Source organism: Cornus florida, unplaced genomic scaffold (assembly GCF_030987335.1).
Source record: "Cornus florida cultivar Cherokee Brave unplaced genomic scaffold, ASM3098733v1 CherokeeBrave_3.0.0_Hap2_Chr02, whole genome shotgun sequence".
Taxonomy (NCBI): Eukaryota; Viridiplantae; Streptophyta; class Magnoliopsida; order Cornales; family Cornaceae; genus Cornus; species Cornus florida.
This window is the reverse complement of record NW_026775572.1, coordinates 31,256,817-31,379,745: the sequence shown is the minus strand read 5'-3', so window position 1 is coordinate 31,379,745 and position 122,929 is coordinate 31,256,817. Positions and strand designations below refer to the sequence as shown.

At 33.8% G+C, this 122,929-nt stretch overlaps 2 protein-coding genes and 3 pseudogenes across 2 annotated transcripts; 2 read left to right on the top strand and 3 right to left on the bottom strand.

Annotated features, from left to right (window-relative positions):
* The first annotated feature begins 6,569 nt into the window (after nucleotides 1–6,569).
* Nucleotides 6,570–8,626, top strand: LOC132295957 (acetylajmalan esterase-like; annotated as a pseudogene).
* A 9,459-nt stretch (nucleotides 8,627–18,085) lies between these two features.
* Nucleotides 18,086–26,182, bottom strand: LOC132295956 (calmodulin-binding protein 60 B-like). The gene is made up of 8 exons (XM_059794211.1): nucleotides 26,137–26,182; nucleotides 24,615–24,707; nucleotides 24,474–24,536; nucleotides 23,008–23,382; nucleotides 22,003–22,163; nucleotides 21,670–21,873; nucleotides 19,635–19,800; nucleotides 18,086–19,030 (listed from the first exon to the last, which is right to left on the bottom strand). Exons 1-8 carry the CDS (start codon nucleotides 26,180–26,182, stop codon nucleotides 18,540–18,542), a joined length of 1,599 nt encoding a protein of 532 aa, XP_059650194.1. The 3' UTR covers nucleotides 18,086–18,539.
* Nucleotides 26,183–34,777: 8,595 nt separating this feature from the next.
* LOC132295955 (acetylajmalan esterase-like) lies at nucleotides 34,778–60,107 on the bottom strand (annotated as a pseudogene).
* Nucleotides 60,108–70,266: 10,159 nt separating this feature from the next.
* On the top strand, nucleotides 70,267–122,686 carry LOC132295954 (acetylajmalan esterase-like; annotated as a pseudogene).
* Nucleotides 100,150–102,832, bottom strand: LOC132294558 (uncharacterized). The gene is made up of 4 exons (XM_059792463.1): nucleotides 102,565–102,832; nucleotides 101,464–102,390; nucleotides 101,296–101,352; nucleotides 100,150–101,168 (listed from the first exon to the last, which is right to left on the bottom strand). The coding sequence occupies exons 3-4, from the start codon at nucleotides 101,308–101,310 to the stop codon at nucleotides 100,686–100,688; spliced, it is 498 nt and encodes a 165-aa protein (XP_059648446.1). The 5' UTR covers nucleotides 101,311–101,352; nucleotides 101,464–102,390; nucleotides 102,565–102,832; the 3' UTR covers nucleotides 100,150–100,685.
* Nucleotides 122,687–122,929: the final 243 nt, after the last annotated feature.

Sequence of the window (122,929 nt, the reverse complement as noted above, 5' to 3'; positions counted from 1 at the left end):
ATGTCCCACCCAGGGAAGGCCAGAACTCCAATGACGACTAGAGAGAACAACGATGATCGGCAGCCAGAGTTGACGATGACGACTACGACTGATGAAGATTCCGACGACGATGAAGGAGAGACCGCCATGTCCAGAAAATTTTATTGGCTTGTCTTTGTCGTGTTCAATTGATTATGGTCACATATAAAACCCAAAAAAATCAAGGCAGATTTAGATGACATAGAACAAACTATGTATGATTTTACCAATCAATTTGAGGATGAGCGTTAGACAATACCAACACTCCTGGGGATTTACTCGAGAAATACCCCACACATAATATAGCCCCATATTTGATCGGTCATAACCCGCGCGCCTTCCCACCGACTCAAGCAACCCACCGTCCCACCGACCCAAGCAACCAAATTCGGCAACCCCAAACAACCTAATCGGCAACCCCAAGCAACCCAACCTACCTGTGATTGCAACTAACAACCGTCGGCACAAAATGGTGTCCACTACGCCGGAGAAGAAAACAGCACCCGGAATTGATGCAAAATAGTGACCCAACAAATTGTGGCCATAGGAGAACACGACCCGCCGTCCCACACCGACAATCCACACACGACGGCCACGCAAACCGCCGGCGAGAAGACTGTTACTCGCGACGCACGACAGCGACCCACAGTCGACGGCGCAGCAACCTCTGGTTCTGCGTTTTCCTTCCCCCCAAACCACCACTGTCCGGCGACTCTCTCGCACTCTCTGGTTCAGCTATCGCTGCAGTGCCCAACCGATCTCCCTTTGCCGTCATCGTCTTTGTGCCTAACCGGATGTCTCGGCCGCCGTCTTTTATGCGATTGTTATATATATATATATATATATATATATATATATATATATATATATATATATATATATATGGGGGCATAATGGTCATTTAAGTAACTGGTGTATTTGGTATTAAATGTGATTAAAAAATTAGGGGCAAATATGTCTTTTCTTACTTTTTAACGGAGACCATAACGGAAAAGCGAAATTGGACCTAACTGATAGTTATTTTCGAAAGATGTTTTAGACTGATATTTGGCCAAACTTTAGGGGGTGTCAGTGAAATTAACCCAAAAGAAAAAGAACAAAATTATCATTTATGAACCAAACAAAAACATTTTTTTAAGAATTTCTTCCTCAAATTTGCCAAAAATATTTCAAGGAGATAATTTTCCTTAATTGAATACTAAATTTTTGTAAGGATGTATGAAAACAGATAATATCATAATCTCTTGGGTAATTTACACAGACCTCCCCTATGGTTTGCCATAATTACAGGCGGCACCCTTCCTGTTCCGGAAATTACGTAGACCTCCCTTACTTTTGAAAATATCCTACACAGACCTTCCTTATGTGTGACGGACTGTTAAATACACTAACGGACTTTTCAAAATTACTAAAATACCCTCAACTTTCAATGATAAATGACTTAAATACCCCGATGTGTGGGTATATATATATATATATATATTAATGAATTTCCAATTTCAGAGGCAACAAAGAGCACAGTAGGTCCGATGAACCACAATTCAAGCATGGTTAGTTGATTTCAGTCCAGCAAGTGATCAGAAAAGTACTGCAGCAGCAAAGAATTTCAATTCGGTGAAGAGCTTCATAAGTTTTAGTTTGGGCGCGATCTAGTCTTGACCCTCACGATACTCAGACGTTGTAAATTGCCAAACCACAGAACGTTAGTTGTTTTTCTGGCAACAGAAATTACATCGTTGATCGTCGCCGCCATCGTTGTCGCCGATCGTCACTACTAGATCAATCCGCCGATGAAGACGATCTGTTGAACCAAAACGAGTACCATTTGGCCACAAATTTAGCTAAGAAACAATTTTAATTAAGAAAAAAAGCAATACCTGTGTCCCAATTTCAAATAACATAAGTCCCAATTTCAAATAATAGGGGATAAAAAAAAAAATTCGCACAAAATAAGAAATAGAAAACAAATTGCAAAATGTAATGAACACTGATTAGAGAATTGACTCACTGTCTGCAGCGGAAGTCTTGAGCAGTTCGAGACCGGAAACACTTAACGCCTTTGATTCGGTCCTATCATCGTGAACTGAAGCTTCCAAAGCAACCCTAACCTCACAAGTAGGGTTCAAAGAAGGTGGTCTCTTGGAAACCATTGTTTCAACTTTCAACGGCTTCTTGTTGCAAAATCGAATAGAAGAAGGAACAAAAAAAGGCGTTGAAGAATAGGAAGTGGAGGCACCGCAACTAAGGAGTGTTGTATAATCCATATTCGGATTCATCTTCAACTTCGCCAAAGAGATCGCGAAACAACTCGCGACCGCCATGGGAACGACGGCTAACAAGCTTCAAAACCCTAATATCAAAGCAGGTAGAGGTGAAAATTTGAGATTTGAGAGAGACAGAGATTTCAACGATATTTTCAAATGTCGGTTTGACTGAGACACTCTTCGACTTTCTACATTCATTTCACGTTGCCGGTTAGGTAAACACGTCTGGTCCTCTTTCTTTCTCGCACATACGCACTGAATTGAAAAACATGTTTTTGAACATTTATGTCAAAGATGGCACCGTCTCAAACCCACCACCACAACTCGTCGCCATCACAGATACCCACCACCACATCCTCTTGCCATCACAGATCCTCGCGCCATCACCACTAACTTAACTTGATTAAGGCTTGATATATATATATATATTTATATCTTTGGGTAATTTATTTATTTAATTATAATATTTATTTAATTATATTGACAAGGGTATTTTAGGAATTTTAATAAAAACAGTAGCTGACGTCATCAATTTCTGTCGTTGACTGACATTGACCGTAATGGAAGGGAGGTCCGTGTAGGATATTTTCAAAAGTAGGGGAGGTCAGCGTAATTTCTGGAATAGGAAGGGTGCCGCCTGTAATTATTACAAACTATAGGGGAGGTCTGTGTAAATTACCTTAATCTCTTTATATTCATGAGATAGGGTGGAAGAAAATTTTGCTCTACATGTCATGGGCATAGCAATTTTTTCTTGCCTTTGCTAACTGCAATGCATTCGTACTATATGTGCTCATGCTTTGCTCATGATTCTTGAAGATGTTATCATTCAAGAATCGAGATAAGATATTCAAAGATTGTTCATTGCCCTAAATTGTTGTAATGAAACCACACCAGAAAGTTACTAAAGGGTTCGCAAAAATAAAATAAAAAACATAGGTTTTTCATATTATGAATGTTCTGTTATATGCAAGTGTAACTTCAATATACTCCTTCTGCTTCAATAAACGTTCATGTTAAAAATTAAATTTTTAATATTATTTTATTACATCATAATGAATGAATTTTTAAATTCACCCTTTACTTCGAATTGGTAAGTCCACGTCAAAATAACGAGGTTAAATTGAAAATATAACAAATATAGTGTATTGGGTTTTGAAGGGTGTCGTACACTTATTACTCATATATGTAGGGGTGGGTAAATAATTTGTGAATCTGCTAATCCAATCCGATCTGTACGGATCGAATTCAAAAAAATTAAATTCGTAGCTCCCGGATTGTACTGTTAAAAATATGATCCGTGAGTCCGATTCAATCCGTGAAATTTATATAAGTACATATTTTCAAAGAATATATTAGTTAATTTAATTAGTTAATGATAATTTAATGTATTCTAAAGATGTATTAGTTAATAATTATTTAAATATATGAATTAATATTAATAAATTAAAATTGTATGTATTGGGTTAGGGTTAAAAGATAAATAAATAATAAATAATATTACTTATAATAATAATAATAATAATAATAATAATAATAATAATGGATAATTTAGATAAAACCTAATTCGCGGATCCAATTCGATCTGATCCTCGGGATAACAGATCGGTGGTGGATTAAAAAAATTTTAATCCGTTGGGAGTGGATCGAATTAGAATTGATACTAAATCTGATTCGATCCGTGGCCACCCCTACATACATGGTTGTGAGATACGTGTCTAACATATTTTTTGGACATGTACTTTAAAAATTATTATATTATATTATATTATATTTTAAAATGAATTCAATTTCTATATTCAAACACTATATATATATATATATATAAAATAAAAATATTACTTCTTTCTAGACAAAAATAAAAAATATATATCTAGAGATCACGAATACACACACTTGACACACTTTCCCTATGCCCTGTGACATAAACTCCAAGTAGCATTAATTATTTACTCGAAATCGTGTAACATAGACTCCAAGTAAGCATTAATTATGAGCAGGGACGGATCCACATGTAGGGGTGTGGGGGCAATTGCCCCCACTGAATTTTTTTTTTTTTTTTTTTAATACTTTACGCTTATAATTTAGTCATTTTCAGTAATATTTCCCTGAAATATTACATTTGCCCCTACCAAAATCACTAAAAAAATACACTATTGCCCCCCAAATTTCATTTTTGCCTCCAGTTACCTTACATCCTAGTTCCATCCCTGATTATGAGTCATAATTTATGACAGGTTAAGAATGCAATTCAAAGTTCATCTATCATTATTTGCATAATTAATAAATTCGAAATTGTAACGAGGAGTTAACACTATGGAAATGAACTGAAAATTTGATTCCGAAACAATGCACATTAGCTTTACCATTTTTGTTATATTGTTTTTTTAAATAAATTCAAATTTGTAATTCAATTTGATATCTAAATACAATTTTTTGACATTTTAACAATACAAAATTTCTCCATGCAATTTGCATTATATACACGCTAAAGTGCCAAAACAGACTCCCAATGTTTGTTTGAATTTGAAAATAACTTATGAATTATATTTAATTTGTTTATAATACTCCTTTAATTGTCACATTTTGTTGCAAAATACCTTAATGTCTAAACTATATTTCATTAAATGATTATAGTACCCTTTCTTATTGAATTACATTTAATTTATTTTTCTTATTGAAATAAATTATTAAAAAAATCATACTAATTTGATGATATTTTCTCAATTAAATTATGAAAAAAGAAAATATTTCCCATTAAATTTGAATAAATTTACCTTTAATTTTTCAAATTAAATGTTTAAATAAAAATCTTAAGTAGAAAATTTTAAAATAATTTGACTAATTTCTTAATTTTTCATGAATATATTACATGAAAAAGAAGGTGTTCTTTTTTTATTTTTTTTATTTTTTTATTTTTTTATCTAAGTGATTTATTAATTTTTCATCAATATATTGTATGAAAAAATGTATTTTTTTAAAATAAAAAGTTTAAATCGGGTATAATAAGTTTTATTATAAATAATAAAATTTTAATAATAAGTTAATCATTTTAGAAAATTGTAGTTACAAATATATTTATTAATTTTTTTTAATGATAAATTGATACTAATAATAAAATTAAGATAAGTAGTATAATTAATATTTAGATAAGAGAAAAGATAATAAAAATAATTTAGGCTCCATTTGTTTGGACGTAAAATATTTTTCAAAAAATATTTTTTTATTTTTTGGTGTTTGGTTGTCGTAAAATACAAAAATATTTTTTTATTTTTTGGTGTTTGGTTGTCGTAAAATACCTACGAAGAAAAAAAAATATTAAAATTTAACAAAAATAACTGATCATCAATTTTCGACAAGTTATTTTACATACCGTGCCCGATGTACTCGACCTCAATCTTGATGTAAACCTTTGCCAAACACTGACAAAGGAAAAATAAAAGAATACTTTACCTGAAAAATAAAAATATTTTTTAAAAAGAATATTTTTCGTCGAAACAAACGAAGCCTTAATAAATAACAAATTTAATGAGAAATGGTAAAATAATCTTTTGTAATGAATTTATCCTTAATTGCAACAAATTATATAGGACAAATTTTTGCTCAAGGGGTTAGTTGCAAAACGGCAATATATATATATTCTTACACATGTATTATCATATAATACATAAAAATGTGAAAGTTCTTTCTTTATCAAAGAACTGAAATATCCTAACATAAAAACAAATAAAAAAGAACTGAATATGTTCGAAATAAATTCAGATTGGTTCCACTTACCTAAGAAAAAATAAATTAAATTCAGTACACCAAAATAAATGGGCTTCAGTTTGTTTGCATCCATGTTCAACTAGGGTCCATATTCTTAAAGTCCGGGCTGAACTCAAATTGGGTCAATCCAATTCGCAATTCAACTCTAAATGAAATTTTTAAACATTCAGATGACATCTTTGACACATTTCAGGGGAAGGACAACGGAAGTGCATTTTTTTCCTTCACAAAATTACATGAATACCCTTAAATTAATTTTGTTCATTCCTAACTAGTAGGGATATTTTTGACTTTTTGTACTTAGAACAACAAACTTAATCCATATCGATAATATAGAATTTGAATTGCTTACAGGAATCATTATCTCACACTCAGTGTGGAATTAGAAATTCATTCACTATATATATATATATATATATATATATATATATATGTATGTAAATGTATTACTACCCCAACACATTATAGATTATACGTTTAGGAAAAAGCTTGCTTGGTTGATCTATTTGGTGTTGAGCAATGGCCATTAATACCAATAGTGTGTTTTTCTGTCTTTTTGTGACGCTCTTGAGCTTCTTCTATCTTCTTCATCTTCCACAATCATGCAATGCTCATCCCTTGAAGATTTGTATCTTTGATGAGATATATCAGCTTGGAGACTCCATATTCGACACCGGAAATATGATTCGTGAGACGCCTATTGGGGCAGCTTTGCCTTTTGGTAGGCTTCCATATGGTCAGAATTTCTTCAACAGTGCCACTGGTCAATGCTCAAACAGACTTTTCATGATCGACTACTTTGGTATGTCATCAATTTTCTCTTCTTTCTCATCTGTATAATAAATTCATAATATAGTGATTAGTGGTATCCAAAATATATGTCAACTTTTATTTACCGAATATATATATATATATCGACTTCTATATAATTTGATAACTTTATTTGTATTCATTAATATGTTTTAGTCTTTTAGATTCTGTATACAGTGCCGACATAGTTAGTTATCCATGCTTTTTCCTCCTCCTTGTTATTTCTTCTTGTTGTTATATATTATATGAAAAAAAAAAAAAGGAAAAAAAAAAATGTCAATTATTTAGTACTAGGTACCAAATTATTCCCTAAACGATTTTCCTTAATCAGCACTATATGTGTGTGTGTGTGTGTATATATATATATATATATATATTAATGGAAAACTAATAATTGTGTTATGTTTTGAGATATATATATATAAAGGCTAAATTTATAAACTTACAATTTATTAAGACTGCAATATAGAAGTTAGAACCTAAAACATATTAACAAACCTTATTACTTTGCCACTATATATATATATATATATATATATCAGTTATGCAAATAGTTCAATCTTTAAATAATTTTTTTTTGGCGGTGATGAAATTAATGTTCATAAGAACTTAAAGTATGCATTTAGTGTTGAATTGGTTTTAATAAGCTGCATTATATTTTCATGCTTTGACAGCATTGGCATCTGGACTTCGAATTTGAATCCGTACAAGAATATTGAAGCCGACTTTAGACATGGAGTGAACTTTGCAGTTGCTGGCTCTACTGCTTTATCAACACAAAAACTGGCAGCTAAAAACATCTCATCTCCGGTCACTGCCAGTCCTCTCAATGTTCAACTTGATTGGATATATGTCTACACATTTCAAATCCACATGTCACAATAACAGAGGTTTGTGATTCATCTAAATTTAGAATTATTAAAATGGAGTGTTTTATTTACTTTGTTTATATTTGACAGATTGTGTTGAAAAGCTGAAGAACTCTCTGTTCATGGTTGGAGAGATCGGAGGGAATGATTATAATTATGCCCTCTTTCAAGCCAAATCTATTGAGGAGGTTAAGACAATTGTGCCCAATGTTGTCCATGCTATAAAGGATGCTGTTAGAGTATGTTTTCAATTACTACTTGTTGCTTCTAATCTAATTATGCTGTTTTTGGTTTCAGAAAGTTATCCATCATGGTGCCATCCGAGTTATTGTCCCCGGTAACTTCCCAATAGGTTGTTTTCCAATTTATCTCACCGGATTCAAAACCGACGATTCAGCAGCTTATGATGAGCATCATTGTCTCAAAGCTTTGAACGACTTTTCGATATATCACAATGATCATCTACAGAGGGCCATCGAAGAATTGAAGCAAGAGCATCCGAATGCAGTGATTGTATATGGCGATTACTATAACTCCTTCAAATGGCTTTTCCAGAATGCCCCATATCTTGGTGAGTCGAGTCTTCCCAACCTCCCACAAACATCAACACACACGGTGTTCCAACTTCATAAAAGGATTAATTAACCATGATATTTTCTTTTAATTTTCTTAATTACAGGATTTAATGCGACGACTGCCCAAAAAGCTTGCTGTGGAACTGGGGGTGACTATAATTTTGATATGACAAGAATGTGTGGAGGTCCAGATGTTCCGGTTTGTGCTGAATCAAACAAATTTATCAGGTGGGATGGAGTTCATCTCACGCAACAAGCTTACAAGTTTATGGCGGGAAAGCTCATTCATGAGATCTTTCCTCAACTGCAATGCATTGTCTAAAGTTCTGTTTCCGTTGCTACCAAATTACTAGTTATGTATAGGTTATTCATTGAGAGTTTGTGGCCTAAATTTTTCATATTGTTTTACTTGATTGATTTAAATTTGCGAATTACATATCATTAGTAAATAAGTATTGGATGGTTTTTGATATTATGCAGATTCAATGTGCATTTTCTTGGTTTGACATTAAATTTCTTGCTATTGTTGTGCTGCATAATACATGGTAGATTGAAGAATTGTTGGGTGTTTGAGAACTTTGATGGGTATTTTTTTTTTTTTCCCAAATAATTCTAGAAATATAGCCTTCAGAATGTCTATGTAGTTAAAAAATTGCCTGAGAACATATGTAATTTAAAACAATGGCAAATCATCCAAAAACAATGGCCAAATTTGACATTCATTTATACAATTAATATAAATTTTATAAGCAGAGCTTCACTATTCAGTATTTCAAATACACCAACAAACCACCCACGTGACCTTTTTTTCACATGGACATCCATGTGTGTGCGTATAAAAAGGAATACACCAAGAAAAAACAGTGTTATAGCAGCAATTGCTGGTAAAGGGTAAGCATATCCGATGAAAAAACGAGATACTTTGTTCCTGGACCTTGGATCTTGACATCGGCACGGTAGGGAATTTTGAGCCGTCGTGAATCACAGGTGGCAATTCGTGTTCGCAGGTCGTAATCGTATCGTGTTGATTTAAGGGTATTCTACTAAACAGCTCCACCCGAATACGACCCGTTTAATAATCGTGTCATGAACTCTCAATACTAACCCGACACATGTAACCCGTTTAATAACCTATTTACAAAAATAAAATATTGTATCATTTGAATTATTAAGAAAACTCATTAAAACAATAAATACTAGAAAATATATAAGTTTGAATTCAACCAAATTACTAAATAATCTCTGGTTTACAAAAGAGTAAATTATAAAGGACAAGTTTAGATAGTAATTTTGGAATTTAAATAGAAATTTATTTATAAGACGCGTATAAATGAGTTATACGGGTTGAATCCTTAAACCCAAACACGACATGACTAACTAATCGGGTTAATCGTGTCAACCCAAACCGCTTAACCATTTAAGATCAACCCAAACCCGCTTAACTCGTATCGAATCATGTTAACGGATCGTGTTAAATTTTGCCACCCCTACCGTAAAAATATGCAGTGTATTAGATAATTGGTGTTGCACCGATAAGCATTACATAGAAAACAAAACACTGATCGCATTCTGGACAAGATGAGGATCGATGTGGCTGATAATAAAGGACATTAAATGAACCCCATCGGTTCTGCATAATTGAATCTCAGATGGCTTCAAGTAAAAATTTAGTAGTTGCATTTACCTTCAGGAGGACATTAGCAAATGAAAATCTGATAATCAGACACAGCACCTCCGACATTCAGGTAATTGACATCAACAACAACATCCCCGAGATCATCTGCCAATAACAACAAAATTCCAAAATTAGATTGCAGTCCAGAACTGGATTACTGAAAAAGATAAAAAAGAACTCCAAACCTTCGTAGATTGTCCTTGCATAGTTTACATATTCAGGTATGAGATCTGTTCCATTCCCTCTATCTTTTTTTTTTTTTTTTTTTTTTTTTTTTTTTCCCTTCGAAAATTAAAGCAACCCATTCTCTCTATCTTCTTCTTCTTTGTTTTGTATCCCTCCTATCTTTGTTGTCTCTCTCTCTCTTACCTCTCGTCCTAGCCCTCTTTTTCACTTGATTGTTGTCATTATTGTTGCTTCTGGTTTTGATAACTTTTCTGAACAACCATGTTGACGAGGGAGCGACCGCCATGTCCAGAGGAGTATTATACAAATTTTAATTGGCTTGTCTTTGTCGTCTTCCTCATATCTCTTGTACAGTGCCTTAAGTCATCCTTTTATCTACAATGATTTGCTTACCAAAAAAAAATAAAGGATAAACTAAAATTTTAGTTCTTGGGTCAATTATCTATACCCAGTATGGTCTCATAAGAAAATTTTGAAATTAGACGGATCTAATTGGAGAGAGAGAGAGAATCTCATTGAAGAGTGAAAATCTATTTGAGACTAAACATCTAGGGTTGATCCCAAAATTTACTATTGAAGAGAGAAGAAAAAAGAATGGAAAAATCAAACCATATCTAATTCAAGAAAGAGGGGTTTCTTCGCATAAACAGAGGAGATGATATGGCAATGCTGTAGTCGAGTCGAACTAAAATCGGCTTAGATGACGTGGTAATGCTAGGCTTCAGTAATCTAAACTTGATCAGAAAATAGTGTTCTGTGTCTTTAAAGAGCGTTTTGTTTTTTCAATTAGGCATTTAATCAAACAATTTATTTGCATATTTATAGATACATCTTAAATTGTCATATTTATAAACAAAGCGTCTTTCTTGCTTCAGAACAAAAAAAATTTATTCCACCGATAACAGGAGATAAACATGTAAATAGTACATATAAAGTAGAAAAAAATGCGTGTAAAATATATTTGGATTTGTAAGAACTCCCTAATTGTTTGTCATGCTTATTGCAATGGATTTGATTTTCTTCACTCACGCTCCTTCAAAGCTCCTTCCAAACACAGGATACATCGATTTGATAGTTTCTTAATTGACTTTTGGTATTTTGAAATTATATAATTTTAAGGATATTTTGACATTTTAGAATAAGAGTTTGGAGGGTATTTTGAATCTTAATAATTATTATTGATGTATGTATAATTATTTTATTTTATTCAATCAAATTGAAAAATGAATTTTAAAATTACACTCTTTTGTTATTAAAGGGTATTAAATCTACTTATATATAGTTTTTTCCTTGTAATTATTTCAATACTTATATATATAATTGAAATTTAACCTTAAAAAAAAAAAAAAAAAAAAAAAAACCTTACCCAAACAACAATGCTCAATCTTACATTCTTATCCAAAGAAAAAGGTGGTACATTTGGTTGTCTCTCTCTCACACTTTCCCTCTATCTCACGCGTTTGTGTGTGTAGGTGTAACAAAAGTTTACTTACATCCCTCGGTATTATTCCACACCCCTCAGCATTGTTGAGGTGGATGGTGAGCCAAAATTCAACGCGTTTTTGTGTGTGTGTAGGCTTTTATACAATTATGCTCAGGGTCTATGTCTGGCGGGGATACTTTTGCTTGTCTTAATTTATTCCTCAATTCACAAGGTAAATTTATTTTTTAAACACTCTATTTTGGGAGCAATGAAAGTAATTTTTGTTAAATATTAGGTTGATTTTTACCGGTCTTATATTAATAGTTAATTATTCTTTTTTGGGTATCCCAAATTAATTTTTATTTAGATATGTCCCCGCTAAAAAGAATTTTTAGTAGAAAGAGCATCAGCTGTTTTTTTAACCAAAAATTCCAACCGAAGTCTTTTTATGGTACATTAATGTTGGTGGGATACTTTTGCATGTCTCCACTCACTCTCCCTCTATATCTCACAATCAAAATATTTAAAATTCATTTTCCTGTATTAGCCATATGAACTTCGATCAGTTGAGCCATATATTCAACCACCATATAGACATCTCAGGTGATCAAAGAATGAGCCACGTACCCAGAAAAAAGTAGTAAAAGAAAGGATGAGGACAGTTAAATTTTATAAATTTCAAAATAATAGCAGGCAATTTTATTAACATAACCATACAAGCAACAAACACAAAAATCGTAAAATGCTTATAAGGTGAAAAGCCCCCAATTAATCTAGGCCGGAAGGAACGAGACTCCCAGCGCAACAATAAAGGCACATAGCGTAGCAATGATTCCTATTATCTGAAAGATACCAGCTGCCACTAATTTCTTCTTACGATGGAGAAAAATGGCAATCAGAATAACAATGAATCCAACTGCAAGGTGAAAATTTTATTAACATAAAGGTACATATGTTAAAAATTTAAGGTACATATATACCTATGTGAAGCCACATAGGTACATATATACCTATGTGAAGCCAATTATGTACCTATGTGAAGCCTTTATATGTACCTATGTGGGTTCTTGAAAATTTTTGTTTGGTAGCTAAAATAAGAGAGAGTGTAGGTCATCCAAGGAACATCGCAAGGAACCCAATTTTATTGACTTTAACATCATACCAAGGTAATTTGTTTCCGGAGAACTTTCATTCAGAGATCATCCAACGAGATCAATTTCTATGGTTGCAGTTGGTGAAAGCTCTCGAGATGGCACTGAGCAACTCTCGCAAGTAAGACGAACTTAGTAAATGTTTATAACTTGCATTTATGGATCCAACAGTAGTCTTCTTAATTCATCTGCTGACAATTAATTTCTACTCTTCTTTTGCATGACATATATATATGTGTGTCTTTTTTGTAGGGTGAGATTGATACACCACCACCATCTGGGCAGCACTCGATAAGTATGGAACCTCTTGAATTGGTTATCAACCCGGAGACTCCGAGCCAAATGGATCGGAACAGAGTCGAGGGCACCGATCCAAATGATGATGAGATGAAGTTGGGGAAGGTGTTCCTTGCGATGACAGGTCAAGCGATTGTTTCTTTGACGACCTACACTCAGAATGGGACCTCCTCTGACTTGGCTACTTACTTTGTTAAAGCAGCCATTGCAGTTGGATTCATTGTTATTCTGATTGCCATTTTTCTCCATCGTAAGAAGAAATTAGTGGCAGCTGGTATCTTTCAGATAATAGGAATCATTGCTACGCTATGTGCCTTTATTGTTGCGCTGGGAGTCTCGTTCCTTCCGGCCTAGATTAATTGGGGGCTTTTCACCTTATAAGCATTTTACGATTTTTGTGTTTGTTGCTTGTATGGTTATGTTAATAAAATTGCCTGCTATTATTTTGAAATTTATAAAATTTAACTGTCCTCATCCTTTCTTTTACTACTTTTTTCTGGGTACGTGGCTCATTCTTTGATCACCTGAGATGTCTATATGGTGGTTGAATATATGGCTCAACTGATCGAAGTTCATATGGCTAATACAGGAAAATGAATTTTAAATATTTTGATTGTGAGATATAGAGGGAGAGTGAGTGGAGACATGCAAAAGTATCCCACCAACATTAATGTACCATAAAAAGACTTCGGTTGGAATTTTTGGTTAAAAAAACAGCTGATGCTCTTTCTACTAAAAATTCTTTTTAGCGGGGACATATCTAAACAAAAATTAATTTGGGATACCCAAAAAAGAATAATTAACTATTAATATGAGACCGGTAAAAATCAACCTAATAATTAACAAAAATTACTTTCATTGCTCCCAAAATAGAGTGTTTAAAAAATAAATTTACCTTGTGAATTGAGGAATAAATTAATACAAGCAAAAGTATCTAGTGGCGTAGCCAGAAATTTCTTTATGTGGGGGCAATTTTTAATAGCAATAATATATATATATATATATATATATATATATATATATATATATATAAAATTTTAACTAAAATAATATATGTAAAAATTAAAATATTGATTCATAATATTTCTACTTAGTACATTCCCAACGATTTTCACATTATTCATTATTGTTTCAAAATTGAGTTCATTTAATTAAATATACTAAAAAAAAAAAAATCATATTTAATGAATCAAGAAGATATGAAAAAGAAAATAACACAGTTACTGTAACTGTTCTAATATATCACATATGTAAAAAATATAATAATAATAAAATCCATGATAACAAAATATAAACTTATAAGTTATAACCAGATAATCCAATCAATCAGAAAATTCGATAGAGTAAGTGAATATATGATTTCATTGATTTGGGCTGCAAATAAAAAGAAATTATATGTCCAATTTAGAGAATAATAATTTGTGTAAATTTTGAAAGAATAACAGGTCCTAAAATAATTTTGATAGTAATAACTAATAATTTTTCTAATTAAAATTATAATATGAAATAATAATCGTAAATTTAGATGATAAAAAAATATATTAGATTACTTGTCTGCCGCACTGCAGTATGACTGACTGAATCTCTGTCTAATGGTAAATGGTTGATCTGCTTGCTTTGTTTGGATTGTGGAAAATGTTGAAGAATGAAGATGTGATGAAAATAATTTATTTGTTTGTGGTAGAGTCAAAAATGTGATAGAATATGTTGATGAAATGCTTCTTTTTTTTTTTTTTTTTTTTGAAAAGTGGGAAATAATATAATATTTTGGAAAAGAAAAAAATATATCATATTTTCTAAAAAAGTAAAAAAAAATATATATCATATTTTTTGAAAAAGTGATAAATTGATAGATATATTATATATATTAACAATTGTGTCATGATTATATTCTTTTCTTCTTTTTTTTGTAAAACCGTGAATGAACTTTTAGTTATATATGTGTGTGCTGTCAAATTTTAAAGGAATAATTATATAAATATAAAAAACTTTTTATATAAAATTTTTAAAAATTAAAAGTTCAACTTGTCCCAGTGTGGTTAGGCTAGAGACACACACACACATTACATAGCCGAAACACACACACACACACACACACACATTACATAGCCGAAACAGCCCGCAAGGCAACCAAATACATTATGCGTCCCACTCCAAAGGGGCCCATACAACCCAATTCCTGCAAAGTTTTCAAACAAGTTGGTTGGGTAAACTCGGGTTGTTACAAAAACATAAAAACAAAAAGGATAAAGTACAATAATACCTCTTGATAGATATATTATATATATTAACAATTGTGTCATGATTATATTCTTTTCTTCTTTTTTTTTGTAAAACCGTGAATGAACTTTTAGTTATATATATGTGTGTGCACGCACGCGCTGTCAAATTTTAAAGGAATAATTATATAAATATAAAAAACTTATTATATAAAATTTTTAAAAATTAAAAGTTCAACTTGTCCCGGCGTGGTTAGGCCATTGAAAGTAGACACTCACACACACACACACACACAAACGCGTTGAATTTTTGGCTAAAAATCCACCTTGATAATGCTGGCGGTGTGTGTATAATTGTGATACAAGTATTGAAATAATTACATAGCCGAAACAGCCCGCAAGGCAACCAAATACATTATGCGTCGAGTTGTTACAAAACCATAAAAACAAAAAGGATAAAGTAGAACAGTACCTTTTGAAGATTTGAAAATGATGCACAAATGAAACTTATCTCTTTTTTAAACGAAGACATCTCCTCAAATTTGATACAACTAACAAATACACCCCAATGATAATAAATTAACATTTTTACCCTTTAACTTTTATATTGACCAATTTAAATATTGAAATGACTTTTCTAACCTCATTCTTATAACTTCTTCACTTCTCTCCTTTCTGTTCTCTCTTGAACTATTCTCGGCTTTCTCCTCTGTTTCATGAAATTCTCGTAAAATGCTCTATTCAAAACTGAAAATCTTTCGAAGAATCAACTTTCTATCCCTCCCTTTGGTCGATCCCATTGCGTAATTAGCTTGCAATAAAAGAACCAAAAACGGGGACTACCCGATCTTAACATAAAAACAAATAAAAAAGAACTGAATATGTTCGAAATAAATTCAGATTTGTTCCACTTAACAAAAAAAAAATTAAATTCAGATTGGTATAGTACACCAAATAAATGGGCTTCAGTTTGTTTGCATCCATGTTCAACTAGGGTCCATATTCTTAAAGTCCGGGCTGAACTCAAATTGGGTCAATCCAATTCGCAATTCAACTCTAATTGAAAATTTTCAACATTCAGACGATGATGTCTATGACTCATGTTTTTTTTCCTTCACAAAATTACATGAATACCCTTAAATTAATTTTGTTCATAGCTAACTAGTAGGGATATTTTTGGCTTTTTGTACGTAGAACAACAAACTTAATCCATGTCCATAATATAGAATTTGAATTGCTTACAAGAAACATTATTTCACAGTCAGTGTGGAACTAGAAATTCATTCACTATATATATATATATATATTAGTACCCCAACACATTATAGAGTATACGTTTAGGAAAAAACTTGTTTGGGAGATCTCTTTGGTGTTGAGTAATGGCCATTAATACCAATAGTGTGTTTTTCTGTGTTTTTGTGACACTCGTGAGCTTCTTCTCTGTTCTTCATCTTCCTCAATCATGCAATGCTCATCCCTTGAAGATTTGCAACTTTGATGAGATATATCAGCTCGGAGACTCCATATCCGACACCAGAAATTTGATTCGTGAGACTTCAATTGGAGCTACTTTGCCTTTTGGTTCCATATGGTCAGAATTTCTTCGACAATGCCACCGGTCAATGCTCAAACGGACTTCTCATGATCGACTACTTTGAAAAGTCGTTGATTTTCGCTCCTTTCTCATTTGTATCATAAATTCATAATTGATATAACTTCATTAATTGTTTATTTCTTTAGCAGTTAGTCTAATGAATCTTTTTTATTTGAATAATATAGTGTATCCAAAATATATGTCAACTTTTGTTTACCGGATATATATATATATATACACACACATGTCAACTTTTATATAATTTGATAACTTTATTTGTATCATTAATATGTTTTAGATTCTGAATACTAATCAGTGTCGACATAGTTAGTATCTAACTATGATAAACTATCCATGCTTTTTCGATCTTCTTCTTGTTATTTCTTTTTGTTTTTATATATAATACAAAAATTAAGGAAAAATAATAATAATAATGTGAATTATTTTGTCCTTGCAGGTACCAAATTCTTCCCTAAACGATTTTCCTTAATCAGCACTATATATCTTAGTTTTTTAAGTTAATGCAAAACTAATACTTGTGTTATGTTTTGAGATATATATAAAGGCTAAATTTATGAACATTAAGACTGCAATATAGAAGTTAGAACCTAAAACATGTATTAACAAACCTTACAAAAAATATATACAGAAATAGTACTTTACATATTCAGTGATTCATAAATATTACTTTGCCACTATATACTTTTTATTTTTTTTATTTTAATATATATATTTAAGTTATTACTAATTAAACTGCATTATATTTTCACATTTTGACAACATTGGCATTTGGACTTCCGTTTCTGAATCCGTACAAGAATATTGCAGCTGACTTTAGACATGGAGTGAATTTTGCAGTCGCTGGCTCTACGGCTTTATCAACACTAAAACTGGCAGCTAACAACATCTATGGAGTGAATGTGCATTTGCTTGGTTTGAAATTAAATTTCTTGCTATAGTTATGCTGCATAATACATGGTATATTGAAGAATTGTGAAGTGTTTGAGAACTTTGATGGAATTTTTTTTTGCCAAATAATTATAGAAATATAGCCTTTAGAACGTCTATGGAGTTAAAAAGTTGCCTGAGAACAAGTGTAATTTAAACTATGGCAAATCATCCAAAAATAATGTCATAATTGCACATCCATTTATAAAATATAAATGTTATAAGCAGAATTATAGAAGCCATTTTTACAATGCAGTTGACAACAGAGATCATTACACAACACCGATCGATGCAAATAACACAGTAGAAGTTTCAAATCTCAAATACAATACAGTATTCATCTGAACACTTATTATGTACAGACACCAAATTTGCACTTGATGCAAACAGAACTCTACATTGCAAGAGGACATAAAAAAAAATAATAAAAACCACTGTACTAAGTCTCAGATGATACTAGGAGCTTGTTTCCTGGGCTCGTAAGTCTCGAATTGAAACAGAACCCCTGCCATCTTTTAGCAGCAACATCCAGACTAACTGACATTATATAACCTGACTCACCGTAAACGAAAGAAAGAATAAAAAAAGACGTGGTGTGATCATGCTATTACTAGCTTCCATGAACTACGTATATACAAGAACCTTCCTTTGCATTTGATGCTAAAGTGGATCAAAACATACTCCAAAAACTAACCTAATCCTTTAAGGAGAAGCTTACCTCCACAAATTTTGATTTAGCTTCTTAAAAGCTGTAGGTTAGACATTTAGGTAAAAGGAGCCCTGCCATTCTTTTAGCAGCCACATCCCGCCTAACCGATATCCCCCACTTCAAGGCAGCCCGAACCTTAAACCACCTCACTTTAGGTTTTCCATTCCTTGAGATCTGGATACCAAAATTAGATGAACGAATTCCAACTCTTCCATTGCTTGGAGGAAAGAAGAATCCATTCCCTTTCCATGTTGACGTTTCCAAGTGAGCATTATATTCAGGAATTGGGTGACCAATCTGCACAACTTGACCCAGAGACCCACCGGGAGCCCAATTGTTTGCTTCACTGTAGGGTCCAGGGCAAGAATCAGTCACCACCAAATTGTTACTCAGCATTGGAAGGAAAGCTTGCACTGGGTGACAATTCAGTCCCATAGAAACCTCTAATTGACTACCATCTTCCACTTCAAAGCCATAGCCGGTTGAAGTTGTATGATTGAAACCCAGCTGCATCTCCAGCTGATCTGTGCAAAAATGTGGTTTCAGAGACTTTTAGAGATGCAAATATGAGTTGGAAAATGAAAACCGTGAACTTGAATCACTAACTACAGAAGAGTATCAGTGGATTTTAAAGATATTGATATCCTATAGCCAGCATATAGGACGTGAATAAAGTTGTAAACACCCCTAAAGGCACACAGACAACCAAATTGCCCTAGGCTTGTTAAGACACAGCTGATGTGCCTAAACCTACTACAGACTAAATCCCTTTACTGAATCTGTTGCATTTTTTAATTCTCACTGATTATATAAAGTTCTAAGGAAATTCATAATTCACTGTAATCGACAATATGTTGAGTCTACATTGCAAAAAGAAAACCTCACACATTTGGGTGACCCTTGCAGCCTATCAGGCCACTTCAAATGTTTCCTTTTCTGATAAAAATCTCCTCAGAGATTCAATAAAACTGTTCACGGGAAAGGGCACTGAATTGTTGAATTGCCTATTGATTCACCGAAAAAGGACCTCACTTCTATGTATTACTTACGAAATTCAAGTAACACCAGAGAAATAAAGAAAAGAAAAGAACCAAAAAATAAAAAAGGAAAAGCTCGACAATTTCGTACCTTGCTGTGAAACTGGGAAATTAACATCCTGAACTAAATTTGGACTGCCAAACTGGTCTTGGAGGCTTGATAATGGCAATGAAGGGCCAACAAGAGATGGCTCATTAATTTCAACCAAGTTATTCAAATTTTTATAAGCATGCTGCTTCAAATCTTGCACCTGCCGCTGAATGAACATTTAAGTTGATCACATTAAAATCAGAAGCCAACAAATTAAGAGCAAAATACACTATTTGTGATGATACTAATGATGGCAAAAGTGGAATTCATTTAATTCAAGCCATCAATTGGAGCAATTAACCTTTCCATTCAAGTGATGAAGCCTGGATGTTTGCTGCTATTTGTGTGTATGCATGTGGTGGACACAAACGACTATAGTGAGTTCTTCCACTATAGAACATCAATTGGAACAATTAAGCTTTCCATTCAAGGGTGTGACCACGTGAGCCGTGAAGGATGTAGTGGCTTGCCATCCACATGTTCTTAGTCTGTAGTGAATTTTTAAACTTCCAATCCAAATCCATGGATATCATACTCTTAATATATATTGCAACTTGAAACCTTCCATACTCTAAAAATCCCTCTTCCTAGAAGAGAACTTCTCAGCTTACTCAATTTAAACCCCCCCTCTCTCTCTCTCTCTGTGTGTTTGCGTGGAACTCTCACTTCATTGCCTAAATAGGCTTGGCAACTAACCACAATCTGCATACAAGTCAAATTCCACTCTCTCTCTTTCCCAGAACTGCTAGTATCCTTGCTCCAATGGCACCATCATTTTCAACCCACACAAATTTCCAATCATGGCTCCAATGGCACCATCATTTTCAACCCTCAACATTCCTTTATTAACTAGAGAGTCAATCACAGATGTTGGTTGGGGGGGAATGTCTTTATCTTTTTTGTCCTGTGTAAATAACACATGCACCTACGTCACCTATGGGAATTGAATCCTCAACCTACCACTTCGGAGCTAAGGAGACTCTATTGGACTACAACCCTTGGAGCATAAATAGTGCCATCCAAACAACAAGACATCTCCCATCCATAACGGAAAAACAAAAACCTAAATTCTATGTTACATGGACTCTAACAAGGGAAGTTTCTATGTCCTTGGCACAAAACACGTGGGTATGGTACGCTACATGTGTCCGGCAATCTGGACAGATATGTGTTTAGCAAGCATATCCCGTAATTCAAGGTTATCTTATAATTGCACATAAAATTTTCTTAGTATATCTTTTTACTATATTATTGCTTTAAAATGAGTATCCATGTTAAATACCCTTTTTACATTGAATCATCAATTTACTCTAGAAAATAAAAGGAGAATTTTGAAAATTAATATTTAGCTATGTCCTCTTATACTTGGACTGGTACCCACACTGGACACACAAATCTGTTTTCATATACCAGCCTAAAGTACTACCATCGTTAAATTCATTACTCTACAATGACCTTTCTGCTTCCAAATATGTAATGTTGAAAACGAAAGTCTTACTATGATAATATTGTTAATAATTTGATTAGGAAAAGGTAACAATAATAAATAAATAAAAAGAAAGAAAGATAGCATTAAAGTTAACAAGACAAAATTTTGCAAAGCAAGCATCTAAAGAAAATTGCATCAATGACTGTTTGAAGGTTTTCGAGAGTCCTGATGCAATTAGTCAACAAGGGGTCCAAACTTACTGATGTTGGCCAGAGAGAATCTTGGTAACGTAGTGTGATGCAATTTCAATGGATCTGTGTTCTATAATAATTAAACCAAACATAATTTTTCCCCTTCCATAAATCAAATTGGAAAAAGAAATACGAATTAACAATATTCCTAATCACTACACCAGCGTATGTTACAGTTTGAAAAGTCTTTGCTATATATGTTAGTCGAGGTATGCCATACATGTGCATGCTCATCCTTTGCCAACCAACCAAAACAAAGACATAATATCACTAAAAGAAAGATCTACTGAGACAAAGTTAAGGAGAAAGGACAATAATTATTAATCAAAACAAATTCCAGGCAAAAAGTACTAACCATCTGATATGAGTTGAGTGTATGCAGAGACTGGTAATTCTGGCCGTCAAAGTTTGCTCCTATAACATGATAGATGGAATTGAACAAAAGCCCAACTCTTTCAGCCTCCATGTAGTACAAGTACATCTTATCATCTAAAACACAAGCAGTAGCATGATCTATGATTGCCTGCCATGACTTGTTAGAGATCCCACCACCAAGTGTCTGCAGCTTCAAAGTTACAAGGTTAGTGAATTCATTGGGAAGAACTTTTCTATATATATTGCTTACGTACATCTAGTGTATACAGTATAGGATAAGAAAGAAAAATAAAAAGAAAAGATTGTCTCTTACTTTGCGCAGTGATGATTCATCAATGGCACGGAACCGAAGGAAGTCCTTCACGGATTGAATTCCTTTATCAGCCAACCGTGTATGGAATGCACCATCTTTTGCTATCTTTTCCAAGCGCCATACTTCATCACCCAGAGATGGAGGGTGGTGCTTCTTATAAGCTGAATTAACAAATCACCTCTCAGTCTCAGAATTCCACCTACCGCTAACATCATCTTTAAAAATTGGAAACTTGTACTTAATATGTCACCGCTCATCAGGTTGGATTTAACACAAAAACAATTGTGTACAAAAGCCAAGACTAGGTTATGAATTAATGTGTGTACCTATGTGTGTTTGTAACTTTGTATATATTCTGAACATTTCAAGATGCAACTTATTTTAGCTATCAAACAAAATTTATCAAGAACCTAATTTTCAATGCTATAACGTAAAGATTCTAACATGATCTAGTAATATATTTGAAATGATTATTAACTTAAATGTACTAAACATTTAATACTAAGTGAAAAAATCTAAGGCATGCAAGTAGTTTTGAATCAAGCTATGCAGTCAAGTACTTGCTTTAACTAGTCAACTGAGTGAGAACTAAAATTCAATCACTCATCGAAGTACTCATTTATTGATTGAATTAAGTAGACTTTGTGAGATCAACCCACCAACAAACTAAATTTTTTGACAATGACATATAAGTAATAAACGGATGTTGTTACAATCACAGCTACATTTATTTCAATTTAAAATATTTTCACACCAGTAAATATTTTTCATGAAAATTGTTTTTTTTCTTATTTCCCTATGTTTGGTTGAAACTTTGACAACAATTTATTATTTCTTAGAAAATGCACTTTAAACACTTGTATAAGCATGTATATGGACGTAGATATATACAGGTGTTTACTTATGTAGAAGTGAGTACAACTGGGAATATTTAATATAAAGGAGCCAAAAATTTAAGTTTTTCATTAATAAGAAGAGGGAAAGCAGTGAGGAAGAAAAACTTACACTCTCCACGATGATCTTTTACTATAAAAGCTTCACTTCTTGCTTCCCTGATTCTTGCTTCAGTGGAAATGCTTTGAACAGTTCTGGCTCCCAACCTGAATTTTCGACTTCTTATCCAACTTGAATTATCCGTAAAGCTGATATCACCAATATAGCCAACTCCATTTTCCATTGTAATTACCCTATCCCCAGTCACCAGTGGCCTTTTGCCCTCTCTTTCACGTATAACTTTGGCATTGAACTCCTTCTCAGACCAATCTTCTTGATCATCAACAACAAAATCACCGTCCAGGACAACAATTTCAATCTTAATTGAAGATAGGGAACCAGATGTTATTATCTTCTTGGACAAAGCATCAATTATAACTATTTGAACTTCATAAAAGGATTAGTTAACCATGATATTTTCTTTTAATTTTCTTAATTACAGGATTTAATGCGACGACTGCCCAAAAAGCTTGCTGTGGAACTGGGGGTGACTATAATTTTGATATGACAAGAATGTGTGGAGCTCCCGATGTTCCAGTTTGTGCTGAATCAAACAAATTCATTAGCTGGGATGGAGTTCATCTCACGCAACAGGCTTACAAGTTTATGGCGGGAAAGCTCATTCATGAGATCTTCCCTCAACTGCAATGCATTGTCTAAAGTTCTGTTTCCTTTGCTACCAAATTAGTAGTTATGTATAGGTATTCATTGAGAGTTTGTGGCCTAAACTTTTCATATTGTTTTAATTAATTTGATTTGAATTTGCGAATTACATATCATTACTCATTAGTAAATAAGTATTGGATGGTTTTTGATATTATGCAGATTCAATGTGCATTTTCTTGGTTTGACATTAAATTTCTTGCTATAGTTGTGCTGCATATATAATACCTGGTAGATTGAAGAATTGTTGGGTGTTTGAGAACTTTGATGGGTAATTTTTTTCCAAATAATTCTAGAAATATAGCCTTCGGAATGTCGTCTATGCAGTTAAAAAGTTGCCTGACAACATATGTAATTTAAAACAATGGCAAATCATCCAAAAATAATGTCATAATTGGACATTCATTTATACAATATAAATTTTATAAGCAGAACTTCAGTATTCAGTATTTCAAATACACCAACCAACCACCCACTCACATGACCTTTTTTTTACATGAACATCCGATGTGTCATGTGTGTGTATAAAAAGGAAAACACCAAGAAAAAACAGTGTTATAGCAGCAATTGCTGGTAAAGGTTAGGCATCGTCGATGAAAAAGGGTAGGCATCGTGAATACAAGCATGCAGTGCGTTAGATAATTGGTGTTGCATCAATAAGCACTACATAGAAAACAAAACACTGATCGCATTCTGGACAAGATGAGGATCGATGTGGCTGATAATAAAGGACATTATTATATGAACACCATCGGTTCTGCATATTTGAATCTGAGATGGGTTCAAGTAAATTGAGTTGCAAATAAAAAACTGACAATCAGACACAGCACGTCCGACATTCAGGTAATTGACATCAGCAACAACATCCCCGAGATCATCTAGCAATAACAACAAAATTGCATGATCTTATTTTTCCAAAATTAGATTGCAGAAAAAGATAAAAAATAACTCAAAACCTTCATAGATGGTCCTTGCATAGTTTACATATTCAGGTATGAGATCTGTATATATAATTCCTCCTGGATGTGCATCCAAGGCCACGAGGACTCCTAAAAACAAGATTAAAAAATAAGTGATAAATTTCATATGCCGGAAGCATCTCCAACTTGCAGGGAGATGGCACATAACACAGAAATCAACAATTTGAGGGATGAAAAGTTAAAGAGTGTGCATGATATAGATGTAATATGAAAGCTACAAAAAGTGGTTGGACAATTATTTTTATAATTAGACTTGGATTTGGATTAAAATATCTCAACCCGAATTTAATTAGGGTTGGACTTGGGTTGAAGTACTCGCAACCCGAGTCAATCCGAACTCGAATTCTAATATTATTTTCATATATATTTTTACTTTATTATAATATTTAAACTATGATTACTCTTTTCTATTTTCAAGTTTTTTTTTTTTTTTGGTTAAATCTTAATTTATTGTATGTTAACATTTAGGAGAATTAATTTTCTAAAAAATTGTTTGTAATTTATTAAAAATTAAAAAAAGGTTTTTAAAACTTCTTCTTGTTTAAGAGTAATTTAATCTAAAATTAATTTAAGATCATATTAAATATTCGGTATAAAGATTAGCCATATGAGTAATGAGAATTAATCCGAAGTTTTAATTCAGAATCTAACCCCTAGTTGCAAGTCCGAATTTAAAAGTAAAATGTTGGGTTGGGCTCAAATTGAGTAGTTTAGATTTTTTATAGGGTTAGAGTTGGACTTGGGTTTTGCGTTTCATAACATGGGTTGAACTTAAGTTATATTTCAAACCTGCCTAAGTCACCCGAATTGCAACCCTAGCTGAAAAGCAACATAAAAAGAAAGTTGGAATGATTAATGGAACTAGGAGATAAACATGTAAATAGTACATATAAAGAGGAAAAAAAATGCGTGTACAATAAATTTGGATTTGTAAGATATTCCCTAATTGTTTGTCATGCTTGTTGTAATTGATTTGATTTTCTTCACAAATTTTCTTCACTCACGCTCCTTCAAAGCTCCTTCCAAACACAGGATCCACCGATTTGATGGTTTCTTAATTGACTTTTGGTATTTTGAAATTATATAATTTTAAGGATATTTTAGAGTAAGAGTTTGAAGGGTGTTTTGGACCTAATAATTATTATTGATGTATGATTAATTATTTTGTTTAATTTAATCAAATTGAAAAATAAACTTTAAAATTAGACTATTTTGTTATTCAAAGTACTAAGTCTACTTATATATAGTTTTTCCTTGTAATTATTTCAATACTTATATATATAATTGAAATTTAACCTTAAAAAAAAAAAATTGTTTAATTCAATCAAATTGAAAAATAAACTTTAGAATTAGACTATTTTATTATTAAAGCATACTAAGTCTAAGTTACATTTATTTTTTCCTTGTAGTCTTTTATAAGTCTACAAAAAGGATGCTTACGAGTCATTTTCATTGCTACAGAAAGGATGATCATCCTTTCTCAAAAATAGATGCTTACGAGGCACTTTCATTGCTACAGAAAGGATGACTGAGTCAAAATTCATCCTTTCTCAATTGGATCATCGGTTCTCATAATTTTCTCATAAGCATAATTTTGAGAGTCAAAATTATGATCATCAAAAGGATGCTAACGAGTCACCTTGCTACAGAAAATGAAAGTGACCGTTTTCATTCATTTCATTGAATGCTACAAAAAAATGAAAGTGACAGATTTCATTCATTTCATTAAATTTAATGAAATGAATGAAATAATTTAAAGAAATGAATGAAAGCGGTCACTTTCATTTTCCGTAGCAAGGTGACTAGTTAGCATCCTTTTCATTAAATTTAATGAAATAAATGAGATCTGTCACATTCATTTTCTGTAGCAAAGTGACTCGAAAGCATCCTTTTGGTAGTTCCCCAGCTTTCCCTCTGCCTATAAGAAAGATTTGGGCAATGTAAGCGCATTGAAACAAGCTATGGTAGGGGAGAACCACCAGAGCACCGAAAGCAGAGCGTTGGTGTTCCTGGCGTTGGCGGCGTCCGTGGTTATATCCTTTCCGGAAAGTGCAAGCAGGTATATACATATATATATATATATATATATATATATATGGTGGGGGGGCCAAGTTAACGTTGTACAGTTGGGCTCTCTTATGTTAGAATATGTTTAAATACATAACATATTCGATATATACATAGCAATATACTAGTCACTTTCACTTTCGCCACAGAACCACCATCGCCGGTGGGAGTTCCACCGTGGGCAGAACAGAGAGTGTACACACATGACACCACCCACGCGCCACCGTAACGCCTTCACACTTCTCATGATCCCACGGCTCCGTTTTAGACGGAGAGCTCAGCTTGTCCAGAGACCGAGCCCTTGCTCGACATCTCCGACCAGTTGTCAAGGTCCTCCATATCTCACCACCGACAAATTGTGAGGTTCATCGTTACTGTGTTGGGTCTTCAATTCACATACCTCGACCCCCTTCGCGAACGCCTCACTAGGGCCATGGATTCTCCTCACTTAGTGGTGGTCTCCATGGCCGGAATCCATGGAGCCAAAAATTAGAAGAGCAAAGGTTAGAAAAGGAAAATAGAAGAGGAAAATTCCCGGAATCCTTTCCTCTTTTGATTTTTGGCTCCATGGATTCTGGTGGGAGAAATCATTGAAACACATGCATGTGATCTTTCTTTTTACTGTTATATTTTTAATCGTATTTGTGCAACTATAAATTAAATTTGCCCTAATTTTGATGGCAAAAATCTAACGAGGCTTCACATGCTAATTAATGCCATTAATTTGATTGGCTTTCTAGCTCTTATTTTGATGAAAGCTGTGTTTTTTTTTTTTTTTTTTAGAGTCTAATTACTATGATGAAACGTCTGGCCATCCAACGAAAATCAGTTCCTATGGTTGCAATTGGTGAAAGCTCTTCCTCTAGTCCAGATGGCACCACGCAAGTCCCACAAGTAAGATGAACTTAGTAAATGTTTATAACTTGCATATATCGATCCAACACTAGTCTTTTCATCTGCTTCCAATTAATTTCAACTCTTATTTTGCATGAAATATATATATGTGTCTTTTTTGTAGGGTGAGATTGATAAAAGCTTACCAAATGATGATGAAACGCATGGCAAGTTTGGAATCGGTACACCACCATCACCTCGGCAGCAGTACTTGATAAGTAGGGAACTTGATATCGAGAAGGGGTTGCCTACTCCGACCCAAATGGATCGGAACAGGAGCAGCGGTTGCTTAGTCGAGGGCAGCGATCCAAATGATGATGAGACGAATTTGGGGAAGATGTTCCTTGCGATGACTGGTCAAGCGATTGTTTCTTTGATGACCTACCCTCAGAATGGGACCTCCTCTTACTTGGCTAAAACTAAGTGGGTTTCCTACTTTGTTAAAGCAGCCATTGCAGTTGGATTCATTGTTATTCTGATTGCATTATTTCTCCATCGTAAGAAGAAATTAGTGGCAGCTGATATCTTTCAGATAATCGGAATCATTGCTACGGTATTTGCCTTTATTGTTGCGCTTGGAGCCTCCTTCATTCCGGCCTAGGGGGCTTTGACCTTATAAACATTCTACGATTTTAAATTGTTTGTTGTTTCTAAATATTGCTGATCTTTCATATGTTAATCGGCATAACTTATCTAACTGCCTGCTATTATATTGAAATTTATAAAATTTAACTGCAAGTGTTGGTGAAATTCTTGTATATTCTCATTCACTCATTCTTTGATCTCCTCTATATACGTGGCAACGGTGGTTGAATATATGGCTCAACTGATCGATGTTGCAATGGAAATTAACCATAAGGGTAATACAGGAAAATGAATTGTAATGGAATTAAACACATCAATATTTTTTTATTTTATTTTATTTTTATTTTTCTTTTTTGAAAATTTAAGCAATTTAAATACATTAATATTGTGACAAGTGTAAAAGATATGGCTACAACTCAGGCGGCTTGGGCGGGTTTGAGATATAACTTGAGTCCAACATATCATATGAAATGCTAAACCCAAGCCCAACCCTAACCCTATCATCAACCTTAACTACTCAACGCAAGCCTAACCCATCCTTCTACTTTGAAATTCGGGCTTGTAATTCGAACTTAAATTTCGGGTAAAAATTTTGGATTACATATATGGCTAATCCTTATATCGAAAATTTAATATGATCTTGAATTAGTTTTAGATTAAATTACTCATAAACAAGAAAAAATTTAAAGACATTTTGTAGGTTTTTAATAAATTACAATAACATTTTTAGAAAATTAGTTCTCCTAAATGTTAACATACAATAAGTTAAAATTTAACAAAAAGAAGAAAATAAAAAAAAATAATCATAGTTTAAATATTATATATAATGTATTTAAAAGTAAAAATATACATGAAAATAATATTAGAATTCGGGTTCAGGTTGATTCGGGTTGCTAGCACTTCAGCCCTAATTAAATTCTGGTTAAGATTTTTCAACCTAAACCCAACTCTAATTATAAAAATAATTACCTAAGTCCTTGAAAAATATGGCTGGGCGAGGGTTGGGTTCGGGTTACCCAACTCAAGTTGCACCAGTAGTAAAAGATGCCCCGACTCCCGCCTGTCGTCCCTACTACACCTTTAGTGTGTTTCTCACATGCCTAGTGTGAATGGAATAGAAATTCAGAAAACATTGAAGTATAAAAGGGGTTCCTTTTTCTAATTTGCAATAATTAAAACACCATAAATTTTAGGGGTCACCTACATCTTATTCTACTTTTATTTTCACTCTCTTTCTTTGTAAAATAAAAAGAAAAAGCACGAAAATGTATTTATTTGACACCCTAGAAATGGTTCAAACCATTCATATTAACACATCTTTATACTTTCATGACCTTTTTTTATAGTAATTTTTACTCTTTTTTATTCTTTTAAAATTTATTAATTTTTAAAATAATTAAATCCAATTAGAGAGAGAAATACAAACCTCAAATAACAAAGCATGCATTATTAATTAGTGGGCATAGTGAATTTTTAAGAAAATCAAAGTTTGTTATGGATAGAGAAACAATTGTTTTTGTTGGAGGCAATACACGTGGCTCGCCAATACAGCATTCGGACTTCCTTTATGGCACATAGTGGTTGGTCCCCTATCGCCAATACAGCATTCGGACTACTTTTTTTTGGGTGGCTCATTTTTTTTTTTTTCATAATTTAATGGAAAATATGTCATTAAATTAGTATAATTTTTTTAATAATTTATTTCAATAAGAAAAATAAATCAAGTGTAATTCAATAAAAAAAAACCTTTAAATTGTGTTGTAAAACATGTATTCTTTGGTTTTGGCCACAATGTTGTAATATTGTTTAATTGAAAGCTATTTTGAAAGGCCTTTGAATTGTGTCCTTGTACACTTACTTGATACATTAAACATGAAAACAGTGAGAAAAATTATGGACTACGAGTGACTAGTAATTATGGAGGTAGGAGGTTTTGGCCACAATGTTGTAATATTGTTTAATTCAAGAATCTGTACAGTTTTGTGAAAATTGGAATCCAACCAAATAGTTGGAACTAACTAAAAATTCAACCAATCCAAACAGTGCAAAAACAATTTTCATCTATCACCTATTCGAGATTCTGTACAGTTTTGTGGATTAGTCTGAATCAAACTTCATTTCATGCATGTTTTTTTTTTTCCTTCCATAAATTTTCATCTATTATTCAGAGTACATTTCTAGTTTGTAAAATCATTTAATAACGTAACAATAATGTAATATGCTAACAAGAAATAAAATTATTTTTATTAATATATATATATATATATATATATATATTTATGTAGATGAGGTTTAAGGTTTGAAAATTGTGTATCTATAACTTTGGTTTGATGTGAGGCAAGCTATAATAAAGAAAAACTCTTACCAATAAATCAAATGACCCAAAAAAAAAAAAAAAAAAAAAAAAATTCCCTTGAAGAACTTAATTGTATCTTGGACAGATGGTGTAGATTTAGTGAGTAGTTGACAATGATTTTCTCCTTAATATTATAATACATCACCAACGCGGTTCCCCATTTATATTCAAATCTCTAACGTATGATTTATAGTGGAGAAGGCATGTTTTTTTGTTTTCAAAAAAAAATTGGAAAAAAAAAAAGGGAAAATTACATATAAATGGAGTCAAAGTTTCATATTTACTTAGAGGCTGAGTCAAAATTCCATATTTCTCTAAAATGGATTGTTGAGGTGGCACATGGTTTTTTACTGTTTAGAAATTGTGGTGCCTAAAATACCCTTCCGCGAAGGTACTACTTTTTCTTCGAAGGTACTACTTTTTTGAACTGAAGGTACTACTTTTTGGCGTCCAGGTACCATGTTTTTTAAACACCCGCGAAGGTACTACTTTTTCTCCGAAGGTACTACTTTTTTGAACTGAAGGTACTATTTTTTTGCACTGAAGGTACTACTTTTTTGTTAGGGAAGGGCATTTTAGGCACCACAATTTTCTAAACAGTAAAAAACCATGTGCCACCTCAGCAATCCATTTTAGAGAAATATGGAACTCTGACTCAGTCTCTAAGTAAATATGGAACTTTGACTCCATTTATATGTAATTTTCCCAAAAAAAAAGGTATAAAATGAGGAAACACCTAGGAAACTACCGTTTACTAAGTCATTTTTTCTTGGTCTTCTCACCAAATCATTTGTATACATACTCAATATTCATAGCCACCTACATTGACTATGATTAATGATCAGTTGTGTATAAGAAGATGAAGATTTGAGTCACAGAAATCCCATTTCAATCACCCAATAAACTCTTCTTGGGAGCCAGCAACAACTCAAGCACAAACTCAAGCACCAACTCAAGCACAAACTAGTTCACTCTGTCATCTGAGCCGATTTTAGTCCGACTCAGACATGGCATTGCCACGTCATCTCCTCTATTTATGCGAAGAAACCCCTCTCTTTCTTCAATTAGATATGGTCTGATTTTTCCATTCTTTTTTCTTCTTTCTTCAATAGTAAATTCTGGGATCAACCCTAGATGTTTAGGGTTCAAGTTGTGATGCTTGCTCTAATGTTCAAATAGATTTTCACTCTTCAATGAGACTCTCTCTCTCTTCAATTAGATCCGTTTGATTTCAAAATTTTCTTATGAACCATATTGGGCATAGATAATTGACCCAAGAACCAAAATTTTAGTTTATCCTTTATTTTTTTTGGTAAGCAAATCATTGTAGATAAAAAGATGAAGTTTAAGCCACTGTATAAGAGATATGAGGAAGACGACAAAAACAAGCCAATTAAAGTCTGTATAATAATTGTGGTCGCTCTCTCATCAACGTGGTTGTTCAGAAAAGTTATTAAAACCAAAAGCAACAATAATAACAACAATCAAGTGAAGAAAGAGGGCTAGAACGAGAGGGAAGAGAGAGAGAGACGATAAAGATAGAGAGGGACACAAAACAAAGAAGAAGAAGATAGAGGGAATGGAACAGATCTCATACCTGAATATGTAAACTATGCAAGGACCATCTAATGAAGGTTTGGAGTTCTTTTTTTTTTTTTTTCTTTTTTTTTTTTTTTTTTTTTTTTTTTTTTTTTATCATCTTTTTCAGTACTATCCAGTTCTGGACTGCAATCTAATTTTGGAATTTTGTTGTTATTGGCAGATGATCTCGGGGATGTTGTTGCTGATGTCAATTACCTAAATGTCGGAGGTGCTGTGTCTAATTATCAGATTTTCATTTGCTAATGTCCTCCGGAAGGTAACTGCAACTCAATTTACTTGAAGCCATCTCAGATTCAATTATGTAGAACCGATGGTGTTCATCTAATGTCCTTTATTATCAGCCACATCGATCCTCATCTTGTCCAGAATGCGATCAGTGCTTATCGGTGCAACACCAATTATCTAATGCACTGCATGTATTTACGGCGGCTCGAAATTCCCTACTGTGCCGATGTCAAGATCCAAGGTCCAGGAACAAACTATCTCGCTTTTTCATCGAATATGCTTACCCTTTACCAGCAATTGCTGTTATAACACTGTTTTTTCTTGGTGTTTTCCTTTTTATACACACACACATGGCTGTCCCATGTAAAAAAAAAAGGTCATGTGGGTGGGTGGGTGGGTAGGTGGTTTGTTGGTGTATTTGAAATACCAAATAGTGAAGCTCTGCTTATAAAATTTAGGGATAATTTCAGTGACACCCCCACTAATTTGGCCAAATATCAGTTTAAAACATCTTTCGAAAATAATTATCACTCACGTTACAAACGTTTGCTTCGTTTTTCACTCATACCCGAAAAGTTAGTTTGCAGGTATGTCAGAACACTTTTACATATAAAAAGACATTTTTACCCTTTGACTTTGGTTTGACCCTTGACTTTGGTCTACCCTCATTTTTTTAATTTATTTTTTTACAAAATATCAGTATTAAAAGACAATATGGCCCCTTAAAAATTTATAAATTTACAAAGACGTATATATACTCCTATATACATATATATATATATATATATATACATATATATATATATATACACACACACACACACACACAAGCACAACACCACCACCAATCGCCGTCGATCGCAGTAAAGAGGACCTCCAACATGCCGTGACTACTCTCCTCAAGAAGATGTCGATCGGCGCGTGTGGCGCAATTCCACCGACGGGGTGCTGAGCTTGTCTTTGCCATGGTTTGAGTCCGATTCAGATTTGGATTCGTCTCCGGCGGGGTTTGTTAGGTCTTGTGGGTTTCGGTGGTAGCCATCGTTGCCGAGTTTGGGTTTGATTTACACCACCACCGACATCGGCGAGGATGTCGGCACAAGAGACAGCGGCGGCGATAGCCGAATCGTGGTGGCTGAGCACCAAATCACCCTCTCCGACCTCACCAACCATCTCTCCAAAACCCTTCTAAGCAGCCAATACGGCCGCCGCAACCCAAAAGTCGTCTCGCCTCCGCAATTGGGTCCCTGCTAAAACTTTACGAGATCGGAGGATTGGTTCCTCAACGGTTTGAATAGAGGGCCTTCGGATTCGGTGTTGGTGATGTGGAGGCACAGATTGAATCGTTTGGGAATGCTAAAGGGGTTAGTTCAAGATGTTCATTCGGTGCCTGATTCGCCGATGCTGGAGACGATATCGTCGTTCGGGTCAACTTCGTCCTCGCCGTCGCCGCCCTAAACCACGTTGCTGCTTTTGTCGCCTGAAGTTTCTGCTGTGAACCACGCCACCGCTTCCAACCCCCGCGTCAACCTCACCTGACAACAAAAATGGGTTTGGGTTATGCAACCACAGTCGCCGGCGGCACCACCACAACCACCACCACCCCCATCATCACCGACCACCAACCACCAATCTCTTTATACATTTTCTCTCTCTTCTGCAACACTCAAAACACCACCAAAAAAGCCTTTACTATTGGAACCACCACCCACCACCACCACCACCACGACGGCCAATAGCACCATCTACCCAATACTCATTCGAAGAGGGTGTTGACATCGTCGGAGAGATGATGAAGTTTAGGGATTTTATTTGTGGTATAATTGTCAGGGGTATAATTGTCTTTAACTAATACAATATTCTGAAATAAATGTTATTAAAAAAATAAGGGCAAAGTTGTATTTTCACATGTTTTTAACGGAGACTGTGACGGAAAATAAAAAATGGACCTAAGTGATAGTTATTTTCGAAAGATATTTTAGACAGATATTTGGCCAAATTAGTGGGGGTGTCAGTGAAATTATCCCTAAAATTTATATTAATTGTTTAAATGAATGTCCAATTTTGACATTATTTTGGGAAGATTTGCCATTGTTTTAAATTACATATGTTCACAGGCAATTTTTTAACTACATAGACATTCTGAAGGCTATATTTCTAGAATTATTTGGAAAAAAAAAAAAAAAAAAATACCCATCAAAGTTCTCAAACACCCAACAATTCTTCAATTTACTATGAAAATGCACATTGAATCTGCATAATATCAAAAACCATCCAATACTTATTTACTAATGATATGTAATTCACAAATTAAAATCAATTAATTAAAACAATATGAAAAATTTAGGCCACAAACTCTCAATGAATACCTAAACATAACTACTAATTTGGTAGCAAATGAAACAGAACTTTAGACAATGCATTGCAGTTGAGGAAAGATCTCATGAATGAGCTTTCCCGCCATAAACTTGTAAGTCTCTTGCGTGAGATGAAGTCCATCCCAGCTGATAAATTTGTTTGATTCAGCATAAACCGGAACATCTGGACCTCCACACATTCTTGTCATATCAAAATTTAGTCACCCCCAGTTCCACAACAAGCTTTTTGGGCAGTCGTCGCATTAAATCCTATAATTAACGATATTAAAAGAAAATATCATGGTTAATTAATCCTTTTATGCAGTTGGAACACTCTGTGTGTTTATGTTTGTGGGAGGTTGAGAAGAGATATGGAGCATTCTGGAAAAGCCATTTGAAGGAGTTATAGTAATCGCCATATACAATGATTGCATTCGGATGCTCTTGCTTCAATTCTTCGATGCCTTTCATTAGATGGTCGGTGTGATATATCGAAAAGTCGTTCAATAATTTGAGACAATGATGCTCATCGTAAGCTGATGAGTCGTTGGTTTTGAATCCGGTGAGATAAATTGGAAAACAACCTATTGGGAAGTTACCGGAGACAATTACTCGGATTGCACCATGATGGATAACTTTCTGAAACCAACAACAACAGAATTAGATTAGAAGCAACAAGTAATTAGTTTACTAAAAATTAAAGCATAAAGTTGAAAACATACTCTAATAGCATCCTTTATAGCATGGACAACATTGGGCACAATGGTCTTAACCTCCTCAATAGATTTGGCTTGAAACAATGCATAATCATTGTTGATTCCAAATATCTGCACGGGCTAGAGCCAAGGACCATTCCTGCAAGACAAGAGAAGTGATGATCGGCGTGGTGCCGGCCTGGTGCATTCCGACAGTTAAGTTAGTACTTGACGATTGAATATCCGATTATGGATCAAAAATGTAATTTATGGCGTACCTTAAAACATCAATTAGCCCCTTTCTTTATAGGGCTTAGGTCAGGATATAACGTAGACTTTCCGTCGTCTTAATCCTTATTGTAATCTGTAGAGCCTATCTCAATCTTATGAGATAGTTCGTTAATTTAACAACCTTCCCCTATCCGTGAGTATTTAAATTATATATCCATCAGTTGCCCCCCGTTTCGGAGGATTACTTGTGAAACCACTGGAACGTTAATTCTCAAATATTACACAATAATAGATATTTAGAATTGTAGAGTCCTTCACCCCGTATTTTTACAATAAGTTGGTTTGATTATTAGATAGTAAAGCCTTGTCCATTAGCCTGAGTCATATTGCCACTTCGCGAACACAGTCGGCAGCACCCCCAGGAATTTTTTTTTTTTTTTAGGACGGTAGATGTCTTTGAAATATTTGTTGTAGTGCTACATTGGCAGCTAGTATATATGGCAAGTTGCCATGTTCGTAACCTACCTTTCGGCACATAGGCAACTCATGTGGGGCTGCCAGTGTGGTTGTCCTATTCGAGGATTGACTCATAATCCTATTTTCTGACTGACATGTCATCTGCGATTCCACCTTGTAGAAGTAAATTCCTATGCAAAATAGTCTGCTGGGAGTCCCTCACGAAGCAGATTTCTATTAGAACTCCACCATAAATCTCTTCCTTATCTGTTTACGTTATTTTTCTATAAATCGAAGGCCTACTTTGACGGCTTCGAATATTTTCGGAGTCGTGCTGCTTCTGAATTTTCAGACCAAGACTTCACTGTCATTCAACTGGATGAAGCGTGTGACTCCAAGTAGGATAAATGTGTAGCTATTCATTTATTTGCTCCCATTTTTCTCTTTGTGGTTGAGACTTCTCTTTCTTTGCAATTAGTTTCCATTTATATGTGTAGGGTTGACGAGTAGGATGGACAGTTACGTTTTGCCATTGGGATTGTCGCATTATGTTATTTTATACTTTAGTTTATTGACATCTTTAGTCGGCTCATCCTTTTAATAGGGAAGTAGATTAATACGAGTTTTACTCATCTCACCCTTGAACAAGAGAAATAGATTATTACAAGCTTCATCCAGCTCACCTTATAACAAGGGAAGTAGATTACTATGAGCTTCACCCAGCTCACCATTTAACAAGGGAAGTAGATTAGTATGAGCTCCACCCAGCTCACACTTTAACAAGGGAAGTAGATTAGTATGAACTCCACCCAGCTCACCCTTTAACAAGAGAAGTAGATTACTATGAGATTCACCCAGCTCATCCATTTAACATGAATATCTTAACATATCAAAATGATAATGAATTATTTGAAACAATTAATCCAAGTAGGGAATACTTTATTAAAACTAAAGTTGATAACAAAAAAAAGTGCTCCTTTAATTTGTAATAAAGGACTTGAAATGTCATAGCTAAGTGTATTTAACAATTTTAATCAAAATTTAGATTAATTTCTTATAAACAAAAAATAGTTCCCAAAGGGCCAAAAGGAACCTACGAACCAGAATTAGCTAAATTCACATAGGGTGTTGAGTTTCCAACCTTCCATCTTTTAGTTTTACTACTTATTGCAAGACAGTAGATACAAAAACCCAAAAGTGCAAGTACCTTGAATTTGAGTTAAAATTGGATATTCAGTCATGCTTTAGCACAGAAATCATACCTCAGCACTTCCGCGAAGAAGTCTTGCCCTCGAGAAAAATAGCAATAACTTAAAATATTCACTATCACAGGTTCAGGCATGTATTAGTATCATCTAGAGCCAAGTTTGTAGTGGCACTGCACATGTGTATATATAATGTTGCTGTCTGTAAATTTTCGCTACTCTAGTAACACATGTCCATTGAAGAATTAAAAGTTGCTTCTGTCTTGTCAATATGAAGACTGAAGTAAAATATCTGATTTCTATCGGTTCAACTCCACTCCATGCGGAATAAAAGAAAAGGATGATGTTGAGCTTTTGGGCCGGATCTTCAATGAAGTTTCAGTACGATTCAAACAGCTTTCGGTTCAGAGATTGCTGGAACTTGGATCTTGGATCACTACTGCCATTTTGTTCATGTTGTTTGACTCCAAAAATTAGTTTGATCAAAATGCATGGTTGACCATAACATATTAGAAGCCATTGTAGCAAAGATAGAACTGTTATCAAACGTGCAAGTTTTAAAAACTTTTCGAGGGATTTTAATACATAGATCTTGATTCATCACATAGAGACAAGTTTTATGCAAAAATAAAATGTGATGTATCATTCAATTAAAGATTGAATACTTACATCAAGGTTTGAGTAAACCTTAGATCTCTCCTCTAAAGTGAATGTTCTCACTTATTATAGATCCCTTTTGCTTGACACCTTTTCCATGGACCTCCATTTAAAGTAATGGTCTTGCTTTTAGGAATCACTCATAAGCCTCCATGAATGACCTTAGAAAACTAGGCTTGTGGGAGCCTCCATTAGATGAGAATACTAACCCTAATTTTCTAGAAAGAGAAAATATATTCCTTTTTCCTTCTACTAAAAATCACTTCTAAAATATACATAAACTATGTATATTTATAGGCAATATAAAGATAAAGAAAAAGAAACAACAATTCCTTCTTAATCTCTAATTCATATGTCTCAAATCTAATAGGATTCCAATATTAAGTTGGGTTATGAGTGAGAATCCTTTGGGCTTATTATTTTATTGGCTACAATGAATTAATAATTGGCCCAGTCCATGGACCCAATTCAATTAATTCATAAATTAATTTCTACTCCGCTAAAAGAAATTAATTGAATTCCAATTAAATAATAAATAACCTCTAAATCAATGTTGCACTTTGACCCCTCTATGCATAATTAGTTGTCGGATAATTAAAGTCATCAATCCGACTACTTAATTAATATATTTATTTTGGTACCATTGATTATTACTGATTCGATCACAATAAAACATTTGTTTGACAAAAAATAATAATTTAAATAAATAAATAAATATATAATAAATCATTTTGTCTAAAAACATACGAAGGCCTTCGAATTTACTTTGTGATCAACCATAATCAATACAAAATAAATACAAATAGCAATGATACAAATATTGAAAATATAACCCTCTAACTATTAATTACATAACTACCCAAAGTGTCGGTCTAAGGATCCCGAAGAATTCATCGAACAAATCAAAGTAATTATTAATTAATAAAAGAATCTATACTTTTCTCATGCTTAAGAGTCAAATACCATGACGGTGATAGGGAGCAATTGCATACGACGGCTTTCGCAATATATCTCAACCTAACGCGGATCCAGTTCAAGTCTTAATTAATTATGAGTCCATCCATAATTACCGACTATGAACAATTTATGATTACTATTTATATCATGTATTGATCGCCATCACATACATATATAAATATCTCTTGTAATCAAGTGAATACTATCAATTCTATAATGAATCGAAAAATAATACATTGAATTCACCTATTATATAAAGCATAAATATTTCAGAAACGTCAGGAACTTATGTCACTTTAATCTAAATGGGAATTTGCTATGCCAGGGCATATAAATCCCAACAGCTCCCACTTGCCCTCATAGCCAATTCATATTGCATCTAACTCCAATGTTATCTAGGTGAAGATCAATACTATTGATCATAACACCTTTGTTAATGGATCAACAAAGTTGTGTTCCAACGCAATGTTATAGCCACGAGTACATTTTCTTGCCAGACAATATCATGTTGGACATGATACTTTGCTCTCGATATACCTTGTTCCTCTATGTAACCTTGGGTCATTGGTTTGGACTACTTCTGCACTATTGTCACAATATAGTTCGATAGGCAGGCTAGTATGCTCCACAACCTCTAAATCAGTGAGATCAAACCAAAAGGCTTCATTTGCTGCCATTAAGGCTGCAATGGACTCCACCTTCAGGTTTGAGTTAGCAGTTGAAATCTGCTTAACAATCTACCAACTGATTTCCCTTTCATTGAGATACACTAAGTCATGAACCTCATAGTATCTACTTCTGATTGAAAATCAGAACTAGCATACCTGACTGGAACCACATCATCACATCCATAAATGAGTATGAGATCATTGGTTCTCCTAAGGTACTTTATGATATTTTTCACAACAGACCAGTTATCAAGTCCGAGTTCGGACTGATATCTACTGATTATCCCTACCATATAGCGGATGTCTTGTTTGGTATAGACCATGGCATATATGAGACTCCCATATACCGAAGCATATTGTTCTAGTCTCATTTGCTCAATCTCCTCTGATAGTCTTGAAAAACTACTTACTAGAGAGAGCAATCCGTGTCAATCAAGTAAGAACTCATTCTTTGAGTTTTGCATACCAAACCTGGTTAAAACTTTATCAATGTAGGATTATTAAGATAAGCCTATTTTCCTTTTAACCTGATCTTGCATAAGCTTGATCCTAGGAATATAGCTTACATCTTTAAAATCCTTCATTTCAAAATAATTGAATAACTACATCTTTACTGATGACAAAACTTTCCATATCATACTAAATGAGTAGGATGTCATCAATATATATAGAATTAGAAAAAAAAATGACATTCCCTTGTACACTCATGATTATTCACTAAGAAATCTTCTGGTACCTTTTAGTAGATTAACTTGCCTTCCATAGGTATCACCCTACTAGAAACTTCTACAAGATCCCAGATTTAATTAGAACGCATAGATTCCAACTCTGATTTCATAGCAACTTGCCAAAATGATCTATATCCATATCGGTTCACGTTTCCGTGTAGCTTACTGGGTCCAACTCATGTTTAACAGGGATGTCCATAAAGATCTCACCTAAAAACATGACTCTGTCGGATTGGATGATAATCCTCCCACTACAATAATGTACCGATACAAGAATCTGTGTATTAGATGATGCTGATGCATCAATAGGGAATTCATATATTATTCTCAATCTCTATAATAAGTGTGTTCACATGTGGTACATCTGGTACTCATACCATATTCTCTAACATTGTAATGACCCGGTCATTTTTCTTCCTTTTCTTTTTCTCAGATTTTAACGGATATTTTTTTTCCGTTGTCTTTTCCTTTTTGGGTTCGGTTTTTCATCATTTGATGTCGTCTCGAGTGCTCTGAAATAATTTCCGAGACTCTTTTTCTTGGATTGACAACTTCTTTTGGGGATTGTGTCATTTCCATATTTTATTTTTCCGAACACTATTCACATTTTGTCTTTTTCTCGTTTATCCTTTTTCCTTGTACAACCTCACTTTTTGTGCTAGGATTTGATTTCGGCTTTGCATGCATTCATGATATTTGATTTCCATGATAGTGTTATTTTTACTTTTCTAGAAAAGCATGTTGATTGCTTACTTCTTTCATAAATGGGCATTAATGCATATTTTAGTGTAATTATTCTTAACATGTGGGGTTTTAGTGTAATTAAATAAAGTAATTATTTTTCATCTTGGGGACCATTTTGCAATTAAATTTGGAGGATATTTTTAAAAAGGACCTTTTTGCAATTTTTGAAAAGTGTGACAAGTGTCACACTCTCATTGGTCCACTTGTTGACATTTGTGTGGAAACACTTTAATGCATTGGATGATGACATTTGAAGGGTGAAGATTCACACACTTGTTGGCCTAGAATTGGTGCACTTGTTGGCTTGGATGGTTGACAAGTGTAGGTGTGGGATTAAGCCTAGGAAGGAGCCATGGATTGGTGACAAGTGTAGGTTCACAATTTAGTCTTGCAAATATCTTTGGGCCACTTTGGGATTATAATTTTAAAGGAGGGTTTTTGTGCAATTGACCATAGATGTGTGTGTTGACCATGGTGTAAGAGTACATAGTGAGTGGAGGATTTCTATTTCCTTCACTCACACTTAACCACATTATTTCATTCTCTTCCTTACAAGAAAACCCTAGCCTTCATGGATGGAGCTTGAAGCCTTAGGCATTGACCTTGATCTTTAAGGCCCTTCCACTTACTTTAGACCATAAAGTTTGGAATACTTTTTGTTCCCCTCATCCTCCTCTTCAAAACCTTGAAGGATCTAGCCTAACTCCTAGTTTTGCTTTGGTATCTAGAGATTCAATTCTCTAGTGATGTATTAATCTATTATTTTGAATTATTTTTATGTCATTATTGAGTGTTTTCCATATATGGAAGAGAAGGACTTGTATTTTGCCCTTAAATTGTTTTAACTTGAAATTAATCTTGTCAAATTAAATATAGAATATGAAAATATACTCAATTAGCTTTCATTTAGTTTTGGTTTCATGTAATTTGGATTTAAAATAAATTAGTTATGAATTTTTGAAGTTCCAAGCTAGTTGCTGGAAATTTGAAGCTTTTCCTTTTTGGTCTGGAAATGAATTTTTATATGGAGCTGTGGTGCTTCAATTGCCTTGAAATTTTTGCTGGAACTTCCCCCATGGGTTTTACACTACTCAGAATTTTTTCACGATTTTAGAGCATTTCTAATTTTTTTAAAAAAATCGAAATTATCTGCTGTCCATGTTTTTATTGCAGCTGGAAAACATATTTTTAGATGATTTATTTCACTAACCTTTTGACATTGGATCATGGCTTAAATTTTTAGTTTTACACTCTCATATATTTACTTCCAAAATAAATTAGGTTTGCCCAATTTGGATGTCAAATGAATTTTTTATGAATTTTCAAAATTGGAAGCTACAGGCTGAAAATGTGTTTTCTGGGCAGAATTTGTTTCAAAGTTGTGGGTCAAAACTGTTTCAATTGGGAAAATATTTTGTTAAACTAAATTGATATTATCAAATTACAGTGTTTAAGCTTTCATTGGGCTTTGGATTCATTCAATTTGGGTTAGAATTGAATTTTTTATGAATTTTACAAGTTGAAGGTAGCAAGCTGAAAAATCTATTTTGTGGACCAAAAATTTGGGGCGATTTCATTTCGGTGGTAATTGGGATTTTCATTCCAATTGAGGTAAGGAATGTTTTAGGATTATTTGTGTGTTGTATTGTGTGTTTGTCATGATTATATAATATCTATGTATGCCTTATATCAAATCTAGAAAGTTAATAATTTTTATTTCTTTGTATAAGATTTAAAAATTTGATTTGAATTGTAACATGATAGGAAATTATGTTTAGATATGTTGGTTAACATATATTAAATTTGGATCATTTGATTAAGAATTACAACTTTTTTTTTAATATTTATCTTTAGTGAAAGTTTAATTCACATGGTTGTATCAAGCATTAAATCAAGTTGTAATGTGGTATTTAAATAGGCCTTGGCATGTTCTCTAACATAGATTAAATTGAGGGTATTTGGAATTATTTAAAAATCTAGAGGAAATTAATTAATTAGCTTAATTAATTTTGTTTTAAGTGTTTTAATCACTTAACTTGTCATTTGATGTTATATATATGATGACCATGATATGTCTTTCAATATATATTAAATTGAGGTTATTTGGATTAACTTGGACTTTAGAGAATTTAATTATTTATATTTAATTAAATTCTACTTTATTACTCCATGAATTTAATTGCATTTTGGAAGTTGTTTCTATATTTAAATCATGGATTTGGATTTGATGTATGTTCATTTGATTACTTTTGAGCATTGGATAATATAGTTGTTACTTTTATATTCATGAGAATATGTTTTCCCTTATTGAATATATTGTTGCTATGTGTAAGGAATTGCACACTTTATATTTGATATCTTACATACCACAGTAGTTGTGAATTTTGAGCATGTATTGTATAAGTTTCTAAAATTTGGATTGTGCTTGGTAAATAGTTGATATCTTGTATATACATGTTGATATATATACGTTGTTGCACAATTTGTTGATTTTGGAAATTTGGGGATGTCGTTGTTTGGCTACGGCTAGGACTTGGTTCTAGTACGGGGGATTGTCCCTCTATATAGTCTAGTGCGCACATAGGGAGGTTACCCATGGGCTAGTAACCCTAAAGTAACTATGTTATCGGTCTGATCCGGCGTGACGTCCGAGTATCCACTTTGTTTGATTTCGTATTTCATTTCAAGTTGATAACTAGATGATATCGTAACTTGTTGTTCCTTATTTGATTTCCTATTTTGAGCTTAAGATGTAGCTTTGTGAAAGCATGCTTCATGCGTTGTATTAGAAGTTCCATTATTAGTTAAATTGCATCGATATCATAATTTGTGTTTTGATGTTCAAATGTAGTTTAGGAATGACCTTATAGATTCATTTCGAACATAAACGTTAGGTGGCATGACCCACACTTGTTGTTTTCGTATTTTGGATTTCAAGTTGAAGACTTTGAGAATCTATATCTTGTTGCCTTGTATAACATGTTTCCATGTTATTTGAATTGCATGAACAATGTGATTATGATATAAATGATCTAGGTAACTTAGGATGCTCCCTGGGTCTCATCTTGACATAGACGTTAGGTGGCATGAGCCCCTTTAACATGTTTCACCATAAGGTGATAAAATTGTAAAATGCTAGGTCGATGCATGCTCATCTCCTACGAGTAGCTTTATATTACTCACCCCTACGATACTGGGGCATATTTCAGGTACAGGACTCAGGATTTAAAGATTCCATTGCTCCTTGGATGGCTTACAGTTTCTAAGTTTCTGTTTTATGCAAGTGTTAGCATAAGATGCCTCTTTGTAGCCCTATTTGTTTAAACTTGTATTCGTTGATTCGTATATGTAAATTGTACGTAAGTGCACTCTTTTTAATGTATTTAACATGTATGAGATGAGGCCGGAGGCAATGACATGTATCTCGTTTTCTATACACTTTTGTTTTCAAAGTTTATTATGAAAATATTGGAAAATGTTAAGTCATTACTTCATAACTTTCGCATCGGGTGTTGGAATTTCATATATTTTCCGCCCGGACTTAGAATCAGATGATTCTTGAGTCTAATTTTATTCATTTTTCGTTATCCTTCCAATGGTGTGCACGGTGGCACCCTTTTCAGTGAGAAATGACCATTTTGCCCTTAGTTCATCTCTTTTCGGGTTAGACATTCTTGCTTCATTTGCTTGGCTCATTTGAGTTCCGTGGCTTCATAGAGAGTCATTTTGGGGCTTACTTTTGAAGATCTAATTACAATGGTGTTAATAACGAAGACCATTGGATAATGTATAAAAATCCCCGCTCCCACTCAATTTTTAATCATTCATAATTAGGGTTTTCATTTTATTCATTTATATGATATAATGCATGCAAAACGTCTTGATTTTAATCCAATTAAATTTAGAAAATATTTGGACTTTAAATGATTCACTAATATTTAATTTGAAGCACACTTTTTAAATAGTTTACAAAAATAATTTTTCGTTTCCCAATAAGTGCCCTCAAATTAATTAGTAATCAAATCCAATTAATTTTCATAATTTAATTAATATAAATCAAGTCATTTAATTAAATATCATGGATCCAATGCATGATTAATAATTAAAAAACAATTATCTAGTCCATGCATCACATACATCCATGAATCACAGATAAAGCAAATAAAAATGGCCAATGGAATCAGTTTTTAACATTTAAATGCTCTAATTATTGCGCGAGGGTCCACCGAAACGTTCTACGCACTTGCAGGAGTCAAAACACTGTCAAACGCACCCTTCACTTGCCCCCATGCGCCTACACGCGCTCAACAAGTGTTTTCACGCGCGTCCACGCACGGGCAGTATGCACCAGCGCGTGGCACGCGCTGCCACGCGCCTGGTGCGCTGGAAGTGACTGGCGCGTGTGTGCCTCATGCGCCAGCTGGTTGATTGGTGCATTATTGTACCGCGTCTGCACCTCACTTGATCCCTCCCTCTGATCTAATGTAATCCAAGGGGTCTTGTTGCGATTGCATAGAGTCCTACTGTTGATGAGCCACACGAGATTGGACGGCCACCCTTCTGGCGCTGCTTGCCGCCGGTAGTCTTCCGGTCGCCGAAAAACTGCCGCAATATCCAGAAAAATATTTAAAAAAAAATTCCAAAAATTAAATTTAAGCCCGAAAAATTCCAGAAAAATTCCGAAAAAATTCCAGAAAATTCTTGAAGCCTAATTTAACCCTTTTGGACCTTCGTAAAGCTTCATAGCATCCTTTGATAAAGATTACATGGCCTTTAAAGAAATTTACAATTTGAAATACAATGATAAAAATTAAATTACATTATTGAACTTTCAAACGGATAAGTCAAAGCTTTAATTACATTCATCTAAAGATAAAATTATATTCCAATAACCTATAAGTTTCATCCATGGCCCAAACATTCATCATCATCCATTCACAATTATACATATATCATTATGTATCAATATATTAAATCATACATCAACATACATCAATATATATATAATTTGGATCCATGATGATGATTTTCATAAAATCATGATCTCTAGTAATGAATCAAATCGTGCTCTGATACCACTATTATCAAACGTGCAAGTTTTAAAAACTTTTCGAGGGATTTTAATACATAGATCTTGATTCATCACCCAGAGACAAGTTTCATGCAAAAATAAAATATGATATATCATTTAATTAAAAGATTGAATACTTACATCAAGGTTTGAGTAAACCTTAGATCTCTCATCTAAAGTGAATGTTCTCACTTATTGTAGATCCCTTTTGCTTGACACCTTTTCCATGGATCTCCGTCTAAAGTAATAGTCTTGCCTTTAGGAATCACTCATAAGCCTCCATGAATGACCTTGGAAAATTAGGCTTGTGGGAGCCTCCATTAGATGAGAACACTAACCCTAATTTTCTAAAGAGAGAAAATATATTCCTTTTTTCTTCTACTAAAAATCACTCCTAAAATATACATAGACCATGTATATTTATAGGCAACATAAAGATAAAGAAAAAGAAACAACAATTCCTTCTCAATCTCTAATTCATATGTCTCAAATCTAATAGGATTCCAATATGAAGTTGGGCTATAAGTGAGAATCCTTTGGGCTTATTATTTTATTGGCTACAATGAATTAATAATTGGCCCGGTCCATGGACCCAATTCAATTAATTTATAAATTAATTTCTACTCCACTAAAAGAAATTAATTGAACTCCAATTAAATAATAAATAACCTCTAAGTCAATGTTGCACTTTGACCCCTCTATACATAATTAGTTGTCGGATAAATAAAGCCATCAATCCGACTACTTAATTAATATATTTATTTTGGTACCATTGATTATTACTGGTTCGATCATAATAAAACATTTGTTTGACAAAAAATAATAATTTAAATAAATAAATATATAATAAATCATTTTGTCTAAAAACATACGAAGGCCTTCGAATTTACTTTGTGATCAACCATAATCAATATAAAATAAATACAAGTAACAATGATGCAAATATTAAAAATATAACCCTCTAACTATTAATTACATAACTACCAAAGTGTTGGTCTAAGGATCCCGAAGAATCCGCCGAACAAATCAAAGTAATTATTAATTAATAAAAGAATCTATACTTTTCTCATGCTTAAGAGTCAAATGTCATGACGGTAATAGGGAGCAATTGCATACTGTAACACCCCCACATTTTCCACGCATAAGTTGATCAGGCTTATACATGAAAAACGAGGGATATCAAAAACAATTGGCAATATACAAGCATGGAATACAAAATGATGATAATAAAAGAATTTAGACAGGAAAGGAACACTAAATAATACAACATCCATCCATCCTTTATTTAAATACAGTACTCCATTACAACTTGAAAATCCTATGTCAAGGATCCCTAAATATAAACCTGAGAGTTCAACGTCAAAAGTAAATAAAAACTGAAACTGAAGTAATACATAAAACTTCTACCCTGAACTGGATCGTAAGAGTGGATGAGTTCAGATGGTGGTCCCTCACCGCTAACCTCAACCTCGGAACGGGTACTGACCGTATCCTGAAATAACAACAATGGTGGGTCAATCCCACGAGCAAGTCCTCTCTACTATGACCCAAATCAAAGAATCAGATAAATTAATCATTTATATCCGGATGAGTACTATATCTGTATACATCCTAAGGGAACCATCCAATGTACAACATGACCTCAACCAGAATAGACGGTGATCACTTAGACTCACACTAGGTGGTTAAGTGTCGCCTTTCCCTACCCGGGAAATCAGCTATTATACATGGTGCACGATACTGACAACACAGACTATAACGAACTACACAGTGATAACACCTCTCAAAGTACTGATGAATATACTAAGCATACAAATTAGGCAACACATGCCAATAATATTACTAAATATACTGAGCATGTCCATTAGGCAACACATGCCAATAATATTAAACCACATACCCCGACAGCCACACATCTGTCTATAGCAACGAATGCATAAGGTATAAATGAGTCTAAACTTATTAGCCAGCTCACATGGTTTTATATGGCAACACATCCATATAATATAAATGCGACATAATTTGAACAGTCCATTTATTATTTGAAATGCACACAGCATAATAATCATGGTTGATATATGGTTAACAGTATAAATATCCCATAATATATAATGGATAATTTATATGACGATAACCGTGACATTATTATATTTGAACAGTAATAATGAATACCATAAAATAATAACACCATCTATGGTAATGTTGATAAATAAATCACATTCATATCCGTACGGTAAACGGGCCAATTAAGGTTTAGAAATATTAATCGGCCATAATAATACTTAACGGGTATTAAAATAATAATTTCGTGGCCCGTTAAACCCGTAAATACCAACGCAGTACCTAAAAATCCAAGTTTAAGGTTCTGGAATTTACAAAACAGGCCTTAGGGGTATTCTGGTAATTTCCAGCAGCTGTAGAGACCCCACACGCGCCCTCACGCGCCCCCCAGAGCCTCCCCACGCGCAGCCCAACCTTCCCCACTCTCCCACGCGCCTCCACGCGCGTCTGGCATCAGCCACGCGCGCCGCACGTGCTCCCATGCGCGTCTGGAGAGTTCCACGCGTGTGCACGCGCTCCCACGCGCGCGTTGATGGCTTCCTGCTGACGTGTCGTCCTCCGGTTGGTTGGCTGCATCAGCTTTCCTACATGCGCGCCACACAGGATCAATCCACCTACCTTCCCTCCATCCAACGCTCACGGATCCGGGTGTACCGCGGTAACATGGACCGCGGTGCACCGGATCAATCGCTGCTGTTTAATGGTCCAGATGCGCGCGCATACCCTCCTATGGTGCGCTGCATCACACCGGATCACTCCGGTCATCTCCCCCATTGCCGGCGACCGGAAAACTCGCCGGAAGGTCGCCGGAAATTGCAGAAAAGCCCCGAAAAAATCTAGAAAATTCTAGAAAAATCCCTAAAGCTTTATTTAATTATTTTCGGCCATTATTAATTTCATAGGATATTAAATAAATATATACCATCCTATATAATTAAAATTTCATTAATTTAATAAGATAAAATTTATAATTTAATAATCTACTAACCTTGGCTCTATGCATACAAATAAACTAAACAATTAATTTATTAATTCAAAGGGGAAAAGTAGATAATAACTTGCCTTATGGATTTAAAATAAATCCGCCGGTTGCGCGTAGTCGGGTAAAATCGCCTACACCGGTCTAAGCTTCTTTCTCTCTCTCTTTTCCTTTCACTCCTATAAAATAGCTCTCTGTAATTTTTAAGCTTTCTAACTTAAGTGAGTTGCCTTAAGGGTAAGATGGCTAACCAATATATATATACAACTTATATAATATATATAATACAAATATCTAATTTATATTAACTTCTCACCCATTCCTCACATCCCTACCTATAACATTTAAGCCAAGCAAGCCAAGTCAAGCAAAATGTCCTAAGGTTCAACTATGGGAATGAAATCCTATCCTAAGATTTAATTTTTCATCATTACATTGATTTAATACTATTATTATGATTATAATTATAATAATAATAATTATTATTATTATTATTTTTATTATTATTATTATTATATAATACAAATTAAATACTTTAATTTAAATAATATTAATTAATCTAAAACCTAACCAATATATGTCTAAACTAATCATTAGAATATAAAGAACAAAAAAATCAATATTACATGCACAAATAAATAAAATTAATTAAATAATTTAACATATATAATTAAAAGGTGAATAAATCTACACATTAAAGAATTAACCTAACACAAAAATTAATTTAAATAAACTCTTTAAAATTACGGGGTATTACATTTTCCCCCCCTAATAAAGGAATTTCGTCCCCGAAATTCACTACATACCTGTATTAAAAAGCTCTGGATACTTGGCTCGGATAATATCTTCCCGTTCCCAAGTAGACTCTGTAGCACTATGATGACTCCACTGTACACGTACTAATGGAATAGTCTTCGTGCGCAGTATCTGATTCCTACGATCGAGAATACAGTAAGGTTGTTCCAAATAGGTTGCATCGGGTTGCAACTCAATTTCACCCACATCAATGTGTTGATATCGATCTTCTTCCCGTAGAAATTTTCGCAGCATAGATATATGAAAAACATTATGTACCCTATGAAGATTATCTGGTAGAGCCAGACGATAAGCTATTGCCCCAATCCGATCTGTAATCATGAAAGGACCCACAAAACGAGGCGATAACTTACCCTTTGACCCAAACCGGATTACTCCCTTCAGGGGAGAAACCTTAAGCAAAACTTGATCACCAACCTTAAACTCCAAAACACGAGTTCGACGGTTAGCATAACTTTTCTGTCTGCTTTGAGCTGTACGCATCCAATCCCTAATGATAGCGATCTTTTCTGACGTGTCCTTAATAAATTCAGGACCCAGAAAGCTGTTCTCACCAACTCCAAGCCAACAGACAGGAGACCTACACGGTCTATCGTACAAAGCCTCAAATGGTGCCATACCAATAGTTTTCTGATAACTATTGTTATAAGCAAACTCTGAAAGCGGTAAATATTCCTCCCAATTGCCCTTAAAATCAAGAACACGCCCGCAACATGTCTTCTAAAATCTGATTAACTCGCTCAGTCTATCCATCTGTTTGAGGATGATAAGCAGTGCTAAGATAAAGTTCTGTACCCAAAGCCTGTTGAAAGCTCCTCCAAAATCCTGATACAAACTTCGGATCTCTATCTGATACGATGGACAATGGTACGCCATGAAGTTTCACCATTTCTGCAATATACAGCTTAGCATACTGTTCTGACGTAAAGTTTGACCGAACAGGCAGAAAGTGAGCGGACTTGGTCAATCTATCAACAATGACCCAAATAGAGTTGTGATTATGCTGTGAAGTAGGTAATCCCTCTATGAAGTCCATGGAAATACTCTCCCATTTCCACTCTGGTATGGGAAGTGGCTGTAACGATCCTGGCGGTCTCTGATGATCAATCTTAATCATCTGACAGGTGCTACATTTAGAGACAAAGATAGCTATATCTCTTTTCATGCCGGCCCACCAAAACTGGCGTTTCATGTCCTGATATATCTTGTCTCCCCCTGGATGTACAGAGAACTGAGAAGTGTGTGTCTCTCTCATCACAACATTTCTCAAATTGTCAGCTGAAGGCACAATTAAACGTCCCTTGTACCTCAATCCTCCATCAGTCCCTATAGAATAAAAAGGAACATCTCCGGAGGCTAACTCCGAAACCCGATCAATACACTGTTGATCTGAGAGTTGCGCTTGAATGACCTGATGAATGATAGAAGGAGTTACTACCACACATGCCATAAAAGCGTCTACTAACTCATCAACAGTCTTCAAAGCATCCCGCTCTGTTGCAAACAAAGCTGAAAGGCTGACATAGGGTCGACGGCTGAGTGCGTCTGCTACAACATTCGCTTTCCCTGGATGATACTGAATAGAGAAGTGATAGTCTTTCACGAACTCCAACCATCTGCGCTGTCTCATATTCAGTTCCCTCTGTGTGAACAAATACTGTAGACTTTTATGATCGCTAAACAATCGAAAAGTCTCCCCCAAAAGATAATGTCTCCAAATACGCAAGGCAAAAACCACTGCTGCGAACTCTAGATCGTGAGTCGGGTAATTAAGCTCATGAGGCTTAAGCTTCCTAGACCCATAAGAAACTGGTCGCTCTTCTTGCATCAACACATAACCCAAACCCTTCAGAGAAGCGTCGGTAAATACTAAATACTCGATTCCACTCTGAGGTGTGGCTAAGACAGGTACAGAAGTTAACTTACTCTTCAATTCAGCAAAAGCAGTCTGACAAGAATCATCCCATATAAATGGTACATTCTTCTTAGTCAGATGAGTAAGTGGACCCGCAATTTTGGAAAATCCCTGGATGAACCTGCGATAATACCCCGCCAATCCCAGAAAACTGCGAATCTCTGTCGGTGAGGTAGGCTGTCCCCACTCCATAACGGCCGCAACCTTGGCTGGATCTACTGCTAACCTTCTTCTGACACTACATGACCCAGAAATTTGACCTCTTTTTGCCAAAATTCACACTTCTCAAACTTCGCAAACAACTGATGTTCTCGAAGTGTCTGCAATACTGTGCGTAAATGTCTGGCATGGTCCTTCTCCGACTTAGAGTAAACCAGAATATCATCAATGAAAACAATGACAACCTGATCTAAGTACTCTCTGAATACTCTATTCATCAAGTCCATAAAGACAGCTGGAGCGTTCGTTAAACCGAAAGGCATAACACGAAACTCATAAGATCCGTACCTTGTGAGAAATGCTGTCTTTGGAACATCTTGTTCTCTGACTCGTAGCTGATGATAACCAGACCTCAAATCGATCTTTGAGAAGTAAGTAGCTCCCTTCAACTGATCAAACAGGTTATCAATTCTGGGCAACGGGTACTTGTTGTGAATAGTGACCTTGTTCAGTTCTCTGTAATCAATACAAAGACGAAGAGATCCATCATTCTTCTTGACAAACAGTACTGGTGCTCCCCATGGTGAAGTACTCCTTCGAATAAATCCCTGGCTGAGCAACTGCTGAATTTGATCTTTCAACTCTCGCATCTCCACTGGTGCCATTCTGTACGGCGCCTTAGCAATAGGCGTAGTGCCTGGAGCTAAATTAATGACGAAGTCTATCTCTCGACTCGGTGGCAAGCCTGGAATCTCCTGGAAGACATCCTGGAATTCCTGTACTACCGGAATACTGTCAAGAGATACCGCAGTCGCTTCCTGTGAGTCCTCCTCAAGAACGAATAAATAAGTGCTAGGCCCTCTATCAGGTTGTGGTACAACAAGAAGATACATCTCCTGTCCTGGTATAGCAAATACAATAGACTTTTCGTCACAGTTAACCTGAGCATGGTACTGAGATAACCAGTCCATCCCAAGTATAACATCATACGAATGCATATCTAACACTAACAAATTTGCAAGAAATCGAAGCCGGCCCATATCTATAAGGATATCACCGCTACACTCTCGTAAAATTGCGCCAACTCCCAATGGTGTATAAATATTAAGAGGTTGGTCACATAACTGAGTCGTCATACCAGATAAGATAACAAAAGATCTAGACACAAAAGAATGTGATGCACCAGTGTCAAACAGTATACGAGCAGTTCTACCATGTATAGAAAACATACCCTCAATAGCCTGAGGAGCCTGCGCATTATGTGGCATGAAGTTATAAACTCTGCCGTGATGCAACTGCTGTGGAGGTTGTCCTGGAGGAAATGGTGGTGCTGGAAGTGCCGGAAAATTCTGAACTTGCCCATGTGGCATCGGTGGGGCCGGTAGAGCTAATGGCTGATTAGGTCTCGGCTGCCCATACTGTCCCTACTTAGCTTTGGGACACATCTTGGCCGGATGCCCAATCTCTCTACAGTGATAACAACGTCCCGTAAAAGGACCTGCCTGCCTTTTCTGTTGATTTCCCGACCACTGTTCCTGTCCGGTCTGAGGTACCCCACCTTGTCTACCCTGATTAGGGACTCCATCCCTCTGCACATCTGGGTTTCCTTTGTTTTTCTTCCAAGGTTGATGTCCTTGAAATCTGCCCCTATCATTGGACTTTGTACCACTGCTGCTTCCTTTCTCCACTGTCTGGTAGTCTCGGTTAGCCCGCTTATCTCCCTTGGACTTCCGGTAATCACTCCTCATCTGGCAGTGCTGTAAGGCGGCATTAACCACCTGGATATAAGTAGTATATGCAGGACTACCTATGATCACCACTTTAATCGGCCATATCAACCGTTTCACAAAGCGGTCTCTCTTCTTTTCTTCCGTATTGACCTCCTCTGGTGCAAATAATGACAAATTAATGAACTTCTGTTCATACTCAGCCACAGTCATATCCTCCTGTTGCAGATCTAGAAATTCAGTCTTCATCGCTGATCTTACTGACATAGGAAAATACTTGTCGTCAAAGCGAGTTTGAAATTCAGCATAAGTCAATCTGGTCCTCTCTTCGACAGTAGTAATAGACTCCCACCACTGCAATGCATTGCCTATCAGTATAAATGTAGCTAGCATCTGTTTCTGCACTTCGGTACAGATTACCATCCGAAGATGACGCTCGCTCTCCTGTTTCCACTGATATGCTAACAAGACATCTGTGGACCCCGCAAATGTCGGTGGATTCCCTCTGATAAACGAGTGACGAGTTTTGTCCCATGACATTGGCTGTGCCACTGGTTCAGGAACAGGTACTATCGGAGGAGGTTGCTGGTTTCGTAGAGCAGATGCTACTCCTGCTGCTACAGCTCGTGCAATAATATCAGCAACTTGAGGGGAAAATTCCTGATTCTCATTTTGAGTTGGGGAAATACTGCGATGACGGTTCGCATTCCTTGTCCCATGCCGAGACATCCTTCTTTTGAATTCAAAAAAAAAAAAAAAATCTAACGTCAGTACATTATAATGGACCGACTAAAAGAATACAAAGAACCCTAATACTTAGGCTCTAATTATCAGAATATACAACGCGGAAGTATAGTAATCATAGATCCCTAAGACACTCGAACCTGGAATGCTCTGATGCCAACTGTAACACCCCCACATTTTCCACGCATAAGTTGATCAGGCTTATACATGAAAAACGAGGGATATCAAAAACAATTGGCAATATACAAGCATGGAATACAAAATGATGATAATAAAAGAATTTAGACAGGAAAGGAACACTAAATAATACAACATCCATCCATCCTTTATTTAAATACAGTACTCCATTACAACTTGGAAATCCTATGTCAAGGATCCCTAAATATAAACCTGAGAGTTCAACGTCAAAAGTAAATAAAAACTGAAACTGAAGTAATACATAAAACTTCTACCCTGAACTGGATCGTAAGAGTGGATGAGTTTGGATGGTGGTCCCTCACCGCTAACCTCAACCTTGGAACGGGTACTGACCGTATCCTGAAATAACAACAATGGTAGGTCAACCCCACGAGCAAGTCCTCTCTACTATGACCCAAATCAGAGAATCAGATAAATTAATCATTTATATCCAGATGAGTACTATATCTGTATACATCCTAAGGGAACCATCCAATATACAACATGACCTCAACCAGAATAGACGGTGATCACTTAGACTCACACTAGGTGGTTAAGTGTCGCCTTTCCTTACCCGGGAAATCAGCTATTATACATGGTGCACGATACTGACAACACAGACTATAACGAACTACACAGTAATAACACCTCTCAAAGTACTGATGAATATACTGAGCATACAAATTAGGCAACACATGCCAATAATATTACTAAATATACTGAGCATGTCCATTAGGCAACACATGCCAATAATATTAAACCACATACCCCGACAGCCACACATCTGTCTATAGCAACGAATGCATAAGGTATAAATGAGTCTAAACTTATTAGCCAGCTCACATGGTTCTATATGGCAACACATCCATATAATATAAATGCGACATAATTTGAACAGTCCATTTATTCTCTGAAATGCACACAGCATAATAATCATGGTTGATATATGGTTAACAGTATAAATATCCCATAATATATAATGGATAATTTATATGACGATAACCGTGATATTATTATATTTGAACAGTAATAATGAATACCATAAAATAATAACACCATCTATGGTAATGTTGATAAATAAATCACATTCATATCCGTACGGTAAACGGGCCAATTAAGGTTTAGAAATATTAATCGGCCATAATAATACTTAACGGGTATTAAAATAATAATTTCGTGGCCCGTTAAACCCGTAAATACCAACGCAGTACCTAAAAATCCAAGTTTAAGGTTCTGGAATTTACAAAACAGGCCTTAGGGGTATTCTGGTAATTTCCAGCAGCTGTAGAGACCCCACACGCGCCCTCACGCGCCCCCCAGAGCCTCCCCACGCGTAGCCCAACCTTCCCCACTCTCCCACGCGCCTCCACGCGCGTCTGGCATCAGCCACGCGCGCGCACGCGCTCCCACGCGCGTCTAGAGAGTTCCACGCGCGCGCACGCACTCCCACGCGCGCGTTGATGGCTTCCTGCTGACGTGGCGTCCTCCGGTTGGTTGGCTGCATCAGCTTTCCTACATGCGCGCCACACAGGATCAATCCACCTACCTTCCCTCCATCCAACGCTCACGGATCCGGGTGTACCGCGGTAACATGGACCGCGGTGCACCGGATCAATCGCTGCTGTTTAATGGTCCAGATGCGCGCGCATACCCTCCTATGGTGCGCCGCATCACTCCGGTCATCTCCCCCATTGCCGGCGACCGAAAAACTCGTCGGAAGGTCGCCGGAAATTACAGAAAAGCCCCGGAAAAATCTAGAAAATTCTAGAAAAATCCCTAAAGCTTTATTTAATTATTTTCGGCCATTATTAATTTCATAGGATATTAAATAAATATATACCATCCTATATAATTAAAATTTCATTAATTTAATAAGATAAAATTTATAATTTAATAATCTACTAACCTTGGCTCTATGCATACAAATAAACTAAACAATTAATTTATTAATTCAAAGGGGAAAAGTAGATAATAACTTGCCTTATGGATTTAAAATAAATCCGCCGGTTGCGCGTAGTCGGGTAAAATCGCCTACACCGGTCCAAGCTTTTTTCTCTCTCTCTTTTCCTTTCACTCCTATAAAATAGCTCTCTGTAATTTTTAAGCTTTCTAACTTAAGTGAGTTGCCTTAAGGGTAAGATGGCTAACCAATATATATATACAACTTATATAATATATATAGTACAAATATCTAATTTATATTAACTTCTCACCCATTCCTCACATCCCTACCTATAACATTTAAGCCAAGCAAGCCAAGTCAAGCAAAATGTCCTAAGGTTCAACTATGGGAATGAAATCCTATCCTAAGATTTAATTTTTCATCATTACATTGATTTAATACTATTATTATGATTATAATTATAATAATTATTATTTTTATTTTTATTATTATTATTATTATATAATACAAATTAAATACTTTAATTTAAATAATATTAATTAATAAACTAATCATTAGAATATAAAGAACAAAAAAATCAATATTACATGCTCAAATAAATAAAATTAATTAAATAATTTAACATATATAATTAAAAGGTGAATAAATCTACACATTAAAGAATTAACCTAACACAAAAATTAATTTAAATAAACTCTTTAAAATTACGGGGTATTACACATACGACGGCTCTCGTAATATATCTCAACCTAACGCGGATCCAGTTCAAGTCTTAATTAATTATGAGTCCATTCATAATTACCGACTATGAATAATTTATGATTACTATTTATATTCATGTATTGATCGCCATTACATACATATATAAATATCTCTTGTAATCAAGTGAACACTATCAATTCTATAATGAATCGAAAGATAATACATTGAATTCACCTATTATATAAAGCATAAATATTTCAGAAACGTCAGGAACTTATGTCACTTTAATCCAAATAATTTGCTATGCCAGGGCATATAAATCCCAACAAGAACATCATGAAAAATACGGAGAAACAAACATAACTTGTAATTTATTGAATGTTCTGACAATGGAACCACTTTGCAAGTACAATATATGTGACAATGACATATGAAAATAATATGTTGTAAGACAATTTATTAGCTTCGGCCTTTAGATTATTAATCAATTCAATTGGCAAGTCATTAACTATTTTGTTGTATTAATCAGTAAATTATGGGATGTTGATTTATCAACCTTGTTCACAGAGAAAATAAAAAAAAAAAACTAATTATGAAGTTTAATGGGAGTTTTGTACAAATGAAAAAATAAATAATGACTTTTTGCTTAAAGAATAAAAATTATAGATAGTTCTATTGCAATTTCAAGGAAGGTAGTGAATTGACACTAATCTGATTAGTGGACCAAGTCGTGACTGAATCAAGTTTTGGTTAGTCGATCACCATATATAAATAATACATGGATCAATGAAATAGAAAAAATAAAATAAAAATTAGAGGATTCCCTGTTAATGATTGTTGAACGAAATGAACTTGACTCCGGGCGGATTTTTGGGAGGACGACTATCATCAAACATCATGTTCCCATAGACGGCGCCAACTGTTGATTCCAAAAATCTACACTAGCCAGAGTCGAGGGCCATTCTTGCAAGACAAGAGAAGTGATGTCTGGCGTGGTGCCGACCAGGTGCACTCGGAAGGTCAAGTTAGTACTTGACGATTGAATATCCGATAAAGGATTAAATATGGAATTTATGGCGTACCTTAAAACGTCTATTAGCCCCTTTCTTTATTGGGCTTAGGTCAGGATACAACGTAAACTTTCCGTCGTTTTAATCCTTATCGTAATCTGTAGGCTTAATCATTATCGTAATCTGTAAGCTTAATCCTTATTGTAATCTGTAGAGCCTATCTCAATTTTATGAGATAGTGCGTTAATTTATCAACCTTCCCTTATCTGCGGGTATTTAAATTATACATCTATCAATTATAATCATTCCCTTCTATCTCAACCTTCCCCTATCCGCGGGTATTTAAATTATACATCCTCAATTATAATTATTCCCTCTTATCTCTCCAACCATTAACAGATTTCAGCTTTTCAACTCATTCTGTTAAATATAAACAAAGTAAATAAAACATTTAAGTAAATAATCACTTAATTTCAATAATTCTAAAAACCATTTGAATTAGTTTAGATGAATCATAAATCTATGTTATTGTGACATGTGGATTTGAAATGTGTAGACATCCAATCAAGTTGAACATTGAGAGAACTCAAGTTGAACATCGAGAGAACTGGGAGCGACAGGTGATGAGATGTTGTTAGCTGCCAGTTCTAGTGTTGATAAAGCAGTAGAGCCAGCAACTGCAAAGTGCACTCCATGTCTAAACCCCGCTTCAATATTCTTGTACGGATTCAAAAACGGAAGTCCAGATGCCAATGCTGTCAAAGTATGAATATAAAATGCAGTTCAGTAATTTAAGTATATTAAAAACAATTCAACACTCAAAAAAACAAAAACAAATTGAACTATTTACATAACTGATATATATATATATATATATATATATATATATATATATATATATATAAAGGTATATAGTGGCAAATTAATATTTATGTACCAATGAATATGTAAAGTAATAGTACTACATATTTGAGGTTTGTCAATACATCTTTTAGGTTCCAATTTCTATATTCCAATACTAATAAATCATAATTTCAAAAATTTAGCCTTCGTATATCTGAAAACAAGCACAATTATTAGTTTTATTTCTTAATTTTTTCCCTTTAATTTTTGAAATATATATATATATATATATATATATATATATATATATATATATATATATATATATATATATAAAGCACCAAATCGAGCAATAACAAGAAGAAGAAAAGGCATGGTAGTATAAATAAAGGTACTAACTATGACACTGATTAGTAATATAGAATCTAATACATATTAATGAATACAAATAAAGTTATCAGATTATATAGAAGTCGACGTGTGTGTGTGTGTGTATATATATAGTAAATGAAAGTTGACGTATATTTTGAATATTAGTGACACTAGCTATTTTATTCAAATGAAAAAGACTACAAAAGAAATAAACAATAAATTGAAGTTATACTAATTATAATATAGATGATAAAGAAGAGAAAATCAATGTGATATATATCAAAGTAGTCAATCATGAGAAGTCCATTTGAGCATCGACTAGTGGCATTGTTGAAGAAATGCTGACCATATAAAAGCCTACCAAAAGGCAAAGCAGCTTCAGTTAGAGTCTCACGAATCAAATTTCCGATATCGGATATGGAGTCTCCGAGTTGATAGATCTCATCAAACTTGAAAATCTTCAAGGGATGAGCATTGCATGATTGAGGAAGATGAAGAACAGAGAAAAAACTCACGAGTGTCACAAAAACACAAAAAAACATACTATTGGTATTAATGGCCATTGCTCAATACCAAAGAGATCTACCAAACAAGTTTTTTCCTAAACGTATACTCTATAATGTGTTGGGGTACTAATATATACATACACACATATATATATATAGTGAATGAATTCCTAGTTTCACACTGAGTATGAAATAATGTTTCCTGTAAGCAATTCAAATTTTATATTACGGATAGAGTAATGCTTGCATCCTGCGCAGGCATCCTCCCTACTGACGTGGCTTCCTTATATGCTGACACGGTGTCTAGAATTAAAAAATAATAAAAACATGGGCATTTTGTGGGTCAAACCTGTTTTTTTTACCCCTTTCTCTCTCCAACTGCAGAAATGCATAAGCCAAATTATTCGGGCGCTATTTGCATTTGAAGGCATTAAAACTCTTTTGTTTTTATTACTTTGATGGATTCATTCAAGAGAGAGATTTAGGGATTATAGATTCAAATGTCAATGTGAAAGCCAGATTCAAAAGTAAACCAGATATTTATATATATATTTGCTAGGTCGGATATATACTTCTTTTAAACCATTTTTTTCCTTCTCAGTTTGGATGCTTAATGTCAGATTTCTGAGTGCTGCATGTTGAATTTTAATAAAATAAATGCATGTAGAAATCAAAATATACTGTAATTAATTAAAGAGTAATTTAAACTCTTACCTGATTGATGATTAATTCTTTATCGCCCTTTGAGAGATCTGAAAAATAGAGCATTTTACCCCCTTCTGAAAGTTGTCGATACGATAGGACTAAATAAGGGTTTTAAAACCCTTATATATAACAACAACAGGGGGGGACGGCTTCTCTACAAACAAGCATATCTAAGTCTCCATTCCTATCATGGAAACTTAGATATCAATGGTTAGAATTAAATCATACCAAATAAGTTGGAAAACCACAATCCAACGGTATAAAACCATATTCCCAATTAGACCACCAAATTGGAAAGTACAACCTAATCCATCAAGTATCAATAATCACATTGCAATCCTATTTTAGAAAACGTAGTACATAGGACCATAAAATAATTTTTATTATTTAAATATATATATAAAAATTCCAACAATCTCCTACTTGGTCCATACACTCTAAGTTTTATAAAATGACACTATGGATTGCAACACACTTTATAAAAGTCGAGTGGCCACTCATTTTTATTTAGAAAACACAATTATTGAAATTGATGGATTGAAACTTTAGAACACTCTCTTCCATAAATTTTCTCAATAGTGAATCATGAATGCGTAGACAAGTAATATATTAGTCTAAACAGTTCCATGGTCTCAAAACTGATTCCATCTAGGATTCAAGCAAATATAGTGGTTTTACTGTATTTCATGAGATGTGCATACTACATGGGGTTTAAACGCACACCTCACTATCCGTCCTGCTTCATACTATCGCGGTATGTCACCTAAACATATTACAGCAAACCGCCAACCTTCTGTTTAGTGTGAGGGTTTACCGATATGGAGCCAATCCCATATCTAGCCCAAGCTATCCATCCTACTTCATACCATCGCGGTATGTCACCTGAATATATTACAGCAAACCGCTAACCTTCTGTTCAGTGTGAAGATTTATTGATATGGAGCCAATCCAATATCTAGCCTAAGTTATCCTTATGGAGTATGAAAAACTCCCACAGGCAAAATTTAATATTTATGTTTGGATTTACCAATGTGGTGTCAATCTTACATCTAATCCAAACAACCTCATGAGTGAAATACTACTCCCAGACAAATTTTATATTTGGATTTACCGATATGGCGTCAATCTCATATCTAGCCCAAACAACCATATGAGTGAATTATCACTCTCAGACAACCTTTAATAATTATTTTGGATTTATCGATGTGGTGCCAATCTTACATCTAACCCAAACAACCTCATGAGTGAAATATCACTCCAGGCAAACATAATAGCACGTGCATAAACCATATATATCAAGATAATAATAATTATGCATCATAACTTTATTTTGGATGCAAATAACTGTCACCATAAGGCGTAAACTGGAGGAAAAATAACTGTCACCACAAGGCGTAAAGAAACTAACTGCAATGTAGCATATATAAAAGAAATACCGGACATCATAACATAATGATTCTGGAACACCTATCCGAATCATGTGCTTTGTAAATACTTTATTATCTTTGGCTGAAGACCTTTAGTGAGAGGACATGTAACAATCTTTCTGTAACCATATGGGGAAATCTTAAAGGCACTTAAACCTTAACTTTCTCATACTTGAAAATGAACTTTATGTCAATGGGCTTACTACGGTTGGTCACCGTTAAAATTTTTCATATACTTAATTAATATAAGCCTTTTGAGAAAGTCCAAATATTTCAGTAGCATGATCTATGTGGATTCTAAAGCCAATGACATATTTTGCATACCCATGTCCTTCATGTCAAAACTTTATATAAAATTCTTAATATCATGTATCACATGAATGTCATTGCTACCTTGCAAAATATCATCAACATATAGGACAAGGAAAACAAAATGACTCCCACTGAACTTGAGGTATATGCATTTATCCATAACATTTTCTTTGAACTTACAGTTAGTAACCACTGTATCAAAATTTTGGATACTACTGCTTTAAAACCGACTTAATCCATAAATAAGTGATAATGAAAGAATGAGTTTTTAAAAAGTCATTTAATTAAGCTGGAAAAAATCTCAAAAAAATCAACACTTAACTTTTGCTTAAACACTTAGCCATCAATTTTTGTCATATATCTACCATACATCTCAAAATTACCAACTACGACATACTTCCAAGCTCTAGAAAATCTCCTAAGTTAAACTGGCTTAGGAACTAGATTGGAAACTGAAAGAAAGGTCTGCAAAGGAGAAATAACTGAAAGAGTAGGAATATGAGCTTTAACTGAAACCACTAAAGAAAGTGGAACGAAACTTGGAATAAATAGAATAGATGCTGAAAATACATTTCTGCAAAAAGAAACTACAATATCTTAAACTCCCACTGGATTCACCACTCTCATTAAATATGCATGACGTATTCCAATAATCTCCATAGGTCCATAGGACAGTAAAATCTCGAATTCTTTAATCTTTCAAGATGTCTAATAAAATAATCATTGGTAATGTGAGTGTTAAGCTCCTTAATATCTGCATTATATAACTATGTCTCTATAAGATATCCCTACACTTTCTATTTTTTGCAACTTTATTCTATTCAGGAAAACTAGGAATGGTGTATTATGGCACAATGTCTTACTCTTTAAGTATGTATTAAAAATACTACTATTTACACCCTCCTTATCATTCTCCTATTAAAACTCACCACCTTAGTCTGATCTTAAAACCATAATCTTTATACCAACTACTTTCAACGTTAGTCTAGTAGATTTTACACACATCAAGTGCTTCGGACTTCTGGTGGATTAAGTACACAATCATACCTTGAGAACCAATCAATGAAGATAATGAAATACCTTTGCTGCAAACGAGCTACAATAAGAAATGGACTACAAATGTCGGTATAAATATAGTCTAAAACCAAATGACCGATTAGCCTCAAAATTGCGTTTCTTAGCATTTGTCCTTTGACACAACCAACGCATAAAATTTGTGGCCTAATAATCTCATCCTTGACCAAGCGTTTAAATCTCTTTCGAGAGACATTCCCCAATATCCTATGCATAACATAGATGAATCATCTCTGACCCAAACACGATTTTATTCGGATGGTATCGAGTTAATTGAAAAACAAGAAGCAAGTAGGATCACACCCGAATCCATCCACCATGTTTATACCTATATTTTTACCAAGTTAGGCTCAAATATTAATATGACAATTTTCTTTTTTGCTTTGTTTTTCTTTTCACCACAATAACCTTTTCTTTTGATGTCCCTTTATTTCTACATGATCGACATTTATCATTCTATGATCAATGTTTTTATTCTGTTTAGCCTTATTCACTTTCTTGCCGCCTTGAGTCGTTTCCATTCAATAACACAAAATGCTAATAGCTGGTTAATGCCACATTTAACTTTTTGTGAATTATAATTTACCTTGAAAAGCTGGAAAAACCTAAGCAAATAATAGATCACCATGTGGACTAATTAACTTATTAGCAAATATAAATCTCTACTACCTCAGATCATTAACCAGCTTGCACATCTTATAGATGTACTCCCTCACTGAACCATTACCATCATATCTCACTAATAGTATTGTAGTTACTTCTTAATACCCATTAAATCTTTCTTGATCAAATCAAGAAACTCATTGGCAATATCAAAACTAGAATACCACCCTGAATAGTATCACCAATAAAAGTATAAATTAATCTAATGGCATGGTAATACCTGTAGTTTACTTAAAAAATGCAACAACTTTTCCACCTAAGAAGACAATGCACTGGGCATATGGGTTTCTTTCTAAAACAATAGACACGTAGTCGAAGAAATCCAATATAATATCAAAACTTGTCTTCTAGGCAGTATAATTTTAACCATTCAATGGTTCAATCCCTATAAGATATCTTTAAATTACAGAAGCGTCTGTAACCTGAATAAATGTTAAATTGAATAGCATCACATAAACAACATATAATAATATATCTCAGATTTAGGGATTATAACTTTAATTCGTGCTTGGGGTTTTAAGCCGAATTTATCAGGGTGTTTTACTATGTGCAAAACCATCCACCCCGCGGGAACAAATAAAATGCCATCTAAAAATCACCTTTTGGCAGAATTTTAGATTTTATTTTACCCCCAAACCTGCGATCAAATCGCACATAGACCTATTTGATTATACTTGAATTATTGCTAAACACTTCCACTACCTTTTGGCAAGAGGATTATTTAGTTATAATCCAAGCACTCTCAAATATTCTACTCATTTATCCCACACTAAGACATTGATCACCTTTTGGCAGAACTAATGCCTTCATGTAGGTAAATGCACTGTGAGACCTCAATAAGACCAATGCCTTAAAAATAATAATAATAATAATAATAATAATAATAACCTCCGTGAGCGTGTCACCTTTTGGCAGGCATCACCTACTTTAGCTATTTCCTTTGAAACGGTCACTTTACCGGTCTTCCTAAATCCCAAGGAAAGACCTAAACTGTAGATGTTCCATTTTATTTATGTTCATATTTATTTAGTGCACATAAGCCAAACCCAAAATTATGGAATATTTAATTTCATTATAATATAAATGGCTTTAATACAAATAAATAAATCCTCCTCATACATCTTAAGAAATTATAGTGAATAATATAATAATAACATGCACATCAATCAAGATTTAAAAATCTCAATTCTATATATACTTTAATTAAAATAAAATAACTAAACCATGATGCATGTATATTATATATCCAATAAACAATTTAAAGTACTTTGAATCTTTAAATCAATTAAGTTAATAATACTTACTTATGGCACGCAAGCTCCCATAAGTTATCAACTTAAAATTGAACAAGTATCATTAATTACTCAATGTGACTAAATAGGCACACAACCTCATGTCCCACTCAAAGGTCACTGATTACATGTAATATAACATGAATTAAAATTCTAAATCTGACATCAACTAGGCAAAAAACAAGTCATACTAAACACATTCAAACAAACTAATCCACTTTAAATTCATGAAAGTAGAAACTTCATATATATATATATATATATTTATATTTCTTTACTGTTAATCGCACTACTAAACATGCAATATATATATATATATATCAAAACATATATATTCACAATACAAAGGCTTGCTCACAAAACCAATCAGTCAAATATGTGGGCAAGAAAAGATTTACATCACTTGTACATGTACATCTCTAACCCATGAATATATATATACATGAATTAATTATGTATTCATACCTATATCTGTATCCGTAGGACTAGTGTTTCTAAGCAAACTTTCATTATAATATAATATTATAATTTTTACAATAAATGGTCTGGGTATTAAAATTATATATAATTATATATGAATCAGCCTTATATAGCACCACGATAATCAATTGATCCAATTAACAAGATAGTGACAAACTTCAAAACTTTACAATAGCTTTACTATTCAAATCTTTAAGAGCTTTAGTATATATATTTTTGAATCAAACATTCTCTCGTTCGGCATGCCATGAATTAACATACAAACTGATAGCATAAAAAAAATTCTAAGAATATGTATGTTAGTTTATTATTATACACCAATTGTTGATATAATCAAAATATTCTCTCGTTCGGCGTGCCATGAATTGACATACAAACTGATGGCATATAACAAATTCTAAGAATATGTATATCAGTTTATTATCATACACTAATTGTTGATATAATTATGGTGGAATCTCGTACCAAAAAAAAAAATGCTCAAATCTAAACCATAGGTGCTCAAATCAGAATAAAATTGATACAAATATTTTATTGTTGTATAAAATATTTTCAAACAGAATAATCAATTATTACTATTTTGATATTTACAAACTCTAACCTTTCTCTTATACCAATTGTTGAATTTTAATAAAATAAATTCATGTAGAAATCAAAATATACTATAATTAATTAAAGAGTAATTTAAATTCTTACCTGATTGATGATTAATTCTTTATTACCCTTTGAGAGATCTGAAAAATAGAGCGCTTTACCCCCTTCTAAAAGTTGTCGATATGATAGGACTGAATAAAGGTTTTAAAACCCTTATATATAACAACAACAGGGGGGACGGCTTCTCTACACACAAGCATATCTAAGTCTCCATTCCTGTCATGGAAACTTAGATATCAATAGTTAGAATTAAATCACACCAAATAAGTTGAAAAATCACAATCCAACGGTATAAAACCATACTCCCAATTAGACTACCAAATTGAAAAGTATAATCCATCAAGTATCAATAATCATATTACAATCCTATTTTACATAGAACCATAAAATAATTTTTATTATTTAAATATATATATTAAAATTCCAACACTGGACTTTTATTTTTCTCCATTCTTACTTTATTACTCCAATTGTACCCTCTTTTCTGGTCCAATATACTATATAGTGTGTCTTCTTCCTACTTTCTATATATTTTTTTTAGTTACCAAAACAACCATAAAAAAAAATTTGAAGTTCTCTATATATATATATATATATATATATATATATATATATAAAGAACGAATGAAACACTAACTTGAAATCACAATAATATTTCCTCAATCTCTGTTCAGAATCATTTTATTCTTTAAAATAATTAAAGAAAGTAAAATAATTTATATATATGAAAAAATTGGAATGAAACACTAATCCTTTGCGTTGATGCGTTCAGAATCATTTCCTCAATCTTCGTTTAGAACTGCCTCGGGGATCGGTGGCCAAGGGATCGAGCAAAGGATGGAGGTCCAGATGCTTCTCGTTGATGCGTTCTTGACGATTTATGACTACCTTGACCAGGATCTTCAAATCCTTTGCGTATGTTTAGATCTCTCCTTGAAAGATCCATTCCTCAGAGATGGATGATGAAAAACTTTTACATCTCTCCTTAAATGCAAGCAGAAAGATGGAGAGACAGAGAGCAAGAGGGACGATGAAAAACTTTTACATCTCTCCTTAGACACAAGCAGAAAGATGGAGAGAGAGAGAGAGAGAGAGAGAGAGACATATGGGAAGGTTATAAATGGGTTTGTGCAGTTTAGGTATTGAGAGAGAGAGAGAGAGAAAAAAAAAAAGGGGGTTGAAAAACGGGTTTGACCCGCAAAATGGGTATTACCCATGTTTTTATTATTTTTAATTCTGAACACATGTTAGCATATAGGGAAGCCACGTCTCCATGCGCAAGATGCAAGCATTACCTAATTATAAATATGCCTTGGGTTTTGACTTCTAAGACAAAACAGGTCAGTAGGTCACAAAATAAATGGCCCCGGGCATGCTACAAATTACAAATATGCCATGGATTTTGATGTACGACAAAACAGGTCAGTAGGTCACAAAATAAATGGCCCCGAGCATGCTACAAATTACAAATGTACCATGGAATCTGACAATAGAATAAAGGGTTGATTTCATTTACACCCCTGAACTTTGATCATATCCCACTCGCACCCCCTTACGTTTCAAAATTCAACCTACATCCCCTCTCTATGACAGCCGTTTACTTTACAATTTACCCATCAATTATATATTAATATTTATAAAATTTTAGAGCTGAATAAATAAATAAAAAACCAAAAATACCTTGCAGATACACAAACAAATATATACCCATGAACCTAGTCAACCAATAGGCTGCTGACATTAATTCTTTTTTAAAGATTTACGAGGTTCTACTTTACTCACTGTGTCTCTCCTCTCAATTGGCAATCATTCTTTAGTGGAATAGCTGAAGTCTGCCTCATTCTTATTGATAAGCAGTTTGGCTTGCTATGAATTCCTCAACAATGCTTGTTCATTTTCTATTGATCGATGTGGAATTAATCATAATAAGGTTGCTGATCTACAAACTGCAGGCAGGTGCAGGTGTATACGGTGGCACGTGGGAATCCGTTGTGGTTTCTTTACCAAAGCTTACTTGGGATTTCATCATGGCAAAAGACTGTTTGTGGGTAGCATGGTTTCAGAGGAGCTTTTAGGATTTAAATGATCATTTATTTGTTCAGTGTTCATTTTCTAGACACAAGTTTGGGCTTGGATGTGAGATGTGCTGCAATGGAATATGCCTCTGTAAAGTTCTCTGAGTCAGCTGATTAGGCTGCTTGCTGCATCTTTCAACAACACAACTCATCTAAGAAAAGAATTAGCAGAAGTCTTATTTCCACTATTCAGTTTCTCTCACTCCTCTATGATCTCTCTCCCTTCTCTTTCATGCGGTCGGCGCACCATCAAATCACCATCAAGCAAAGCAACGGAGATGCATCCGGATCGAAGGGATTGACGGAATCACGTGTCTGCAAGCGCCAAAAGCTCTGTATTAGACTGTATCGACAACCTACAACTTCCGATTATTTCGTCGGCATTTTGTTCTCTGCCATTATCAGTTCGTCATCGACCACCAATCAACTCTGCCATCGTCACGATCATCTCGCAGCCGTCCTCTATTGTCGGCGTTCTCTGAGCACAACCTTGCTTGCCGCCGGCCTTGTTTAATCTTCCGCGGTCATCAGTTCATCATGCTGGGTCGATGCCTCCAAGTTCTCCAAAGCGACGACACCAACGTGAAGTGCCATAGTGGGTGGTTGGGTGTGGTGATGAAGGAGAAGGAGACACTCAGACACAGAGGAAAGAGAGAATCACATGGGAGGAAGACGATATATGAATATATATATATATATATATATATATATATATATATATATGTTTTTTTAAGTGAAATGAAAGGAGTTAACAAAAGTAAGGGTAGTTTTGTAATTTTGTATTGGTTAATGAGGTTTAAGATGTCATTTTAGAAATAAGAAGGGTAAAATTGACCTTCTAACAAATTTGTCATGCTCACATCAACACACACTGTTACTTACTTAATGGTAGGGGGTAACTTATTACCTATGGTCAAAGGTTAGGAGGTGTGAATGGAATTTTAAAACGTAAAAGGAGTGTGAGTAAGGTCAGGAAATGTAGGTGGAATTAACCCTAGAAGAAGGGATAAAGTACAACACCTCTTGAGATTTGACAAAAGGACATATGGGTGAAACTTACCTGTTTTTTGGACAAAGACACTCCCTCAAATTTGATACAACTATCAAAGATACCTTATATATTAATATTTTTACCCTTTGACTTTTATATTAACTAATTTAAATATTGAAATGACTTTTCTAAACTCATTTCCATAACTTCTTTCTTTTTCTTCTTTCTGTTCTCTCCTGAACTATTCTTGGCTTTCTCCTCTGTTTCGTGAAATCCTCATGAAAAGCTCTATTCAAAGCTGAAAATCTTTCAAAAAATCAACTTTCTATCCCTTTGGTCGATCCCATCGCGTAATTAGCTTGCAATAAAAGAACCAAAAATGGGGACTACCCGATCCTAACATAAAAACGAATAAAAAAGAACTGAATATGTTTGAAATAAATTCAGATTGGTTCCACTTACCTAAGAAAAAATAAATTAAATTCAGATTGGTATAGTACACCAAATAAATGGGCTTCAGTTTGTTGGCATCCATGCTGAGCAATGGCCATTAATACCAATAGTGTGTTTTTCTTCGTTTTTGTGACACTCGTGAGCTTCTTTCCTGTTCTTTATCTTCCTCAATCATGCAATGCTCATCCCTTGAAGATTTGCAACTTTGATGAGATACTCGGAGACTCCATATCCGACACCGAAAATTTGATTCGTGAGACTCCAATTGGAGTTGCTTTGCCTTTTGGTAGGCTTTCATATGGTCAGAATTTCTTCAATAATGCCACCAATCGATGCTCAAACGGACTTCTCATGATTGACTACTTTGGTATGTCGTTGATTTTCTCTTATTTCTCATCTGTATCATAAATTCATAATTAATATAACTTCATTAATTGTTTATTTCTTTAGTAGTTAGTCTAATGAATCTTTTTTATTTGAATAATATAGTGATCAGTAGTATCCAAAATTTATGTCAACTTTTATTTACCGAATATATATAATTATATATATATATATATACACACATGTCGACTTTTATATAATTTGATAACTTTATTTGTATCATTAATATGTCTTAGATTCTGTATACTAATCAGTGTCGACATAGTTAGTATCTTTATATATACTAACTATCCATGCTTTTTCTTCTTCTTGTTTTTTCTTGTTGTTTTTAAATATTATACAAAAATTAAGGAAAGATCGAAGGAAAATAAATAAATAAATAATGTCAATTATTTTGTACTTGGTGGCACCAAATTCTTCCCTAATCAGCTCTATATATCTTAGTTTTTTAAGTTAATGCAAAACTAATACTTGTGTTATGTTTTGAGATATATATAAAAAGGCTAAATTTATGAACATTAAGACTGCAATATAGAAGTTAGAACCTAAAACATGTATTAACAAACCTTACAAAAAATATATACAGAAATAGTACTTTACATATTCACTGATTCATAAATATTACTTTACCACTATATACTTTGTATTTTTTAATTTATTTTATATATTTTTTATGATGGTGAAATTAATGTTCATAAAAACACGTACTATAAGTATGATTTAGTGTTGAATTGGTTTTAATATACTTAAATTTACTAAACTGCATTATATTTTCATGCTTTTGACAGCATTGGCATCTGGACTTCCGTTTTCCAATCCATACAAGAATATTGATGCAGGGTTTAGACATGGAGGGAACTTTGCAGTTGCCGGCTCTACTACTTTATCAACACAAAAACTGGCAGCTAACAACATCTCATCCCCAGTCACTCCCAGTTCTCTCAATGTTCAACTTGATTGGATGTCTACACATTTCAAATCCACATGTCACAATAACACATGTTGCTCATTCATCTAAACTAATTCCAATGCTTTTTAGAATTATTAAAATTTAGTGTAAATGTTTTATTTACTTTGTTTATATTTGACAGATTTTGTTGAAAAGCTCAAGAACTCTCTGTTCATGGTTGGAGAGATAGCAGGGAATGATTATAATTATGCACTCTTTCAAGCCAAATCTATTATGGAGGTTAAGACCATTGTTCCAAATGTTGTCCATGCTATAAAGGATGCTGTTTATGTTTTCAACTGCTTTCATTTTTACTACTTGTTGCTTCTAATCTAATTTCATCTCATTTTAATTCTAATTCTGTTGTTATCGGTTTTAGAAAGTTATCCATCATGGTGAAATCCGAGTCATTGCCTCTGGTAACTTCCCAATAGGTTGTTTTCCAATTTATCTCACCGGATTCAAAACCAACAACTCAATAGCTTACGATGAGCATCATTGTCTCAAAGTGTTGAACGACTTTTCTACATATCACAACGATCATCTACAGATAGTCATCAAAGAATTGAAGCAAGAGCATCCAAATGCAGTTATTGTATATGGCGATTACTACAACTCCTTCAAATGGCTTTTCTAGAATGCTCCATATCTTGGTGAGTCTCTCTACCTCCCACAAAAATAAACATACACAGTGTTACAACTGTATATTAGGATTAATTAACCATGATATATTTTTCCTTTTTTTATTTTGTTGTTTTCATGATTTAATGCGACGACTGCCCAAAAAGCTTGCTGTGGAATTAGGGGTGATTATAATTTTGATATGATAAGAATGTGTGGAGGTCCAGATGTTTCGGTTTGTGCTGAATCAAACAAATTCATTAGATATGATGGAGTTTGTGATACCCCTCGAATCCGAGACACGGGTTGATCAAGTCCAGGCCCAAACCCGAGGAATATCAAACAATTAATATGTTAAATCGAACACAGAATACAAAGTGAAATAATAGGAAAATAAGTAAAATGGCTGAAATGAAATCTAATGAAAATCCTCAAAAAATATAATTATTGAAATCTGTTAAATCCAAACTCCATAGGTTTACAACTCGGGAATCCATCCATTGGACCCCTTATTAAAGATTCTCAAACCGAAACTAAAATAATAGAAATAAAATCTAAAGCTAACATAAAGAAGATTCCTACATAGTCGAAGGAATGAATATCTGTATCTGTTCTGAACGTCCAAGCAAGTCCTGATCTACTACAATCTAAATAGTAATCCGATACGCAGATACATTCTAAGAAGACTCAACAATATCTAGAGTAGTCCATATATGTATATAGTACACACTATAGGACGCTCGCTAGTCCAATAGGTTTGTCTCAGCCTGAATAGAAGGCAACATGCAAATTCGCACCCTAAGGTGGGCATGTGTACCTAGACCTACCAAGGAACAACACCTATGTCCAATTATCTATCCTAGGCGATATACACTCCCTAACCATAGTCATAAGACTCAAGCTCATACCATGGCACCATATAATAATTATATAAAAGTCCGTATTCCTCCTAAAACAAAATATCATCCATCTGTAGTAGTGGTCTCATAAATGTATAACAATCCATCCACAATCCAAAGTAGGTCATTCAATTCATTGCCGATATGATATATATGAGTAGGACTGAACTTTTATGGTAAATCCACCCCTCAATCCAGTATAGGTAAGTTATAGTGTTTGAACTAATACCGACCTAGTATGTCACCGTCCCATACCGGTGCATACCATCCTCCATCCAATATAGTTGATAAATCAATAACAATTAACCATCAACCATACTCCAAAATAAGCATAAATACAGTCCATTATATGTATGACCAAATTATGTAACCAATTTAAAATTTAGATATCACAATACAGTTCTTATATTACTGAAATAAGACTGTTAATTTAGTTTCCTCAAATCAAACTTAACTTGATGCAGTTTAATAGAAACTCACTATTAACTTATTCCAAAATAAGCACAAATATAGTTTAACATGCGTTTAACAAAATTATGCATCCACCAACAGATTTAGAATACAGGTACTAGTCCATGAATCTGATAAACTTAGGCTACACGACCAACTCCAACAAACAGCACCATAACTAATGCGATGTACCGAAATTTTAAACATGTTTAATTCCATCTAAGAACACATATATTTAAACAGTTATATGCTCTTAACACGTCTGAAAACATGATTCATAAATTAAGATCATGTAGGAAAAACCAATTGCTAAAACAGTAAGCAGTTTAAGTTAAATATTCAATTATCCACCTACGAGTCCTCTATTTGATCTTGGATTAATTCCCATCCTCAATAACTGAATGTGAGCTTGCTTCTTAACATTATTATAAGTCTCAAACACTTAATTACAACATTCAGTAGCTTTAAACAGTTCCAGAAAATTCAATTTCAGCCAAACGAACCTAAAAAAACAGTTTCTGGACGTTTTAAGAGAGAGCAGGCTCTAGAAATTAAAGAGCCTACTCTTTTTTTCTTTAGAGCCGGCTCTAGGCTCTTTAAAGCCTGCTCCATAACACCAAGAGCCAGCTCCAACCTTCTAGGAGTCGGCTCTAAGGGATTTTAAGAGCCTACTCTCTTTTCCCTTAGTAGCCTCTGTCTGTTTCGTCGTCTTCTCCGATTCCTGTGAGTACCAGTTCTCTGTGGTAACTTTTAATACATGTTTTAAGGTCTAATCCAGTTCCAAATTGATTATAAAACAATGATATACAATCAAAACTTGAATTTAAAACAAATTGCTACACAACGGAGCAAGGTTACAAAGTTACAGTTTTATTACTATCTTTTTGAAACAACCAAGAACAGGTTTAATTCCATGAATTTAAACATTGATTAAATATGCATAAAGGTTATAATTAATCCTTAGTTTAATCCCTGGAGTCTTCCTAAACATGCACAGAACACAAATTAAAGAGATAGAGCAGAACAAAACTTGTCTTGAGTTTCAGACTTTGAAAGTCTAAACTTCCGTCTTTGAATTGCTCGTCAACCCGTCGACCACTGCTACCCATCCGGTACTCTTGGTTCAACTCATAAGCACCCCGTTCAACCTTCTTTGAACCTCTCTGTAGTATACTCAAACTCCCTCTCTGTTTCTCTGCTCTCGCCACTCTTTGTATCCCTCTGTAACGTGAAAAGAGTTTATGTGTTTTGTTTTCTAAAACCCTAAACCCACATAAAGAATATATTTATAGGCTCAATACTCCAATCCTAATCCTTGTATAATTAGAGCTCTAATGAAACCCTTAGTCGGCCCAAGAAAACCTAAGTTTTAACCTATGTCGGCTAAACACACATAAATCCTTTAACTTAATTAAACTACAATTTAATTTAAAACAAGTAATTAAACTAAAACACGATTAAATAATAATTAAATTTAAAACAAATATTACAATTAAATTAATTAATTCAAGTAATTCAAATAATCAAGCAAATAATTAATTAAACAAATAAAATGCAATTTAAATAATAAATTTAGTAAAAATGCACATAAATAATTAAAATAAATTCTAGGATTGTCCTTTTAAAATTAGGGGTATTACATTCTTCCCCCTAACAAAAGGAATTCCATCCTCGAAATTTGCTCTTACTTTCTTCCCATAATCCAGGAAACTGCAAACGAATGACATCCTCCTGTTCCCAAGTGGACTCAGCCTCCTTGTGATGACTCCACTGCACACGAACTAAAGGAATTATCTTATTACGAAGGATTTGATTCCGACGGTCGACAATACGACACGGTGGCTCCAAATAAGTTGCATCCGGCTGCAACTCAATCTCCCCAATATCGATATGTTGATACCGATCCTCATCTCACAGAAATTTCCGCAACATGGAAACATGAAACACGTTGTGGACGCGATCCAAATTATCTGGAAGTGCCAATCGATAAGCAACAGCGCCAACTCGTCCGTAATCATAAATGGACCAACAAACCGCGGTGCCAACTTCCCTTTCTTTCCAAAGTGCATTACACCCTTCATAAGCGACACTTTGAGTAGAATCTGATCCCAACCTGAATCTCCAAAGCACGAGTACGCCGATCAGCATAACTCTTCTGCCTACTCTGAGCAGTGCGCATGCGATCCCTAATAAGAGCAATCTTCTCAGAAGTATCCTTAATGAACTCAGGACCTAAGAATCTACTCTTTCTAACCTCCATCCAACAAACAGGCGATCGACATGGTCGACCGTACAATGCCTCAAATGGTGCCATACTAATAGTCTTCTGGGAATTATTGTTATATGCAAACTCCACAACAGGCAAGTAATCCTCCCAGTGTCCTTTGAAATAAAAAACACACGATCGAAGCATATCCTCCATGATCTGATTCACCCTCTCAATCTGTCCATCTGTCTGAGGATGGTAAGCAGTGCTAAGATGTAACTCTGTACCCAAAGCCTGCTGAAAACTAGTCCAAAATCCAAACACAAAGCTCGAATCCCTGTCCGATATGATAGACAATGGAATGCCATGTAGCATCACAATCTCTTTAATGTAAAGCCTCACCAACTGCTCCGTAGTGAAGTCAGTGCGAATAGGTAAGAAGTGAGCTAATTTGGTCAATCTATCCACAATGACCCAAACGGAATTATGACCCTTGAAAGAGGTGGGCAATCCCTCCACAAAATCCATAGAAATGCTCTCCCATTTCCACTCCGGTATCGGTAGTGGCTGTAGAGTTCCTGACGGCCTCTGATGATCAATCTTGACCATCTAACAAGTACTACACTGAGAGACAAATAAAGCAATATCCCTCTTCATACCTACCCACCAAAACTGTCGCTTCATATGCTGCATCAAAACACAGCCAAGACCCTGCAACGAAGCATCCGTGTAAACAAGATACTCGATCCCCCTCTGTAGAGTAGCCAGAACCGGTGTAGAAGTCAACTTTCTTTTCAGCTCATTAAAAGCTCGCTGACAGTGCTTATCCCACACGAACTGTACACCCTTCTTGGTCAGATGAGTGAGTGGTCCCGCTATCTTGAAAAACCCCTGGATGAACCTCCTATAATATCCCGCTAATACCGAGGAAACTCCGAATCTCGGTAGGTGAAGTAGGCTGTCCCCACTCAACCCTAGCTGAAACCTTAGCTGGATCTACTGCTATTCCCCTTTTTTGACACCACGTGACCCAGAAACTTCACTTCTCGCTACCAAAATTCACGCTTCTCAAATTTGGCATACAACTGGTGCTCACGAAGCGTCTGCAACACTATCTGAAGATGCCTAGCATGATCGTCCTCAGACCCAGAATAGATCAAGATATCATCGATGAAAATGATAACAAACTTATCCAAATAAGCCCTGAAGACTCTATCTATTAAGTCTATGAACACTGCTGGTGCGTTAGTTGTCCCAAACGGCATGACACGGAACTCATAAGAACCATATCTCATGAGAAATGCCGTCTTAGGAATATCTTGCTCTCTAACCCTCAGCTGATGATACCCAGAACGTAGATCAATCTTGGGGAAATATGTGGCTCCCCTTAACTGATCAAACAAATCATCAATCCTGAGTAGTGGATACTTGTTATAAATAGTAACCTTGTTCAACTCCCTGTAATCTATACACAGGCGAAGCGAACCATCCTTCTTCTTCACAAACAGAACCGGTGCTCCCCGGGTGAAGTACTCATACGGATAAAATCCTGGCTGAGTAATTGCTGAATCTGATCTCTCAGCTCCCTCACCTCCACTGGTGCCATCCTATATGGTGCCCTAGCAATAGGCGTAGTGCCCAGAGCCAAGTCAATCACAAAGTTGATCACGCGACTAGGTGGCAACCCTGGAAGAATTGATTGTTTTTTATTAATAAGAAAGTCAAAGGAGAACTTGATAGGGAGAATCACGTAGCTTAATGTATGTAGATAAGGCTCCAGAAATGAAGTAAGGCTATCGAACTTTGAGATAGATTTCTGTCTAGATAAGGGGGTGTATTCCTCCACATGGAACAAGTAAGTGCTAGTACCTTCATTAGAACGTGACATAGCTACTACGTACAAATCCCGACTAGGTATGGTGAACACAATAGACCTATCATACCAGTTAACTTGGCATGGTAATGTGATAACTAATCCATCCTATGTATCATATCATAAGTGTGCATGTCTAGGACCAAAAGACTGGCTAGAAATCTGAGTCTACCAATATCTAGTGTCACAGGCCTATTACTCCTATGTAAAATGGCGGTATTGCCAAAAAGGTGTAGAAATACCCTGCGATCTATTGCATACATGTGTCACCAACCTAAATCCCAACTGTTCTGAATACTCCGTAATACAAAACACGTAAAGTAAACAAAATACTCCGTAAGCTACCCATTTTTTTTTTTTTTTTTTTTGACTATCATTAAATCCTGGGAATTCTGCCTTCAAAACCAAACCTACTATGTTGATTACACAAGTTCTTTTATAAACTCCTTGGTAATCATTCCACTGTGATAGTCACTTAATATCACAACAATACACATCCCAATATAGTCTAATAAAATCATATGTGTATAAATCCAACAATACCATCATAAACCACATGTGTATATACCACAAAAATGCTATCACAAAACACAATGAAGATAACCAAAACCGCTAGTTCACTTTATTAAGAACTTTTCCAAACCATAAACTGTCAAACGAATAATCGTAAAGTATTCTTTAATATCATCATAGTGTACGTGATTAAATCCGTACTACACTTTTTAGTAACATCTCTACTACCACTAGTAATTAAAATTACTCTGAGAAGAGCATTCATCCTTGAACTCTGGTGCCTTCCATCTTGGATGCACCGGTAACCCCTCCATCCTGATCTTCTTCGGGGTCTTCCTCTCCGCTTGGCTCAGCTTCGAGCACCACTAAAATTGTGTTAGGTCCATAGTATGTTGGCCAATCCCGCACACAAGAAACTTCCCTTGCCTTGTACTTCGAAGCAACCCCTATTGGAATCAACTCCCTGGTCTCCAATTCCGCCTTCTTGATCGGCCTTCGTAGGGGAATTACCGGAGTAACCTTCCTCGGCCTTGGGCCCTTCTTTGCTTTCATCGTGGCCCTCGTTTCCTTCCTAGTGCCAAACAATTTGCAATTACAAAATAAACTTGACATCAGTAACTTCTAAACGAACCGTAAAGGAATTCAACGAATCCTAAACTTAAGTTCTAATCAAGAGATAATGCTACGCGGAAGACTTAATACAAAACACCCTAGAGACACTTGAACCTGGCTCTGATACCAACTATGATACCCCTCGGATTCGAGACACGGGTTGATCAGGCCCAGGCCCAAACCCGAGGGATATCAAACAATTAATATGTTAAATCGAACACAGAATACAAAGTGAAATAATAGGAAAATAAGTAAAATGGCTGAAATGAAATCTAATGAAAGTCCTCAAAAAATATAATTATTGAAATCTGTTAAATCCAAACTCCATAGGTTTATAACTCGGGAATCCATCCATTGGACCCCTAATTAAAGATTCTCAAACCGAAACTGAAATAATAGAAATAAAATCTAAAGCTAACATAAAGAAGATTCCTACATAGTCGGAGGAATGAATATATGTATCTGCTCTGCACGTCCAAGCTCTAACCCTGGAACTGACGAACAACCGGAAAAATAAAGGAGTGGGTCAGGCGTACAATCAAGTCCTGATCTACTACAATCTAAACAGTAATCTGATACGAAGACACATCCTAAGAAGACTCAATAATATCTAGAGTAGTCCATATATGTATATAGTACACACTATAGGACGCTCGCTAGTCCAGTAAGTCTATTTCAGCCTGAATAGAAGGCAACATGCAAATACGTACCCTAAGGTGGGTATGTGTACCTAGACCTACCAGGGAACAACAACTATGTCCAGTTATCCATCCTAGGCGATATATGCGCCCAAAACATAGTCATAAGACTCAAGCTCATATCATGGCACCATATAATAATTATATAAAAGTCCGTACTCTTCCTAATACAAAATATCATCCATCTGTAGTAGTGGTCTAATAAATGTATAACAATCCATCCACAATCCAAAGTAGGTCATTCAATTCATTGTTGATATGACATATATGAGTAGAATTGAACCTTTATGGTAAATCCACCCTTCAATCCAGTATAGGTAAGTTATAGTGTTTGAACTAATACCGACCTAGTATGCCACCGTCCCATACCGGTGCATACCATCCTCCATCCAATATAGTTGATAAATCAATAACAATTAACCATCAACCATACTCCAAAATAAGCATAAATATAGTCTATTATATGTATGACCAAATTATGCAACCAATTTAAAATTTAGATATCACAATACAGTTCTTATATTACTGAAATAAGACTGTTAATTTAGTTTCCTCAAATCAAACTTAACTTGATGCAGTTTAATAGAAACTCGCTATTAACTTATTCCAAAATAAGCACAAATATAGTTTAACATGCGTTTAACAAAATTATGCATCCACCAACAGATTTAGAATACAGGTACTAGTCCTTGAATCTGATAAACATAGGCTACACAACCAACTCCTCCAAACAGCACCATAACTAATGCGATGTACCAAAATTTTAAACATGTTTAATTCCATCCAAGAACATATATATTTAAATAGTTATATGCTATTAACATGTCTGAAAACATGATTCATAATTTAAGATCATGCAGGAAAAACCAATTGCTAAAACAGTAAGCAGTTTAAGTTAAATATTCAATTATCCACCTACGAGTCCTCTATTTGATCTTGAATTAATTACCATCCTCAATAACTGAATGTGAGCTTGCTTCTTAACATTATTATAAGTCTCAAACACTTAATTACAACATTCAGTAGCTTTAAACAGTTCCAGAAAATTCAATTTCAGCCAAATGAACCTAAAAAAACAGTTTCTGGACGTTTTAAGAGAGAGCAGGCTCTAGAAATTAAAGAGCCTGCTCTTTTTTTCTTCAGAGCTGGCTCTAGGCTCTTTAGAGCCAGCTCCACAACACCAAGAGCCAGCTCCAACCTTCTAGGAGCCGGCTCTAAGGGATTTTAAGAGCCTGCTCTCTTTTCCCTTAGTAGCCTCCGTCCGTTTCGTCGTCTTCTCCGATTCTTGTGAGTACCAGTTGTAATACCCCGTATTTTTAAAAGAGTTTATTTAAATTAATTTTGTATTAGGTTAATTATTTAATGTGTAGATTTATTCACCTTTTAATTGTGTATGCTAAATTATTAAATTAATATTCTTTATTTGTGCATGTAATATTATTTGTAGGTTCTTTTTATTATAATGTTGATTTATATATTTTATTGGTTATGTTTTAGATTAATTAATATTAGTTAATTAAAGTATGACATTTGTATTGTAGTATAATAATAATAATAATAATAATAATAATATCCAAACAATGTCATGATGTCAATTTAATCTTAGGATAGAATTTCATTTACTGGGGTAGAATTTTATGCCAATTATTTGACTTAGATTTAATTGCCTTGGATTAAATTAGGTGGGAAGTTTTGATAGTTAATGTAAATTTAGATATTTGTATTATTTATATTATATAAGTTAATATATATATTTATGTTAGTTAACTTATCAAAGGAAGGGGATTCACGTAAGTAGGATAGGAAACAAAAAGATAACAGTGAGCAATTTTATAAGAGTGAAAGGAAAATGGAAAGAGAATGAAGCTTGGACCGGTGTAGGTGATTTTACCCGACTACGCGCAACCGGCGGATTTGTTTCAAATCCATAAGGCAAGTTATTATCTACTTTTCCCATTTGAATCCATAAATTAATTATTTAATTTATTTCGGTTACTTTGGAGCATAGAAAGTATGCTAGGATTTTAATAAATTATCATTTTTTTTAGTTTATTAAATTAGTGAAATATTAATTATTTAAGGGTTAGTTATTATGTTATTAACCTATATAATTAATTATAGCTAAAATATTTATTTAAAGCCTTAGGGATTTTTTAAAGAATTTTCTAGAATTTTTCGGGAATTTTCTGTAATTTCCGGCGAGACTCCGGCAGTATTTCTGGCCACTGGCAGTGAGGAAGATGACCGGAGTGATCCGGTGTGATTGATAAGCGCCGAATATTGCATATTCAAGCGCCCTTAATTGCATTATTTAAGTCCATTGTTTGCTTATATTATGTAGATTACTTTCATTTGCATGTTTTTGTATATTTTCAGGTCCATTGGCCAAAAAGAAGCAAGAAGGATGCTTTGTGGAGTTTTGGCCATCAAAAGGCACAAGGCTGAATTTCTGGCAGCAGTAGATCCTGAACTTTGCTCGCCATTTTAACCTTGAAAACTTGAGAATTGGACTTCCATCATAACATGACATATTTAGAGCTCTGAATCAGCTTTCCAAATATTCAAGTGGTTCGTCATTCGGAGTTTAGAGTAGAGAGTTATGATCTTCTTATCATAGGTGCTCAGAACTGCCTGGCAGCAATGAAGTTCTGCCTTTGTCTTCAATTTCGACCAACCAGACTTGAGAATTGGATCTCTACCAAAACATAAAGTTTTTAGAGCTCTAAATTAGCTTTCCAAATCTTCAAACAGTTCATCATTTGGAGTTTGGAGCGCAAAGTTATGTCTATTTTACCAAAGTAGGTCTGGGTGAAGCAAGGCAAGCATGGAGCAATCTGCTCCATTTTCGAGTGCTCGAGGCCCTATTTTGAGCACTCGAAATTTGGGCAGAATGCCCTTCGGAATTCAGCCACTTGCACCTTATTTTCTTCATTTTTTATCTCCCTCTTTATGGAGTGGTTGGGGATGTTTTTGGAGGAGAGGGAGAGCCTTGTTTGGAGGTAGATAAGGAGAGGAAAGCCACACAATCTCATATCTCACTTTTGGATCAGATTTTTGGATAGAGAAGAGAGCAAAGAGGAGGAGTTCTTAAAGCTTCAAGGAGGAAGCTCGAAAATTGAGGGGAAAGCCTTACTTCTTCCTTCATCTAGGGCCACCATGGGTAACTAAACCTCCTCTAGGGAGGTGATGAAGCTCCATTTTGTAAGCTTTACTTTGTTTTGATTTATATTTGGGGGTTAATATATGTATGTAATCCTTCCATGAACTAGAGCTCTTCATTTGATGTAATGAATTTCAATATCTATACATAATCATCTTGAGTTAAATATCTTGTCTTAGATGGTTTTTCTCCTATGATTATATTGCTACATTTTCATAGTGACAATGGAATGGAGTTTATGGAAGTGTTGTTAATGGCATGATATTTAGGAGATTTGATAATTTATTGCTTAGGATCTTCCTTTGATAGATTATTCTTGGATTCTATGTCATGTGCTTCTACTATGTGATTAAGGGCTTGATAACTCTATGTTTAGTGAGTATGTCTAAGGTTACAAAACATGCAATACTTTGATAGGTTATTCTTACCTATTGATTTCATAAATTTCTTGAAGGGAATGTAATAAATTGTGTTGTTGCATCCCATGGTTATACATATATGTTATTTCCCTAAGTAAATCATATTCTAGCATGCTTATTGATGGTTGTGGAGTCTCTTCCCTATTCTCTTCTCTATTGTTCTATCTCATCTAATTCTTGCAAGTCACTATTGTTTGATGCACATTTGAATTCCTAGTTTAGTGACCATCAAACAAACCCTTATTACCCCTTATCATTCTAAGAACAATTCTAGACACTTAGGTTGCCATAGACTAGCGCAGTCCCAGTGGTTCGACTTACCCGACCAATAGCCCTATTTTACAATGATTCGTGCTATTGTGAAGGTTGATGTTAATTGACCAACCGATCAGTGATGCGGCGCACTGTAGTTAGTGTGTGCTTACATCCGCAGCCCTTAGATTAGTTTTTGGTCAACAGATTGATCCAGTGTAGCGCGTACATGGGAGTTCGTTACAACAGACCAATCAGGACACGCCACGTCAGCAGGGCGCATTAGGGCGCACGTGGCTGATGCCAGACGCGCGTGGTGGCGCGTGTAAGCGCGTGTGCGTGTGAGGAAGGTGGCAGCGCGTGTAGGAAGCTCTAGGAGGCTCGTGAGGGCGCATGTGGGGTCTCTGCAGCTGCTGGAAAAGTCCAGAATACCCCTAGGGACTGATTTGTAATTTCCAGAGTCTTCAACTTGTATTTTTGGGCCTCGGGTTGGTATTTTCTGGGTTAGCGGGACATTAAATTATTATTGTACTACCCGTTAATTATTATTATGTCCGATTACTATTTCTAAATATTAATTGCATCATTTTCCAGTACGGGTCGCTATTAAACAGAAGTAATTAATTTAATGACATTGTTAAATATTAATTGTGTTTTTCTTTTATTAAATGGTATTAATCGTTAATGTTCAATTAAATGATTACATGGTTTTATAAATTGTCCAGTATACATTACGGGATTATTTATGTTGTTAATGATATACAAATTATTATTACCATGCTGTATGCATTTCAGGAGGTAAATGGACTGCTAAATAAATTTATGTCACATTTATATTATATGGATGTGTTGCCATATAGAACCATGTGAGCTGACTAATAAGTTGAGACTCATTTATATCTTATGCATTCGTTGCGATAGACAGATGTGTGGTTGTCGGGGTATGTGGTTTAATATTATTGGCATGTGTTGTCTAAGTGATATGCTCAGTATATGCATTAGTGCCTTGAGATGTGTTACCACTGTGTATGACTTATAGTCTGTGTTGTCAGTATCGTTGCACCATGTATTAATAGTTGATTTCTCAGGTAGGGAAAAGAGACACTTAACCACCTCGTGTGAGTCTAAGTGATCACCGTTTATTCTGGTTGAGGCCATATTATACATGGTATAGTTTAATTAGGGTGTATACAGGTATAGTATACTGCCGAATATTAATGATTAATTTATTTGATTCTTTGATTTGAGTCATAGTAGAGAGGACTTGCTCGTGGGGTTGACCCACCATTGTTATTATTTCAGGACACGGTCAGTACCCGTTTCCAGGTTGAGGCTTAGCAGTGTGGAACCACCATCCGAACTCATCTACTCTTACGGTCTTGTTCAGGGTAAAAGTTTCATGTATTAGTTAGTTTTCAGTTTTATTTACTTCCGACGTTGAACTTTCAAGTTTTTATATAGGGATCCTTGACATAGGATTTCCAAGTTGTATAACGGAGTATTGTATTTAATAAAGGATGGATGGATGTTTTATTATCGAGTTTTCCTTTCCTGTCTAAGTTCTTTTATTATTATCATTTTGCATTCCATGCTTGTATATTACCAAATGTTTTTTATATCTCTCATTTTTCGTGTATAAGCCTGATCAACTTATGCGTGAAAAATGTGGGGGTGTTACAGCAGTACTCTGTGGTAACTTTTAATACATGTTTTAAGGTCTAATCCAGTTCCAAATTGATTATAAAACAATGATATACAATCAAAACTTGAATTGAAAACAAATTTCTACACAACGGAGCAAGGTTACAAAGTTACAGTTTTATTACTATCTTTTTGAAACAACCAAGAACAGGTTTAATTCCATGAATTTAAACATTAATTAAACATGCATAAAGGTTATAATTAAGCCTTAGTTTAATCCCTGGAGTCTTCCTAAACATGCACAGAACACAGATTAAAGAGATAAAGCAGAATAAAACTTGCCTTGAGTTTCAGACTTTGAAACTCTAAACTTCCGTCATTAAATTGCTCATCATTCCGTCGACCACTGTTCTACCCCTCCGGTACTCTTGGTTCAACTCAAAAGCACCCCGTCCAACCCTTGAACCTCTCTATTTCTCTGCCCTCACCACTCTCTGTATCCCTCTGTAACGTGAAAGAGTTTATGTGTTTTGTTTTCTAAAACCCTAAACCCACATAAAGAATATATTTATAGGCTCAATACTCCAACCCTAATCCTTGTATAATTAATGAAACCCTTAGTCAGCCCAAGAAAACCTAAGTTTTAACCTATGTCGGCTAAACACACATAAATCCTTTAACTTAATTAAACTACAATTTAATTTAAAACAAGTAATTAAACTAAAATACGATTAAATAATAATTCAATTTAAAACAAATATTACAATTAAATCAATTAATTCAAGTAATTCAAATAATCAAGCAAATAATTAATTAAACAAATAAAATGCAATTTAAACAATAAATTTAGTAAAAATGCACATAAATAATTAAAATAAATTATAGGACTGTCCTTTTCAAATTAGGGGTATTACAGAGTTCATCTCACGCAAGAAGCTGGCTGGAAAGCTCATTCATAAGATCTTTCCTCAACTGTGAGATATATATATATATTTTGGGAAGATTGTAAAAAATATATATTTTGTAATTAGCAACTTTCGATGTCAAAACAAGTCCTAGTTGAGTTGTAATTTCACGATACTATATCGGGATCAACAGCGACTGCGGAATTAGAAGGTTGTTCAAAGATGTTATAACTGCTATCATCACAGAAAAGGAATAACAACATATTAGGAAGAAATCCAAAAAGGTTATGACACATTCCATATTTGGTAAGTTTCAGAATATACCAAAAAACAATGCCTAGAACCTTAAGAATCAAGTCTGGCAGACTTGAACCTATTCATGATTCTTGGAACAGGTTCAAGTTCAAGCCATTTGAATTTGGCTTAGAAATCATTCTGTCATCCTTGAACCTATTCCCAATTCTTTGAACAGGTTCAAGAGTTCAACATTGGCCCCGAAATACATTCTGCCATCCTTGAACTGGTTCCCAATTCTTTGAACAGGTTCAAGAGTCCTGATAGCCTATGGAAAGTTTAGTTTCCTGTTTCAGATTTCTTTCCTATTTGGTTTAGAACTGTACCAAATCATATGCACGAAATTTATCATATTTTCTGAGGGATTAGGACTTTCTAAACTCTATATAAACCTTGTCATACACATAAGTTAACGACTTTTGCATACAAAATTCAGATCTTATTGAATGCCATCTTTGAGAGATATTTTTATTCAGAAAATCAATTTGATTTTTCTGATTTTATTTTTGAGAGCACACATATAAACACAAGAGTGATTTAGGAGTGTTGTTCTCTATCTCATCGGAATTGAAGCATAATTGAAGATTCAGAAATTCCGAAAAAGCAGAATTCATTCATTCTTCATCGAATTCAGATCTAGAAGAAAAGGAGTGAAACAATCACACTTTGAAGGGGTCAGAGCATTCGTGGAGTGTTGTCTGATCTACCTGCAACTCTTCTATAGAGATCAAGAGTACGCCTGAGGTCGAAAGCTGTTGGACGGGGGAGTCGCAAAGCCATGGATTGTCAGCAATTGGTTTTTGGTAGAACGATAGGGTATGAGACTAAGTCAAAGTTCGGTATACTTTGCTTCAAACGTAGTGGATCGTTTATCTCAGGACTGTGGAGTCCAACAAGGTTTTTCCTGTTACAATTGGTATATTATACCAATTGGGGTTTCCTCAATAAAATCTTGGTGTCATAACTCAAACTCTATTTACTTTACTTGCACTTTATTTTTGCTTTGTGGTTTAATTTTAGTTTTATTTTGGTAAAATTAAAATAAGTAAAAATTGAATAAAAGAGCAAGTTAAATATATTTACCATCCTCTAGGTTATCTATCCATATTATATATTCCACAACCTTTTTGTTGCGCACAAACTTTCAACAAGAACTGTAATGCATTGTCTAAAGTTCTGTTTCCTTTGTTACCAAATTAGTAGTTATGTATAGGTATTCATTGAGAGTTTGTGGCCTAAATTTTTCATATTGTTCTAATGAATTGATTTGAATTTGCGAATTACATATCATTAGTAAATAAGTAATGGATGGTTTTTGATATTATGCAGATTCAATGTGTATTTTCTTGGTTTGACATTAAATTTCTTGCTATTGTTGTGCTGCATATATAATACATGGTAGATTGAAGAATTATTGGGTGTTTGAGAACTTTGATGGGTATTTTTTTTTTTCCCAAATAATTCTAGAAATATAGCCTTCAGAATGTCTATGTAGTTAAAAAATTGCCTGAGAACATATGTAATTTAAAACATGGGTAAATCATCCAAAAATAATGTCAAAATTGGACATTCATTTATACAATTAATAGAAATTTTATAAGCAGAGAGCTTCACAATTCAGTATTTCAAATACACCAACAAACGACCCACCTACCCACATGACCTTTGTTTTTACATGGTCATCCATTTGTGTGTATATAAAGGAAAACACCAAGAAAAAAACAGTGTTATAGCAGCAATTGCTGGTAAAAGGTAAGCATATTCGATGAAAAAACGAGATAGTTTGTTCCTGGACCTTGGATCTTGACATCGACACAGTAGGGAATTTCGAGCCGCCGTGAATACATGCAGTGCATTAGATAATTGGTCTTGCACCGATAAACACTGATTGCATTCTGGACAAGATGAGGATCGATGTGGCTGATAATAAAGGACATCATATGAACACCATCGGTTTTACATCATTGAATTTGAGATGGCTTCAAGTAAATTGAGTTATAGTTACCTTCAGGAGGACATTAGCAAATGAAAATTTGATAATCAGACACAGCACCTCCGACATTCAGGTAATTGACATCAACAACAACATCCCTGAGATCATCTGCCAATAACAACAAAATTCCAAAATTAGATTGCAGTCCCGAACTGGATAGTATTGAAAAAGAACTCGATCCAAACCTTCATAGATGGTCCTTGCATAGTTTACATATTCAGGTATGAGATCTGTTCCATTCCCTCTATCTTCTTCTTCTTTGTTTTGTGTCCCTCTCTATCTTCATCGTCTCTCTCTCTTCCCTCTCGTTCTAGCCTTCTTTCTTCACTTGATTGTCATTATTGTTGTTTCTGGTTTTGATAACTTTTCTGAACAACCACGTTGATGAGGGAGCGACCGCCATGTCCAGAGGATTATTATACAAACTTTAATTGGCTTGTCTTTGTCATCTTCCTTATATCTCTTGTACAGTGGCTTAAGCTTTATCTTTTTATCTACAATGATTTGCTTGCCAAAAAAAAAAAAAAGGATAAACTAAAATTTTGGTTCTTGGGTCAATTATCTATACCCAGTATGGTCCTGTAGAGGGAAAAATCTCCCCTCCAATAAGAATCAGCAACATCATTAAAGTAAATCAGAATCCCAATTGATCTCCAAATCAGCCCATCAAAACCCTATCTCGGCTAAGCCCAATTAAAGTTGCCATTGACGCAAGGTTATTCACATTAACCTCTTGATTCGTGGGCCGACCTAGTCACATCCTAATTCCAGTCCAGTTCAAATTAGTCAAAGTCTTTTTACTTAAGGATTCTTCATATAAGGATGTTCTGCATAGAAAAAGACTTGCATGGAAAGAATTACAAAAGGAATGAACTATGTAGGTAAAGAATTATATAAGGAATGAATTGGAGGACATGCAGGGTGAGTCCTACCATAATTCCATCATCTTTTTGTATATAAATAGACGCATAGACCTCCAATAAAGGGCATCAAGCATTATAAGCTTTTCTTTGAATTATTCTTGTTAATTGTTCTTTTATTTTGAGTGAGTTGTATTTATTATTTTGGCTTTTTAGTTAAATGAATTATTTGCACCTACATTTTGGCGCCATCTGTGGGAAACGTATAGAAATATATTCCCACAAGTGAATTGAAATCTTTTATGCTATTACGATTCGGGATGTCAATTAGAGGAGCCACAGCCGCAGCTGATGGCCATGGCGCAGATAGCACCACAGCCACCACCAGTCAATATAGCAGGAGCTTCCCCCAACCACAATATTCCTCTTGTTAACAAAGTTTAAGCCAACGAGAGTCGGCAGGAGTAGAGGATAAGAAACAAGGTAGTAGCTTCAGACAACCACCCTCATTACACGCAAGATGAACATGCTGAATCCAGTTGCAAACTCACAGTGTGGACAAATGGCGTTCAAGATGGTGTCCAGGAGATCTTTGATGAGAAGAAGCTCTTGAGGGTTCAAACACCCGTCGAGATGGCCCAAGAGCATAAGGCATATCTGGTGAAGACTCTATTCACTGATCAGATATATTACATCGACAGACTTAAAAAGTTCACCGTGTCGACCTTCACTCAGTTCGATGGTACTGGAGATCCTTCTCGTCACCTCGATCATTACTCTTAGAAGATGGCTCTAGATAACCACGATAGATGCAATGACTAAAATACCCTAGTTTAGGTGCTGAAATGTGCAACATTTAAGCACTTATCAAACCACAACGATGCTTTCATGTGCAAAGTTTTCCCAATTAGTTTAACAAGAGTTGCACTAGAATTGTTCAAGAATAGGCCACACAAGTCTATCCCGAACTACGAAACTTTGTGCGCTATGTTCCTAGAAAAATACTGCGGCAATAAAAAGTAGAGAAAGACTATTGCTAGTCTCTTCATTATCAGACAGAAGAGAGGAAAAGTGTTACAGGATTTCCTGTCTAGATACAACATGGAGGCTTCGGAGATAGCAGATTGTCATCCTAAGACGGCTGTGGTAGCATTCAAGATCGGTATGATCCAAGGGACTTAGTTTCATACCTCTTTAGTCAAATACTCCCATCCAGATATGCAAACTCTTAATGCCAGGGCACAAATTTACATTCAACTTGAAGAGAATGTAGCCCATCAAGCACAACATGTCACCCTCATCACGGTAGAAAATAAGCCTCAGGAAAAAACTTCAAGTTCAAAAATTCAAAGAAAGCAGTATGCTTCAGCATCAGTTGCTCAAATACTCGAGAAAAGACAGAAGACGGAGGAGAGAGTAACACCTCTCCGTAATACACTGGCTCGATTATTTCAGGAAAACTAAGTAAGATTCACAGTCCCTCAGCCAATGCGGTAACCCCTAGAGTAGAGGGATAAAAGCAAACATTGCGCATACCACAGGGATTATGGGAATACAACCAATGACTGCAGATCCCTTCGGCAACAGATAGAAAACACAATAGCCAAATGAGACCTAGCAGATTATCTCGGGCCAAAGGAGCATATAATGCCGAGGGAAGTTAATCCTTGGAAGGTAGAAGGTAATCAAATAAAGGTCATTCATGCAATCTATGGAAAGTCGGAGGAAGACCAAGAGTCAGAAGAAGTGTATCGCTCCAAACTGAGGGCCGTCCACAAGCTAAGGAAGTTATCCTCGATAAATACCATTACTTCGGGTAGTATCAATATTGGATTCGGAGATGAAGATTTATCCAGAGTTCAGCTTCCCCATGAAGATCCACTCGTTATTAGTCTTCTGGTAGCCAACTGCATGATTAAAAGGGTCCTGATAGACCCTAGCAGTAGTGTCAATATTATAACTAAGGTAACCTTTGAGCAATTAGAGATCCCAGCATCGTCAATTCGAGCTACATCCAGTCCCTTGATGGGGTTTGATGGAACGAAAGTGGATCCTATTGGGGTAATCGATCTGTCAGTCACTGCTGCAAAAAGGACACTGAAAGAAAACTTTGTTCTGACAGAAATTCATCTTTCCTACAATCTCATCATGGGAAGAGGTTGGATTCACTGAATGAATGGAGTGCCATCTACTCTATATCAGGTGATGCGATGCTTATCTCCATATAGAAAAGAAGTCATTAACCTTTGGGGAGATCAAGTTGCTGCAAAAGAGTGTTACATGTTGACACTGAAGGAAGCAAAGAAATAAGTTAAGATATCCAAATCAGATATAGCCCCTGAAGGTGTTGTTAAATAGTAATTACAAAGCCCTCTGCCCGAGTATTCGGAAGCAGAAACAGAGGCAGAAACAACAAAGCCCACCAAGGAATCTGTAGAAGTTATCCTCAGTAATTAACAGAAAGTCACTTATATGGGTTCTTTACCCTTAGCTGAAGAGAGGGAGGTGTTAATAGATGTTATCCGAAGAAATGCAGATACGTTCGCTTGGATCTATTTGGATATGGCAGGGATCAACCCTTCGGTATCATGTCATAATCTAAAAGTGAACCCTTTATACAAACCAGTTAAACAAAAACATAAGACGTTCGCTCTAGAGATAAACCGAATCATTGCTGAAGAGGTTGACAAGTTGTTTCAAGCGGGCTTCATCAGGGAAGTGTGTTATCCACAGTGGCTTTAAAATGTAGTTGTGGTCCAAAAGAAGAATGGAAAGCGGAGGGTATGTATAGATTTCACCAATCTAAACAAGGCTTTTCCCAAAGATAGTTTCCCGCTACCAAAGATAGATTAAATAGTGGACATTACCACAGGCTATGAGAGATTAGCATTCCTTGATGTATGCTTCAGATACAATCAAATTCCCATGAATCCAAATGATGAAGAAAAAACATCATTCATCACAGAAAAGGGAACTTATTATTACAGGGTAATGCCCTTCGGACTTAAGAACGCCAGGGCAACTTACCAGTGCCTCGTCAATAAGATCTTTGATGAGATGCTGGGTAAAACTGTCGAGGCTTATATCGACGACATGGTGGTCAAAAGTGAGAAGAAGGAAGATCACCCCAAGCACTTCCAAGAAGTCTTCGACACTCTGAGAAAATATAATATGAGGTTGAATCCCTCCAAATGCTTCTTTGTAGTTTTTTCAGGACAATTCCTCGACCACATTGTTAACAAAAGGGGGATAAAGTAAAGCCCGGCACAGGCCCAAGCATTAGTACAAAATCAGGAGCCGAAAACTCGCAGAGAAGTGCAGATCCTAACCGGCAGAATAGCAGCTCTCAGTCGCTTCATATCCCGGTTGTCTGATAAGTGCAAACCTTTCTTTGATGCTATACACTCAAAGAACAAAGACATATGGGGACCTCAGCAGCAAGAAGCTCTTGCTAGACTAAAGTATTACATGACTAAACCCCCTATTTTGTGTGCCCCGAAGCCTGACAAAGTCCTCATCATGTATTTAGCAATTTCTGACACAGCCGCAAGTGCAGTTTTAATCCGAGAAGAAGGGGGAAACCAGCATCCAGTCTTTTACACAAGCAAGACAATGATTGATACAAAAACAAGATATAGCAAGGCAGAAAATATCATACTAGCCTTGGTATATGCAAAGCGAAAGCTTTAACACTACTTCGAATCTCATCGCATAGTGGTCTTCATAAATTAACCTATGCGAGCTATCCTCTCTAAGCCAGATCTGTCAGGAAGAATTACAAAATGGGCAATCGAGCTTAGTTCTTTTGACATAACTTATGAGCCAAAGGTGTCACACAAAGGATAAGCCATGGCCGATTTCCTCCTGGAGTATGAGGATAAGCCTAAAGAGCTAGAACTCCCAAAACCATAGTGGGAACTCCATGTTGATGGTTCCTCAAACTTGGCTAGTGCAGGGGCAGGGATCATCATCATAACTCTAGAAGGAATGAAGTTACAACAGCCAATCCGTTTGGATTTTCCTGCTACCAACAATGAAGCTGAGTATGAAGCCTTATTAGCTGGACTTCGGCTGGTAGGCCAACTCCAGGTAAACTGTTTAAAAGTTTTTAATGACTCACAACTCATTGTGAATTAAGTAACAGGAAAGTATCAACCAAAGGAAGAAAGAATGAAGGCGTACAAGGAGGCTATCGAAAGTGCTACGCGTGGATTTGATCAAATCGAATTTCACCAAGTACCAAGAGAAAAGAATTCTGAAGTAGACAAACTAGCTGCAACGGCTTCCTCCTTGGATGAAGATTTAATACGAATCGTGCCTATTGACACCTTGGAAGAACCTAGGTTAGGTCCTCAGCTGCCGGTAATGGTAACCCCAGATATTCCAAGAGAGCCGAGCTGGATGGATCCATTAGAAAGTTATCTCAAAAACGGAATCCTTCTGGATCAAAAGGATGAGGCCAGAAAAGTAAGGTTTGCGGCAGCCAAGTAGTCCATCATTAATAATCAGTTATACTAAAAGTCATTCTGAGGCCCGTATTTGAGGTGTTTAACTCCCACGGAGTCCTTCGAGGTATTAAAACAGGTACATGATAGAGATTGTGACAACCACTTTGGCGGAAGAGCCCTCGCCCATAAAGTTTTAACTCAAGGATATTTTTAGCCATACTTGGCTAGAAATGCCGAGTAGTATGCCCGGAGATGTGACAAATGTCAACGCTATGGCCCAATGAAACATCAACCGGCTGGGGATCTGCATACAATGGCAAATCCATAGCCATTCGATCAGTGGGGAATAGATATGGTAGGTTCTCTACCTAAAGCTCTGGAGCAAAAGGAATACGTATTATTGGCTACGGATTATTTCACAAAATGGGTAGAAGCAAAGGCTTATTCAAGTGTGACTTACAAGCAAGTGAAAAGCTTTCTGTGGAACAATATAATCTGTCAGTTTGGAGTATCGAAGGTCATAATGATGGACAACGGAAAGAATCTGGATAACATGGGCACAAGAAAGTTCTTTGCCGAGCATAGAATCAGACAGAAGTTGGCTGCTGTAAGCCATCCTCAGGGGAATGGGCAGGCAGAGATAACTAATCGAACGAGCTTCGACTGTCTAAAAAAGAAACTGGAAAAGGTCAAGTCTAAATGGTACGAGAATCGTCCCAGCATGCTCTGGGCTTATCGAACAACTCCACGAAGGCCAACGGGGGAGAGTCCCTTTACAATGGCTTATGGATCCGAAGCTGTCATCCCAACAGAATCAGCAATCCCAACTCTTCGAACACATCTGTTACTCAACGGGAATAATGATGAGCAGCTTGCACACAGCCTTGACCTCTTGGAAGAAAAGAGGAACGCTGCGGCAATTCACCTCGCTTCATATCAACAGCAGTTGCAAAACAATTACAACAAGCGAATTAGGTTCAGAAGCTTTGTAGTAGGAGATTGGGTGCTGAAGCAGGAGATAGTACATGTAAAAAAGTTGCAACCAAATTGGATTGGGCCCTACCGAGTTATGGAAGTAGTAGGAAAAGGTGTTTACAGGCTAACTAAAGCTAATGGGCGAGTGATTGCACGCCCATGGAATGCAATACACCTCAAAAGGTACTACCATTAGACAGTTTCGTCAATTTTTATATGTTTCTTTATACAATAAAGCTGTTTGTGGCCCACGTAATGAAGTATCTCTTATTTACTACATCTTTTTACAGGCTCTTTTTGTTAATTTATGATGTAGTAATATTTAAAAAAATAATGAAGAGCGTTGGATACACAACGAGTTATAGTACCGTGTATTTAACGATCTTCCTTATGAAAGTTTCATCCCTACAAATATGTTAGTTGCTTCTTCTTAGTCGATATGGGAGCTATTTGTTAATATTTCCTTTTTCGTCATAGGGGACAAAACATATACCCTACTATTGATATTACGAGAAAGAAAATATTTTATATTTTAAATATTTTCTCTATTTTTGTCCCACATTGGTAAAAAGTAACTTTAAACATTCCTTTATATCAGGAAAATTAAAGTATTTAAACTGTATTGCAAAGTGGGCCTACTGGTAACAAAAGCGGCCCAACATAAGTTGTGTTTAAAGCCCTAGTACCAGTGAGCACTCTTTGCAATAATTCTCTTTTTAATCCTAGGATTTCTGCCCAAAAATTTAACTTTATTTTTGTCCCACATCGACTAAAAATAAAAAGAGTGCATAGTTAATATAACCGTATCATATTGTCAATAAATGCCATAAAACGAGTCTCAGAGACGACAAGACTTCCAATCACATGTATGGAATGTTACATAGTCTCTGTGACTCTTTTTTTTGGCTTATTCCTCTTTTAAAGGTTTTGGACCCCAAGAGTCTGAAGACATCAATAAATTTCTCTAAGGCATATATCATTGCTAAGGAAGTCCATACTCTGGACCACAAAAATCCGAAGATATCGATAAAATACATGCTTCGGACCCCAAGAGTCCGAAGGCATCAAAATATTCCTCTAAGGTATACGCTATTGCCGAGGAACTCTATGCTTCGAACCCTAAGAGTCCGAAGTCCTCAAAATATTCCTCTAAGGCATACGCTATTACCGAGGAACTCTATGCTTCGGACCCCAAGAGTCAAAAGTCATTAAAATATTCCTTTAAAGCATATCCCATTGACCAGGAACTTCAAGCCTTGGATCTCAATAATCCGAAGATATTAAGTAATTCCTCTAAGGCGTTTCCCATCGCCAAGGAACCTTTTGCCCCGGATCTCATGAGTCCGAAGGTATTAGATAAAAATCCTATAAGGCATACACTATTATTGAGGAACTTTATACTTCGTACACTAAGAGCCCGGAGTCATCAAAGTATTCCTCTAAGGCATATTTCATCACCAAGGAACTTCTTGCTTCAGATCTCAAGAGTCCAAAGGTATTAAATAATTTCCCTAAGGTATACGCTATTGCCGTGGAACCCCACGCTTTAGACCCCAAGAGCCCGAAGACATTAAAATTTTCCTTTAAGGCATATAAAATTGCCGAGGAACTTAACACCTCGGACCTCAAGGGTCTGAAGGTATACAAACGGGTCTAAACCCAAATGGGGGCAGATATTTTTTATGGATGTCCCACTCTCAGGCCCCAGTGCTTGGCTAACAATGCTAGGCCCATTAAAAGTTTGTCCCACATCAAAAAAATACAAGAACAAGAAAACATTGATATAGTTATATCAGAAAATGATATTCAACAAGAAGGGTTCCCTTAATAAGAAAATCACTTAGTGAAATAACAATCTCTAGTTTGTGACTTGATGGTCAAGGGAACTCTCTTCTTGTTATCTTTCATTTTTTATATCTTTGAACCATAACAAGTCCGAAAGTCCCAAAAAGAACAAACTTTTCTCAAAGGTATAGAAAACTACTCAGGAAAACATGCAACCTTGAGATACTAAAAAATATGGAAACTCTTCAGGATAGATGTATCAAATAGAAAGAGTTAAAGTTACCATTATTTACAGAACAAAATACACCAGTTCAAGACAAATATTATATAAATTCACTTCATTTTGGGATCAAAAGGAGCAAAATCGAAAGCATCAACCACGTTTGGGCTAGAAGCTGTAACTGGAGGAACTGAGGAGCTTGAAGGTGGAGGATTCCCTTAGTGAGACTTCACCATCTCAACGAATAAAACCTCAGCTTCTTGGGCCTTTGGACCCTTAGTATAGGGAAATGACACCTCCATGTTTGCGTCAAAAGCGTCTGGATCCTTTGATTTATTGCCTGAGCCTTAAGCAAAGCCGAAGCGAAATGCCCTCGCACTAGACAAGCACACCAAGGAGAAATAACGATCTTGCATTTGTTTTCTAGCAGTTGTGCAAGTGTTAACTGCATCCCTCCATCGAAAGTTCTCAGTTTCCAATTCCTTCAGCTTAGCTTCAGCGGATGCAAGGCGTCCCTTGTATACATCCCTCGCGTCATAAGCCATCTTTACATCTATGAGTGCATGGGAGAGCTTCTTCTCAGCAGCAACTAGGTCATTTTCTAATTTCCAGATGAAAATTGACTGAGCTTCAGCAGTTGCACACAAGGCCATGGTATGATACATACTCTATATAATTAATAATGGGGTGAGCAAAGCAAAAGGGAAAATAAGAGAATAATGTATAAAGAAAGAGGACAAACCTCCATGGCACAAACTAGGGCAGAAGGAAGCAGTTGTTCTAGCCTCATGTTGCCTATGATTTCCTCATCTTTGGGCAGCCACATCCCACGAGCAACTGCCAATGCAGCAGATGGATCAATGACTACAAAATCTCCAGAATGGAGAACTGATTTGTCAGCCCTAGAGAAAGTGAACCTCCAAGCCTCTCCAGCTTCTGCTAGGACAAAAGCCCTAACCTCTTCCTTAGGGTCGGCTTCGTCAGCTTTCTTCCCTTTACTCTTTGATAGGTTAATTGTTCTTGCAGGTGGAAAAAGGGTTTAATTTAAGTTTCTTCTTCAAAGGAAGTTCTTTAACTTCCTTTTCGTGTTCGGTAGAACGAATAACTGCAAGGGGCTGAGCCTCTGCTGCTCTCTTCTTGGTAGTTTTAGCCTTCTTCTTTTCCTCTTCAGTTAGAGGAAAGCTATCGAAGGAAGGGAGTGACAAATCCATAAGATCAACAGTTGAAACACTATAAGCAAGTTCTTTAAAGTTGGATGAAGAAAAAGGTCCTCTGCAGAAGGGGGGTCGTTCCAAACTTGTTCCTCGAGGAAAGCAAGCCTTTTCTTAGCTACAAAAGAGGGGAACGTTGCTGAAAAAACACCAAGAAATTCGTACGTATGACAAAACAATAAAACTTGACATGGGAAGCAACCAGAGCATTTTTTATGGAGAGAAGGTAAATCTTCTATACCTAATATCCCAAATTTGCGGGGAATAGGAAGTTTTTTCGATTGAGACATAGACCAATTTCCCTTAACGATAATCATTCTCTCTTTCTATCTCTTCTTGGAAGAGGGGAGATCTGTACATATCCTCTGTTGAAGAGAGGAAGTAAAGTAATAGCGGCCAAGCTCGGTCTGGTATCTCGAAATAGTATAAGTAATCAATAGGTCAGTAAGAGTCAAATCAAGATTCTCTAGCCTTCGACGAACAAGAAGAGCTGAAACTATTCGAAAAAAGTTAGGGTTTACTTGAAGAGGGGCAATACCAAACTTGTTGAAGACTAGGTGATAAAAGGGGTGAAGGGGAAAACGAAGAGCATGAAGATGGCTGACGGACAAAAGTAATTCATTCTCTCCAATGCCCTCACTTGAACTAAAATCAGCAATTTTTGGGTATTCAACAATGTCCACCCCCTTGGGGATCTCGAACTCTTCCATTACGGAATCAATGGTGAACAAGATAGATGAAGAATTAACCTGATATCACGACGAAGCAATGAACGCAGTGAAGGCAAGAGCAAGCTTTGAAGGATTCCCTTGGTCAGAATGTCAATGGTCACTTCTTAAATCGCCTCTTGTAAAAATTGGCAACCGTGCAAAATCAATTCCCTTATAACTAGGAGCCGTAGTTCAATTTAGGAGGGAATTGGGGGCAAAGTATGAAGGGAAAAATCTTCCCTCCAATAAGAATCAGTCACATCATTAAAGTAAATCAGAATCCCAATTGATCTCCAAATTAGTCCATCAAAACCCGATCTCGGCTAAGCCCAACTAAAGTTGCCATCGACCCAAGGTTATTCACATTAACCTCTTGATTCGTGGGTCGGCCCAATCATATCCTAATTCAAGTCCAGTTCAAATTAATCAAAGGCGTTTTCCTTAAGGATTCTTCATATGAGGAAGTTCTGCATAGAAAAAGACTTGCATGGAAAGAACTACAAAAGGAAAGAACTCTGTAGGTAAAGAATTATATATGGAATGAATTGGAGGACAAATAGGGCGAGTCCAACCATAATTCCATTATCTTTTTGTATATAAATAGAGGCATAGACCTCCAATAAAGGGCATTGAGCATTACAAGCTTTTTTCTGAATTATTCTTGTTAATTATTCTTTTATTTTGAGTGAGTTGTATTTATTCTTTTAGCTTTTTAGTTAAACAAATTATTTGCACCTACAATCCCATAAGAAAATTTTGAAATTACACTGATCTAATTGAAGAGAGAGAGAGAGTCTCATTGAAGAGTGAAAATTTATTTGAAAACCCTAAACATCTAGGGTTGATTCCAAAATTTACTATTGAAGAGAGAAGAAAAAAAAAATGCAAAAATCAGACCATATCTAATTGAAGAAAGAGGGGTTTCTTCGCATAAATAGAGGAGATGACGTGGCAATGCCACGTCTGAGTCGGACTAAAATATGCTCAGATGACTTGGCAATGCTAGTCTTCAGTAATCTAAACTTGATCAGAAAATAGTGTTCTGTGTCTTCAAAGAGTGTTATGTTTTTTCAATTGGGCATTTAATCAAACAATTCATTTGCATATTTATAAATACATCTTAAATTGTCATATTTATAAACAAAGCGTCTTTCTTTCTTGCTTTAGAACAAAAAAAATTTATTCCACCGATAAAAAGGAAATAAACATGTAAATAGTACATATAGAGAAAAAAAATGCGTGTAAAATAAATTTAGATTTGTATGATACTCCCTAATTGTTTGTCATGCTTGTTGCAATGAATTTGATTTTCTTTATAGATTTTCTTCACTCACGCTCCTTCAAAGCTCCTTCCAAACACAGGATCTATCGATTTGATAGTTTCTTAATTGACTTTTGGTATTTTAAAATTATATAATTCGAAGAATATTTTGATATTTTAGAATATAAGTTTGGAGGGTATTTTAGACCTTAATAATTATTATTGATGAATATATAATTATTTTGTTTAATTCAATCAAATTGAAAAATAAACTTTAAAATTAAACTATTTTGTTATTCAAGGTACTAAGTCTACTCATATATAGTTTTTCTTTGTAATTATTTCAATACATATATATATATATATAATTAAAATTTAACCTTAAAAAAAATAATAAAAATAAAAAATAACTTACCCAAGCAACAAAACTCAATGTTACATTCTTATCCAAAGAAAGAGATGGTACATTTGGTTGTCTCTCTCTCACACTTTCCCTCTATCTCACGAGTTTTGTAGATGTAACAAAAGTTTACTTACATCCCTCGGCATTATTACACACCCCTGAGCATTATTGAGCCAGAAATTCAACGCGTTTTTGCGTGTAGGCTTTTATACAATTATACTCATGAGAGAATTTTTGAAAGATAAACACATTAGAGATATTATTTTTTTTTAAGGCGCGAAGGCGAAATCAAAGTGGCATTACAGAGACATAAACTAAGCCAATAAAGACATACAAATCATGAAACTGAATAATAAAATAAAAAATAAGCTCCAGATTTAACTCTAGAACGAAAACCACCTGGAGATAGGAGCAGAAACAAGAATGACCAATGACCAAAAGTCAAGACAACAACTCCAGAACTTCATCCACAAGAGACTTCCGTACAATATCAACCACGGAAAACAAAAATAGACCAACAAAAAAACAGACCCAAAAAAAAACAGATCCACCCTATTATTAAACCAGAAACAAACCAAATAAGAGCAGATCTAACACACAAAAACAAAAAAACAAGAAGATTATTAACGTGGGAGGCGAGCAAGGTCACCTCCCCACTCACATGGAATGGAGTGTTACTTAAAAAACACATGAGAGATTTGCAATATTTAGAAACAACAAACGAAAAATCGTAGAATGCTTATAAGGTGAAAAGCCCCCCAATGAATCTAGGCCGGAATGAACGAGGTTCCCAGCGCAACAATAAAGGCACATACCGCAGCAATGATTCCTATTATCTGAAAGATATCAGCTGCCACTAATTTCTTCTTACGATGGAGAAAAAAAGCAATCAGAATAACAATGAATCCAACTGCAATGGCTGCTTTAACAAAGTAGGAAGCCCACTTAGTTTTAGCCAAGTAAGAGGAGGTCCCATTCTGAGTGTAGGTCATGAGAGAAACAATCGCTTGACCAATCATCGCAAGGAATATCTTCCCCAACTTCATCTGACCATCATTTGGATCGGTGCCCTCGAGTAAGCAACCCCAACGCCATTTCCGATCCATTTGGCTTGAAGTAAGCAACCCCTGCTGCTCGATATCCAATACAAGAAGTTCCCTACTTATCGAGTGCTGCCCAGGTGGTGGTGTTCCGATTCCGAACTTGCCATGCGTTTCATCATCATTTGGTAAGCTTTTATCAATCTCACCCTACAAAAAGACAACACATATATTTCATGCTAAATAAGAGTAGAAATTAATTGGCAGCAGATGAATTAAGAAGACTAGTGTTGGATCGATACATGCAAATTATAAACATTTACTAAGTTCGTCTTACTTGTGGGAGTTGCATAGTGCCATCTCGACTTGAGGAAGAGCTTTCACCATAATTAGCCTACAAAAAAACACAGCTTTCATCAAAATAAGAATCAATTTAAGATCAAAAGCTAGAAAGCAATCAAATTAATGGGATTAATTAGCATGTGAAGCCTATGACTTCTCTTACCAGAATCCATGGATTCCTGCCATGGAGACCACCACTAAGTGAGGAGAAGTCTATGTGTGTACACTCTCTGTTCTGCCCACAGTGGAACTCCCACCGGAGATGGTGGTTCTATGGCGAAAATGAAAGTTACTAGAGACAGATCCGCCCGGAGAGATCCGGTGACTGGATGGCGGGTCGCCGACTGAGCAGAGAGTTGAAGCGGCGAGGGTGCGAGAGAACAGATCGCCGTTGGCGATGGCGACAGATCGCGACGGCCGCACAAGCTCTGAATCCCTCGAATCCGGCCAAGGTGGAGCCGGATCCCGGAGACGATGGGGTTTCCTGGTGTTTCCTTCAACGGTGGCCGATATATATCAGTCGGCAGCGAAGGCTCCGGAGCTGAGAGTTTACGGCGGCGAATCGAGGTGGAGACGAGAGAGATCCAGCAGAGGGCTTTGAGATCGAGGGCTCGGCCGTGATAGAGCCAGTCGGCGGTGAGCTAGCCGGTGGAGGGCTCGGCTTCGGATGATAGCGGCCGCGATGGGCGCGACTGACTGACAACGGCGGTGACGGGCTGACTTCGGGCTGTGGCGAGGACGACTCGGCTGAGGACAAATCGGATGTGGAGTGCTCGGCCGTGAATAATCTGACCGGCGGTGCCGATGGCAGACCGGCGAGGGCGAAGATGGTGTGGGCTTGCGGCGGTGCTTGGAGAGAAGAAGAGAGAGGAAGAACTGAAGGAGAGAAAAACTTACCTGCTTGCACATTCCAGAGTGGATATAACCACCGACGCCGCCAACGCCACCAACACCAACGCTCTGCTTTTCGGTGCTCTGGTGGGCCTCTCCTACCACAGCTTGGTTCAATGCGCTTATATTGCCCGGCTTCATCTCTCTCCTGCTTCTCTCTCTCTCTACAATATTTAGTTACCGTCTTTCTCTACCTCTCCTTTTTTATAGCGAAAAAAAAGCAAACAAGGTCACAAAATAGTTTTTTTTTTTTTTTTTTAGTTAAAGGTCACAAAATAGTTGAAGAGTGAAAATCTACTTGAAAGTTTACTATAGAAAAAAAAAAGCAAATAAGGTCACAAAATAGATCCGATTGAAGGAGAGAAAAACTTACCTGCTTGCACATTCCAGAGTGGATATAACCACCGACGCCGCCAACGCCACCAACACCAACGCTCTGCTTTTCGGTGCTCTGGTGGGCCTCTCCTACCACAGCTTGGTTCAATGCGCTTATATTGCCCGGCTTCATCTCTCTCCTGCTTCTCTCTCTCTCTACAATATTTAGTTACCGTCTTTCTCTACCTCTCCTTTTTTATAGCGAAAAAAAAGCAAACAAGGTCACAAAATAGTTTTTTTTTTTTTTTTTAGTTAAAGGTCACAAAATAGTTGAAGAGTGAAAATCTACTTGAAAGTTTACTATAGAAAAAAAAAAGCAAATAAGGTCACAAAATAGATCCGATTGAGGGCCCCTCTGCTGGAGATTACTGGGACTCTCTCTCCCTCTATTTAGCAGAAAAGATGAAACTTCCTAAACAGTAGAAATTCTCTTACGTTGTGCCAATAAACCGAAACAGTAGAGATTCTCTTATGTTGTGCCAATAAAAGATGACAAAGAATTTTTTTCAAAGTCTTTGATTTTACAGTACCCTACTAGGTACAGATATATTACAATATGTTGTAATATGTTTTTAAATTTGATCTTAAATTAGGATACTACAGGCACAGATGGCAGAAAAAGATAGGTATAAGATTGTTTTTTTGTCTACCCTTTGAAAAGTATGAATGGACAATAATGCCATTTGGTCTTAAGAATGCCTCTTCAGAATTTCAACATATTTTGAATGACATTTTTAATTTTTATACTGAATTTTCTAAAGATGTTATTTACAGAAGTGGTTTAGCAATTTCTGCTTCTAAACTAAAAAATTTCCTCACTCAAGTTAAATATCTTGGTCATGAAATTTGTGATGGGAAAATTAAACCCATTGACCGCAGTATTGAGTTTGCTTTTAAATTTCTTGATGAAATTAAAGATAAAACTCAACTTCAAAGATTTCTTGGCAGTTTGAATTATATTCATAATCACTATAAGAATTTTATACAGGATACAGCAATTTTGTATACAAGGCTCAGTTCCCCTTGGACTTTAGAACATACCAAAGCAGTCCAGAAGATTAAACTTCGAGCTAAACAAATTCCTTGCTTGGCTCTCGCAAACTCTTCATGGTTCAAAATTGTTGAAACAAATGCATCCAACATTGGATATGGTAGAATTCTTAAACAAAAGAACTCAGAAACAGGAACAGAGGAGTTTTTTCGCTTCACTTCAGGAACTTGGAAAAATGCGCAATTAAATTATTCCACTATTAAGAAAGAAATTCTTTCTTTAGTTAAATGCATTTACAAATTCCAAGATGATTTAGTTAATCAAAAATTTTTGTTACGAATTGATTGTAGTGCTGCTAAACAAGTACTGGAAAAAGATGTTAAAGAATATAATTTCCAAACAGATATTTGCTGGTTGGTAAGTTGATTTATCTGCTTTTGATTTTTCAATTGAATATATTAAAGGCAGTTCTAACTCTTTACCTGACTTTTGAACCCATGAATTTCTACAGGGTTCATGAGTCAGCCCCATAATGGGCAGAGCCGTGGTAATACCACAACAAGCCGTGGCAAAGGCAAAAACAAAGCCAAGGTGGTTATATCACTTGATGACGAACTGTGACAACCCGAATTTTTAAGAGTTGAAATTATTATTATTTTTTTTTATTATATTTTTGTATCATAATTAATTTTTTACCCTATGATTGTAAATGTATCAATCCGAGATTGATCATTTAATTTGAGATTTATAATTTATTTAAATTTTGTTACATCATATATATATATATATATATGTATGTCTGGTTGATGCAAGCAGGGGCGAGATTAATGAAGAAAGAAAGGAAAAATTGTAATGTGCTGCGGGTCTCGCTGGATTTGATTAATGGGTTCTGTTTTATGAATACATATATATTATATATGTATATTATGTAATGGGATGGTGGAGGGAAAAAATGGGTTCATGAGTCAGTCCCATAATGGGCAGATCCGTGGTAATATCACAACAGGTCGTGCCAAAGGCAAAAACAAATCCAAAGTGGTTATATCACTTGATGACGAACTGTGACAATTCGAATTTTTAAGGGTTGAAATTATTATTATTATTTTTTTATTATATTTTTGTATCATAATTAATTATTTACTTATGATTGTAAATGTATCAATCGGAGATTGATCATTTAATTTGAGATTTATAGTTTATTTAAATTTTGTTACATAATATATATATATATATGTCTGGTTGATGCAAGCAGGGGCCGAGATTAATGAAGAAGGAAAGGAAAAATTGTAATGTGCTGCGGGTCTCACTGGATTTGATTAATGGGTTTTGTTTTATGAATACATATATATATATATATATATATATATATATATATATATTATGTAATCTGATGGTGGAGAGAAAAAATGGGCTGGCCGAAATAATTGGGAAATGAAATTGGAAATGGTTTGGTGTGGGTTCATTGAGAAATGATGTTTAAAGCAGTTGATTTGGGTTTTTTTAACATTTGTGTATATATATATACATATTATATATATATATATTTGGCTTGCATTTGTGAATGGTGGCAGCCGAGAATTTGGAGAAAAAGAAAGAATGGAAAAAAAAAAAGAAAATTAATGAAGTAGGCGGGACCCACGAAGATATTTTTTTGTTACCATAAATTCTATGAACTTTGTCCTTCACGAGGGCATCTGATATGTATGGAATCCATATGATGTTAAGATGGAAATGGTGAAAAGTGAATTGATATTTGTACTTAGTGTCGGTGCATTTTTCTTTACAAATGACTGTTTTGGGACTTTGGTTAGCACATTGATAGGGAGAAATATTGAGGAAAAATACAGAGAACTTAGAGATACAGAGAAAGTGCCGAGATTTTATGAGCATAGAGAAGTGCAGAGCCAAGAGCATCGAGATAGACAAACTTCGATAATCCAGGGATGGTTACTTTATTTTGCAGTGTGGGGATTTTCATACCTTTAATCTAGACATCTGATATGTATAGAATCTAATATGATGTTAAGATGGAAACGGTCGGTGGGACTCCTTTGGATATTTGGTCAAAAGTAAATTGATATTTGTACTTAGTGTCGGTGCATTTTTCTTTGTAAGTGACTGTTTTGGGACTTTGGCGAGCACATTGATAGGGAGAAATATTGAGGAAAAATACAGAGACTTGGAGATACAGGAGAGTGCCGAGATTTTATGAGCATAGAGAAGTGGAGAGCCGAGAGCATGGGGATAGACAAACTTGGATAATCGGGTGATGGTTACTTTATTTTGCATGTGTAGGGTTTTCCATACCTGGAATCGTTTGGGAGTAATTTTTATTTCAAATATTTTATTAATGTTATTTTGTTTAAATTACATATATGTATTTTGTTTAAAAACATATTTATATTTTATGAGACTGATTTTCATGAAATCCTTTAAAATTCTTGTTATGGTTTTTATTATTAGAACTTCTCCCGTCTCACCCCCCACAGTTTCAGGTATCAAGGATGAACGTGGATTGATAGTAACAAGCTTAGGTGGAAGAGTTGGTATTGAGGATTTATTTAGGTTGTGTTTGAGGAGCTTCCAAATATCAAATGGGCTTTGATAATAAGTCCTTTGTTAAAGTTAACCACTATGGTTTTCTAAAAGTTCATTTCATAAACTTCACCAAACACTCATAAAAACTTGAAAAAGGGCTTTCTGGACTTAGAAGTCCGTTTTGAGGCTACAAAAAACCCAGCCAAACAGGGCCTTAATTAATTAGAGATGTTGTATTATTTTTATTTTGAGGAAATTGATTTAGTATCAATAAATGATTTAGTGTATTTTCTTGAGATCTTGGTCTGTACTGATGTATTTTGATTTGAATAAATTGAAGATTTTATTAAGAAAATTCAGGACGTAACACGAACAGTACCTAGCTTTGGAGCATCTTGCTGATTTGCTCCGCACACCAAATAAAGGGGTGGGTAGCTCACAACAGAAGAAAACCATGAAGGAAGTTTTGGAAAAGGAAATTCCATGGATACCTAATGAAAGGTATATCCAAACTGTATTGGTTCTGGATGTTCAGGATGAACAATGGATGCCAGATCTATGGGAAGGTGAAAATCCAAACACTTAGCATCTCTAAAATTAAGAACTATAGAAAAAAAGCAAATAAGGTCACAAAATAATTGAAGAGTGAAAATCTATTTGAAAATTAAGAACTATAGAAAAAAAAATAAATAAATAAGGTCACAAAATAGATGGCTCCAAGAATGCTACAAATTACAAATATGCCGTAGAATCTGAAATGTAGGTCAAATTTTAGAGAACTAGAAAACAAAATTTTTAGAAAACTAGAGAAAAAAAAGCAAACAAGGTCACAAGTTTGCCTTAATGGTCAAGGAAAATGATAAAACATTTTCATTAAATTTTATATAATTAGTTATATAACTACAATATTAAAGTTAGTGAAAATAACACGAGCCTTTGATAATAATAAGTATATGTATTTGTTTTAACTTTTGAAAAAAAAAAATAGAGTAATAAATTTAAATATAAATAACACAGTTGAACTTCTAGTTTGAAAAGTAAGGAAGTTATCTCTAGGCTACAAAGCCTTTGATAATAATATTTTTAATTTAATTACTTCTTTAATTGAATGAAATACATACTGAAAAACAAAATAAATTTTGTAGCCAATTAAAAACTAAATCAGGATTCTTCGCAACAGTTTTAAAATTTAAAATCGTCTATCATTACCTACGTAATTAATGAATAGGATTCTTCTCAAAATGGGAACTACTTTAATAACGTGAAAAATGACAATGACAATTTCGATCAATTCATCTATAAAGTAAAATTAAAAATCATCTATCATTATTTGCATAATTAATAAATTGAAATTGTAGAGACGAACTTGACCAAATTTGTTATTTTGTTTTTTAAAATAAACTCAAATTTGTAATTCAATTTGATTTCTAAATACAATTATTTGACATTTTAACAATAAAAAATTTATCCATGCAACTCGCATTATATATAGGGTAAAGGACAAAAAAAAAAAAAAAAAAAAGACTTGAATTATTTTTGAATTTAAAAATAACTCATGAATTATATTTTGTGCATAGTATTTTATGAACTATCATATTTTGTCAAAAAATGTCCCAATGCCTTAACTATATTTCATTAAATGACCATAATTCTCTTTCTTATTGAATTACACTTAATCTATTTTTTATTGAAATAAATTATGAAATTTTTTTATACTAATTCGATGACATATTCTTCATTAAATTTGCATACCTTTAATTTTTTAAATTAATTGTTTAAATAAAAATTTAAGTAGAAAATTTTAAAATAATTTAATTAATTTCTTAATTTTTCATGAATATATTACATGAAAAGAAGGTATTTTTGTATCTAAGTGATTTATTAATTTTTCATCAATATATTGTAAGAAAAAGAAGGTATTTTTGTATGATATACTAAATGAAAATTCGTCGTGGTATTTTTGCATCTAAGTGATTTATTAATTTTTCATCAATATATTGTACGACGAAGTTTAAACTGTGTATAATAAGTTTTATTATAAATAATATACTTTATAAACATTAAAATCATAAAGCACATTCAAGAGGTGAAAATTCGTCGTGAAATTATGATATACTAAATGAAAAAAAAATTATAAATTAATATTTTGGTTCAAAAAATTATCTTATAACCATGATAATATTTACTAACTGTGACAATTCAGATTTTTTAAGATTTTAATTTAATTTATTTCATAATTTTTAAGTGATCATAATTGATTGTTTAATTTTTATTAAAGATTTACCCACTAAAATTATTTAATGGGCTTGAAATTGGTTACATTTGTGTATATATCTTGTCTTATTGCTAAATGAAGCTGCTGCCGAAATGGAATAGAGAAAAGAAAATCATGATGATAGTTATTTGCGGGTCCCACTGGAGGTAATAATGGGTTTGATTTTATTATATATATATTTATATAGTGTGGTCAGACGGTGAAAGGTGGCTGCCAAAAATGGGAAAAAGAAGAAGAAATTGTGATGATGGGTGGCGGGATCCAATGAAAGACCTTTTTGGCCAAAATTCTTGGCCAAGACATTTTGTGGTGTGGATTGTTCTTAGTTGGATCAGATGAAAAAGTGAAGTTAAGGTAATAATGTGATGGGACTCTAGTTGATATTTGGAATAAAATTTTTGGTTTTGTGTGATGGAGGCGGGATGGGTGAGCAGTTGTATTGTGTCGGTGGAGGTCATTATAAATTGAAGGTGTGACCAAGTGATTACAATGACAGAAGGAAACAATTAGAGAGAGGAAAACAGAGAGTTTTGAGGACAGAGAGAGACGAGAGTTGCAGAGAGGAGCCGACATTTTAGAGGAGGTCGGGAGTTTGGAGCTTTAATAATCCAGTGAGAAAAAAAAAAAAAAAAAAAAAAAAATTCAATGTAGGATTCTCTATACTGTGAATGATGGTTTGTTTCAAATTATTTTATTAAATATTTTAATTAAATGTATATATATTTTATTTATATATTCACCTGAATATATATATTTTGTGAAACTGTTTTATTAAACGAAGGGCTACAACTTGGGCTGGCCCAACCTAGCCCAGTCCCAACCCAATCTCAATCCGAATCGGGTTGGGTTAGGCCAACTCGAATTGTAATCAACATGAGTTATGGTCATAACCCGGATCGAATATTTTCGGACGGATTGGATTGGATTGATGGGTTGTATTTTTTTATAAAAAAAAAATTTCAGAAATTTATATATATAATATATTATTTTATATGTATTATATATATTTGATTATATTATTATAAAAAAAAAAAAAAAAAAATTTAGGGCAAATCATTTCAGCCTCCCCTATCGCTCCATCTCTATTCTCTCTGAACTTCCCCCCCCCCCCCCCCCCTTCTCTCTCTCTCTCTCTCTCTCGCAAACTACAAAATCTACAAGAATCAGAAGTTCAAAACCCATATATTTCAGTTTTATCTATCTGTCTACAAGAACCAAAAGTTCATCGGCATATCATTTCAGATTGTTCAAAAAATCAAAACCCAGATTGGCATATCATTTCAGATTGTTCAAAAAAATCAAAACCCAGATCTTTCAGTTTTTTTGCATGCCCAAACCCTAAACCGTACTGTAAACTTTGTCACACACCCATCACATTTCTTCTCAACTCCACCCAACCCTAACCCCAACTGTACTGTCTTATCAACTCATATTTTATCAGACTTTTCCCTCTTCTCTTTCTCTGCCCAAATCATAAACCGTACATCACATCTCTTTTCAACTTCCGCCTAACCCCAGCCGCACATCACATCTCTTTTCAAACCCCACCCAACCCCAGCCCTTTTGAAATCCAATGGAACCTCCTATTTTCTTTCATCCATTCCCACAACAACAACAGTATATTGTGGTTTTGAGCACAGAGATAGTCGTCTCGGTGCCTGGGTCGACCAACAACCAACTCTACTCAATCCAGCAAGTGAAAATCGTAGAGGACTGGAATTTGTGGACTCTAATTCTTGTTTTACAAATCAATTAATCATGGTTTGTAAGGTGAGCGGTGGCGACGACGGCAACAGAGGGGACGACAAAGAGAGAAAGAGAAAGAAGAGAGGAGAGGAGAAAAAAAAAAAAAATTAGATTTTTTTTTTTTTGGGTTTCGGGTTGAGCCCCGAGCCCAATCCAAATATGCCTGGGTTTTGACAAAACCCAATCCGAACATAAACCCAATTTGTGAATCTAAAGTCCAAATTTTAAAATTTCGGGTTAGGCTTGGGTTGGGTTGGGCTAACCCGCCCAAGTTGCAGCCCTAATTAAACCTCCATAAAATTCTTATTTTGATTTTTCTTACTGGAGCATCTGGGACGCAGTAATTGTAGAGTGATAATGTGTCAGTGTAGAGGGAGAAAGGGGCGGTATGCTGAAAGAAATAGAGTGTTTTTTTTTTGTGGGCCCTACAATCACTATTTATACAATCACTATCCACATAGTAGCGTTTGGAGAATACTCCATAATTTTTTTGCTTTGTTTAAAGAATTTGATAGAAAGGAAAAAAAACAAAAGGCAGCTTTAATGGCTCAATTACTTCCAAACCGTCAATTACATTCAAACAGTAATAAAACGGCTATATTATTAACTTATAAAAACTAATTTCATCTTCAATAATTATCATCTTCAATCTCGACCTAAACATTTGCTAAACACCGATAAAGTAAAAATAAAAAAATATTTTACCTGAAAAAGAAAAATATTTTCTAAAAATAATATTTTACGTCGAAATAAATGGAGTCTTAATAAATAACAAATTTAATGAGAAAGGGTAAAATAATCTTTTACAATGAGTTTATCCTTAATTGCGGCAAATTATATGGCACAAATTTTTGCTCAACAGGTTAGTTGCAGAAGGGCAATATATATATATATATATATATATATATATATATATATATATATATAATCATAAAATACATAAAAATGTGAAAGTTCTTCCTTTATCAAAGAACTGAAATATCCTAACATAAAAAGAAATAAAAAAGAACTGAATATGTTCGAAATAAATTCAGATTGGTTCCACTTACCTAAGAAAAAATAAATTAAATTCAGATTGTATAGTACAGCAAATAATTGGGCTTTAGTTTGTTTGCATCCATGTTCAACTAGGGTCCATATTCTTCAAGTCCGGACTGAACTCAAATTGGGTCAATCCAATTCGCAATTCAACTCTAATTGAAAATTTTCAACATTCAGATGATGTCTATTGACTCATTTCAGGGGAAGGACAACGCACGGTTTTTCTTTCCTTCACAAAATTACATGAATACCCTTAAATTAATTTTGTTCATAGGTAACTATTAGGGATATTTTTGACTTTTTGTACGTAGAACAACAAACTTAATCCATATCCATAATATAGAATTTGAATTGCTTACAGGAAACATTATTTCACACTCAGTGTGGAATTAGGAATTCATGCACTATATATATATATATATATTAGTACCCCAACACGTTTGAGTATACGTTTAGGAAAAAACTTGTTTGGTGTATCTCTTTGGTGTTGGGCCATTTGTGTGTTTTTCTGTGTTTTTGTGACACTCGTGAGCTTCTTCTCTGTTCTTCATCTTCCTCAATCACGTAATACTCATCTCTTGAAGATTTGCAACTTTGATGAGATATATCAGCTAGGAGACTCCATATCCGACATTGAAAATTTGATTCGTGAGACTCCAATTGGAGCTGCTTTGCCTTTTGGTAGGCTTCCATATGATCAGAATTTCTTTAACAATGCCCACCGATCGATGCTCAAACGGACTTCTCATGATCGACTACTTTCGTATGTTCATAATTGATATAACTTCATTAATTGTTTATTTCTTTAGTAGTTAGTCTAATGAATCTTTTTTATTTGAATAATATAGTGTATCAAAAATATATGTCTAACTTTTATTTACCGAATATATACACACACACACACACACATGCAGGGGCGGAGCCAGGAATTGCAGTTTGGGGGGGCCAAACTAAAAAATATATAAAAAGGGGGGTCAATCTAGTGCATGAGATTCCTCTCATTACAAAATTGGAGATCGAAGAAGTTGTAAAAAAAAAAAAAAAACATTGTTCAATAATTAAATTTTATTTCACAATTGTTTTTTTTATTCCACTTTGAAACAAACAATTAGCAAACACAAAATAGAGAAGTGCTTTAATAAGTTATATAAGGAGTTGCTATAGAATTTGTTCTCTAACACGTGATAACCAATATTAGCATTATGTGATTATATTTTTTGATAATGATTATATATATATTTTTTGTTGGCATTATTGTTATCTTTGTATCACAATATCTTAAATATTTTTGTTTTTGTTACTTCTTATGAGCTGATTCACAAAGAAGGTTCATGTAATTTTATTACATACGAGGAGACTTTAGAATAATTTTTTCTTCTCTCCCTTGAATTCATATAATAGATATTATACTTGTGTATATATATGTACATGTAAATAAAGCAATGATTTATTGCTATAAACTTCTCCCAACAATGAACTTATATATTTATTTTACCAAATTTAAGCTTTCAAAGTAAGCTAAAAAATTTCGAAATATAATTTTATATGAGTTTTTAGGTAACATAAGTTATACTTATTTCTGAATTTATAATTAGTGGGATGATAAATAAGTGATTTAATTTTTTTTTTGGGGGTGGGGGGTTATATCAATTTTAGAGGTTATAAGTAAGGGTATTTATATTACATAATAATTTAAATGGGGATATAATAAGAATTTGGAAAAAATTTGGGGGGACCATGGCCCCCTTTGGCTCCGCCCCTGTACATATGTCGACTTTTATATAATTTGAATCATTAATATGTTTTAGATTCTATATACTAATCAGTGTCGACTTAGTTAGTATCTAACTATGATAAACTATCCATGCTTTTTCTTCTTTTTGTTATTTCTTGTTGTTTTTATATATAATACAAAAATTAAGGAAAGATCGAAGGAAATAATAATAATAATAATGTCAATTATTTTGTACTTGTAGGTACCAAACTCTTCCCTAAATGATTTTCCTTAATCAGCACTATATATCTTAGCTTTTTAAGTTAATGCAAAACTAATACTTGTGTTATGTTTTGAAATATATATAAAGGCTAAATTTATGAACATTAAGACTGTAATATAGAAGTTAGAACCTAAAACATTTATTAACAAATCTTACAAAAAATATATACAGAAATAGTAATTTACATATTCACTGATTCATAAAAATTTGCCACTATATGCTTTTTATTTATTTTTTATTTTAATATATCTATACTATTATTAAATGTGCAAAGTGTTTCAGTATTTCAGTATTTATTTATTAATATAAAAAAATATTTATTAATTGATATAAAAATAGTTTTTATAAAATTGTTTCTATAAAACTTTAAAAATTACCAAATAAAATCAATCACATTCTATATAAAACTCTTATTTTTAGTTATTTTTTATGGATAATTATAATTTCTATAAAACTCTAAAAATTACCTAATAAAATCAATTTTTTATAGATAATTATCACAATATAACCGGCCCGGCCCAATCATGATTATGTCATTATCAGAAACATTTCGAGTTGAGAATTCTCGTCACGCTTTTGAATTCACGATTTGATGTTATTAAATGTGCAAAGTGTTTCAGTATTTCAGTATTTATTTATTTATATAAAAAAATATTTATTAATTGATATAAAAATAATTTTTATAAAATTGTTTCTATAAAACTTTAAAAATTACCTAATAAAATCAATCACATTCTATATAAAACTCTTATTTTTAGTTATTTTTTATGGATAATTATAATTTCTATAAAATTCTAAAAATTACCTAATAAAATCAATCACATTCTATATAAAACTCTCATTTTTAGTTATTTTTTATAGATAATTATCACAATATAACCGGCCCGGCCCAATTATGATTATGTCATTATCAGAAAAGGACACATATCATCATCCTATTCATCCAAGAAGCCTATAAATAGAGGCATGGAGAAAGGAGGAAGGTGTACAGAAATTGAGAATTCTAGAAATCCAGAATTTCAGAGTAAAATACAGAAACTCGGCCAAAGAGTTTCAGTATTTATTTATTTATATAAAAAATATTTATTAATTGAGTTGAATTTCAGAGTAAAAAACAAAAGCTCTGTCAAGAGTTTTCAGTATTTATTTATTTATATAAAAAATATATTTATTAATTGATATAAAAAGAGTTTTTATCTATATTATTATTAGATGCGTAAAGAGTTTCATTATTTATTTATATAAAAAAATATTTATTAAATGATATGAAAAGAGTTTTTACTAAAAAAAAAATCAATAAAACAGTAAAATCTATATAATAAAATTTAAATTAACCTATTTATCTATTTATTATTATCCATTTTTAATAAAAGAAAATCTAATTAGACAAGATTTATTAATATAAAAAATATTTATTAATTGATATATAAAAAATAATAATTTTTATAAAACTCTACCACAAATTAACTTTTATTATGAGTATTTTAACAAAATTAAAACTAATTAAACATATATTTAAAGAAAATAAAATAATTTCAATAAAACTCTATTACAAATTACTTATTTTATTATCAATAAAATTCCATCAACAAAGATATATTTAAAGAGTTTGTATAAAACTCTAACACAAATTACCAATTTATCAATTTATCATGAGTTTTTTTAATAAAAGGAAACCTAATTAGAGTATTATTAATATAAAAAAATTATTTATTAACTGATACAAAATGAGGTTTTTAAAGAGTTTTTAAAACACAAATTACCTATTTATCTATTTATTTTGAGTTTTTTATACTAAAAGTAAATCTAATTAGACAAGAATTATTAAAATAAAAAATATTTATTAATGGATATAAAAAGAGTTTTTAAAAGAGTTTATATTAAACTCTAACACAAATTACCTATTTATTTATTTATTACAAGTTTTTTAATAAAAGAAAATCTAATTTACCTAATAAAACCAATCACATTCTATATAAAACTCTTATTTTTAGTTTTTTTTTTTATGGATAATTATAGTTTTTATAAAAATATAAAAATTATCTAATAAAATCAATCATATTCTATATAAAACTCTTATTTTTAGTTATTTTTTATGGATAATTATCACAATATAACCGGTCCGGCCCAGTTATGAATGTCAATATCAGGAAACGACACATGTCATTATTCTATTCATCCAAGAAGCTTATAAATAGAGACATAGAAGAAGGAGGAAGGAGTACAGAAATTGAAAATTCTAAAAATTTAGAATTTCGGAGTAAAATACGTTAAATTTCAGAGTAAAATACAGAAGCTCTGTCAAAGAGTTTGAGTATTTCAATGTTTAATTATTTATATAAAAAAATATTTATTAATTGATATAAAAAGTGCTTTTATCTATACTATTATCAGATGTGTAAAGAGTTTCAGTATTTATTTATTTATGTAAAAAAATATTTATTAAATAATATGATAAAACACTAAAATCTACATAATAAAATTTAAATTAACCTATTTATCTATTTATTATTATCAATTTTTAAATAAAATAAATCTAATTGGACCAAAATTATTGATATAAAAAAATATTTATTAATTAATATATAAAAGAAAATAATTTTTATATAACTCTACTATGAGTTTCTTAATAAAATTAAATCTAATTAGACAAGTATATATTTAAAGAAAATAAAATAATTTATATAAAACTCTATTACAAATTACCTATTTTATTTTCCATAAAACTCAGAATTTCTATAAAACTCTAACACAAATTACCTGTTTATCTATTTATTATGAGTTTTTTTAATAAAAAGAAACCTAATTAAACAAGTATTATTAATATAAAAAATTATTTATTAACTAATACAAAAAAAGGTTTTAAAACATTTTTTAAAAAACACTAACACAAATTACATATTTATCTATTTATTATTAGTTTTTTAATGAAACTAAATGTAATTAGACAATAAATATTTAAAATAAAAAATATTTATTAATTGATAAAAAAAGAGTTTTTAAAAGAGTTTATATTAAACTCTAACACAAATTACCTATTTATTTATTATAAGTTTTTTAATAAAAGAAAATCTAAGTAGAAAAGAATTATTAATATAAAAAATATTTTTAATTGATATAAAAAATAAAATAATTTTTCTAAAATTCGAACACAAAGTACCTTTTATTATGAGTTTTTTAAAAATAAAAGCTAATCTAATTAGATAGGAATTATTAAAATATAAAAATATTTATTAATTCATGTAAAAAGAGTTTTAAAATATTTTCTATAATACTCTAACACGTATTACAAATTATAATTTTTTAATAAAAGAAAATCTAATTTTCAGAGTAAAATACAGAAGTTCAACTAAAGTGTTTTAGTATTTATTTAATTATATAAAAAATATCTATTAATTAATATAAAAAAAGATTTTATCTATACTACTATTAAATGTGCAAAGAGTTTCAGTATTTAAGTTTCTTTTTATAAAAAAAAATATATTTATTAATTGATATGAAAAGTATTTTTTTTTTTTTTTAAAAAAAAATACTCTATCAAACTCCAAAATCTATCTAATAAAATTTAAATTAACCTCTTTTTATTATTAATATAAAAAATACTTATTAATTTATATCTAAAACAAAATAATTTTTCTAAAACTCTACCACAAATGAACTTTTACTATGAGTTTCTTAAAAAAATTAAATTGAATTAGACAAGGATATATTTAAAGAAAATAAAATATTAAATGTGCAAAGAGTTTCAGTATTTCAGTATTTATTTATTTATATAAAAAATATTTATTAATTTATATGAAAAGAGTTTTTATAAAAAAAATAAATAAATAAAAGAAAAAAAAACTCTATAAAACTCTAAAATCTACTTAATAAAATTCAAATTAACCTATTTATCTATTTAATATTATGAATTTTTTAATAAAAGAAAATCTAAAGTTTCATTATTTATTTATTTATTTAAAAAATATTTATTAAATGTGGAATGAGTTTCAGTATTTCAGTATTTATTAATTTATATAAAAAAAATATTTATTAATTGATATGAAAAGAGTTTTTATAGAAAAAAAAAACTTCCATAAAACTCTAAAATCTACCTAATAAAATTCAAATTAACTTATTTATTATTATGAATTTTTTAATAAAAGAAAACCTAATTTTCTGAGTAAAATATAGAAGTTGTGCCAAGGTGTTTAAGTATTAATTTATTTATATAAAAAAATATTTATTAATTGATATAAAAAATGTTTTTATCTATAGTATTATTACATGTGCAAAAAGTTTCAGTATTTAACTATCTGTTTTTATAAAAAAAAATATTTATTAATTGATATGCAAAGAGTTTTTATAAAATAAAAAATAAAAAAATGTCAATCAAACTCTAAAATTTATCTAATAAAATTTAAGTTAATCTATTTATCTATTTATTATTATGAATTTTTTAATAAAAGAAAATCTAATTAGACTAGAATTATTAATATAAAAAATATTTATTAATTGATATATAAAATAAAATAATTTTTTTAAAACTCTACCAAAAATTAACTTTTATTATGAGTTTCTTAATAAAATTAAATCTAATTAAACAAGGATATATTTAAAGAAAATAAAATAAATTTTATAAAATTCTATCACAAATGACAAATTTCATTTTCAATAAAACTTTATCACAATAGACAAAGATGTAATATTTAAATAGTTTCTATAAAATTTTAACTCAAATTTTCTATTTATATATTTATTAAGCGTTTTTTAATAAAAGGAGATCTAATTAATTATGAGCAACTGATTATATATAAATTTTCTATTTATATATTTATTAAGCGTTTTTTAATAAAAGGAGATCTAATTAAACAAGTATTATTAATATAAATAATTATTTATTAATTGATCTAAAAAGAGTTTCTATAAAACTATATCACAGATTACCTATTTATCTATTTATTATGAATTTTTTTAATAAAAGAAAATCTAATTAGACAAGCATTATTAAGATAAAAAAATTATTATTAATTAATAAAAAGAGGTTTGAACAGAGTTTCTATAAAACTTTAACACAAATTACTTATTTATCTATTTATTATGAGTTTTTTAATAAAAGAAAATCTAATTAGACAAGAATTATTAATATAAAAAAATATTTATTAATTGATATAAAAAGTGTTTTTTTAAAGAATTTCTATTAAACTGTAACATAAATTACCTATTTATTTATTTATTTATTAAAAATAGATTTCCAAAAAAATATAATAATTTTTATAAAACTGTACCACAAATTATCTATTTTATTTACTTTAAAACTCTATCACATATAACTTGTTTTTATCTATTTATTGTGAGTTTTTTTGATGAAAGAAATCTAATTATACAATGATATATTTAAAGAAAATAAAATATTTTTTTACAAGAGTTTATATAAAATTATAATAAAAATTACCTATTTATGTATTTATTATGAATTTTTTAATAAAATATTATATAACTAGACAAGAATTATTAATATAAAAAATATTTAATAATTGGTATAAAAAATAAAATAATTTTTCAAAAACTCTACCGCAAATTATCTTTTATTATGAGTTTTTTAATAAAAAAATATAATTAGACAAAGATATATATATATTTAAAGAAAATAAATAATTTATATAAAATTCTATCACAAATTACCTATTTTATTTGTAATGAAATTCTATCGCATTAGATAAGGATATATTCAAATAGTTTTTATAAAACTCTAACACAAATTACCAAAACTTTATCACAAATTAAGTATTTTATTTTTTTTAAAACTCTATCACATATAACATGTATTTATCTATTTATTATAAGTTTTCTAATAAAAAAAAATCTAATTAAATAAGGATATATTTAAAGAAAATAAAATAATTTTTATAACTCTTTCACATTAGACAAGGATATATTTAAAGAAAATATATAATAATATAATAATATATATATAAATAAAATATAAATGTTAAAGAATTTGAACATTTTAGTATTTATTTTTTAATATAAAAAATATTTATTAATTAATACAAAAAGAGAACTCTATCACATATAAGTATATAACCCTTGTATTTATCTATTTTTTATAAGTTTTTTAATAAAAGAAAATTTAAATTTACAAAGATATATCCTAATAAAATAAAATAATTTCTATAAAATTATACCACAAATTACATATTTAAAGAAAATAAAATATAACCTAGGGTCTTTCAAAAACCACAAATTCCATATACTAAATTTTTATATCAATTTCAATGTAATGTATAATTAGTATAATTGAATTTCTATTTTAAGATTTAATTAAAAATTAATATAATTGAATTTCTATTGTAAATTAAAAATTATACTAAATTTCAAATTATCTAATAAAATTTAATCCGACATAATCATGGTTTTAGGTGAGACCGTTATGGACATCCCTGTTAAACATGAGTTGGACCCAGTAAGCTACACGGAAGCGTGAACCGATATGGATACAGATCGTTTTGGCGAGTTACTATAAAATCAGAGTTGGAATCTATGTATACTAATTAAATCTGGGATCTTGTAGAACTTTCTAGTAGGGTGATACCTATGGAAGGCAAGTTAATCTACAAAAAGATACCAGAAGATTTCTTAGTGCATAAATCGTGAGTGTACAAGGGAATGTCATTATTTTTCTGATTCTATATATATTGATGACATCGTACTCATTTATAATGACGTGGAAGTTTTGTCATTAATAAAAAGGTAGTTGTTCAATTACTTCTAAATGAAGGATTCTCAAGATGTAAGTTATATTCCTAGGATCAAGCTTTTGCAAGATCAGGTTAAAAGGAAAATAGGCTTATTTTAATAATCCTACATTGATAAAGTTTTGACCAGGTTTGGTATGCATAACTCAAAGAATGAGTTCTTGCTTTATTGATATGGATGGTTCTCTCTAGTAAGTAGTTTTTCAAGACTATCAAAGGAGATTGAGCAAATGAGACTGGAACAATATGTTTCGGCATATGAGAGTCTCATATATGCCATGGTCTATACCAAACAGGACATCCGTTACATAGTAGGGATAGTCAGTAGAGATCAGTCCAATACTGGACTTGACAACTGGTTTATTGTGAAAAATATCATTAAGTACCTAAGGAGAACCAATGATATCATATTCATTTATGGATGTGATGATATGGTCCTAGTCAGGTATGCTAGTTCTGATTTTCAATTAGAAGTAGATACTATGAGGTTCATGACTTAGTGTATGTTCACTTAATGGAAGGGAGATCCGTTGGTAGATTATTAAGCAGATTTCAACTGCTGACTCAAACCTGTAGGTGGAATATATTGCAGCCTTAAAGGCGGCAAGGGAAGCTTATTAGTTTGATCTCACTGATTTAGAGGTTGTGGAGTATACTAGCCTGCCTATTGAGTTATGTTGTGACAATAGTGCAGAAGTAGTCCAAACCAATGACCCAAGGTTCCATAGAGGAACAAGATACACTGAGAGGAAGTATCATGTTCTACATGATATTGTCCGGCAAAAAAAAAAATGCACTTGTAGTTAGAACATTGCATTGGAACACAACTTTGTTGATCCATTATCAAAGGTGTCATTGATCAATAATTTTGATCATCATCTGGATAACATTGGAGTTAGGTGCAATTTGAATTGGCTATGAGGGCAAGTGGGAGCTGTTGGGATTTATATGCCCTGGCATAGCAAATTCCTATCTGGATTATAGTGACATATGTTCCTGACATCTCTGAAATATTTATGATTTATATAATTGGTGAATTCAATGTATTATGTTTCGATTCACTATGAGATTGATAATGTCCATGTAATTACAAGAAATATTTATATATATGTATGTGATGGCAATCAATGCATGATATATAAATAGTAATAATAAATTGTTCATAGTCGGTAATTATGGATGGACTCATAATTAATTAAGACTTGAACTGGATCCGCGTTAGGTTTAGATATATTGCGAGAGCCGTCGTATGCAATTACTCCCTATCACCGTCATGGCATTTGACTCTTAAGCATGAGAAAAGTATAGACTCTTTTATTAATTAATAATTACTTTGATTTGTTCGGCGGATTCTTCGGGATCCTTAGACCGACACTTTGGGTAGTTATGTAATTAATAGTTAGAGGGTTATATTTTCAATATTTGCATCATTGCTACTTGTATTTATTTTGTATTGATTATGGTTGATCACAAAGTAAATTCGAAGGTCTTCGTGTGTTTTTAGACAAAATGATTTATTATATATTTATTTATTTAAATTATTATTTTTTGTCAAACAAATGTTTTATTGTGATCTAGCCAGAAATAATCAAAGGTACCAAAATAAATATATTAATTAAGTAGTCGGATTGATGGCTTTATTTATCCGATAACTAATTATGCATAGAGGGGTCAAAGTGCAATATTGACTTAGAGGTTATTTATTATTTAATTGGAGTTCAATTAATTTCTTTTAGTGGAGTAGAAATTAATTTATGAATTAATTTAATTGGGTCCATGGACCGGGCCAATCATTAATTCATTGTAGCCAATAAAATAATAGGCCCAATGGATTCTCACTCATAGCCCAACTTGATATTGGAATCATATTAGATTTGAGACATGTGAATTAGAAATTGAGAAGGATTAGTTGTTTCCTTTTCTTTACCTTTATATTGCCTATAAATATACATGGTCTATGTATATTTGAGGAGTGATTTTTAGTAGAAGGAAAAAGGAATAATTTTTCTCTCTCTAGAAAATTAGGGTTTATGTTCTCATCTAATGGAGTCTCCCACAAGCCTAGTTTTCCAAGGTCATTCATGGAGGCTTATGAGTGATTCCTAAAGGCAAGACCATTACCAAGAAGATGGAGATCCATGGAAAAGATGTCTAGCAAAAGGGATCTACAATAAGTGAGAACAATCACTTTAGAGGAGAGATCTGAGGTTTACTCAAACCTTAATGTAAGTATTCAATCTTTTAGTTGAATGATACATCATATTTTATTTTTGCATAAAACTTGTTTCTATGTGATGAATCAAGATTTATGAATTTAAATCCCTCGAAAAGTTTTTAAAGCTTGCACGTTTCCCAACTGATCATCTACAGAGGGCCATCGAAGAATTGAAGCAAGAGCATCTGAATGCAGTGATTGTATATGGCGATTACTATAACTCCTTCAAATGGCTATTCCAGAATGATCCATATCTCGGTCAGTCTTCCCAACCTCCCACAAACATGAACATACACAGTGTTCCAACTGCATAAAAGGATTAATTAAGCATGATATTTCACTGTTTATTTTGTTGTTTACAGGATTTAATGCAAAGACTGCCCAAAAAGCTTGCTGTTGAACTGGGGGTGACTATAATTTTGGTATGACAAGAATGTGTGGAGGTCCAGATGTTCCGATTTATGGTGAATCAAACAAATTCATCAGCTGGGATGGAGTTCATTTGACGTAAGAGGCTTACAAGTTTATGGCGGGAAAGCTCATTCATGATATCTTCCCTTAACTGCAATGCATCGTCTGAAGTTTTGTTTCCTTTGCTACCAAATTAGTAGTTCTGTATAGGTATCCAATGAGAGTTTATGGTCTGAATTTTTCATATTTTTTAATTAGTTGATTTCAATTTTCGAATTACGCATCATTAGTACATAAATATTCGATGGTTTTCGATATGCAGATTCAATGTGCATTTGCTTGGTTTGACATTAAATTTCTTTGATGGAATTTTTTGTCCAAATAATTATAGAAATATAACCTTTAGAACGTC

Bases quoted from the DNA above. Each gene is read 5' to 3' on its own strand.
- LOC132295956 (XM_059794211.1), bottom strand. From the start codon at position 26,182: ATGAATTTTGACTCAGTCATCCTTTCTGTAGCAATGAAAGTGCCTC. The intron at 24,708-26,136 runs GTAAGCATCTAT...TCTTGTTTTTAG, and splicing joins TGTAGCAATGAAAGTGCCTC to GAGTCCTCGTGGCCTTGGAT. The intron at 23,383-24,473 runs GTCAGTTTTTTA...CCTTTTATGAAG, and splicing joins CGGACGTGCTGTGTCTGATT to TTCAAATAGTTATAATTGAT.